This window comes from Miscanthus floridulus, chromosome 19 (genome assembly GCF_019320115.1).
Source record: "Miscanthus floridulus cultivar M001 chromosome 19, ASM1932011v1, whole genome shotgun sequence".
NCBI classification, from domain to species: domain Eukaryota; kingdom Viridiplantae; phylum Streptophyta; class Magnoliopsida; order Poales; family Poaceae; genus Miscanthus; species Miscanthus floridulus.
The window spans coordinates 14,068,307-14,210,630 of NC_089598.1; the positions used below are offsets into that span (position 1 = coordinate 14,068,307).

At 46.3% G+C, this 142,324-nt stretch overlaps 13 protein-coding genes, 2 long non-coding RNA genes and 4 pseudogenes across 17 annotated transcripts; 6 read left to right on the forward strand and 13 right to left on the reverse strand.

Moving 5' to 3' along the window:
* Window positions 1-10,333: 10,333 nt before the first annotated feature.
* LOC136525584 (uncharacterized) lies at window positions 10,334-10,879 on the reverse strand. Its single transcript, XM_066518527.1, has one exon. It carries the CDS (start codon window positions 10,877-10,879, stop codon window positions 10,334-10,336), a length of 546 nt encoding a protein of 181 aa, XP_066374624.1.
* A 9,629-nt stretch (window positions 10,880-20,508) lies between these two features.
* LOC136525585 (uncharacterized) lies at window positions 20,509-21,558 on the reverse strand. Its single transcript, XM_066518528.1, has one exon. It carries the CDS (start codon window positions 21,556-21,558, stop codon window positions 20,509-20,511), a length of 1,050 nt encoding a protein of 349 aa, XP_066374625.1.
* Window positions 21,559-22,814: 1,256 nt separating this feature from the next.
* On the reverse strand, window positions 22,815-23,885 carry LOC136527849 (lysine-rich arabinogalactan protein 19-like; annotated as a pseudogene).
* A 2,414-nt stretch (window positions 23,886-26,299) lies between these two features.
* Window positions 26,300-29,050, reverse strand: LOC136525586 (uncharacterized; annotated as a pseudogene).
* A 1,507-nt stretch (window positions 29,051-30,557) lies between these two features.
* Window positions 30,558-31,070, reverse strand: LOC136525245 (uncharacterized). Its single transcript, XM_066518248.1, has one exon. It carries the CDS (start codon window positions 30,956-30,958, stop codon window positions 30,608-30,610), a length of 351 nt encoding a protein of 116 aa, XP_066374345.1. The 5' UTR covers window positions 30,959-31,070; the 3' UTR covers window positions 30,558-30,607.
* Window positions 31,071-33,660: 2,590 nt separating this feature from the next.
* Window positions 33,661-34,187, reverse strand: LOC136528846 (uncharacterized). Its single transcript, XM_066521843.1, has one exon. The coding sequence runs from the start codon at window positions 34,172-34,174 to the stop codon at window positions 33,821-33,823; it is 354 nt and encodes a 117-aa protein (XP_066377940.1). The 5' UTR covers window positions 34,175-34,187; the 3' UTR covers window positions 33,661-33,820.
* Window positions 34,188-42,925: 8,738 nt separating this feature from the next.
* LOC136528847 (uncharacterized) lies at window positions 42,926-43,469 on the reverse strand. Its single transcript, XM_066521846.1, has one exon. It carries the CDS (start codon window positions 43,467-43,469, stop codon window positions 43,119-43,121), a length of 351 nt encoding a protein of 116 aa, XP_066377943.1. The 3' UTR covers window positions 42,926-43,118.
* A 3,078-nt stretch (window positions 43,470-46,547) lies between these two features.
* LOC136529797 (uncharacterized) lies at window positions 46,548-47,196 on the reverse strand. Its single transcript, XM_066522861.1, has one exon. The coding sequence runs from the start codon at window positions 47,082-47,084 to the stop codon at window positions 46,734-46,736; it is 351 nt and encodes a 116-aa protein (XP_066378958.1). The 5' UTR covers window positions 47,085-47,196; the 3' UTR covers window positions 46,548-46,733.
* Window positions 47,197-51,564: 4,368 nt separating this feature from the next.
* LOC136526878 (uncharacterized) lies at window positions 51,565-52,088 on the reverse strand. Its single transcript, XR_010776613.1, has 3 exons — window positions 51,957-52,088; window positions 51,756-51,866; window positions 51,565-51,649 (listed from the first exon to the last, which is right to left on the reverse strand). It is a non-coding gene; the product is annotated as an uncharacterized lncRNA (long non-coding RNA).
* A 9,378-nt stretch (window positions 52,089-61,466) lies between these two features.
* Window positions 61,467-62,069, reverse strand: LOC136525587 (uncharacterized; annotated as a pseudogene).
* Window positions 62,070-68,583: 6,514 nt separating this feature from the next.
* Window positions 68,584-69,123, forward strand: LOC136525296 (uncharacterized). The gene has a single exon (XM_066518300.1). The coding sequence runs from the start codon at window positions 68,681-68,683 to the stop codon at window positions 69,050-69,052; it is 372 nt and encodes a 123-aa protein (XP_066374397.1). The 5' UTR covers window positions 68,584-68,680; the 3' UTR covers window positions 69,053-69,123.
* Window positions 69,124-70,708: 1,585 nt separating this feature from the next.
* On the forward strand, window positions 70,709-74,004 carry LOC136527662 (NAC domain-containing protein 82-like). The gene is made up of 5 exons (XM_066520452.1): window positions 70,709-71,568; window positions 71,724-72,001; window positions 72,458-72,949; window positions 73,100-73,559; window positions 73,643-74,004. Exons 1-4 carry the CDS (start codon window positions 71,412-71,414, stop codon window positions 73,379-73,381), a joined length of 1,209 nt encoding a protein of 402 aa, XP_066376549.1. The 5' UTR covers window positions 70,709-71,411; the 3' UTR covers window positions 73,382-73,559; window positions 73,643-74,004.
* A 73-nt stretch (window positions 74,005-74,077) lies between these two features.
* LOC136527663 (putative clathrin assembly protein At1g03050) lies at window positions 74,078-76,609 on the reverse strand (annotated as a pseudogene).
* A 3,167-nt stretch (window positions 76,610-79,776) lies between these two features.
* Window positions 79,777-80,334, reverse strand: LOC136525588 (uncharacterized). Its single transcript, XM_066518529.1, has one exon. It carries the CDS (start codon window positions 80,332-80,334, stop codon window positions 79,777-79,779), a length of 558 nt encoding a protein of 185 aa, XP_066374626.1.
* A 6,192-nt stretch (window positions 80,335-86,526) lies between these two features.
* On the forward strand, window positions 86,527-87,728 carry LOC136526764 (uncharacterized). The gene is made up of 4 exons (XM_066519359.1): window positions 86,527-86,589; window positions 86,932-86,964; window positions 87,062-87,251; window positions 87,341-87,728. Exons 2-4 carry the CDS (start codon window positions 86,933-86,935, stop codon window positions 87,635-87,637), a joined length of 519 nt encoding a protein of 172 aa, XP_066375456.1. The 5' UTR covers window positions 86,527-86,589; window position 86,932; the 3' UTR covers window positions 87,638-87,728.
* A 12,462-nt stretch (window positions 87,729-100,190) lies between these two features.
* LOC136525589 (uncharacterized) lies at window positions 100,191-104,080 on the forward strand. The gene is made up of 4 exons (XM_066518530.1): window positions 100,191-101,108; window positions 102,053-102,302; window positions 102,579-103,253; window positions 103,803-104,080. Exons 1-4 carry the CDS (start codon window positions 100,191-100,193, stop codon window positions 104,078-104,080), a joined length of 2,121 nt encoding a protein of 706 aa, XP_066374627.1.
* A 5,727-nt stretch (window positions 104,081-109,807) lies between these two features.
* Window positions 109,808-110,531, forward strand: LOC136525590 (uncharacterized). The gene is made up of 2 exons (XM_066518531.1): window positions 109,808-109,826; window positions 109,933-110,531. Exons 1-2 carry the CDS (start codon window positions 109,808-109,810, stop codon window positions 110,529-110,531), a joined length of 618 nt encoding a protein of 205 aa, XP_066374628.1.
* Window positions 110,532-110,599: 68 nt separating this feature from the next.
* Window positions 110,600-111,419, reverse strand: LOC136525592 (uncharacterized). The gene is made up of 2 exons (XM_066518532.1): window positions 111,178-111,419; window positions 110,600-111,092 (listed from the first exon to the last, which is right to left on the reverse strand). The coding sequence occupies exons 1-2, from the start codon at window positions 111,417-111,419 to the stop codon at window positions 110,600-110,602; spliced, it is 735 nt and encodes a 244-aa protein (XP_066374629.1).
* A 12,360-nt stretch (window positions 111,420-123,779) lies between these two features.
* LOC136529959 (uncharacterized) lies at window positions 123,780-126,177 on the forward strand. 3 transcript variants are annotated; one of them, XR_010777490.1, is made up of 5 exons: window positions 123,780-124,132; window positions 124,304-124,603; window positions 124,702-124,828; window positions 125,676-125,732; window positions 126,123-126,177. It is a non-coding gene; the product is annotated as an uncharacterized lncRNA (long non-coding RNA). The 3 variants fall into 3 exon arrangements; XR_010777491.1 differs by lacking the exon at window positions 126,123-126,177 and adding an exon at window positions 125,906-126,107; XR_010777489.1 differs by lacking the exon at window positions 126,123-126,177 and having other exon boundaries at window positions 125,676-126,107.
* Window positions 126,178-142,324: the final 16,147 nt, after the last annotated feature.

Here is a 142,324-nt window from a genome sequence, read left to right on the forward strand (position 1 = left end):
TGCTAACCCATATTGCTCTAGTCTCGGATTTACTTGAGCAAATTATTATAGAGCAAAGGCAAAATGTTTCGGAAATCCCTCATATCAAGAATTTAATTGCCGAAGGGCGTGGTCCTCATTTTAGTATTGATGATCAAGGTGTAGTGAGGTTCAAGAATAGATTGGTTGTTCCGTCAAGTAAGGAGCTTAAAAGAAAGATTTTGGGTGAAGCTCATCATTCCAAGTTGTCCATCCATCCATAACAAGATGTACCATGATTTGCGCCACTTGTATTGGTGATCCAATATGAAGCAGGATATCACCAAGTATGTTGCGGAGTGCGATACTTGTGGTAGAGTTAAGGCAGACCATATGCGTACATTGGGATTTTTGCAGCCCTTGCCAATCCCTATTTGAAAATGAGAAGATATTTCTATGGATTTTATTGTGGGCTTACCCCACATGTCCAAGGGCTATAACTCTATTTGGGTTATTGTGGATCGCCTTACCAAGTCTGCTCATTTTCTCCTGGTGGATACCAGATATTCAACCAACAAGTATGCCAAGTTGTATTTTGACCGGATTGAGACCCTGCATGGAGTTTTTCTTACTATCGTCTCTGATAGAGGGCCAGTCTTTGTCTTTCGCTTTTGGGAGCAACTCTAGGAGTGTCTTGGTACTAGTCTCCTCACAAGTTTAGCTTATCATCCACAAACTGAAGGCCAAACAGAAAGGGTAAATCAGGTACTTGAGGATATGTTGAGAGCTTGTGCCATTTCTTTCCTGAGAAGTGGAATGAATGCTTGAACTTAGCTGAGTTTTCTTACAACAATAGCTATCAAGAAAGCATTCGTATGGCACCTTTGAAGCTCTATATGGAAAGAAATCTAGGACACCACTTAACTGGGTTGAAGTGGGAGACCATGGATATTTTGGGCCTGATTTTATCATAGAAGCTCGAGAACAAGTCAGTATTATTCAGAGCCATTTGAAGGTAGCTCAAAGTTGTTAGAAAACTTATGCGGACAAGCAAAGAAGGTCCTTGCAATTTGAAGTTGGTGATCATGTGTATCTCAAGGTATCTCCCATGAGAGGTGTACATCGATTTGGTGTTCGTGGGAAGCTAGCCCCTCGCTATGTTGGACCTTACAAGATTTTCGCCCAGTGTGGTTCTGCTGCCTACCGTATCCAGCTCCCGGATATTTTGTCAGTAGTAGATAATGTCGTCCATATTTCCTAGTTAAAGAAATGCTTGCGGATCCCCAATGAAGCGGTGGAAATTGAAGGACTTCCCCTCTAGCCTGACTTGTCCTATATTGAGCATTCTGTCAAGATCTTAGATGAGAAAGAAAGAGTGACTAGAAACAGTGTGGTGAAGTTCTATAAAGTTTAGTGGCAAAATCACTCGGAGGACGAAGCAATGTGGGAGCAAGAAAGCTATATCTTGAAGCATTATCCCCACCTTCTTTCTAGTTCACTAAGGTAGTTGTTTAAATTGAAATGTATTTCTTATCTCTTTTCCCACACTTGGCACATGAAATCTCGGGATGAGATTTTATTTATGGGGGGTAGATTTGTAACACCCTCGGTGTTACACCGTAAATCATTTACTAAAACATGTCATGAGCATCATGTTTATGTGTTAATGCATGTAATAAAGAGTGTAGATCAACTTTCGTAACTCAAAACGATCGACGGAAGTGCGAAACGAAAGTTAATTCCATAGTCATGTTATATCACTTAGGGTTTAAAACCAATTTTATTAAGCAAAAATGCTATAGAACATGTATGTGATACTTGAATAAAGTTTGAAGTACAAACTTTGTAGATGATGATGAAATACCTGCGGTCGAAAAATGATATCACTAGCTAACATTTCTAATAGCTTGAAAATTGAATTTGAAGCAAATCCAACCCAAGACTTGGTCAATTTCTTAAGTCTGAAAATAGATTGACAAAGCTATGTTTGGTAATTTTTGCTGAGAAATAAGGTTAAGGAGTGGTGTTGTATTATGGATTGTTTTAGTAGCCTAGTATACCCTCTTAGGTATAGCAAAGATGGTTTGGGTGTTTGGTCAACCGATTAGTTGATTTGGATGCCTTAAAAACTATGCACAACATGTTCTCGGGCTGTTTCCTCGTGTGGGCGTGGTCACCGCATCTCTGGGACGCAACGTCGTTGCCTCGGGTGCCCCGCGTGCGCACTCTGCTGTGCTCGATCGACCACCATGGGTGGGTCGGCCTAGCCGCACGATGCTACTGCCACACAAGCCCGGTGCCTAGGCCACCATGCCACCCTGATGCGCGGGTGCCCCATCTCGCTGTCGTGCTGTTGCTCTATTGTTGCGCTGCCGTCACGTTCGCCTTTGCCGCCTCATGTCATGACACTGCCGCTACCATCGTGTCATTCTTGTATGCATGCTGCATCGCGTTGCCTCCCCTGGCCCGGTTGGGTGCCATCCGCACGTGGCCATGCGCGCCACCGTCGCTATGCCATTTATGGCACTGCGACCGAGCAGGCCATGCTAGTCAGGCGCCGTCGTCTTTCGCCGGTGCGTGGGACTCCCGGTCCCGTCGCTCACGTCCTGCCTAGGTGCATAGCCACGCCACTGCCGCCGCCCGCGTTCCCCTGCCTTTTCCCCTATCGCCGCCGCTGTGCCACGACAATACCTAGATGCGAGAGGCGCCTCTCATTAATTCCGCATGCCTGCACCTACGCTCTGTTGTCCTCTCACTGCCTAAGCCACCCATAGTCTTAATGATGGCTGGTAGGGTGCCAATTTGGCGTCTTCCCACTGGTATGCCGTTAAGGCCGCGCCGCGGCCATGATCGAGGGCAGGCCTCCCATCTCTCCACCCAAGCCCAATTGCCCATGCCTGTAGGTGCGCCTTGCCTTCCTCTTCTTCATGTGTGTCTTGGTTTAGTCACTGACTCGACCATGCCATCTCGGAGCGCCGCCTCATTCCACCACCCACAAAGTCTAGCCTGGGGGAATCCCTGGCTCAACCATCACCACAGCCACAACCAGGGTACGATAGTGATGGTATAGCATTAGCTAGTTCTCCCTGCGGTGGCTGTGGGTGACCGGCATGGTCGCGCCACTGTCGCGCATGGCCGCACGCCGTGGTCGCCAATTCCGCAAGCTTCGCTGCTCCTATAACCAGGCGCTAGGGTTGTAGACGGGGGTCGGACCGTTAATGGAGCCAGCATGGGTCTCAGCTGGCCGGCGTTGCCGTCCAATGCCATCACCGCCGCGTCGGCGCGCGCGCGGGTGGCTGAGGACCACGCCATGGTAAAGGATGGTGTTTTCGAGGGTTTTGTTGCAAAGTTGCTCTCTCTAGGAATAGTGACTTTGACTGTGGGTTAGTTTGTCTACAGTTTAGGGGTGTTTTTGCAAGTTGGTCGACGTGCGCGCGGGCTCCCCCATCGTAGGCCGTTTGCACACATAGGTTGCGTCCCGCGTGGACCACGTCTGCAGGTCACGCGTGCGCGCGTGTGGGCCGCGTGAGGATTGGTTTTTCTTTTTTCTAACAAATTAGCAAATGTTTCTCTAATTTAGTTTTGAGCTGGTCTTTGAAAAATTATAGTAAATTCTGTAGGTGTCCAAAAATAGTGAAACAAAAATTGTTAGGTTCATAAAAATGTGATTTATCTGTTGGTGCAGTTTGTTTATAGTTATCTATGAGGATGTTAGGTTCATTAATTCATTTAGGAAATATTAGCATTATTTAGTTTAATATTTGTAGGAACTTTTATGGTAAATTGGTAATAGCTTTGACCATTAAATTTTTACAGTAGGTTCATTTTATTATTATGAGCTCACTGCAATTTTTGTAGCCTTAGAATAGATTGATAAATAGGGTAGTTAAGTACTCCTTGTTTTAGTATATATGAAATCATAAATAAAGTAAGAAATGCATTTTTGATTGCTAAGATAGTACTCGAATGTTTCATACCTGTTTAGTGGAAAGGATGGGTAGCTTAGCATCTTAGTCATTAGAGTTAGATTGGTAGATGTATTCTTATTTTAAGAGTTGCTGCTGCCGTATTACTAAGTGTTGCATCATCATTTCATGCATGTAGATAACGAGTTGGTAGAGTTTGTGACCACGACGAGCAGGAGTACGAGAACATAATCGAGGAGTACGAGGAGGAGATCCTCATCTAGGAGGGAGCCCTAGAGCCAATAGCTACTGACTTTGCTGACACAGCGCCTGCCCAAGGCAAGCCCTGGTGCATAATCCTTATTTTAAATGATTACTGGATATATATGTGATGTGCATTTACATTATAGGCATTTTATAAAAACTACATGCATAGAAAACCTATCTATAAATCCTACTAGCATAGGTCGAGTAGCTACTATGCTTAGGATTTTCGATAGCGTGAGTAACCTGCCGTTACTCACAATAGGTGATTGTTATTATCACTTGTATGATAAATTGGTGAAAGGAAAAATAGAGACCGGGCAGGGATATGGTATGGGTATTGGTGGGTGTAAGGGGTTGTGTCCTGCGGCCAATGGGGCATAGCTTAGTTACATTGTTTTCCCTATCCATGTCGGTTAAGGACCGGTCGTTGCATTGGATTCTAGTCAGGTCACAGAGTTATTATCCTAAGCACATACTTGTTTATGGGAGCAGGGAAGGCTCGTTGCTCTCTTTTCGTGGGTTCTGGCTCTTTCTGGGCCGACTGATTGGAGGCGGGAATGGTGGAGGTCTAAGCACCACAATGAGTCTGGGACTCAGGAGTGGGGGCTTGGAGTCCAAGTTTAGACTGGGACCTGGACCCCTTGACAGGAGAGTGATGGGTTGGTCCTACTTGTGCCTGTGGTACAAGCGGGGCGTGTGTTTTAGGGTACCTAGCTGAGCACATTGATTCACGAATCGTTGGGTAATCCGGTACGACTTGTCTGTAATCTAGCACCATAGTAAGAACTAAAAGATGAAAGATGGTGAAATAGATCTGTTTGCTCAACTCTTGCTTGAAAGTAGAATAGGTGCTTACCTAGAATGGTCAGATAATGAACTAATCATGACTGCTAATAAGAAACATACATAAGGATTCACTACTAGTATTGCTTTCCGCAAAAAGGAAACCCAGCAAACCATAAAGCTTATCATATCCTTTGGAGTCGGGAAATTATTCCGACTAGTCGGGTAAGTCTTGCGAGTACATTGTGTACTCAGGGTTTATTTACCCCTGTTGCAGGTGTAGCTTGAGGAATAGCTATTGTGTGAAGGATTCTTCTGGTGGGCATAGACGGATCCTTGTATTTTATCGATAGACGTTTGTTTTAATTCCACTGTTAAATTCCGCACCCTGAACTTGGTACTATACTAATGTATTTCTAAGAACTATGGTTGTATGTGTCGGGTACCATAGAACGGGGTACCCCAAGCGTACATCAAAAGGGTCACTTAAGTCCCATCAAAAACAAAGCTAGAAGGTAAGCCATGAGCTCATCACCGGCCACATCCGAGCCTACCAGGCTCTCCGCCTCGCGCGAGGCCTCTCATGGGAGGCCTCGGTAGGGAACGCGATCTCCGCCCCGTGCGAGGCCTCTCATGGGTGGCCTCGGCAGGGAGCGCGATCTCTGCCTCGCGCGAGGCCTCATTCTCCGTATTGCTCGAGGCCGGCTTGTCCATAGCCCGTCGCCCCCGCCTCGACCGATCTTCCCGACAGCACATCATGTCCCATTAATACGTCAACCACTACCGCAATCTCAGCCGGACGATGGCTCGACACCGCAGAATGGCTGACGGGACGTGAGGTCGCATCAGCGCCATACCAGCTGAGACAGGGCACGGCGGGGGTTACCAGTCACTGTATTCTGATGCTGTGCCCACGATCAGCGCCCGCACTATACTGTGCCCCGTGATCCCCGCCTCAAAAACAACACGACATGGATAGCCTGGCCCGGGTCATCACCGCCTCCGAGCCAGCACACCAGATCAACCGCTCTCTCTGGGCCTTGGCACTATGCACTAGGGTCTCGGCTATCTCGGGATTCGTGTCTGCCGAGACCCCCCACTGCGATGCAGCCTCGGCACCGACCGAGCCTTGGCCTCGCGCACAGTCAGTCCACAGCGACTCACACGTGGACCGCCGCACCCACTCTGAGGCAGCCCTAGAGCTCCCATGACGCATAGGATCGGATATGACCAGCACGCCGCCCCAGTGCTCCAAGGACGAACCACTCCGACGACCTCGCCGCCACAGGAATAGGCCATAGGGCTCGGACACGCCACCTCTATTTACACAACGCCGTATAGTTAGCTCATGTACTACCCTTGTCCTCCCTTCAAACTATAAAAGGGAAGGACTTGGGCTATTTCTGGGGGGACTCAGGTTCTCACGAAGAACAACACCCTGTAACACGCACGCTCCTCGCTGCCTGAGAGCAACGTCTCAAGTAGCCCGCACCACTCCACGCTGAGACCTGGGACTAGCTCCCTCTCTCACCCAGCTTGTAACCCCCTACTACAAGTACTTCGGTGCAAGGAATACAAGATCGATCTCTCAGACTGGATGTAGGGCACCGATTGCCTGAACCAGTATAAACCTTGTGTCTCTTTGCATCACCATCCGGAATTGGGAACACGCAGCTCAAATTCACTGGTTGGTTGAGGACCCCCCGGTCTGAAACACCAACAGTATGAAATGGACTATGTATTTTAAACTTGTTCTCATTATTGGATCCTGGAGAAAAAACGTGGATTATTCGAGTTCTCCCTTAGGGTGTGCTCGATGGAATCCACCCGATGTAACTTGCTTTTGGGACGCTAAGTGTCTGGTGGTGTCAGTGTTTTGGGTCTAGCGGATCCTCAACCGACTAGTGAAAGTGTACTGCGTGCTCCTAATCCCGGATGGTGATGCAAAGAGACACAAGGTTTATACTGGTTCAGGCAATAGGTGCCCTACGTCCAGTCTGAGAGAGCGATCTTGTATTCCTTGCACCGAGGTACTTGTAGTAGGGGTTTACAAGCAGGGCGAGAGAGGGAGCTAGTCCCAGGTCTCAGCGTAGAGTGGCGTGGGTTGCTTGAGATATTGATCTCTTGCAGTGAGGAAGAGTGTGAGTTACAGAGCGTCATGCGTTGCTTGTGCGTGTGTGTCCTCGTGAGTGTTAGTCCTCGTGAGTTCTTCCGTCTTCATGTCCCTAGAAGCGGCCCCGGTCACTCCCTTTTATAGTCGAAGGGAGTCACGGGGGCGGTACATGCATTTGCTACGTGGTGTTTTATGAGTAGAGGCGGCATGTCCGAGCCCTGTAGCTCGTCATTGTGGCGGCATGGTCGGTGGAGCGGCCTTGTCCTCGATGCACTGGAGCGACGCGCCGATCACGCCTGATCCTGTGCGACGTGGGAGCTCCTATGGCTTGGCGTAGGGCATGGTGCGTACTGCAGACGACGTGCCTGTCGCTGTATGTTGACAACATAGAGAGCCGAGGCCTAGTCGGTGTAGAGGCTGAACCATTGTGGGGGGCTCGGCGGGTGCGAGTCCTGAGGCTATAGGAGCTCGGAAGCGGGTAGCCGAGGCTCCGAGGGAGCAGTTGATCCTTTACGCTGGTTCTGAGGCTACAGGGACCCGGACATGACTCTCCACGCCGGGCTATCCTTGGAGCAGAGGTTAGGCAGCACAGTGCAGCAAGGGTGTCAGTCGTGGGCACAGTGCCGAGCACAGCGGCCGGTAACCCCTGCCTCGTCCTGTCCCGGACGGCATGGCGTCGATGTGACTCACATCTCGTCGGCCACTCCGCCGTATCGAGCCGTCGTTTGGCTGATGTCGCAGGAGTGGTCGAACGCGTTAGCTGGACGTGATGTCCTGTCAGAGAAGTTGGTCAAGGCGGAGGTGACGGGGTTGTTGCCGAGCCGGCCTCGAGTGAGTCGGAGATTCGGTACCTCATCCGAGGCCTTACGAGCGGGGCCTCGGGCGAGGCGGAGAATCGGTACCTCGTCCGAGGCCTTACGTGCGGGGCCTCGAGCGAGGCGGAGAATCGGTACCTCATCCGAGGCCTTGCGTGCGGGGCCTCGAGCGAGGTGGAGAATCGGTACCTCGTCCGAGGCCTTACGTGCGGGGCCTCGAGCGAGGCGGAGAATCGGTACCTCGTCCGAGGCCTCGCGGGCAGTGCCTCGGGCGAGGCGGAGAATCGGTACCTTGTCCGAGGCCTTACGTGCGGGGCCTCGAGTGAGGCGAAGAATCGGTACCTCGTCCGAGGCCTTGCGTGCGGGGCCTCGAGTGAGGCAGAGAATCGATACCTCGTCCGACGCCTCGCGGGCGGGGCCTCGGACGAGGCGGAGAATTGGTACCTCGTCCGAGGCCTTATGGTTTCATTTTGGGCCGAGCCCGCTTCGTGTGAGTCGGGATACTGTCCGAGGTGGGCCGGGCGGTCCGGCCGAGCCTCGGATAAGGTGGGGGTTTGCCGGTGGTTGTCTCTTGGCTTCGATATTTACAAGGTCTAAGCGATTTTTTCGGTTCTCGCTTAGGGGACCCCTTTTTATGGTACCCGACAGATGGGCGCCTTCGAAGGTGTGTTATTTCGGGCGGTTCTACCACAATTTCAAATCCAAAAGTTGTCAACTACAGAGTTTTATAACTTTATGAGATCTACAAATTTTACCTTGGTCATTTGATCATTTATTCATTCAACATAGTGGTAGTAACATTGCTCACAAATGTTACATATCCCTCTTATATAGTTTATGAAACTATAAGAGAGATATGCAAATTTTGTGAATAATATTACTATCATTTTATCGGATGAAGAAATGACCAAAATAATAGATCTTGATAAGTTCTACAACTTCTATGTTCATGACTTTTTCAGTTGAAATCATTTAGTGCTCCAAAATGACGATTGAAGTTATCGTTTTTTGAAATTCAAAATTCAAATAGATAAAACACAGTCACATGAAGATGGATAAAATAATAGATGTAAGAACATAATAAATTGATATAGCATGATTTTAGAAATTTTTAGGAAAAAAATCATCGGATTTGAAGTTAGTACGAGGGAGAAAGACTTGTTACAAATTTTAACCAGAGATTAAAAAAAGAAATCAGAGTTCTTCAACAATTTTAAAATCTAATTTAAAATAACACTTTGAAGTAGTAAATGATTTTAAATGAAAAAGTCATCAACTTCAAAGTTGCATAGCTTTTTGAGATCTACAACTTTTATTTTGGGCGTTTCTCCATCCGAGGTCATTTAAAAAATTTAAATTTCAAATTTTAGAAATCAAACGTAATTTTCGTTAGACAGAAGAATTCAAATGAAAATATTTGGATATCCAAACGATCTCAAATTTAAAAAGTTTGAACTACAAAGTGGTAGATCTCATTGAATACAACAACTTTAATATAAAGTTCATCTTCATCGAACATCGTATGAGAAACTTATGAAGTTTTTCTTATTGAATACAACAACTTTAATATAAAGTTCATCTTCATCGAACATCGTATGAGAAACTTATAAAGTTTTTCTTATAGCATATCACTGTCGGTTCAAGTCACGAATCGACAGTGATAGTATCAGTGTCGGTTCTTGGCTAAAACCTACAGTGATGACCTAATATCACTGCCGGTTCTTGGCTAAAACCGACAGTGATATGAACCGACAATAAAGACCTAAATATCAGTGTCGGTTGGTCCTATCACTGTTGATTTTAACAAAAAACCAGCAGTCATGGACCATCACTGTCTGTTTCTTAAAATCCGACAGTGATGAGGCCGATAGTGATGTCCAATTCTGTAGTAGTGATGGACCATTGCAGCAACCGGGAGCAAGGGTGCTGAGATTGATATGGGTACACAGGCTGTCTAAAGCCTTCCAAAACGAGGTAATATAACCATGTGATGCTCTCCAGAACACTCATTAGACCCTGCCGCTTAAAGAACAAGGACTTCAGTCACGGATTCATTTGGGAGCACTGAAAGATTTCGTCCATCTCACGAAGTAGCTAGGTGTATCATGCAACTTTAGAAATTGAAAATTGTCTTTCCCTAAGCACATCTCTAGTCCCTTGTTAATATTATAGCTACGTTCAGATGAGTGCACTGGTGTAACGATCCTAGATAACTGAATGGAGTTTGGAAGGAAAACGTAGCAAGAATTTAGGAAGAACAGAGATGGAGCTTGGCTGAATCACGAGAGGAGGAGTTCCTTAGACGGGGGATTTAGAGTTCTGTTCATCGTTGATGGTTACAAAGGCGGGGCTCAGCTTATACCAGACGCTGGCAACGCATCCAGCTCACACGGCGCTGACTCACATCTGGGCCTGCGACAAATGACGGCCCACTTGCAGAACACTCCCCCTTTCTTAGCAAAAGCTTGTCCTCAAGCTTTATCTATAGATGACTACTCGCCCAGCCACAGAGCTTTTGGTATCTTGTTCTGGTCTTCCCAAGTAGCCAACTCTGGTGGCATCTCACTCCAATGGATCAGCAACTGTGGAACCACCGTGGCTCCACTCAGAATCGAACGACGCCTCAAAACTTGATACGGCTTCATAATCTGGGCAGGATCAGAGCACAAAGAAGATAAATCTGAACTTACAGAAGTCATAGCCGGAACATGTTGCTTCAACTCGGACACATGCACCACCGGGTGTATTTTAGCATCGTCAGGTAAGTTCAGCTTGTAAACAACTTGGCCAAACCTCTGCAGAATCTTGAAGGGGCCAAAGTATTGAAATGATAGCTTCTGACTAGTCTTGTTAGCAACAGAAGACTGAACATATGGTTGTAATCTCAAATAGACAAAATCGCCAACTGCAAACTCACGCTCAGAACGATTCTTATCTGCCTGGGATTTCATTCTTTGTAGTGCTCGAAGTAACTGCTGCTTCACCAATTGTGACAAAAACTCCCTATCAGTGAGCCACTGTTCAAGATCCGGCACCATGCACAGCTGTAAGTTGGCTATCGGCGGAAGTCTGCTAGCCACAGGGCGGGGTTGGTGTCCCCAGATTACTTGACGATGTTCGGCGGCGAGCGAAAGCACGCCGGGAACGGCATCTGTCGGATCCTTTTTGCGAACGCCTACGGGCCACAAGCGTCCGGGCTTAGGTTGTGTCGAGCATCCTGGAACCTGGGGTGTCGACCATGGTGGTCCAGGTCACTGTCGCTGTAGTGCAGCTGATCTTTGCCTACCAGGTCCAGCCTAGGGCGTCTAGGGCCTTGAGTCGAACGGGCGTTGTGGTTCCCGACATAGCGGCGACGCGCTGGGAAAAGCTCCCACCTACGCACCGTGCCGCCGTTGACGGGCCGAAGTATGATCGGTGCGTGGTGCCCCTCGGGGGCACCATGCACTGAAGAGATGTGCACAAGGCTGACCTCGGGATGCCGCCTCTCTGTAGAGCTTTGAGCTTGCTGTATCGCTGCAGTTTCTAGCAAATCGCGTAGCTCCTGATGAACGAGCTTTCCCTCGTCGGTCGAGGGTTCAGGGGCCGTCCGTATGATCATGGTGGTCGCCGTGACATTCTGGCTAGCTTGAGGGAAGATGGGTGTCTCCATCTTGCCTTGTTGGATTTGATCATATACTCAGCGTGCCCGCGCCCATGCGCCCTCAGCGTCGAGGTGCTGTGGGCTAAGGCATCCGTCATCGTGGCGTTCGTTGGCCTGATCAGCTTCACAGACCCAGGCTTGTTCTAGGCGCTCCTGGTCATACTCTACCTATTATCCGGGGTACGTGGAATCAGATAGGCGTCGTCCTCTGCGTCCTCCACCGACGCCACCCCATCCTCCAAAAGGTGAAACATGTTGCATTCCCTCAGCGGATGGTAGCTCCCTTCAGAATCAGACTCGGAGTCCGTGTTCTCAGGGGTAATCAGCAGGAGATCGTAGATGGACTCTGGATCTCGCTCCATCATCCCCACACATCCGGAGGAAACTGTCATCATCGTGTGGCCATTGCGCCTGGCTAGCTCTCGCTCGAAGAGGGTAATTGTGTCCCTCATTTTGGAGGGCAGCGTGGTGCTGCGGTTCTAGAATTCAGCCTCTGGCGGCAGGGGCCCACTCTCGGAGAGCTAGGCAAAAGCATTCGCCAACACGTGGAAAGCGCGTTGGCTTAGCTCTGGCTCAGGATTCACCGTGAGGTAGGTGTCAATCCTGCATGCTAGCGCATCAGAATCGATGATCGTGGGACCGGCGTGGGCCGGTCTGTGATCGAGCGTCGAGATGTGCGGCGGAGCCGCATTCTCTTCACTAAGCTGCAGCTGACCCAGATGGTCGGCTGCGAAGTCCAGGTCTCCAAAGCGCAGAGCTTGGCCTAGGAGAAGACCGTTAATAGGACTTGGCCCGACGATGTCGGCGAACTCAAGGCTTCCGAAGCAGATGCGGCCACCGAGGGCCGCGCTAAGAGCACATCCGACGTAGGTGCAGGGAGGCATCACTTTCTTCTCAGCAATGACAGTGTGTGACTGTCCACTACCTAGTGCGTCAACTGTCGGTGTTTTGTAAATTGGACTTGTAAACTTATACGATTAACGCGCGGCTCTAGAAAAATGATGGTAGCATCCAAAAGACATGTGGATTTATACTGGTTCAGGCCGGAGCTCTACGTCCAGTCTCAGAGATGACCGAGTGCATGTTCCTCGCTTGAATGCTCTAAAATTCCTACAATGGGGGTGCAAGAATGGTGGAAGAGGTAGGAGAACTAGAGCTAGGTGATGGACTACCCGAAGGGAAGCCTCGGGAGCCCTACTATGGTGCGAATGTGTTGAAGATGAAGCTCCGGGATGCCCTGGCTGCCCTTATATAGAGTTCGAGGCTAGGGTACGTACAAATAAGAAGGTTCTCCTAACTGAGGGGTCATGAGCCCGAGGGAGGGGCCTAACTATCTTGGCTTATAAGTTACGCCGTCTTGTGGTGCACATCCGGGCGTGGTTGTCGTCATGGTATTGTGCCCATGTCGCGGTAAGGTGTGGTGTGGTGCTACTGTGTCAGTCGTAGTGGCACTGTTGGCATGGTTGTGATTCGCTAGCCGTCCTATGCGATGTGGTCTCTGTCGTGGTCTTCGTCATCGTCTCCTGATGTTCTGGGGACACCGTACAGGAGTTGGTGGTCGTCCCCAGGTCGTCGAGCGTCTGGTTAGCTTGTGGAGTAGGAGGCCACGATCCCGAGCTCCGGGGTCGTGGCTCCCGTTAGTTTGGATAGCCTCTAATCAAGGCCTCCGTCGTGGATCACATCCCGTAGTGGGTAGAATCGAACATGTGTTTTGTTGGACCGTATTTGGACGGTGGGTCGCCGTACTGGCAGTCACCACCGTGCGTTGTTGTCTTGTCTGTGCTGTGTGGCATAGGGATAGCGTCTGACCGGACCGAGGTGACCGCTGTCCTCTCAGTTCTTACGGGGTTAGGGCGGCGTGCTTACTCTTGTCATAGCAGGCACGCTTGGCTGTAGAGAGGTCGTGAGTCTCTTGTGTGTCGTGCTGCTAAGGCAGAAGAGACGGGTCATGGCTGACCCTAGCCTTGGCGTTTGGCCTGGTTCACTTGGCTCAGCGGGCCTCGGGCGTTCGGGCCTTCGTTAGCTGATGTATAGCAGGCTACTCGGCCTGCTAACTAATCGGTGCCTTAACGCACCTGGGGATCATAACCCCGACAGATGTTCTATGCTATATTTAGTAATGATTGTGTAATATTAATGTGATGTACTATGATGTATTGTGATGTTCGGCAGTATTTTTTCTTCTTTTATTTGACTATAATTAATTACTTCACTATTTTTAGTTTTTATTTTTTATATTTTTTATATTTTATGATATATATGATGTTCATGTAGTATATATATGATGTTCTATACCATTTTCTGCGATGTTCGTGTAGTGTTATTGTGATGTTCAACGATTATCTTCAAATACATGTTCATCATGAGATAAATGTGATGTTCGATAGCATTTTTTCTTCTTTTTATTTGACTCTAATTAATTACTTCACTAATTTTATTATTCTATTTTACATTTTCATGATATTAGTGATGTTCACGTAGTATACATATGATATTCTATGCTATATTTAGTGATGTTTGTGTAGTGTTAATGTGATGTACTACGATGTATTTGTGATGTTCGGTAGCATTTTTTCTTCTTTTTATTTGACTATAATTAATTACTTCAGTAATTTTATTTTTTTATTTTTTACATTTCATGAAATATATATGATGCTCGCGTAGTATACATACGATGTTGTATACAATTTTCTGCGATGTTCGTATAGTGTTCATGTGATGTTCGACGATTATCTTCAAATACACGTTCATCACGAGATAAATATTCGTTAAAATTTTTTATCGAAATGTATCTGGGTCTTGTTTTGATTTTTGAAAAGTTTATTAGAAGGAACACGCAATCAAATTTTAATGTGGATACTTGGTTTATAAGTTATGATTTTTTTATTTCAAAAATTATGAAACATTTGATGATGTCAATAATTTTGAATTTTACTACATAGCTGCTGTCTCATCTGTATGACCCGAAAAGACAATTGAATTTGGTCCATTTTAGCGAGGGAGGAAATTATTTGGTCGGCAGGTCGGCGTGCCCGCGTGTCCCCGCACGAACTGACGAACTTGTGAGCAGCGAGACCAGTGTGGGACGCTATAGGTGCCGTACTTTACTTACACACCAACTTCAACTTGTGCTTGTAAATAATAATAAAAAAAGTAGTATGAACATTCCATAGGCCCAGCAGGGGCCGTCGGCGAGGCCCTGCGCAGCCGCGAGCCCCAGGTCTCCGCCTCGTCCAGGTGCCGGCTCGCTTCAGGAGGTGGCCGCTGGACGGCGCCGCAGGGCACATGGCCATCGTGGAGGAAGGCGACGTGCACCACCAAGCCCGGACGCCAGAACAATTTGTATATTTTTCTAAACTTTATGAACAATCTGATCTATATCTCTCTAATATCTACTATCCATAAAATAATTTGTAAAATTTTCTGAATAATTTGACATATAGTTGTATTATCCCCAAATTACACCACTATGTCTAATAAAATACACTGATAAAATTATTGTAAATATAGAGTGTAAATATAGTTAGAAGACAGCATAATTATATGGGAAAAATTCAGTTAACATGAGAGGCTAAAACAACTTATTGTCACCTAGACAGAACGACACCTGCAACTGGAAAACGGGAGGGGTTTTACCCTTGCTGAAAATTAAAATAATATAAAAAAGTTATTACAGCAGAAAAGACAAAAGAAAGCAAAAAAACAGAAACATATAATACAACTGAATCTAGCCATTATTGTACGATAAGCAGGGAGTACTCTCTTTTTTTCCCCTTTGCCCTATTGATAACAATGTTAAGCTGTAGCTTGAAGATATTTTCACAAGCATCAATTGAAACTCTCTGTCGCCTGAAGAGTGATGATATATTCCTTCTGAGTAGTTCCGATGCTCCAGTTCATTATAATTAAAATCCCCGTGAAAAATGCAACTCCAGCTCAGCACTGCCTTGAAAAGTTTCAGACGGTAAGGGTGTGTTTGGATCCGGCTACTAAAATTTAGGAGGTGTGTCGGAAGGATGTTGCGTGTGGTGTTCAGATACTAATAAAAAAATAAATTACATAATCCGTCAGTACTCCACGAGACGAATTTTGTAAGCCTAATTAACCCGTCATTAGCATATGTTTACTGTAGCAAAACATTGTTAAATAATGAACTAATTAGGCTCAAAAGATTCGTCTTGCAAATTAGTCGCAAACTATGTAATTAGTTTTATAATTAGTCTATATTTAATACTCTATGCATGTGTCTAAACATCCGATGGGACAGCGACTAAAATTTAGGAGGGGCAACCAAACACCCCCTAAAATGGTAAAAAGAATTCCTGCACATGCAGGTTTATGGATCTCGAGGAACCTATCTCTCCTCGAAATTTCTCCGGTGATTAGCCCCCGTTCGGATGGTATAGTTCTGGTGAAATTTGGATGGTTTGGAGGAATTCTAGAGGAATTTGTGAGAGGAAAACACTATTTCGGATGAAAAAAAAAAGCGGATCAAGCCGGGTTTAAGGGCACGCGAATGGGACCTTAATCTGTCTTTGGGTAATAACCAGAAAAAGATTCTCTGCTTAAGCTGACATGTTAACTTCCAGATTCAGTTGACAAATTGATGAACAGAACAGTGGCCTTTCAAATCAAAGGTTGGCATGCCTCTGTACGTGTGAACTAAAATTAGCATTAGCATCGCCCCATAGTGTACGTCCGGATTGTTGTAGTATTATATTCTGAACAGTAGAAAGTGAAGGTGTAAAAATTTATTGATGAACAGTATACATATATATACATGCCCACGATGGGGCAGTTCCAGTGAACGTGGGAGAGCCCCGCTCCCACGTCCCGTCCGTACGACGTCTTTTCAGTAGTCACGGTAACTGCAATTAGTAGTTGCTAATTGCCCACTAATTGATTATTAGGAATATTAGAATATTCTTAACACTCCCCCATAATCAATTATCTTTTGGAGCTCCAATGTTCATCATAATTATTAATATTATTAATCCTTAGAAAACCCCGTGGGAAAAACTTAGGAACACATTGATATATCAGGATACCATGATAATCATATAGCAATGTCTTAATATATCATCTCCTAAAAACCCCAGTGGGGAAAAACTAGATGGTATGACATACATAATGCTGATACTGCCTCGTTAAAAACTTTATATGAGAAACCCTTTCAAGGTAAAACTCATACAAAGAAAAGAGTATAATACGATGTGAAATGGATTAAGTATCGAGAGATACTCCCCCTGATTTCTGCAAGTCTCTAAGTCTAACCATACCAATTCCTTCAATGTATTTATGAAACGTAGAATATGGTAGGGACTTTGTGAATAGATCGGCAAGATTATCACATGATTTAGTTTGCAGAATCTCAATTTCCCCATTCTTTTGCAACTCATGGGGATAAAATAATTTGGGGGTGATATGTTTCGTCAAGTTACTCTTGATGTAACCTGATTCCATTTGCACAACACAAGCAGCATTATCTTCAAAGATAATTGTTGGTGCATCAAGTGCACCAATTCCACATGATTTCAATATGTGGTCTACCATTCTGCGAAGCCATACACACTCTCGTGAGGCTTCATATAATGCAATAATCTCAGAATGGTTGGTGGATGTAGACACTAAAGTTTGCTTGGATGATTTCCAAGAAATTGCTGTTCCACCATTTAAAAATACAAAACCAGTTTGGGATTTGCCATTATGGGGATCAGATAAATAGCCAGCATCTGTATAACCCAATAAATTTTGATCTTGATTCTTTCTATAGAATAATCCAAGATCTCTTGTGCCATTGAGATATCTAAAAAGAGTTTTAACTCCAACCCAATGACGCTTGGTAGGAGCGGCACTATGTCTTGCTAATAAATTAACTGCAAAAGCAATATCCGGTCGGGTACTATTAGCAAGATACATCAGTGCACCAATGGCACTTAGATAAGGAAGCTCGGGTCCTAAAATCTTTTCACCTTCCTCCCTTGGTCTGAAAGGATCTTTCTCAACTTCCAAAGATCTAACAACCATGGGGGTTTTACATGGGTAAGCTTTATCCATATTGAATTTCTCCAACATTTTCTGGATATAGGTAGCTTGATATACAAAAATCCCAGCCGAAAAATGTTCGAGTTGCAAACCTAAGCAAAACTTGGTTTGACCCAAGTCTTTCATTTCAAACTCCGCCTTCAAATGATGACGTGCCTCATTAATGTCATGTTCGTTACCAATGATATTTATATCATCAACGTATACAGACACAATGCAAAAACCCGTTACGGATTTCTTAATGAAGACACACGGGCAATCATCATTATTTGTGTATCCCTTATGTTTAAGGAATTCACTTAACCGATTGTACCACATTCGGCCCGATTGTTTTAAGCCATATAACGACTTCTGCAACTTAACACAAAACATGTTGCGATTTGCCTCAGGATTTGGTATACTAATTCCGTCAGGAACTTTCATGTATATCTTAGAATCCAATGACCCATATAAATATGCGGTCACCACGTCCATCAACTGCATAGACAGACGATTTTGTACTGCCAAAGATATTAAATATCGGAAAGTTATGCCACTCATGACTGGAGAATAAGTTTCGTTGAAATCAACGCCAGGCCTTTGCGTGAAGCCTTGTGCTACTAGCCTTGCTTTATATCTCACCACTTCATTGTTTTCATTCCGTTTCCGGACGAAAACCCATTTATATCCAACAGGATGGACACCAGGAGGTGTTGGTAATACAGCCGAAAACACTTCCCGTTTTGTGAGCGAGGCTATCTCAGTTTCTATTGCATCCTTCCACTTATTCCAGTCCGAGCGCTTCTTGCACTCTACCATGGATTTTGGATCTGGATCACTTTGAAGGGTTTCAGCAATTTGTTCAGAGAAAAAGATGTCGACAGTTGTAGCATTTCGATCATAAGACTCTCCAGTCCCTATATAATTAATAGCAATTTCATCAACCCTTAATAGATCATCATGATTTCCCAAAACAATAGATCTAGGGCCTTCCGATGTCCCAGCCTCAGTATTTATGCGCATGACTGGGCTAGGAATCAAATCAAATCTTTCTAGAAGATATTGATTAGTAACAAGGTGATTCACATCAACAGATAGTTGATCTTCGTTTACCACTTTCTTTTGTTTCTTATCTTGCACCTTGGAATTGCCTCTCCCCCTCTTGCTTCCAAGAGGGATAATTTGAGTGGTTTTATTTGGTACCTCCACTCTTTCTGGCACATTCCTTGCAGGATAGAAAGATTTAACAACACCTTTATAGTTGGTAAACGCATCTGGCAGATTATTTGTAATGTTTTGCAAATCTATAAGTCTCTGAACTTGATGTTCAGTTTCCATAGTACGTGGATCAGAATAGGAAATGCCTTCCGCATTCCAATTAATTTCCCGACATTCATTTTTATGGTACAAATCTCCCCCTAATGCCGGAAAATGATCCTCGTTGAAAATACAATCAGCGAACCGAGCCGTAAATAGATCCCCGGTGAGAGGTTCTATATACTTAATGATCGACGAAGATGTAAATCCCACATAGATTCCCAATTTTCTGTGTGGCCCCATAGAGGTACGCTGAGGTGGTGAGATGGGTACATAAACAGCACACCCAAACTTACGCAAATGGGAAATACTTGGTGGATTTCCACGTACTAATTGCAAGGGGGAATTCTCATGATATGCAGTCGGTCGTAGTTGGATTAATTCAGCAGCGTGCAGAACTGCATGACCCCAACACGAAGTAGGCAACTTACAATTCATCAACATTGGTCTAGCAATGAGTTTAATTCTCTTTATCAATGATTCAGCCAAACCATTTTGAGTATGTACATAAGGTACAGAATGTTGAACCTCAATTCCCGTTGCCATACAATAATCATTAAAGGCATGGGATGAAAATTCAGCAGCATTGTCCATTCGAATTGATTGAATTCGATGTTCAGGATAATGTGCTTTCAACTTTATTAGTTGGGACAATATTTTGGCAAAAGCATGGTTGCGTGTCGATAATAATGACACATGAGACCATCTTGTAGATGCATCTATCAGAACCATGAAATACCTAAAAGGTCCACATATTGGCTGAATTGGACCACAAATATCTCCTTGGATTCTCTCAAGGAATTTTAGTGGTTCAGCTCTGATTTTAAGAGTTGATGGCCTTAAAATCAATTTTCCTGATGCACATGCAGTGCATATAAAATCCGAAGATTGTGGGAACTTTGCTTTATGCAAATTATGACCAAATGAATTGCAGATAATTTTTCTCATCATCCCTATTCTAGGATGACCTAGTCTATCATGCCATGTCTGGAATGAATTAACATTTTGAAAAATTACCTTATATGCAACATTAGATATAGGTTTTATGTATGTATAGTACAATCCAGATTCGAGGGAGGGAATTTTCTCACAAACTTGTTTGTTAGATCCAGTAAGTCTAGTGAAGAAAATGAATTCTTCTTTGTTATCTACATGTGTTTCAACATGAAGACCATTCTTACGGATATCTTTATAGCTTAACAAGGTACGAGTTGATTCTGGATACAATAATGCATCCTCTATCGTTAATTGCGTACCCATAGGGAGAATAATAGTGGCTCTACCCGAACCAACTATTAGAGCATCACGTCCAGCGATGGTCATAACATTTTCTTCTCTTTTCCTAAGAGTCTGGAAATATTTCATCTCCCTAAGAATAGTGTTTGTGGTTCCACTATCTACAAGACATAATTCCTCCTCAGGATTGACATCAGAAGACATCTATAGTAAAATAAGAATGCAATTAAAATTTCTTATTGAACATATAGAATCACATACATAAATACAATGTATTACAATACCAACATATGAGTATGACATTACAATACATATTTATTCTCACAATACTCCCATCACTAACAAGTATGTACAACTCAAAGAACATAGAGTTTGCACAACTTAAATTATTACAACACTTGACTTGCTTAACATAATAATTAAACAGATATCAACTACGGATCGAGATCTTCAGTTGAAGTCTCCATACATGTCATTTGAGTTGAACTCCACGATCATGTCTTCCGTTCCTGGAAGCCTCTCATCCTTGTGAGCATTGTTGTTCTTTGGTTCCTCAAGAACCTTGCTTGAACAACCCACTTCCTTTATAGCCTCAGAAGCAAGATTGAAATGAGCTTCATATCTTGTCTCTTTATCTTTGCCTTGCTTTGCTTCCTTTAAGGACTTTTGGTAAAGTGCAACCAAGTGCTTAGGAGTACGACAATCCTTTGCAAAATGATTGAAAGTACCACATCGATGACATTTAGTGTCATTTTTGGACTTAGCCTCGCCATTTTGCTTGTTTTTAGCATTTGGCTTTTGCTTTTTGTTGAACTTGCACTTACCGGGCTTGTTCTTTGGATCATCATCAGAAGATCCTTTGAACCTTTTATTATTCTTAACTTTTTTCTGTACATTATGAACTTCAGGAAGAGGCGCTGCACCAGTGGGGTGCTTGTGATGATTCTTCATAAGAAGCTCATCATGTTTCTCAGCCTGAGTTAATGTATGAATAAGTTGAGAATACACAGTGTAATTACTAGCCCGATATTGCTGCTGCAAGACTCGGTCAGCGGGAAGCATGGTAGATAGAGTCTTCTCTATCTTATCAGCATCCGTTGGCTCTTTCTCACAGAATTTCAACTTTGAGCAAATTTTATGAACGGCATGATTATAATCAGCAACGGACTTAAAGTCCTGCAAACGCAAGTGGTTCCACTCATGATTAGCCTCAGGCCAGATGAGTACTTTTTGCTGATCATAACGCTCCTTAAGAGCAAGCCACAAAGTACGGGGATTCTCTTCCAGAAGGTACTCTTGTTTGAGATCCTTATGGATATAATACCTTAAAATCATTAAGGCCCCGAACTTCTTTTGCTCATCAAGCACCTCCCCCTCAATGGGTTCATTTATATGTGCCAAAAGTCCACGGGATGCAAAGTTTATTTTGATATCCGAAGCCCAAGTAGGGTAATTGTGGCCATCTATGGCAAGTTCATCGAACTCCCTAGCTAAGGCCATAGCCTACAAAGTAGGACCATTTGATTCATTATACTTACACGTGGTAAATTAAAATTCAAATGGTAAAGCAATGTTGTAATAAATGCAAATTAATTTAAATGACATAACTCATCATGATTAATACAATCCAAGGTAGACAAATAAACATGTAAACCCCAATTATAACTCTCATCAATTGACTATATATGGTTAGATAATCTCAAATGCCAAAGGACATAGAGTAGATCTTAATAGTAGGCAAATACTTTGCTGCCTAAGCACGGTCTCAAGGCTGAATAATTCATTTTTGAATTAGACGCAGCCAATGCTCAAGTCTCTACTACACCATGTATAGTATAAATTAATGATTAAACAATGGTAATCACTACAATAGTGTAAGCCATAAATTTTCTTTAGTCTTAATCTTTTATTTTGAGAACAAAACATTATATAGGTAATCATCTAGTCCAATGGACATCATGTAGACCTTTAGTAATAGGTGAATAAATCATAGCCTGGCACGGTCTCTGGGCAAAATAATCCAAAAGGATTAAATGCAGCCTTTGCCTGGACTCTATTACCTAATGCTTTCATCTCAAAATAATAGAGATATGCATAAATTAATTGCCACAAGTCATCAGTAATTATAAACTAATGAGAACAGTGTTAAGATGGAGTTTGTGATTTAAAAATTCGCAATAATAAAATAAGTATGAAAGTGCAAAATAATAACACGAACATACTTGCATTCTATATTAGAATTCGAAATTGCATAGGTACAATGTAAACAAACACATTTGTATATTCACATAAACATCAGATGTCTAATCTCACAAGAGCATAGACACTAATACTAATGAACAGCAGTAATTAACAAAGTCTAAACATAAGGATTAAAGACTAAAACTGCTGAAATTCATAAATTCAGAAATAAAACATATAAATGATAAATGGCTTCTGGCCCACGAGCACTGGCTGGCCCGCGAGGCCACTGCAGCCGGCCCAGCAAGGACCAGCAGTACAGCCGGCGCTGAGGCAGGCCAACCTGGGTCTGGGCTGCCGAAGTGGCCCAGGTGCGCCTCCCCACCGGCCTCCCCCTGGCCCGTATAAAAGGTGGGCAGTTAGGGTTCAAACCCTAACTGCCACCATTACCCAGCCACGGTGGTGGTGGCCGCCGCCGCCGCCGCGCGCTCAAGAGCCGGTCCGCCGGCGCCGGTAGTCGCTCCGTCGCCGCTCTGGTCCGTAGCACACGCGCGCACGCTGATCGCGCCCTCCTCCTCTCCCTCCGTCGCGCCCTCTGCAGCCGGTGACGAGCACCGGCGCAGATCGGGGAGGAGCCCGCACGTCGGCCCCAACTCAGTCGATGGCGACCAAGACAGAAGCCAGCGGCTCCCCCTCCCCCTCCGGTAGAAGTTCAAGCAGAAGGAGGGGCGCGCCCCCCCGAGGAGGAGGAAGCGCCACCATCGCCGTTCGCGCGTGGACTAGTGTGCCCGTTCTCCAGCGCCGGGACGCGTCTGTTCACGCGAGGACTCGCCTGCGCGCGTGCGGACGGGCCATGCGGCACGGAGATCTAGGTCCGACGCATGGTCGGGCTCACCGCCTGGTCGGCGATGTTCACTGCTGGAGGAGTGGACGGAGGTGGTGGAGGCGGAGCCTGCAGGGCTGGATCTACGATCTCGCCGGCCTCCCTGGAGAAGAGTCGAAGCGGTGCCGCGGACCTGCGCGCAGCGAGGGTCACGCGAACCCGTGGCGTCGTCGGAGACGGAGTCGCGGCTGCAGCGGTTCCGTTGGCCAACGGGGTCGCAGCTGCGGTAGCCGACCCTGTCGCCGGTGGAGGTGAAGCCGCTAGAGCCGAAGACGATGGGCCCGCACCGGTCGAGGAAGAAGGTCCGGCGACTGGTGGCATGGCGGCAAGCGCCACTGGTACCCAGTCGGAGGATCCCGGCGCCATGTTCGGCCATGGTAGGTGGTATGGAGCCACGGCATGGCCCGAACTCCAGGACGCAGGGACTGTAACCGCTGCTTGGGTCGGCGCCACGGGAGCAAATGCTCCGTGACGACCACGGCGTCGGCGACGAGCAGGGCCCTCCCTGGCTCCCCCACGCTCCTCCCCAAGGAGATTGCGCAGGGCGTTGAGGAGGGAATCACGGATGTCGTCGTCATCGAAGGGGACTCCAATGCGGCGCGCGCGGTAGTACACCATGAAGACGAGGCGCAGAACGAGCGTCGCAGAAGGTACGTAGGGCATTGGTGGCATCGTGTACCTTAAATCGATCCAGCGATCTCCTGTCTTCACGAAGTTCTTCAGGCACTATTCCCGGCCTTCTCGCTCAGCGGTAGAACGCTGATAACGTGTTGTAGTATTATATTCTGAACAGTAGAAAGTGAAGGTGTAAAAATTTATTGATGAACAGTACACATATATATACATGGCCACGATGGGGCAGTTCCAGTGAACGTGGGAGAGCCCCGCTCCCACGTCCCGTCCGTACGACGTCTTTTCAGTAGTCACGGTAACTGCAATTAGTAGTTGCTAATTGCCCACTAATTGATTATTAGGAATATTAGAATATTCTTAACACGGATCTCATTCTGGTTAGGGAGGTGCAGATTTACCATGCATACGTGTCATCACCAAGTTCAATTCGTCAAAGGCTTGTGTTTTCACAGGCAAATGAAACGGCGAGTGAAAATGCTGGCCGCCCCGCTGCTAGATACGACTGATGTCTTTTCCTCGGCTTGCGGGCGCACGGGCGGAACGAACGACACCTGCAACCCTCCACGCGAACAGATGAGCAGCCTGAGCCGTTGAGTCGTTTTTTTCTCGGGATATTTGGATCGGTACCATTGCAATTCTTCCAACTTTGAGATGTACCATTACAATTCGCGAAATCTGAAATATATCATTGCAACTCTACGTTTCGCTGAACCATACCATTGTCTACATATGCTAGCAGCTTGGGGCCATTCTCAGACATACGAGTACCATACGTATTTTAGTATGGACATTTCTGCCCCTGACTCCATCCTGATAGATCCAGCGCCGCCCCCGTCCCAATCGTGGCCCCAGCTCACTCTTCTTCCTCTCCTTCACTCTATTCCTCTCCCTCTCCTTGACTGTGCCGGCGGCGGCCACCGAAACCCTAACCCTAGCCATCACGTGCTGGAGGCCAGTGGCTCGCCTGAGCGCGCACATGCGCCCGTCGCGTAGCCCGCCGCGCCACCTGAGCCCCGCACGCACCGCCTGAGCCCTGCACGCCCCGCCGCGCCGCCTGAGCCCGCACACGCGCCCGCTGCGTGCCCCGCACGCGCGCCTTGTCGCGGTAGTCGAAGCTCCGTTCCGCCGTCGCGGTCGCCCCGCCGCGTGCCCGCTGCGTGCCCCGCACGCGCGCCTTGTCGCGGCCGTCGACGCTCCGTTCCGCCGTCGCAGTCGCCCCGCCGCGTGCCCGCTGCGTGCCCCGCACGCGCGCCTTGTTGCGGCCGTTGTCGCGCCGCGCTCTCCTCCCTCGACCGCCCCCGCCCGCAGTCTTCTCCCTCGGTTCAGGCGAGGCCAGCCATGGCCGCTTGGTGGAGTTCAAGTCCGAGGAAGCACACTTTGACAGCCTCGAGCTCGACGGGCAGCGGCACAAGGTAGTGCCCCTTTTGCCATGTTCCTCTGGTCAGGATCCAAAGTAAGCAGACAGCGACAAAGGGCCAGTGGTTCCTGAAGTGCCCTTACAACATAAAGGTTAGCATTGTTGACATTTTTTAGCGCTATGTGTTGATGTTAAGTCTGATTGGTGCATTATGTTGTGATCATAGGATGATGATACTACATGTGTCTTCATCCAAAATGAGAAGGAGTATGAGACCTTAGAAGCTGCAGAACGCCAGATGCAGGCTAGGCAGTCAGCTTCAAGTGATTGTTACATAGAATTGAAGGAAGAATTGGAAGAGGTGAAGAAAACACTGGCCATTGTTGTAGCAGAATTGGAAGAGGCGAAGAAAACAGTCGCCATGGTTGTAGGTGAACTTTGGAGACCGAAGGCGTTGGTAGGTGCTGAGACGAAAGCTGAGCCAAAGCCTGAGCCCAAGGCTGAGTCAAAGCAAATTGTGTTGGATTTTTCAGTTTTTATGGGATTTGTAGGTCTCCTCATTGGTGTTGTGCTTGCCTGTATGTGGAAGTGAAGGACAAATGTGTGTGTGTGTGTTAGCTACTTGTATGTCTGTGTCGTCGAATGGAACCTTCAAATCAGTGTCTTGAATTGGATGAAATGTGTTGTTGTGAAATGAATTCTGTTCAGTCCATGTCTCTCTAAATTTCCAATGGAATGAAATGTGCTGTGTTAATTCGATTCCAACCTTGTGTTCTGTGATTTCAGTCCAGAAAAAAATCGACATATACATTCCAGAAAATTGACATGTTCATGGCATATTTGACATATACATTCCAGAAAATTGACATGTTCATGGCATATCAACAGCAGCATATATATGCCATATATGCCACAGCAACATATATAATCCAGAACAACACTTGATTTAGGCCATAACAACACTTGATTTAGCAACCACTTAATTTAGCAATCCAGGTTGACAAGCATACAAGTTCACAGACAATTAGTTCATCACTAGGATGTTTCAGTATTGCAAATAAAAAAGGTTGGACCTCACCAACCACTAGGCTCTCACAAAAGCATGGCTACTACAAGGTTCCTCCATACAAAGTTGTAATTTTATTACAAAAGGTTGGACCACAGCAGCACAAGCATATCATAAGCCTCTATTCTCCAAAGACCAGCCTCGTGAGGCTAGAAGGTTCAGTAGCAGGAGGGTTGGCTGCAGCCTTCAGGAGCTTTTTCTTGATGGGTGTCTTCTTCTTTTTGGGGGTGCCCTTCTTCTTCTTCTGAGTCTTCTTCTTCTTGGCTTGTGAGGGTCCAGCTTCTTCTGTGCGAGCTCTTTTCCTACATTGTAATTAGCGCACGTTACATATTTAGTGTAATGAAAAAAAGAGATAAATATTCAGTGCACAAAAACATACTTTTGGCCGCCTTGCTTCTTGGAGGAGCTCTCTCACCATCTTCTCCGACCTCTGGCATTTTGCAAGTTTTTTGAAAGTGGCTGAAATCTCCACATCTTGGACATTTGACCTTCTTTTTGTTTGCATTTTTCTCTAAACATCCTCTTTGCCTGACCACCTTTGGTCTTCCTGCTCCTCTTCCTAGCAAGGGTGGATACACTTTGAATCCTAGGTCTACAACTGGCCACTGAGACCTATCTAGGATAGGTTCAATTCTGTCCGCATAGGTTGTCTTGAACCTAGCAACTGAGTAGTATTCATGGACATAATCTTCAATTCTCAGCCCTCTGTTTGACAGAATCCATGCCAAAGCATGTTTGCATGGCTTCCCTGTCACTTGCCACTGTCTGCAGGAGCAATTGTGGTTCTGGAGGTCAACTGTTTCCCTCCTATGATTATGCCAGTCATCCAAGATGGTTACTTCAGCACCATCAACATCACAAACTGCTACCTTCACCACTTTAACATTATTGCTGATCAAGTTTAGGTCCTTAATCACATTAGGGAGTATTCCATCAGCCCACTGCATACCAACCATCTTCCTTCTGTATCTTGTCTCCGTTATGAGTTCTCTGATTCTATCAACCAATTCATGCAATAGCAATCCTTTAAACTTCTTTATCTGTGCATTGAAGCTCTCTAAAACATTATTTGTCAAGTAGTCACACTTGCTGTTCTCTGAGAAGGCACTCCTTCGCCATATCCTATTGTGGTGCTGCTCAAGGTAATCAATGGTCCTTGGTTCAAACTCAAAAATTTTCTTCATATGCCACTACCACATACCAAATGTGTAGCTTTTAGCTGCAGGGTACAAGTGTTCAGTGATCACATCACCAGAATATTTCTTCAAAAAGTTTTGATACAAGTGCCTCATGCACTCCCTATTCTCAGCTTCTGGGAAAACAGCCCCCCCTGCAGTCTCCAATCCTTTGCATGCATCTGTATATATAACCAGATTTGGCACATCTCCTATAGCCTTACGCAGCTGCTGCAAAAACCATTTCCAGTTGTCTTCAGTTTCTGACTCAAAAAAAGCATAAGCTATATGGTACAACCAATTGTGTCCATCCACACCAGTAGCTGAAGCTAATTGACCTTTATATTTACCATGCAAGTATGAAGCATCTACACCAATGAAAGATCTGCACCCGGCCAAAAATCCGTCAACACATGGTCTAAGAGCGACAAACATCCTCCTAAACCTGTATTTGTCTTCAGTCTTCTCCAAATCTATCTCCACTATGCTACCAGGAGAAACTTGCTTAATTTGAAAAGCCCAATTAAAAAGCAATTGAAAGCTCTCCTCATATTTCCCATGTATCTTGTCCATTGCTACCTTCATACCTGACCAGGCTTTGGAGTACTTCAGTTTGATGCCAAAGTCAGTCTCCAACTTGTCCCTGCAGTCAGATGCACGCTTGGTTGGATTCTTCTTGAGCTAATCTGCCAACCTATCTGCACACCAACCTTGGGTGGTTGTCTTTCCTTCTTGGAATTTGGTGCTAGGACATTCGTGATCGAAAGGTAGTCTTTTGATCTACACAAACAAGAGCAGCATGTCGTCAGTTATACAAATAAGAAATATGGTGTCAATTGCATAAATAAGAAATCATACACCAATACTACTGGCAGTTTTACCTCTATTGTCTTCCGTCAAAAATCCTAGAAGCATGGATGCGCCAAGGACACCCCTCTGCTTTACACTTGGCAATAAACCTTGTTGGATCAGTTTGCAGATCAGCAAACACAAAGCCTTTCTTCACTGCGTAATGCCTGATTGCCTTTCTAAATGCAACAATATCAGGAAACCGCGCTCCCTTGACAATATTGGGATTCTCTGGATCATGTATCACATGGACCTCGAGTGGATCTGCATCATCAACCTCTGCCTCAAGAGGATCACCTCCTTGAGCAGGACCACCAACAGTTGCATCAGCATTGAAACATGGTGCTGGAGGAGTATGGTTAGTAGCCTGTGCATTGTTAGTGTTCTGATGAGGAGGTACTGGCATGTACATTGACTCATCATCGACGCCCACATACTCCTCTTCGTTATCAAACATGTCTGGCTCTCTGTCAGGCTCTATTTTAGTAACAGAAGGATGCTCTGCTCCTTCATCTGGCTCAGCAATAGGATTGGCAGTAGGGCTAACAGGAGTAGTAGGCTGCTCAACATGATTTGGATTATGGTTCTCATTCATATTTGGCTGTGAATCAGGAGGCAACACACACAGAGGCTCTAGGGCAGCAAATGCATCAACATCTGCGATTTTGGATGGCCAACTGTCTAGGGTCAACAATCGAACCCTAGCAGGAAAAAATCGACAAAAAACACTAGGGTCAGCGCAGCGCAATTCCTCTACCCACTTGCAACCATGCATGGATTGAAGACATAGAAGCAGAGGATCGAGATCCATACCTCTCCTCACTGGCATCCTCCGTCGGGTTAGCCATGGCCGCCGGACGCGCCCTCCGGCGGCGCCAGCACCTTGGCCCGGCCCCGGCTCCTTGGTGCCCGACAAGAGCTGGACTCCGCGACACAGGATGATGGGGCGAGGGCGGCGACCGGTGTCCTCTTTGCGGCGGCACAGGGCGATGGGGCGAGGCGGCGACCGGCCGTCGCGCGTGCTGTACGGACCGTGAAGGAGAAAAATCGCGAGATGGAGAAAAGGGATCGGTCCACTGGCCAGATCGCAGAGGGTCTATCAGGATGGAGTCAGGGGCAGAAATGTCCATACTAAAATACGTATGGTACTCGTATGTCTGAGAATAGGCCCAAGCTGCTAGCATACGTAGACAATGGTATGGTTCAGCAAAACGTAGAGTTGCAATGGTATATTTCAGATTTCGTGAATTGTAATGGTACATCTCAAAGTTGGAAGAATTGCAATGGTACCACACCAAATATCTTTTTTTTCTCAATCGGCAGCCGCGCCTCCGGCCGGGGAAGCTCGTAGGATCAAAGGGCGGATTTCTTTTTTCTCGACCAGCGTGAACGCATGACCATGGTCGAGCTTGTGCCTCGTGAGGTGGCGTAGCTTATATTACAGGATGAGTAGAGGGGTTACGGTGTGACGCAGAGGCATACGCTAAGCTACTCTGCTGACTTTGTGTGCTGTTGGAGAAGTAAAAGAAAACGCACTGTAGATATGGGCTAGGTGGCCCAATTGTATGTGTGGAACTAAATGTTGTCGGCTAGAATCCTACGCGTTCGAGGCCCGCAAATGGTACTGGGCCAACACAAGTATTGATTCCGTGATTCTAGCGCCCAGACGTCTGGCACACGAGTGCGTCCGCATGCTGGTCCCACACGGTACCCCGCCCTGCCTCTCAGCCGACCTCACGAGTTGCTGAGATAGAAACACCTATCCATCGACATACAGTCCTCTTCCTCCGATCCGTGCCTTGTCACCGATGTGATCGACGTTCTGTGCCGATAACGCCGCCGCGACGGCGACGACCATCGAACTACTCGTTGCTGAATACATACGACAATCATAATGTGGCGTGGTACCGCGAAATGACAATCTGAATACATACGGCTACTTTCTAGATCCAATTCGTGACAGTGGAAGGAGCTGCCATAGATCCAATGCGTGGGCAGGCTGATTCCAGAGACCAAGACGAGTATTAACTCCGAGTAACAGGCTAACAGCCGCGCCGTCCGGGAAGGAGCGAGAGAGAAAACACTTCGTATCTCATCACTCGTATAGGTGAAAAAGGCAACCGAGCAACATGGCTGGGACGCACGCATGCAACGCTTCGTTTAATCGGCTCCGTAATTAATTAGCCCTCGGTATCCTCAGGCCGCCAGATAATCTGGCCAAATAAAAAAAAAAAAAAAAAAAAAACGGGCGTGCGCCAGATATCGAGGACCGGAGGGAGTAGAAATCAACAGAGTTTTAGATCATCCAATAAATACATATTGTACGTATAGAAAAATAATGATAAAAGTCCCAGCACAAGCTGCTCCAACCAGGAAACACACACACATACTCTGTCTGCAACGCCTCATGGATTCAGGAAGAACGCCCAGAGGCCGGCGGCGGCCGTGGCGACGGCCATCGTCCAGACAAGGGCGCCCACGAGCGGCGGCATCAGCGGCGCAACCCTGGACGCGAACATGGCCGTCAACAATGTCGTCAAGCACCACACGGCGGTCTTGATCCTGGCATCCCTGCCCCTGCCGCCGCCCTGCTCGAACTCACGGAGGCAGAGGAAGAGGAGCAGGAGAGCGGCGTCCGCGAGCAGCACGAATCCCACGGAGCTCGCGTCGCCCCAGGAGCTGTAGAAGGCGAGCACCGAGGTGAATGCCAGGACGCCGAAGCCCAGGCTGGTTAGACACGACCGTTGCCTGTCCATGCCAACTCGCGCGGTGTGAGCTATTTTTTTTTCCCGTCTGTATGACTGTATGTGTGGAGAGTTTGGAGGCTACAAAGCTCAAACACAAATAGAGTCTACGCTAGGATGGTTGATCGAGGAAAGCTGCCAAGGACCCTTAAGGTTTCCACACAACGTTATATATAGGGCGCGGTACTGCAGCGGAGCCGATCATCAGTGCCCACCCTCAAAAAAAAAAGGGAGCGGGTACCGATAGACTTGTGCCTTTTTTAGTTTTATTTAATAATAAAAAATGGAAAATACTATATGAATGGCCGACAAGCCTCGTTTTGATCACGGCGTCGGCAAAACGCGTGCTTCCCCCCGGGATGATTGTCCTGAGACAAAGTGACAAGCCTGCAATGAACTTACTCGATCGATATGTCGGCGCTACTGAGTTTGAGTTTTTGGGCCAAAGAATTTATTACAAGCATTTGTATTTCTACTATCTCTGTCTCTCTAAGTCAGAGCCAAGCTCTGCAATTTTATTGGGCCACGTCATTAGGATATTCTAGGGCGATGGATCTTGATCGGACGGTTCATACATTGGCACATGAGGTGCATTCTAGAGTCTTCGTCCCGCCTCCACACGCACCGGCGCCGCCCTCCCCCTCGGCCTGCCGTGGGCCAGCGGCGCGCGCCGCCTCAAGTTGCAGCACGTGGTACCGTGACGCTGTATGACCACATCGCCGAGGCCATGAGCATCTGGCTCCGGCGGCTCCAACGCCATGCCCCCGCGTTGGTCGGCGCTTGCTACTGCCGCCACCTCCTCCTCCTCCTCAAGCTCTTCTTCGCAGCACATGCCAAGAGCGTGCGGGAGCTGCCATCGCCGTCGGGCGCATGGCAGGGGCAGGAGCCCGCGCGAGCCTGACTGGCGGCGGCCCCTACCTGCGCATCGCAGGCTGCAAGTCGCCGCCGGCCGCATCCCACACCGGAGAGCCATGTTGACAATGCTCTCAAGAGCATGGAGGAGGAAAGACGCGGGCAGTGCTCACTGTGACACTCGTTGAAGGTAGCATTGGGCAATTGGCAAGGGGAGCACGCGCCCTGTTCGTTTGGGCTTGTTTGTCTTATAAACTGTACTTTTTCAATCAACGAACAGTATTTTTCTCTCACATCAAATCAGCCAACAGTACTTTTAGCCATGGCTTATCAGCCAAACAAGTCCAAACGAACAGGGCGGCGAGCTATAGAGCAGAGGCGGTCGTCAGAAGCCTTGACCTCCCTGCAGCAAGTACGGGATGGCAAGATCGTAGTCGCCGAGAGGCAGTCCTTCACTGTGTTCTTACGACATGTATTTCATTAAGAGGGAGTAGAAATTTTAGTAAATGTTAAACCAACGGTAATAATCCAAGGATGCCTTTGTTTAGTTTCGAGCTGAACAGTTATCTTACAGAGGCGAAGCATTGACCATCTCGTCTACGCGCTGCCTCCGCCCATCGCCGCCAGGACTACACTCGCCATAGCATAGTCGACGTTGATCATTGACTCAAATCCATGGATTGGTCTTGTACTGTTCTACACAACTAGCTCCATGACGCCGGCATCGTCTGACGAGACCGCGCGGCAACGCCGCGCGTTGAGAGTTAGCCCTTGTTTAGTTCACCAAAATTCCCAACTTTGGCACTATGCAAAAAGAAGATTCCCTGTCACATCAAACTTGCGGTACATGCATGGAGTATTAAATATTGACGAAATTAAAAACTAATTGCACAGTTTGGTTGTACTTTGCGAGACGAACGTTTTGAGCCTAATTAGTCAACAATTGGATAATTATTACCAAATACAAACGAAATGCTACAGTGCGCTGTAGTGCTACAGTCCATCCGGCGGCGCCAACTCCGGCAGCAACTAAACGCGCCCTAACTCCAATGTCGCATCCTCGAATAAGAAAAGAAAAGAAAAGTACTCATGCTGTGAATTTTGAACAAGCGGGTGACAGTTTGCATCGCAAGTCAATCTGTGTCTGTGTGGAACAATTGCTGGCAACATGGATGGATTTGAACGCCCTGCCCCCTCCAATCTCTCAAGACTTAAAGAACCCACAAGTCCCGCTTTCGGTTGCCCTTTCCTCCTCGGTCTGGTCTTTCGAACGATCAACATCTGAGATAAGTTGGCATCCACAAGACGTGCATGCATGAATGAATGCCCCTGGGACACAGCGGTGGTAATAATTAATTAAACAAACGTAGCGATAACGCTCATGAGTCATGACCCATGCCGATGGTAGTCCTCTCGCGCTCAGGCATGTCGCTGTCCGAAGAGAAGAAACCACACAACCAATCCATTCCAACCTCCTGGCGCTCCGGAAATCATCCTACCTGTACCAGAGTGTATTTTCACTCTCATTTCGGCCCGCAACTTGGGAGCGAGCTTAGTCATGGCTGACTCAGTTTTTATTTTAGTTTCTCCACAACGACTGACTACCGTACCTTTTCCCCAGAAGTCGCTGAAAGCTAACCATTTTAAAATATTTGCTACTATTCGGACAGCGTCATTAGTTTACAATAAACTAATTAGTTTGTTCTTGATACAATATACAAGATGTGCCACTGCATCCTCTAACATATGCGAAACATTCCATTTCTTTCGCGGCTAAGTTTTCATGTTTTGATTGATTTTAAGTTGGGTTAGGGATAAGGTTGAACTAGGTCTGTTATACAATTCGATTCCGGGAACGTAGGCAACGATAAAATTCCAATATGCTGCCCTGAACAAATCATTGAGATGAGTCATGTGTACAACAAAGCAAAGCTTGTGCTGTCGTCGTCTCATATGAAGCAAAGAACAGAACAGAAACCGCAAACAGGATGGGCAAACCTCGCGGACAAGATCGCAAAACCATCACGGATGATTCAGGAAGAACGCCCAGAACCCACCGGCAGTCGTGGCAACCGCCATGACCCAGACCACTGCGCCCACGGCCGGCGGCATCACCGGCGTCACCCTGGACGCGAACATGGCCGTGAGCAGTGTCGTGAGTGCCCACACCGCGGCTTTCATCTTGGCGTCCTCCCTGCCCCTGCCGCCCCGCTCAAACTCACGGAGGCAGAGGAAGAGGAGCACGAGCGCGGCGTCCGCGAGCAGCACGAAGGAGATGGAGGTCGCGTCGCCCCAGGAGTTGTAGATGGCGAGCCCCGAGTTGCACGCCAAGACGCCGAATCCCAGCTTGATTAGGCCGGAGAAATGTTGGTCCATGCGATTTGCTTGATTTCGGTTTGCCAGGGGCAGGAAAGAACCAAGGTTGTTCGTAGTATGGCAGCTCAAACTAAGAGCATACTATGGACAGGATTAGCAATGGGAGAACGTTGGTGTTATCACTTACGTACCAAAGAAACAACGGGAATATATATAATTGGCTGTCACCTACTCACACCTCACCCAGTAAGCCTGTTCGCTTCATCGTATTTGGCTTATAAGCCATGACTTATCAGTCAATGAACAGTATTTTTCTCTCACATCAAACCAGTCAACCGTGTTTTCAGCCATGGCTTATACCAGCCTAAATAAACAGGACGATAGACGTCATTTGCAGTTGGCTCGACAATTTTAAGACCATTTCTCGAACTTTGAACAAGCACGGGGTTCACAGTTTGCAGGGCTTCTAGCCTCGGTGTGCTTCGAGCAAGCCCAATAAGCTTATAGCTTTAAGCCAAACCACATAAGCAACAATCACTACTAGAGAACAGACTTTAAAACGATGTCCCAATTTGACATTAGCCTTGGCATTTTTTGTCCCCGGGACTAGAAGGCCTTTAGTCCCGGTTGGTGTCTCCAACCGAGACTAAAGGTCCCTGCCCAACGGCTAAACCGAGACTAAAAGTCCTCCAACCTTTAGTCCCGGTTGGTAATACCAACTCAGACTAAATGTAGACCCTTTAGTCCCGGTTGGTAACACCAACCCGGACTAAAGGTCCCCGGATGGGTTAGTTTAAAAGGAAAGCATCCCATCCATTGTTAGATATGTTGTGTAGGTGGGGTGGTAAGCTACGCCTGAGGCAGTACATGAGGTCTTGGGTTCGAATCTCACAGGGCGCAGCGGTGGGAGGCATTATTTTTTTTTAAACAGGGAGGATCTTTAGTCCCGGTTGTGGCAAACTGGGACTAAAGAACAACACCTTTAGCCCCGGATTGCTAGTCCCGGTTGGGAAACCGGGAGTAAAGCTAGTTTCCAACCGAGACTAAAGGTCATTTCTGTAGTAGTGAATAAAGGCCCTGTTTCGATTCATTGGGCTAAACTTTAACCCAAGGCTAAAAATTAGCCATATACCCTACCATGTATCCTACCATAACTTATTTGTTATATACCCTACCATAACTTATTTGTCCCTAATTAATACTCATGCACAGGACTAAAAGGGGATGGGTGGGGGTAATAGGGTGTGTTTGGTTTCGTGGCTTATTCCTAGCCTGGCTAGCTTCTCAGCCTGTTCCACCATACCATAACTTATTTGCCCCTAATTAATACTCATGCACAGGACTAAAAGGGGATGGGTGGGGGTAATAGGGTGTGTTTGGTTTCGTGGCTTATTCCTAGCCTGGCTAGCTTCTCAGCCTGTTCCACCAAGTCAATCCCTAGTTATTTGGTTGTCTGTACTGTTGGCCAATCCCTGTTCACACCAAGCCAATCTCTCGGGGGTGAATTTTAGGCCTGAGGGTAAAAAAACCCTCGTCTGTCCCACGCCAAAGTATAGGTTTGTGGTCGTCCCGTCTCATGGGGATGCGGTGCCGCTGTATATGGATGGGGGCAGGGTTCGGAGATGTTCTCGATTTGCGTGAGAAGATCTTCTTGTTATGAACGACGTATAAGAATATGAAGTAAAGAATCAATCCACAGAGGAGACACACGATTTAACGTGGAAAACCCCTCCGATGTGAAGGGGAAAAACCACGGGCACCAGCCAGCAACAATCTCACTATCTCAAGAGTTTTGGGTTACACGCCTATGGCGGCTTACAAGAGAATCAAGTCTCCACGAAACCCTAGCAAGGGTGTATATACCGTACCGTACCGCGGGGGCTCCGCCCCCCGCACCCCCCGAACACAGGGGCGAGATCCGATGGGCCGGCTTCAGACTCCGCTACGCTCCGGCCCAAGCCTCCGACGACGGGCCTCCGCTTCGCTCCGTCAGAAGCCTGGCCTATATCCTGGAGTGAATTTGGAACAACTCCAACAAACTCCACCTTGAGACAAATTCATCTTGTATTATAAATCAACCCTTCATCCTGAATATAAAGAAAACCACTGGTGCCAACAATAGTCTCTTGGACTATCCAATTAAACCAACTAAGCTTGAGCACAGCTCAAACTTAGCAACAGGAACAGGTTTTGTCATCATATCAGCAGGATTATCATGAGTACTAATCTTGCATACCTTCAGCTTACCTTCTTCAATCACATCACGCACAAAATGATACTTGATATCTATGTGTTTAGTTCTCTCATGGAACATCTGATCTTTAGTGAGGTAAATTGCACTTTGACTGTCACAGTGCAAACTTATGCAAGATTCAACTCCACAAAGCTCAGCGTACAAACCTTTCAGCCAAATTAATTCTTTGCACACTTCACAAATAGCCATATATTCTGCTTCAGTAGTAAACAAAGCAACAACTGACTGTAAAGTAGCCCTCCAACTCACAGCACAACTGCCAACAGTAAACACATAACCTGTAAGTGATCTTCGCCTGTCCAGATCAGCAGCATAATCAGAATCCACATAGCCAATAAGACCCTTATCAGTTCTTCCAAACTTTAAACAGGAATCTGCTGTGCCTCTGAGGTACCTGAAAATCCACTGAACTGCCCTCCAATATTCTTTGCCAGGATTAGACATATATCTACTAACAAGACTCATAGCATATGACAAATTTGGACGAGAGCAAACCATGGCATACATCAAAGACCCAACAGCACTAGAATAAGGAACCCTTGACATGTATTCAATCTCTGCATCTGTACTAGGACACTGAGTAGCTGACAACTTAAAGTGAGGTGCAATAGGGGTACTAACAGCCTTAGCATTTTGCATGTTGAAACGCTGAAGAACTTTCTTGATATAATTTTGTTGACTAAGAAATAGCAAACCAGATTTTCTGTCTCTACTAATTTCCATACCAAGAATTTTCTTAGCACTACCAAGATCTTTCATATCAAAACCACTACTCAATAGCTTCTTTAACTTAGTGATTTCAATCTTGCTCTTGGCAGCAATCAGCATATCATCAACATATAACAGCAAATATATAGGTGATCCATTAACATGCTTGATGTAAACACAGCTATCATACTTAGATCTTTTAAAACTGTGTGCTAACATAAATGAATCAAACCTCTTGTTCCACTGACGAGGGGACTGTTTCAAACCATACAAGGATCTCTTCAACTTGCACACATATTTTTCCTTGCCAGGCACTATGAACCCTTCTGGTTGGTCCATGTATATGTCCTCCTCAAGCTCTCCATGCAAAAACGCAGTCTTCACATCTAACTTGCCTTATACTTTGGAGGCTCGTTTGGAGATAAACCCTCCTTTCTCTTGAAGATCCATTTACAGCTGATGGTCTTCTTATTCTTAGGCAAAGGTACAATCTCCCATGTACTGTTCTTCTCAAGAGACTACATCTCCTCATGCATAGCAGAAATCCAATTCTCAGTATCACCACAACGAATAGCTTCTTTATAGGTTGCTGGCTCATGAACATTCTCCACCTGTTCAGCACAACTCAAAGCATAGTAAGACAAATTACACTCTTCAATAAGACGCTTAGGAGGTGCAATTGTTCTTTTTGACTTGCGTTGAGCAATAGGTAAATCCTCCTCTAACTGCAAAATAGGAGGAGTTTGCTGAACATCATCATAAGCATCATCCTCAGCAACATCATTATCATGGTCACCATGCTCATCAACAGGCTCCACCTGCACACCTGTATCATCATTAACATGCTCCACCTGCATGCGCATACGCTGCAGCTCTTTTTCTGGAACATGATCTGAGGGCAAACTGTCAGTAAACATCACAGATTCATTGAAAACAACACTCCTGCTCATAAAAGTCTTTCCTGTTTCAGGATTCCACAATTTATAGCCTTTGACTTCCGAACTATAACCAAGGAAAAGACACTTAACAGCTCTAGGCTCTAATTTTCTATTATCAACATGAGCATAAGCAGTGCATCCAAAAACTTTCAACTGTGAATAATCAGCAGGCGTACCAGACCATACCTCAATGAGAGTTCTTTTATTTAGTGGAATAGAAGGCGACCTGTTTATCAAGTAACAGGCAGTATTAGCAGCTTCAGCCCAAAAATGCTTGCTCATCCTGGCATTAGACAGCATGCAACGGGCCTTGGACATGATGGTTCTGTTCATGCGTTCGGCCACACCATTCTGTTGTGGAGTATGGGGTATGGTGTGATGCCTAACAATACCTTCCGATCTGCAATAATCATTAAATTCACGCGAACAAAATTCTCCACCATTATCAGTACAAAGCAATTTTACATTCCTTTCAGTTTGCCTTTCTATCATTACTTTTCAGTCCTTAAAAGCAACAAAAGTATCATCTTTCTGTTTCAGAAAATAAGGCCAAACCCTTCTAGAGTAATCATCAATAATTGTAAGCATGTAACGAGCACCACCAAGTGAGGACTTACGGAAAGGACCCCATAAATCAGCATGAACATAATCAAGAGTACCTTTAGTGGTGTGAACAGAAGTGTTGAAATGTACCCTTTTATGTTTCCCGAAAATACAATGCTCACAAAACTTTATTTTACTCGAAGTGCAGCCATCCAGCAGGTTTCTCTTCATCAATTCTGCCATACCATGGTGACTCATATGTCCCAAACGCATATGCCAAAGGTTAGTTTTACTAGGTTCATCATTAGTAACAGCAGCAACAGCGGAATCAGAACCAGGTAAAGTACACCCTCTAAGGACATATAACTTTGCAGAATTAAGATCACCTTTCAAGCAAACAAGAGAACCTTTTGATACCTTCAGAACGCCATCTGAACCAGAATATTTGCAACCTTCTGCATCAAGCGTGCTCAATGAGATAAGATTTCTGGACATCCCTGGTATATACCTGACGTTTTTCAGCGTGCGTGTCATGCCATCATCAGTCTTGATCTGAACTGATCCAATCCCCACAATGTCACACGGGTTATCATCTCCCATCCGCACAACATCCCCTTTCTGCACAGACTTATACGAGCTAAACCAATTTCTGTTAGTGCAAATATGAAATGAACATGCGGAATCGAGAATCCATTCATCATGACCAGCAACACAACCAGCAAATACTACCAGACAATCTCCAGAATCATCATCAGACGCAGCAGCAGCAACAGAGACCTTACCAGCCGACTTGTTTTTCCTCTTCTCCTTATTCTGTACTTTTCTGCAATCCTCAACATTATGATTTGTCAGCTTGCAATAAACACAGAACTTTTTATTACCATGCGGCTTGGACTTTGAACGGCCTCTCCTTTCGTAGTTCTTTCTACCATCATTGCCATCATTGGAGGATCTGTTTTCAGTTCTGCCTCTCACATGCAAAGCATCGCCCTTGGAGGACTACGTCCCGTCATTCTGCATCATGCCTCTCATCTTCTCCCTAGACTGGAGAGCCTCATAAACTTCCTTTAGGGTTAGTTCATCACGGCTCAAAAGTATGGTGTCACGAAAATTTGCATACGAATTTGGCAAAGAACATAGCAGCAAAAGACCTAAGTCCTCATCATCATACTTCACCTCCATCGACACTAGGTCGGCGACGATCTTCTTGAATTCAGCGATGTGGCTCATCACTGAATCCTCCTCCTTCATCTTCAGGGTGAACAGCTTCATCTTCATCTGCATCTTACTGGTTAGATCCTTGGACATACAGATCGATTCCAGTTTCAGCCATAGTTCTGCAGCAGTTTTCTCTTTCAGACACTCCTGCAAAATATCATTATGAAGATGCAACTGAATTAGGGCGAGCGCCTTCTGATCCTTGCGGATCTCTTCTGGAGTCCACTCGGCCTTCCTCTTTCCGAAACTATCCAGCGCCTCATCATAGTCATGAGTCTACGCCAGAATCCCCCGCATCTTGACTTGCCATAGCGAGAACCGCGTGTCGTAGTTCAGCAGCGGAAGATCGAACTTCATCGACGTCGTCATGAACCCTAACACTTCTTCCTCTCTGGTGGGGCACGTGCATGGGCACGTGGGAGAGGGAGAGGGTGGGCCGACCCGCGCCACGTCGTCCAAGCACTGCGCGACGGTCACGTGTTTCAGTTTTCGTTCTGATAAGCAAACCCGCCCGTAGAATACGTACAGGTTGTGGTAGGCCATATCATAATAATTCATCAGAACGCAGTACATCGAAGGCACTATATCTTTTTAGATAATTGAAAGCACTATCTATACGCCACATGTTTGTACATCTGTATCCGGACTGTTTGAAGTAGCTAGCAATCCATGCATTTCCTTCTTCACCGTCACACGGGAAAACCTTCAATCAAATATATATGCACAACATCGTGCATGGTAACCTGCCAAATTAAAAGTAAATTTAAACTCGTCGATCGGGCGCTTGATCGAACTGAATATTTGTAGAGTAGCACACCATCAAAAAGTTTGAGAGAATACATACAGCTAGCAACCAGGCAGCATATATAGCAGCATCCCATGTAATTACTGGAGACGCTTGTCGCTTGGAGCTTAGAAGTTACACATGAACACATCCATCAATGGCGCGCCGCACTTCATCAATCGGTCGACTCAAACACGATTGAGGCCCATGCCCAATGTTATTTCGTCAAGAAAATTATATGTTTGCGCTCAAATGATTACTGCATATATAGATTATAGTCCGTACGTACCTCAAATCTTTAGTAAACAGAGACCCGATCATGTATGCAAGCTCATACATATGGAATGGAAGCAAGACAGGGGCGATCATCAGCCGATCACTCAGGTGCAGGTGCAGTGCTCAGAGGCGTCGACGCTGCTGACGAAAGAGGAGAACGAAACCACCAGCAGACGTCACGGCAGCCGCGGCCCAGACGCCCACCGCGACGGGCCACGTCATCACGCCGGCAACCTTCCACGCGAACATGGCGGTGAGCAGCGTGCAGAGCGCCCAGACCCTGCTCCTCAGCCGTTCCCTACAGACAGCCGCCTCCGTCGGCGCCACCTCGTAGGCGCCAAGGAAGCGGAGCAGCGGCAGGAGAGCGCCGTAGCTGACGATCACGAAAGCTACGGAAGCGACGTCCCCTGCCGCCGCTGCTGTGTAGATGGCTGAGGCGCCGGTCACGGTGAGGAGGACGGCTCCCGCGCGGCGGCGCCCACGCCGGCGACTCTCTGATGCTCCATCCTAAGACCATAGCTTGCAGGCGGTACAAGATTGTCTCCTTTGGGGGGTTGAGCTTTGAAGGCACACGAGGCTTGCTGGCTGCTGCTCGTGAAGGTCGTGAAGGCGTGAAAGAGAGAAGGGATCACGGGAATCTGGAACACGCTACCTTGCTTCGTTGCATTGGAAGGCACGGAACCTATAATAATTTAATTTATTTTTCCTTTAATTCAAGCCTGTAATGATTTTGTCTTCTTTTTTTCTTTTATTTTATCAAAGAGATTATTTCGAAAAGGGAAAAGGATAAAGGAGGGACCCTTATTACAACATTATGGGTCTGCCCCACAAGGACTGCCGCGGCACCGTCAGCTACAAGTGGGCCTTGTTGCCGGCTCCTTCGACTGGGGACGATCCGTGGGCCTGCTGAAGCTAGGGTTTATTGGGCTTTTGGGCCAACCAAACTACACAAGTTTACTGAAATCCATTGTAGGTCCAATGTTGTTATTTTTCACGAAAAAGTTCGTTTGACCTCGGAACCTTAGATTATATTGTGCTAATCCGATTTAGTTCTCTCAATGAAAAAAATAGAATTTTAGACTCTTCTAACTTTTGAAACCGTCCAATTCATTCAAAACCATTTTTAAAACCGCCCAGGAGATAAATCGGAGGTTCAGTTAGAAGAGTCTAAAAAATCCAGTTTTAAATTGTATGAGGTAAATGGGAATCATGCAATAGTCGATAGAGGTTAAATAATTTTTTTTCTATTTTTTTCATCAAGCCAAGGAAAGATATTTATGCTTGGTCATTTATTAGTGGCGGATATGGATGCTGAACGTGTGGAAGCGACGAAAGGGACACTGGTACGGACAACGATCCACCACGTCTCCCTCGCGTTGTCGCACACACTTGCAACGTGTGCCATGGCGCTAGCATACGTTTATATCGTAACTCAGCAGTGTTCAAATTCAAAGCCCCATACGAGTGCCGACTGACCGACGAAAGGCACAGCCAGCCGACTGACCGAAGCGGCGCCGCGCCGCCGCCACCGTCCACCAACCGCCTAGCTATTCATACCAAGCCGACCGCGATAATAGCTCAACTCCCATATGGCCATTTGATATGATTTGGTTCATTTTATGAACGGCGCTTAGTATGTGTTTGGTTTTGGAGATGGACGAATAGAGGATGATGGAATGAATTGATCCTATTTTTAAGATGTTTGAGGACTATTAGGGACGGGACCATTTTCGAGTGGAATATACCCCCTATTTGGCCGTTTTTTTTTTTTGCAAATTTGGCGTTTTTTTTTTGTCAAAATTCACGTTTACACCACCGGACGACGTAAATTTAACTTTGGATTCTTTTCTCATCGTCATGCCCTACATCGTCGAGGTAACACGTCTCGGCGCCATGAGATTGGAGGCTACAAATTACGTGGCTGTCGACGTGCTGCTGACGTGACCAAAGCTCGGCGCCGTGAACCATGGCCACGTTCTAGCGAATAAACAAAAAATATCTCAACCAAAAACAGAACAGGTTTGTCCACCCTAAAAAAATTCAGGGGCAAGACCGTTCCGTCCTACCATGTCTCAAATCAAGCACACGCTGAGGCGACTACGAGCAGTGGTCAACGGGGTAGAAGCAGAGGACCACTCTCTGCCAGCAGCGCAAACTCGAAGGCAGATTTTATTCAAAGTGACGAACTGGGAAACAAAACAAGAAAGTGCAGGAAGCAAAAAAGGAAATGAACACGCCCGGCAGCGAAACGCAGACTGACATCGACTGTCTCCAAAGCATTAATTAATTAAGGAAAAACGCCCAGAACCCTCCTGCGGCCGTGGCGACGGCCAAGAGCCAGACCACCGCGGCCACGGCCGGCGGCGTGAGCGGTGCTACCCTCGAGGCGAACATGGCCGTGAGCAGCGTGGTGAGCGCCCACACCGCGGCTTTCACCTTGGCATCCCTGCCCCGGCCGCCGCCCCGCTCAAACTCACGGAGGCAGAGGAAGAGCAGCACGAGCGCTGCGTCCGCGCCGAGCACGAACGCCACGGAGCCGGCGTCACCCCAGGAGTTGTAGATGGCGAGCGCCGAGTTGAAGGTCAGGGCGCCCAAGCCGAGCTTGGTCAGGGTGGAATATCCTCGGTCGGCCATGTGAAATCGAACGATCTTCCGAGTGCGTTACAAAGGATAAATAGGCCCATGGCCACTAGCAACATGGAGATGCGTTCTGCATGTGCGGCTGAGATTGAAACCTCCTAAATGCTAGCCTCTACTATTGCTTGCCCCACGTGACACGGGAATAGAGACTTTTTTTTTAATGTGCTCATAGGAGTAGAATGATGACACTATTTTTTAGGTGGCTATCCGTGGACAACGAAGTGTTTGTGATGATTTCATCAGCCTAAAAAATTGCAGGCTGAGTAGTGTATGAAAATGTAGAGATAATAAGTGTATATGTAACTACGTGAGTATTTGTGTGTATTGTGATTTGATTAAAATAAAGGGTTTCGACCTGTGAGCTTGCTTAGCTTTTAGGGCAGCAAGGTCGTCGAGCCGGCGGGCTCTCGTGGGTGTGTGTGAAACTTGCAAGCTAAGGAACGTCGTAGCTTTTTTTTTCCAATTAAAGAAGAGGAGCAGTATCTTTTTTTAGTAAAAGAAAAGGACAAAGGGGAAAATGGTAAAGAACGTTAATGGTTCAGTCGGACCACTGGGTCCCAATTTTTTACAATTTAGCTATTTTTTGAAGAAACTTTACGTTTGGCCCTGGGAAAAGTAAACTCATCTTTGGATCCTAGTGGTCGACGCCAGGACTCATAACGCCGAGTTAACACGTCTCGGCATCACAGATCTTGGCGTCGAGATGGCTGGCCGAGATATTAGGTGGCGTTGACGTGGCCGATACGACGATACCTCGGGGCCATACCAAGATCCGCCTCGGCGCCACGACTCTGGCGCCGAGGTCGAAATGAAAGCAGCTGTCTGTCGCACGTAAAGACGGCAGCAAAAGCAGCTCCCGTGTTTCCCGGTCTTGACCCCGCGCGGCGGACCTGGGCGGCGGGCGGGGTGCGTGTGCGTCGTGTGCGTGGGCGTGCATGGGCCGCCCCGCTCCGCCCGTGTCGGTGGGACGCGTCAAGGCGCAAGCAAACAACGCAGCACCGGAGCAGCGTGGGTGGATGGATGACTGGATGAGACAGAGGCGCCTGACCCGCCATCAGCCTGCGCGCACCTAAACTGCCATTTATTGCCTGCCTGCCGCTCTCTCTCCTCGCGGTTGATGTTCATGCAAATGCCCTACTAATTAGTAATTACTGCTACTTAGGAGTAATATTTGGAGAAAATATATATTTGAGGCCATGTATATAGTAAGTCATGAAGAGTGATACGTAGAGTAGTTACCCGGCAATGAGCACGCTAAGCAGGATGGTTGCGCCCACGGCCAGCCCTGCCAGTTCCCCGATCCGCAGATACACAGTCGATCAATAGCATGAAAGAGAAAATCCAGTGCAAAATCGTTGTTTACCACCATCCAATCCATCGGCACGGTCTGCTGCTGCTCCGGCGCTGCGTTGTTTGCTTGCGCCTTGACGCGTCCCACCGACACGGGCGGCGCGGGGTGGCCCATGCACGCCCACGCACACGACGCCCACGCACCCCGCCCGCCGCCCTGGTCCGCCGCGCGGGGTCGGAATCACGGGAGCTGCTTTTGCTGCCGTCTTTACGTGCGACGGACAACTGCTTTCATTCAATCCATGCGCCGCAGACATCTACGCTCGACGCCACAGATCTTGACGCCGACCTTAGCACCATGTATTATGGCGCTGAGGTACAGCCACGTCAATATCACCTAGGGTCTCGATCAGGTACTTCGGCGCCAAAATCTATGGCGCCAAGACGTATTACCTCGGCGCCATGAGTCCTGGCGCCGACCTCCAGGGTCCGAAGATAAGTTTACTTCTCTGGGGAGCCAAACGTAATTTTTTTTTAAAAAAGGTTAAATTGTAAAAAATCAGGCCACTGGGTCCAGTCTCCAGCGAGATTATTTACAACAGCACTGGGCCACGAAAGCCATTTCGGTATGTTCGTGAGCGCGTGGACCACGAAAGCTCCCCGTGATGACTACACGCGCGATGCAGCAGACAGGCGTCGCGCCCCCGCAACGCCAAACCAGCACCATGATTTCAGACAGGGCGTCGCGGAAGCCGGAAGCACCGCGGTTTCGTGGTCAGCCTTCCGCCAGTCGCCACGGGAACACCGAGCCGTGGAGCGGACTGCGGAAATAGATGGCCAATGGCCCGGCCCGGCCCGGCCCTGCCCGGCCTTGCCTGTCGAGCCCTTTTTCTGGCCGGGCCGGTCTAAAAAGCCCGAGCGTCCTAGTAGGTCGTGCCGGCCCAGCAGCTCGACAAGAGATGAACGGAGGCGGCGGCGTCACCTCCCGGCGGGGCGCGGGTGGCGAAGGGGCGGCGGCGCGGCACGCTAGTGACGCATGACGCCATGGCGCCGCGGATCTGGCTGTAGGGCGGAGCTGATGCTGGCAGGGAAGAAGGCGCGTGGCCCGTGGGGGAAAGAAGAAGAAGGTAGCGAGCGCCTGCAGGTTACGTGGTAGAGCGGCGGCGGCGCTCTACGAGTCGGAGCGGATGGGGAGCGCGGGGCCACGAGCAGGAGGGCCGAGAGGGAGACTTGTGACTTGCGGGATTCACAAGCGCGAGCGAGAGCCGAGAGGGAGAGTGCGGCGGGGTGAGGAGGGGAGGGGGAAATGAGTTAGGACTTAGGGTTGGGGAGCGGTGGGCTCTTAGCAGGCTGCGGAGGTGACTGGGCCGCCACCGGGCCTGTCTAAATGTTGTGTCGGACCGGGCCACCTAGCGTGCGGCCAGGCACGACCCTATACACCGGGCCGCCGGGCCTGGCCCGTGCCAGGCCAAGATGTCGTGCTTTGGGCCGGGCTGTCGTGCCTCGGACTGCATAAACATCTATGACTGTGGATACAGAGCTGTGAACACCGACGCCGCCAACGACGCTGATGGAAGCTGCGTGTCGACAGCGTCGTCGGCATGCACGAGGCAGACACGATTCCATTGGAAAATCAGCTGGGCCTTCATGCTTCATATCGTGGCACCTTTGTACCAGTAGCTGACGCGCGGGTGTCGCTGTTCTTTAGACGTACCGTACGTACGAGACGGTAAAAAGAAGGCACTACGGCAATTACCGTTTAAAGGATGGGATGGACAGACGGGCACCTTATTACTTCATCGTAATGGAAAGCAGCGCATATATAATAAATCACTTAATACAGCCTTTTCAAACAATCTATCTTCTGCATACAACATGGTATACATACAAACTGCAAACTAGAAACTCGAACAAATTCTCCTGCGCATGCACCCACAAGATCTCTCCACGGACGCATGCATCAAGGATTCAGTTGAGGAAGAACGCCCAAAAGCTGCCGGCGGCCGTGGCGACGGCCATCGCCCAGACAATCGCGCCGACGACCGGTGGCATCAGCGGCGCCACCCTTGACGCGAACATGGCCGAGAGCAGCGTCGTCAGCGTCCACACCGCGGCTCTGGTCCTGATATCCCTGCCCCTACCGCCCCGCTCCTGCTCCAACGCACGGAGGCAGAGGAAGAGCAGCACGAGGATGGCGTCCGCGGCGAGCACGAACGAGACGGAGCTCGCGTCGCCCCAGGAGTTGTAGATGGCGAGCACCGAGTTGAAGGTGAGGACGCCCAGGGCTAACTTGGTCAGTCCGGCATACTGCCGGTCCATGTTGGTGTACACGTGGTGGGGAGCGTGCGGAGATCGGAGACGGCGACGACGATCCGACGAGCGAGCATGGGGTCACCGGTCACGACTGCCGACTGGGCTGTGCTGGCTAAAGATGGCGAGGGCAGGCGTAGTGGTAGGAGTGTATATATAGCAGAGTGTCGGGTTGAGAAAGCGGACTCGGCAACTCATGAAAGGGACGGATGGAGATACGGATAGTCTTAGGTTCTAATCCCGACGCGGCACCACGCCGGCCAAGTTTTGACTTCTAGAGGCTCTTCATTTAATTTGACTGCGCGTGAGGCGTGGCCAAACGACACTTTTCTTCCTCGTCGGTGCCGGTCCGAGGATTTTATCTCGTCGCAACGGCCGTATAAAATCTTATAATATATAGACAATAATTTTACTTATAAAATAAAAGCAAATTTAATAATATATTTTTAATTTAATATGTTTGATAATTATCGAGGAACAATGTAGACTAAGTAATATATTTGTAGATGTATGATAATTGTCGAGGAACAATATAGATTAAAAAAACAATATATTTGTTTTCTTTTCTCACTCATGACAAATGTTTTTTAGGTAATATTCTAAATCTAACACCTAAATTAGAAGAAAATATGACTATATGGGTACAAAGTATTAGAAGTCTGAAATACTATACAAATAATTAATTTGGATTAAAAATAAAAAAGAAAAAAATACCTTGGACCTAAACAACTGATCGGTGATCGCAATTCGTAAGAAGCCTAGAATCAAGATGTCGTCGTCGTAGAGCCATGTCTCGTCACCGTCCTCATGCGTCGTGTCCGTGTCTCCGGTAGTCTAGCTCTTCGCGGCGGCGCGGCTCGCCAGCTCCGCGTGTGTAAGGCGCACGTCGTGAACTCACGATTAGAGTGTGCTGTGTGCAGCGTGACTCCTCGCCTCCTCTCTACCCGAGGGCCGTGAGGAAAGAAAACTAGGAAAGAAATACCGATGTTGTCTTTTTGGACTGCTGGCCAGTTTTTTGTCTCTCTTCTCATTAGTTTGCTAATACCTAATGAACTATAGAACTTGGGGATCTGTATACCTGGGCTTGGGCCCCTCCTCTGCTTGGGCCCTCGGCAGTCGCACCTCGTGCCCTACCACTAGGCCGGCACTGTTCCTCATTCAAAGTACCTTGCATTCTCAGTTTCTCATGTTGTCGTTCAAACCGTCCCCACATGACGATCGAGGCGCCAGGCTGGCAGCCCTTCTTATATACCCGGCATTTGTTGAGGTACGTATATACGCCGGCCGATCCGAGGAGGGGTACCGATCTCTATTTATAAGCTGGAATAACACGTTAACCAGCCTTTTGTTCGGTTAGCGGTCGGCGATTGGTCCATGCTACACATCAAAGCAGCCCACACTGCTAAGAATTATTGGGAGTAGCGCAATTTTACGTTACAATTATAAATACGAATACACATTTTCACATACGACTCGTGTTGGTTCTGGATGGCCTTGCCGGTAGGGATCAAAGAAGCCTTAGGGCACGTACATCGTGTCTCTAGGAGCCGTCTCTCTGAGGCAAAATTTGCAGAAAGCACCCTCATAGGCAATAGACAGGCCAAGGCCGTCGTCTCACGAAACGACGGGGCGGGCTCGTGCTCCCGTACCAAATCGACCCTCAGAAACCCGTTGTACCTATCCCGTCTATGTAGCAACAGATCCAGTAGATCCCATGTGGCACCGGTACAGGAGAAGAAACGCACGAGCTCTAAAACAGGAGATGTACATTGCCCTACCCATTGCCCCTTGCTGACGCCGCCGGCGTCGTCCATGGGATGCGGGGCAAAAGCTCCTCCTTGCCGCATAGAACGAGCTAGCCGTCGGCCCCTGCCGCTACTCACTGTGCCCGGCCAAGCTTCGCCTCGCCGCACGGGAAAGAATAGTAGAGGAAGACCAATGGAGAAATACTAGTAGAGAGAAGTGGGGGAGGAGAGGGAAGGGAAAGCACATACAGACACAGAATGATCAATGGAGATGAATAGATAATGGCCGCACGCGAAAGAATAGAATAACTCGAGTGGAAGAGATAAGACCGTCTAGTCCTTTCGTCTATTTTTTTTATTTTCTGTACTTCTAAATTCTAATATTTCTTTAGTGATGAGGACTAGCCAAAGTCTTGCAATCTTTTATCAAATAGCTGTACAAAATAGTATTCATAATTTATCCTTGATACGTTTTCTATCAAATAGCCATATAGTGGTATATAAAAATTTATTTATAGTTGATCCTAGCTAAATGCAATACATTAAACAGCTTAGAGACGGACCCATATCTGTGGGTTGTATGATTTATCTTTATACCTATATATATGATAGATTCGAGACGTTTAGAGACGAACCCTCGTCTGTGGGTTGTACATGCTCTTAGACGCCAAACGCCGGGCGTTCCTCTGGAACGGCTCCGACAAAACCTCTGGCGCCAAGTGTCTAGTGGCTTGGGAGAAAGTGCGCACCATGAAAGAAGATGGAGGGCTTGGCATCAGGAGGCTGGACACCCAGAACGCACCGTCTACACCATCCGAATGACTCCTCATGGGCAGCTTGGGCAAGGCAGCAAGTCCAAATAGTGGGGCTCCAGGGGGGGCATGGCCGGTGACCATTGGAGCCCTTGAGAAGTCTGCTGCTGCTGCCGGCATACCGCAGGATCTATCTCCTATGTCAAGGTTGGAGATGGGTCTGAAACCTCATTCTCTTCTCTACTTCAACCACGACTCACCCCGAGAGCAACAAGTGAGCTACTTCAGTTGCAGCAGCTATTACAGGACGTGACCCTGATAGAGGCACAAGACGAGAGAGTTTGTGCTTTTGAAAAAAAGAAGACCACAAGCTAACAACGGGCTTGATTTACAGGGCGTCAATCAGAGGGGAGCAACAGCTTACATCCTTTGCCTTTGTCTGCCGCAACTTCGCACCCCCTATAGGGTACGATTCTTCGCCTGGCTCCTACAACATACAATGCAAGGTGAACCTGGAGAAGAAGGGCGTGCTCACGGATGCAACTTGTGACCTGTGTAAGAGGAGTGATGAGGATGCAAACCATATCATTTTGGACTGTGTCATTGCCCGTCTGTTTTGGGCTAGGCTTGGATGGAATACGGAAGAAATAGGCTCGGTGGAGAACCTATGGCCCGCCAGCCCCCCAGTTGGGACCCATCCTAAGGCGACATCACCTCTAATCCTACTTTGCTGCTGGGAACTTTGGAAACACCGACGCGATGTGGTGTTTCGGTGCCTACACCGAGTGTTGATCGGCTATTGATGACCTGTAAGACAACTGCAGCACTTTGAAAGTGCCGTACCCTAGGAAATCTCATCTCCTCTCTAGCTTCTGGAGATCAATTGTTTGGATGTAATCTATATCTCTATCCCCTCCCGAGTCCCGACTTTGTAACTGGCACCAAGCCGACTTTGTAACTCCACCCACCAGACCAAACATACGACTCGCATTGCCATTAGAGATATCCATATCTAAATCTAGATTTGTTAAACAAATTAAGTTCATTACAACAGAATGTTACTGTAAGGGTGGCTCTAGAGCCTCTGTAGGGGCAGCTGCGCCAGCCACCCTTCCTAGGGTGTTCCTACAGAGGGTGCTTCTGTAGAGGCGGTTTCCTGACCGCCCCTGCAGTGCCCTCTGTAGGGGCGGCTGGTAATATCAGCCGCCCCTGTAGTGGACTTCTGTAAGGGCGGCTGTATCATCAGCCGCCCCTGCTGTGTGTATTTGTAAGGGCGGTTCAATCAAGAACCGCCCCTACAGTGGATTTTCCAGCAAAAAAATAAATAATTCAAATTCAAATCTGACCATATATATATATATACATACAATTCAAATTCGAATCTGACCGCCATAAATATACATATATACATCCACAAACACAAGATCATTATTTAGAACATTATCACAAATCATAATTCACAAAAGTCCATCATGCAAAACAAAGTTCAAACCGTTCCAAAGTCTGATCCAAACCATACCACAAGTCCACATTGTCATCAACGACCTAGGGCTAGCCTATCAGCCTCCCGAAGGTGTTGGTATAGAGGATTACTACCTAAGTCGGAAAGAAGATGATGGTAAGTGCCTTTATAGTACACAATCTGGTCCATTATAAAGTTACAAAGGTCGCCGACCATCTCTAAGAGCTCGTCATCCTTGTATGTGTTCCTTCTCGTGTCTTTATCTTTCTTCAACTACAAGAGAACAAGTTTAGGTTTACTATATCACAACATATGCGAACTTTTCATACTACGAGCGAAGAGGTTCAAACTTACCAGATAGGGGTTTCTGTTGTAGCCACCGATGCTACTCATCATAATACATGTGTAGTATCCACAATGTAGACTCCCAGGCTTCTGCTTGGGGCACTGTGTGCTTTGCATATGGAGATGTTAAGTAATGCTATTGACAGACACGTAATATATGGAGTACCAAAGTAAATAACACTTACCGCACATAGAGTTTTGACATACAACTTTTTCTTCCTATTTGGATGATGCCTCCCCTTATGTTTCTGGACATAGTGCCTGAATGCCCTGTTCCAATGGTTTTAGCAAATACAACTTGTTAGTATCCTACATTGAACCTTACAAGTATGTATACAAACATAGTAGCTAAAATAAGGATTGTCAATATGTATACGTCTTGACAATCGCTATGAAGTCTTTGTATATCTCGACTGGAAAATCTGCTGAATCAAAGACCCATGCCATGCTATGTGAGAGCCAGACACCTATGCAAATCCAGTGATCACTACATGAATTTAGTCATAGAAGGAACACATAAGCTCTTTTGCATCGAACAAAGTATATTGAACAAAGCTAAGTATACAGTCGAACTTACTTGAAGTGGTATGGTATCCATATATTATCGTGTTGTTGGAGATTTTTAAAACATAGGGCAATGTATGCCGCAACCTTGAGGGACTCTTCCAATATTTTCTTGTTCCTGATGTCCTCTTTCTCCTTAAGTGTCTTTCCAGCTCTTAGTTCTTTGCAATCTAGTTTTCAATCTTTAGGGTAATTAAAATTTGTTGATGCTATAGGTGAAGGGTCTATATACCCGTGTTTTAGAGCTGGCCTCTTTTTCATAAAGTCCACTTGCATTCTACAAATCACGGCGCGGGTTAGTTACAACAAAATTAAAATATTACGTTCGTATCATATCGAGGGGCAAGGACTTACAGGCACCATATACGAATTAGATTCATTTCCATTCGCACGAGGTGAAAGCATGCCTAGATATCCCTAAACTCAATGGCAATTTGCCCACCTGGGGCTCCAAATGTGCCGGCAGGGATCCATGCTTGTAAGATTTCTAGTTTTGTTATCTGAGCACGCAAGTACTAATCGTGAAACTTTCTCATTCCATGTGACAAGCACTGTATGACTCGGTTTGGTAGGAAGTTTTTGCCTTTTTCATATTTATCCGGGCAATCATTTGACCATTTGAGGTTATCAACAGCTGGATACTTGTTAAACCCTTTGTGCAGTTTGCTAGTGGCGTCCTCCTCAGAAGCTGATGCTCTGAATTCTTTTACTTGATTCTTAGGCTTGAACTGGTCATGGGCCATCCACTTGTGCACCGACGAGATGTCATTAATGCCCACATATGATGGCCTTATCTTGATTGGGATTTTGTTTCGAGCTTCCCATTCGGGCACGTCCTTGTCAACTTGTACATCACCTACTCTAGGAGCCACTTGTTCTTCACGTATCGGCTGTTCATGAGGCAATTGCTATTCATGAGACACTTGTTGTTCATTTATCGGCTGCGCTTGTTGAGAAGGATGTTGCATCTCATCATGCCTTTGCTCGGTACGAGCTGGAGAAGGACGTGGCATGTCATCATGCCCATGCTCGATACGAGGTGGAGAAGGATGTGGCATGTCATCATGCCCTTGCTAGGTACGAGGTGGAGAAGTCTCTAGTGTGTGGTGGTCATGGTCATGGGTCGGTGAGTATACCTCCCCGTCCTCGATGGGTCGCTCCAGAGGATGAACTTCAGTCGGAGTTGGCGAAGACTCGATCAATACAATGTCCCATCTGTGCCAGAGGATGAACTGGTTTATGACGTCTCTGAGTAACACGAGCCCCTCGGGGGTGGGGTGTTCTATCTTCCAAGTCATGAACTCGGGCTTCACGGTATGCACCTCGACCCGAGTGTAATCCTGCAGGATGTCCCTATTGTGCCACGTGCCGCCCGGAGGATGTGCCACACCCGTTGCCACCTCAATGTTCACGTTTTGCCTGCCCATCAGAACCATCAATTTGCAACTAGTTGGCGCTCGTATGTGATCGACGGGGGTTCCGGTTGCATTGGAACCTTGACTGCTGGGAACATCCGGAGGGCTACCAACTACCGCCAGTTGTCCGGGCGGCCCCATTGGTGTTTGTGGCTCCATCGTAGACAGTCCTTTCTCCACCAACATCTTTTCAACTAGAGCCTTCACTTGGCGCTCAAGATTAGACTCTCGGTCTCTGCCATGTTTCTTGTATATGTGCCTCTCCTCTACGAATCCGTACTTCCAGGACATCCTCTTCCCTAGCCCCCTGGTGCGTCCTGTGTGCTCGGGGTTTCCCAAGGCAACGGTAAGCTCGTCCCTCTCTCTGGAAGGGTTGAATGCGCCCTTCTCCTTGTCTTCAACAAGTTTTAGTATCTTTGATACTACCTCTTCGGTCTCCGGCTTAGCAAACTTGAGGCTACTACCGGATGAATTGACACTCCTCGCGTATATCCACTGTTTGAGGCATGGCTTCAACTTCGACACTTCCGTATTCCCGGCAGCTTCGGCCTCTGCGTCCATCTTCCTAAAGACCTCTTGCTTGCCAGCGTAGCCACCGGGGCCTAGACAAGGGTAGTGTTGGTTCTTCTTCGCCTGCTCGCTGTTACGGGCACTGAGGGCCAATGATGCCTCTGAAGTCTTCTCAGCCACGAGCTCCTCCCATTGACTAGGAGTTATATTGCCATACTCCTGGAAAGGAGTTAACTTCTATTGGATAAAGTTCTTGTTCAGATCCGACCGCCAACGTCGGAAGCTCTGCCCCATTATCTTAAAAGCATTTTGTTGTACCAACTCGTGCGTTCCCTCCGGAAACCTGAAGTTCTGCTTCAGCTTCTCCCATAGGTCTACCTTTTGGCTCATAGGTACAAGATTCTAGCCACGGATGGCTGGGTTCAACTTATCTCTAACTACAAACCCGATGTGATTACGGAATTTCGCCCTGTATGTATATGGCTCAAGGATCTGCCCGTCTAGCCCAACCTCCGTTATCACATAGCATGCCTTGTCGTGATATTGGTTTGGCTTTCTAATCCCCCTCGTTTCCTCTTTGGCTGGGCAGTCTCAGTCGTGGTTGTGTCCTGAGGTTGTGGAGCAGAGGCCTCATTGTGAGTATCTGTGGCTCCTTCCTCTGATCTCCTTTGCCCCGCTACGTATTGTCCGACAAGACGAGTCGGAGGCCGACGTCGTCTTTTCAGAGGTTGAGTAGGGACGACCTGTGTATCCGGCAGGTCAAAAATGTTAGCAGAGGTAACATAAAGCCATAGCATTAGCCAAATTTACAAGCTACTAAGGCTTTATCCATACCTCGTCGTTCGGATCAAAATCCTTGTCCAACTCGTCCTCCGTTGGCCTCCGTCTGGGTTCTTGTGGGAAAGGATCCTCAGGACTTACATATCCCCCTGATGAGGTGTCGTCATCATCATCCCCTTCTTCGCCTTGGGCATCCTCTTCGCCTTCTCTTCCCTGGGCTCCCCCCACTGGATCCCCATCATCGACAAGGTCCTCCTGAGTAAGCATCACTTCTAGACCCTTTTCTAACTCGTTATCGAACTGCTCCTGAGTAAGCTGGTCATCTAGTTCTTGCTCTCCATGGGATGACTGCTCATCATTCACGGGGCATCAGGATGCACTCTTTGATGTTCGCGACATTTCGTGCCTTGTTCTAAGAGATGCAAGAAAAAAGTAGTATAAGTAGTAGAAGTAGTAGTACTAGTGGTAGAAGTAGTAGTACTAGTAGTACAAGTAGTAGTAATAGTACTAGTAGTAGTACTAGTAGTAGTAGTACTTGTAGTAGTACTGGTAGTAGTAGCACTTGGTGAAGAGACAGAGAGGCTTGTCACAAGGGACCTTAATCTCACCCACACACAATATATGCCACTGACACATTCCAGCACACACAGTTAAGAATACGCATGTACTATACATGTACTGCCATGCATGGAATAATAACTACAAACGAGGTGCGCCCACTGCAGCTCTACTGCACGCGTCCATCTTGTGATGCGTATATGGATACCTTCAGGAAAGCCAAAAGAGAAGAAAAGAAGTGAAGGGAAAGAAGTGGACTAGCTGAGCCATTGCTCCCATTGTGCTACTGTGCCAGTGGACTAGCTGAGCCATTGCTGTCATTGTGCTACTGCTGCTCCTAGTAGATTCTACTTGGTGATCCATTGCACATCGCCATGCGTCCAGCTGGGGATCATCAATGCTCAAGTACCATTATTCCCGAGAAGACTGGTCACAATTGCGGTTAGCACCAGAAGCTTTTTCACTACAAGCCTAGTAGCCTAAATATGCGGTCAAGTGAACGAAGGGAACAATGTGTACAAGAGGCTTTGGTGAACAATCACATCTTGATCGTCACTTGTCACTTGTCAGCCAGTCAGTCTAGCTAATTCCGCTGTGCTGAATTATGTACACCATATCTAGCCATGAATAAAAAATGGGTTTAGGGTTGACCTCTGTAAGCACTATCTAGCAGTGCACAAGCAAAGTAAAGTAGAAAAGGATGCATCCTTGGTACTACTCCCGAAGTAACCTAACCCAAAAGTAAAGTCTCTAGCCCCTCCCGCCTGTTTTCCGATTGCACACCCTCCCTCTGAACCTAACCAAGCCTAATCTGAGCCTTGCAAGTTGCAAAGCACAAAGTGAGACGCCCACAGCCGCTTCCACCGAGAAAGGAAAAGCTAAAGTAACACAGAAGCAGCTAATTAGAGAAGGAGCGGCAATTAGAGCTTGTAAAATTCCAAGCGGAATGACTCCAAATGGCAATACAACAGTTGTTGTTTTATCAATCAATTTTGTAAGGAGGTGTGACATTGAATAGGATATCGAGAACAGAGGTCAACACTCAACAGGACGAGCTAGGGATCGAGTACGAAGAGAGATTAATCTCAGCAAATGTTGGCAGTGGACGTGGATAAAAACATTGTGACAAGTCCTTAGGGTTGGTATGGATAAGCACTATCTGCCTACAATCACTGCATTTTCGTGAAAAGGATGCGTGATTGAGACAAAAAAAATATTTCCACCTTACAAACACCAGAGCAAAAGAAACAAATGCGAGTCCTGGGGTAGTGCCAACTTAATAGTTAGTATTGAGTTTGACATTAATTCCAGGACGTGGAAAATGGTCCCTTGGACATTATGCCAAAAAGAAAATTTGAAATACCATACATCATCCCCAAATTGGAACATCAAAGCAGTATCACAAAGCCCTGTTGTATAAATCTCACACCTGCTAACTGGTTTTCAAATGGTGTGACATGTTAATTATTAAAAAAATTAAAGCGCATAGAGAGATGATATAGACTACAGAAGATGGATAAATAATAACAATGAACAAAGATCAGTATGGTCATTAAATTTAGGGAAAAGAAAGTTTGGAATAAAAATTTCAGGCAAGAGCATGCTCCAGTTACCAAATTTGACATTCACATATAGTTTTGCGAAAAAGCTAAAATCATGCTACCAGAGGGTGCAATCATCACCTTGTAAAAGTGTGAAATCAAGTATTCACTCATAGAAATGAAATAACTACACTATTTTTCTACCTATTTAATTCTAATCACAATTTGTAGACAACCTGAGCATGTACCTCGAGAACGTGTTGTGCTTCAATGCGTGGCAATGAATTGAAAGCCTAGAACTCTCTAAAGCCATGTCTAATGCTATTATGTGGCAGGCGCTTAGTGGAATGTTGCGTCTATTTTGTTGGAACTCAGCCCGAGTGCTCACAGATGCATGACGCTCGACCAGGCAGCAGACATCGGGGTAGGCCAAGTAGCATTACAAAGATAGCTAGTCCATCTGTTTCTTGCAAGGGGCAGATGAGCGCATAAATAGGCTGCTGACGCTTTCAAACTAATTAAGCATATATAATATACTTTCTCATTGTAGATTAGGACTCTTGTGAACATGATAGATGATGTAGCATACATTCTTTAAGCAACTGTGCACTGTACATGCCCAGTGGTGGAGCATGAGGTAAAATTTGAGGTATGGGTGGGTGCGTTGGGCCTCAAAGGCACAAGAGCACAGAGTCAATGTACAAGATCCTGTGGTACTTATCATGGTGCCAGGAGGGCACAATATAGGGCAAGCATGGTGGTGCTGGTGATAACAGATGGTGCCTGACAGCCAATGGCCCAATGGTACATCAAGAAAAAAAGCACTATCCAGCAAATGATTTGAAATTAGTAGAATAAGCATACAAACCCAGGTCCTCGAGCAAATATAGGACAGCCAGGTATCTGGATCTACGCCTTGCTAGCATCCACTACGTGTGTATCTCAACCAAAAGAACTAGGAGCATGCAGAGCGCTGGAGGAGGGCTTGAGGCATCTGCAGTTCTTCCTAGCCTCCAGGTGATGGCACTTGGTGAGATGACAGCAGCTGGCAATCAGGGGCTGGAGCCCAGTTTCGGCTCCGCTCCTGTACGTACATGCCCTAAGTGATTATGCACAAAAGATGTGGTGCCAAGAACCACTTGAGGAAATGCATGCTGAGTTGTGAACTAGATGCCACTACTGACTGTTCACTAGTTTCCAGTTGTATGAGGGTATACTGGACTATCCATCTGATGAGATAATAAGAGGAGATTTAGTCTAATAAATATGCATACACGTTTAGCTACCATACTGCACTACTAAAGCTAACTTGTTGTGTCTGGAAAAAGATGTTAATTTTTTACCTAACAATAAAACAATGTGGACCATAAAACAATACCTATCACAGAAATGAAGCACTGCAACCTCTGACCAAAACCACAATAAAAGATACTACAAGTTGTAGTGCCAAGAAATGTGTACTTAGACTGGAACAGTACAGCAGTACCCTGAATGGTGAGACTTCCATATAACAGTGCACAAGCAAAGTAAAGTAGAAAAGGATGCATCCTTGGTACTACTCCCGAAGTAACCTAACCCAAAAGTAAAGTCTCTAGCCCCTCCCGCCTGTTTTCCGATTGCACACCCTCCCTCTGAACCTAACCAAGCCTAATCTGAGCCTTGCAAGTTGCAAAGCACAAAGTGAGACGCCCACAGCCGCTTCCACCGAGAAAGGAAAAGCTAAAGTAACACAGAAGCAGCTAATTAGAGAAGGAGCGGCAATTAGTAGATGACATTCCAGCACAAGCTAATAGATGCTACAACACCAAATCCTACATATCTCCGAAGTATATCTGCAAGCAGAGACAATAGATGCTTCTTGTTTGGGAGAACAGATACCAGAATCAAGAAGAGACGCAAATACTCCCCGAGCCCAGGCACGCGTCGTAGCCGCCGTCACAGAAGCAGCTCTCTAGGGACTCCACCACCCCGCCGAGCTCGGAGGAGTTGGCGAGGCTGTCGAGGACGACGACGCGGAAGCCCGCGGTGAGCAGCTGCAGCACGGCGTGGCAAGGACGAGGTCGACGTCGAGGTCCGAGACGGGGCAGCCGGCCGCGGGCGAGCGCTCCCAAACCCTAGCCGCCGTCGCGGCCCGGGGAACGGCGGTGGATGGGGCGGGGGCGGCGGTTGGGGTCAGGGAGACGGTGGAGGAGGCGGTGGAGGGGTCAGGGAGGTGCAGGTGCAGGTGCGGCGGTGCAGTCGACGGCGGTGCGGCGGTGCAGTCGATGAAATTGGGCAGCCTGACGGCCCGAGTGTTTGATTTCGACCAAAGTGTATGATTTCAGCGCCGGTACATGTAAATACCTCAGAGCCGCTGTAGGGGCGGATGAGGTTATAAGCCGCCCCTACAGAGCCTCTGTAGGGGTGGCTGGGGTTATAAGCCGCCCCAACAGTTGAATTTTTTTTAAAATACCTCAGAGCCACTGTAGGGGCGGCTGAGGTTATAAGCCGCCCCTACAGTTGAATTTTTTTTTTCAAAATTCTAAATCAAAATTAATTATTCACATGTAAATAATAAATAATACAGTACAAAATTTTATAATTATTTTTTATAGATATATTTACATATACAATAACTAAAACAACTACAACAGTTTAAAATTGCAAAATTGAACCTTAAAAAATGGGGAAAAAATTAAATTTTAAAAAATTAAAATCAAAACTACTAAAATAATTTTGAGACACCAAATGATCTCAAATGAAAATTTGATAAACATCAAAGTTGTAGAGGTCATGAAGATCTACAACTTTTATTTTGGTCATCTTGTCATTTGACAAAATTTGAACCTTTCAAATTTGAAATTTTAAAAAATGACAAGTTTGAACCAAAATTTGAGACCCAAAATGATTTTAACATAAAAAGTGATGAATACCAAAGTTGTTCAACTCATTAATATCTACAACTTTTATTTTAGTCATCTTGTCATTTGACAAAATTTGAACCTTTCAAATTTGAAATTTTGAAAAACGACAAGTTCAAACCAAAATTTGAGACCCAAATTGATTTCAACATAAAATGTGATGAATACCAAAGTTGTTCAACTCATGAATATCTACAACTTTTATTTTGGTCATTTCTTCGTTTGACAAATTCTTAGCATATATTGTTCACTAATCTTACACATGTCTCATATAGTTTATAAAACCTTGAGAGATGTGTCACATTTATGAACAATGTCATTATCACTTTGTTATATGAAGAAATGACCAATACAAAAGTTGTAGATCTTGATGAGTTATTCAACTTTGGTATTTATCACTTTTTCAGTTGAAATCATTTGGGGTACCAAAATCTTGTCTGAACTTGCATTTTTTTGAAATTCAAAATTTAAATTGCTCAAACTTTTCATATGTATATATTGACAAAACGAACAAAATAAATTGATAGAGAATAATTTTAGAAAATTTTAGGAAAAAAATCATCAGATTTGGAGTTAGTATGAGGAAGAAAAACTAGTTACAAAGTTGACCCACAGATTAAAAAAAATCACATTATTCACTATCATGTGAGGATCATCTAGAACCGTGTGATTTCTCTTTTTAATCTGTGGGTAAATTTTGTAACTAGTTGTTCTCCCTCATACTAACTCCAAATATGATGGTTTTTTTCCTAAAAATTTCTAAAATCATGCTTCAGCATTTAAGTTTGATCAAACTTAGATGTGACAATGTTTTACACATTTTAAAATTTGAAATTAGACAAGTTCAAACCAAATTTTCAAACCCTAAATGATTTCAGATGTAAAAGTGATGAATACAAAAGTTGTTCAACTCATCAAGATCTACAAGTTTTATTTTGGTTATCTTGTCATTTGACTAAATTTGAACCTTTCAAATTTTAAAATTTGAAAAAAGACAAGTTGAAACCATAATTTGGACCCCCAAATCATTTCAACTGAAAAAGTAATGAATACCAAAGTTGAATAACTCATAGAGATCTACAACTTTTATTTTAGTAATTTCATAATTTGATAAATTCTTAGTACACATTGTTCACACAAACATACATGAATGTAGTCTCAAACACACACATAAATATAGTTTCAAACACACATACATAAATATAGTCTCACATACATAAATGTAGTTTCACACACACATACATGAATGTAGTCTCACACACACATACATAAATGTAGTCTCACACATATATACATGAATGTAGTCTTACGAACACTGACACACTTACATAAACTAGCTAGCCCACCGTGACAACTTCCCCTTGACACCTTTTCGTTCCCATGGCAATACATCTTTGGACAGGTTCTTTTCCACAGCCTCGATCTTCTTACAAAAGTCTGTGAATAGCGGCATCTCATCACACTTATTATAAGCTTCAACATCGTCCATGCCATCAACTCCGATGATATGTTGTTTCCCGGAGGCCACCACGTGCTTTGTCTTCTTCTTTGGAGGGAGGTTACTTTGCGGGTCGGGCATATAGAAGACTTGCGCGACACGTTCAACGAGCACCCAAGGGTCATCCTGGTAGCCTACATTCTGGAGGTCGACGACTCTCTGTCCGATCTCATTGAATTAATGTTGCTTGATCTAGCGACATCGAAATAGGGCCACCTTTATATCCCTTCCATAGTCAAGTTCCCATATATCTTCAATTATGCCAAAGTACAGGACCTTTCACCCCACTCCGTCGAGAGCCTCTATTCGGACGCCGCTGTTCTGATTCACAGATTTCCTGTCCTTTGTGTCGGTATAGTATGTGTACCCATTGATGTCATAAGCATTCCAAGACGTCACATGTTTCGATGGCCCGGTCACCAACCGACTGATGGTAATAGAATCTATGGTTTCTCTAGGCTGTATGTTCTGGTCCTTCAACCATGATGTCAGGCGTTGCTTGTGCTGTTTCATGACCCAATCATCTGAACGGCCATTCCTCTCAGCCATAATGATAGCCATGTGTTTATCAATGTACGGTTGCATCACTGCCATACTCTGCAAGACACTATAATGCGCCCGACTCACCTCTCTGTAATCATTGTCGAGGAACACTTTCCTACCACTTGTGCCCTTCCCAGCTAGCCTTCCCTTATGATGAGAATTGGGATTACCAATCCCCCTCTGTACTTTTAGCCACTCTTGGCAGCACTCGACGACTTCTTTGGAATTGTAACCCTCTATCATGGAGCCCTCTGGGTGTGTTCGGTTATGCACGTATCGGCTTAGAACCGACATGAACCGCTCGTAGGACCACATTTCTTGCAAGAAGCTAGGGCCCAATGCCTCGATCTAATGAACCAGGTGAATCATGAGATGTACCATTATATCAAAAAAAGCGGGAGGTAAACACATCTCTAGCTGGTTCTGGGTCTCCACCATGAATTCATGTAGGTCACTCAGCTCTTGCCTGCGAATCGTCTTCTGTGAGATCTTCGAAAAGAAGTAGCACATGCGAGTGATGGCCATCTTTAGGAACTCAGGCTTTATAGCCCTGATTGCAATTGGTAGGAACACTGTCAGCATCACATGACAATCATGAGCCTTGCAGTATGTTAATGATAGGTCCTTCATCGACACTAGCTTCTTCAGGTTCACTGAAAACCCAGTCGGCACTCTAACCCCCCTAAGGAAATTGCATATAGCTCTCCTCTCCTCTAGGGTTAGGTTGAAGCTAGCCGCGGGAAGACTATACTTGCCATTGTCTTGCTGTACCGGCCAAAGCTCCCGCATCACGTTCAACTACACCATGTCTTTCCATGATCTGAGACCATCCTTTGACTTGCCCATGTCCATCAAGGTAGCCATGAGACTCTCAAAGACATTCTTCTGCACATGCATCGCATCAATGGCATGAGGGACCTCCAAGTCTAGCCAATAAGGCAGGTACTAAAAAAATATCAATTGTTTCTTTAATGGTACGCCTTCGATGGGAGGTGTGCTTCTATCTCTGATCGTTCCATCTGGATTCTTCTTTCCATAGACGACGTGTATGTTTTGGACCATTCTGAACACATGTTCTCTATTACGACGTCTCTCTAGAGGCGGTTCATCCTCCGGGATGTTGCCATAGTATCTTAGGTACAATTTGCCACGGTACTTGTGACCTGTCTTTAAGAAGCGCTGGTTCCTTATGTAAACTATCTTCCTGGATCTATCTAAGAACACCCATTTAGTTCCATCCAAACAGACTAAGCATCCAGTCTTGCCTTTGAACTGTCTAGACAGGGCAAACAACGCGGGGTAATCATTAGTAGTAACAAATATTATTGCTTTGCATATGAAGTCCTCCCGTCGGAACGCATCGTACATCGGCTCCCCATACCTCCATAGCCTATCCATTTCTTGCATCAGAGGCTCCAAGAACACGTCTATATCAATGCCTGATTGTTTGGGGGCGGAGATAAGAATGGTGAGGAGAAGGTACTTCCTCTTTTTACACAAATACGTTGGGAGGTTGTACATGGTCAAGATGACTAGCCATGTGCTGTGGTCGGTCATCCTCTCATTGAAGGGATTCATTCCATCGGTGCTCAAGCCAAACCATACATTCCGTGGGTCATCACTGAATTCTGCTTTGTACTTGGCATCGAACGCTTGCCACTGGCTACAATCGACCGGGTGTGCGATCGTATCATTGTCCACCTTGCGCTCATCATTCCACCATGTCATCAGTGCGGCTTCCTTAGGGTTTAGAAACATACGCCTCAAGCGGTCGGTCACTGGCAAGTACCACATAACCAGGGCAGGAATTCTTCTCTTATTTGCATCGTTGCCTAATGGAGTTTCCTCTGGGGGCTGAGATTCTTGCACCACCTTCTTCCCACCCTTCTTCCTCTTTCCTGTGGAGGCTTCCACCCCACTTTGAAGGTCATTGTTCTTGTACCAACTAGCCCCACACCTAGGACATGTATCTAAAGTCTCGAACGATGTGCCACGCCGAAAAAGGATATAGTGGTTGGGGCATGCATGGATTTTTCAACCCCCAATGTGAGTGGACTTATAACCTTCTTCGCTTGGTATGTGTTGGCGGGAACTGTGTTCGGCTGTGGGAGCAACCGTGACATGAGGCACAACAGATCATCGAAACTGCAGTCCGACCAGCCGTACTTAGCCTTCAGGATGAGTAGCTCAAGCACAAAATGTAGCAGTGTGAAGTATGTCGGACAACACTTCTCAACATCATACACAGTCTTCTTCGATGCTTTTGTCATCCTCTCAAGATTTTCTAGACCTCTCTTGCTCTTTTCTAAGATTTCTGGTCCAAAGGCCCCAAGCATTTCGTCCAAGTTGTCACCGTCATCTGCATCCCCCTCACATGCTTCGCCATCATTGCTGGCACCACCAGCATCATCACCACCTTGTTCATTGCCAAAGCCACCACCTTGTTGATTGCCAAAGCCACCGCCTTGTTGATTGCCATAGTCACGATCCATTTGTTGCTCAAGATCGTTTGTGAATCGGGACAAGTATGCTTGGGTTTCAGCTTCATCAGCTAGATCATCGTCGCTGTCATCAACAACCACTATTTCACCATGATGAATCCACACTGTGTAGTCCGGAACAAATCCTATCCTAATCAGATGTTCTTTGATGGTACTGACATCTCGAAATGCAATAAGGTTCTTGCAATCTTTGCAGGGACAAATAATCGTGTCACTATTCTCTTTCAACGTTGCTGCATGCTTCTCTGCGGCTTTGATGAATTTGTCCACCTCATCACGGAAAAGAGCGTCGTGTCTTAACGAACCATACATCCAAGAGTTCCTGTAGTCCATCTTATAGAAACAAAACAACCAAAGAAAGAATATTACTCGAGAATAATTGTATATACCTGAGACACACACCATGGTAGTAGAGGATAGTTAATTAATTGACTATTAATGCATAAATATTTTAAAATATAAATTAATTGGTTCAAATAAACAATTTCAAAGAAAACAATTAGCAACATTTAATATTTCATCCACTACCTTTCATGCAAAATAAATATTAAATGATAATTAGTAGCCATGGTAGAGGATATTTTACACATTAGCAACAATTAAAATCTTACACATTCACCTACATGCAAACCCTAGTCACATAAAGAAAAAGTTGAAAAAGAAAAAAAAACAAAATCCTAGTTCTAGATCTAGATACAGGGTTTCATGACATATGCATCAAACTTTACTAATACTACACTAAAATCAACAAAGATGTACTAACAAAGGGTGTAATCTTACTTCCCTACCTAATTTACCCTAGTATAGTGAAAATTAGGGTCATATTTCACTTATAACTAGCTCAAGCTCCATGGAAGAGAGAGAAAACCAAAAATCAAATTACTCACTAACCAACGAATTAAACTTCAAATAAAGAGTTGGAGAAGCATTTTCTTACCTTTTAGAGCCTCTCCACCAAAGGATTTGAGATCAAAATCTCCCCCCTTAGTAGAGCAATTTTTAGGTGGAGTCAAAGGCCTCTCAACCTTTTTTTATAGAACATTATGTCCCGAGGTGGAAGAAGTGAGTGGCTGCTATTTATTCGTGCGCCATTAGTAGGGACGGCTGGTGATTCAGCCGCCCCTACAGTCGAACAGCCGAGGCGGCTGGTGACAGCCGCCCCTACAAATGGGCACTGTAGGGGCGGCTGGTGATTGAGCTGCCCCTATAGATCAGCCCCAACTGTAGGGGCGACTCAGGTTACCAGCCGCCCCTACAGTTCCATCTGTAGGGGCGGCTGAGCTGCTGGGGCCCGAGGACGCCCACTATAGAGGCGCCCCCAACTCCATCCGCCCCTACAGTAAAAATGCCCCCGTTCCTATAGAGGGAATCTGGCTTAGTGGTTCTAATTTAGTATCCATATCAGATATAGATGTGAATATCAATATTCATATTTACTCCCTAATTCATTCTAAGCTATAGTTCACTTTGATTTTATCCTAAATCGATTTTCATCTAACTCTGGTCAAGTTTTTAGACACATATAGTAACACCTACAAGTTTGAATAATGGACTCTCAAAACATGTTTCAATAAAAGAATAAATGGAATTAATTTGATATTGGTGGATTTTTATATAAACATAACATGGTTAGAGTTTAACAAGTTTGACTTATCATCATCTAGAATTGCAGTTCGTTTGAGACGAGGGAATATACAACTTGTTGACCGAAGCTTCTGTTCATATCTCAATAGAATAGAAAAAGAGGAAAAACACGAATTTGTGTTGCACTAGGGAAGTGCATATTCAGATATTTTTCACCATTTTGTGAGGAGATATGTTTATATATATATATATATATATATATATATATATATATATATATATATATATATATATATATATATTTCACTTAACATATTCACGTGAGAGACGTTGCTCTGTCTTTGCTCACGATGACTAGGCCATCAGCTCGTTTTTCCTTTTTCTTTTTTAAAAAAACAAAGAAGGCAAAAAAGCAAGCATGAACCAACCTGAAAACTATTAAGGCTTTAGACACCACCAATATTTCATTTCACTTCGCTACCGTCCACCATCTACAAGAATCCAAACTCCATGTCAACATATACAGCAACGATAGAATCCAAATTCGAGGAAAATGTGATCGGCCAACATGGTAAAAGTGCCAAACTCTGTAGGACTCTTTTTTCGAAACCTAGTACAGACGCTATAAACACGTATGCATACTCATTCCTACAAATGCAAGCACATACATGTACCTAACCTTATGAGAATCTACTAGAGACTATGTTGGACCAGTAAATATCATACCCTATCCCTTTAAGCACCTCCAAATACCGAGCCAGAGAACAGTAAAACTAGAGATTGATGAAGTTACCCTAAGTACCTACCCTACGAGCACCTCTACATTTTGGTTCAGCTTTTAAAAAGTGTGTTTCTACCGCCAAAAATAAAAAAGCCAACCAAACGGGTGGACCTAAACTTGCTTTTTCAAAAGCTGCGGGGATGGCTGAGGGCTGAGGGGTGGTGCCGTGGTGAGCTGATGGCAGCAGGGATATCTGGACGTGAGCAAGGGAGGCGGCGGGATGGGATGGCCAAGTTGGACGGGGGCAACGGGAATTGCTAGGTGGTGGCGTGGATGGTCGAAGTCACACCGCGGCCTTGGTCTTGGTGTCCCTGCCTCTGCCGGTCTGCTCGAAGTCACGGAGGCAGAGGAAGAGGAGCCCCAGCGCGGTGTCCGCGAGCAGCACGAATCATCCCACGGAGCTGGCGTCGCCCCAGAAGTTGTAGACGGCGAGCGCCGAGTTGAAGGTCAGGGCGCCCAAGCCCAGCTTTGTCAGCGTGGAATATCGTCGCTCGTCGGTGGTCGCCATTTCGCGATCGCATCGCACGGAGCCTTGCCATCGGGCATCCGACGTGCCGTGCCCTGCGGTGGGGGTGGCACTGCCGTAGGATGACAGCCATCCGAGCTTCTGACGTGCGTCGGGGATCGGAGAAGGAACGAAGCAGCATCCAGCCGGCACGGAGACAACAGCACTTGCCCTGCTCGATCAGCTGCGCCTGTGATTTCTGATTGGGTCCCAAATTGTGAGCTCTGAACTGATCACTCATCTTTTTCGAAAAGAAATTGTGAATGGATCCTTTCCTTTGTCATGCATGTCAGCACGTGCTCTGCTTTGCTTTCTCTGCTGAACATCACGCGCGCGCATCTTTCCATCTTTCCACACGAACCGCGATTCACGACTGCGCACTGAGAACACAAAGTTATGCATAGTCAGTCACCATTGACGGACCATTATTGCTCCTTCGGTACGGGGTAGAGATCCCTGAAATCATGTACACGCAGGCGTGACGACGCATCCCAGCTTCCCCCCCCCCCCCCCCCCGGGGTCGAAGAAGCCCCGGCCCGAGGACCCTCGACGCCGGCGGCCGCCACGGACCACGGCTGCAGAACTGCGAGGAGCGAGCGCTGGTGGCCAGCCTCCCTCCGGCAATGGCGCTCGAACCCGCCCCTTCTTCAGCCTCCCGGCCTCTCCCTCACCGCCCCTCCCTCAAAGCCGACGGCCAAAGCGGATCGAGGTGCCATAGCGCGCACGGCAGTGCCCGGCGGAGCCGGCTTAGCAGATCTAGAGCAAGCGGGATGTGGCGGGCAGAGGACAGCGTGCTCGACGGCAGGCTCCCTCCATAGCGGGCTCGGCGTTTTATTTTTCTTTTACCGATTTTCGGAGGGGAACATTTTGTTGTTGATTAACATTGACAATATGAACACCGAGTCACCGAGAGTCAACCAGACGTACGTACAGTCGCTACATATATACGCGGTGCGACGGCAGGTAGTGTATGTACGTAGAGCTGTTTTCTGGAATCTCTTCTTTGAATTAAAACGGCAAGCAGGATTAGGGTTCGAGATATACGTCGACAACGACTTGGAAGACGACTGTCGCTGTCGTACGTCTCGTGACCTGACTATACTCGACCCGGCCTGTCGGCGGTCCTGGTCCAACAAGGCACATAAATCTCGAACTCGAAGGCCAGTTGTTATGTAGAGGAAACAACTGGCCTTGGATGATTATTCACCTCAATCCCTGACATGTAGGAGTACGTAGCTCCAAACATCTGACAGAGCACTGATATGTACCTCGGAAGCAGGCACGTCACGCAGCGCTAACGATCATCGCGGCAGTCATGCGTACTAGTACGTCGTCAGCATGTTCACGTCATTTGTTGCTTCAACAGTTGAACTCGATCGAAGACGTACACAAGGGTGCGTGACGTGTACGTAGTGCATGCGCGTCGAGTGTGTATGGAAGTTAATTGCTATGAAAAAAGGGCGGAAATTGCATGAGCGCGTTGTTGCGCTGCACTTGCATTATTGCCCAGGAAGCCAACGTATATCTCCCATTATTATCCTATATAATAAGCACGTACGCAGCCTGCTCCTCCATCGGGAACATTTGTTCCCTTCATCGTACCTAGGATAGTAGCGTCGACATGGCGCCACTGATGGCCACAGCTCTAGGGTTCCTTCTCCTCACAGCGAACTCGATACTCGCGATCCACAGGTCATGGGGAGACGCTGCTGCTATGGTCTTCGTCATCGCGTCGTACGCCAGCCTCGTCCTGCTCTTCTACTTCCTGCGCCTCTTCGAGACCGCTCCGCCTGGCTCGCCGGCGGCCAGGGGCCGCGCCAAGATCGGCGTCTGGCTCACGACGACGTCGCTCACGGCGATGTTCTCGTGGAGGGTCGCCGTGCTCGTGCCGTGGCCCGTCGTCGGGGCCGGCGTCTGCTTCATGGGAGCTTCTACCGTTGCCGGCGGGTTTTACGCACTGTTCCTTATTCCTTCTTCGACTGAAGATTATTGATGTAACCACGCTAGAAGGATACGAGATCGTCATGTACAAATTGTTTGATCTCGTCGACCGTATTTTTCCAATTGACATGTAAATATATTATTAGTTTCGTTTTTAAATCCAGTACTTGTATGTATGCATAGGAACATATTATTTTTATACCATGATATTTAATTTGCTGAAGATATTAAATATATATTCTCCATTTGATTTATGCGAAACTTCAAATCTTGCGGAACAGCAGTGGCCGTCCTCATCATCATTCATCAATTACGTAATTCACTACTATAGAATCGAGTTTCGAGACAGGCGGCTTGATTAACAGAGTCGGCGACGAAGTGTCCCTGTCCCCAAAAATATATAGCAATTTTAAAGACGGTCAGCTGATTTACGGAGCAATTTTAAAAATATATAGCAGTTTTTAAATCCAGTACTTTACAGTATGTTGGGCGTGATTAGTGTGCGACTGTTCCTGCTTGTGTCTCGCTAGCTGGAGAAGTTCGCTCACTATCTGTAAAACTCAATGAAATACTGGCAAGATGCCTGTTTGAAAAAAAAAAAAACATAAAGAAACTGTTGTCCCCTTGCATTGGACGTCTACGATCTAGCCTCCATGTTTACGGAATGTTTTGTTTCTTATTAAATTTTGGGCGGTCCCGATGACGACGTGGATGGTGGTGCTATATATCCGAATAGAATCCTGCGTCTGATAACCACCGAAATCAACAACCTGACGTAAGCAGTCTCCATCTCCAGGTGGTCTTCAGGCTCGTCACCAAAGTTCAGAAATGCTTGCCAACACGACATGCAATCTGCTAGGCTTACGTTACACCGATACACAGCGCGGATGGTGGCAACCTGTTGCTGTCGCAGTCGGATAGGAAAATTGTCATGAAATTTTCCTCAACGTTTCGCAAAAAAAAGTTAGTGCGCCATGACGTCGTCGTTCCAACTAAGACCTTTGTTTGAATGTGCATGTATTCATCTCAATCCATGTGTGTTGAAGTGAATTGGAGTGGAATTAAACTAAATTTCATTTGATTTCACTCAAACACATATGGATTGAGCTGGATACATATGCATCCAAACAGGGCCTAACTCACCAACTCGAGGCGAGTCGCCACGTACAGCTTGCTCTCTAAGGTACTCAGTAGAAAATATGATGATGATGATTATTATTATTATTATTATTATTATTAATATATATATATATATATATATATATATATATATATAAAATAAGCTGGGCCCAACATACACGTACTGAATTACTGTTCATTCGTAGGATATCTTGCTCCCTACGATACGGTCCCTTCTGTTCGAAGACACAGGGACTCCGCGGCGTTGACTCGATCGTAAGAAACACGTCTATATATATTGGTAATATACTACTACACAGTATCGACATATATATGTTCCTAGCTACATCGACCGCGGCATGTCACTGCTTGCAGAAACACAACGTAACAGCAAACAGGATCATGGCTTCATGGTGACACTTATGTGCCTTTACTCGTGTGACACTTATGTGGGTAGTTTGAGCTTTAGAATCAGCTGTCTACTGGCATGTCTTTTTTGTTGAGTTCGAATATGCTTACTTGTACCCTATAGGTTTGACGGGAGGTGTTAATCACGTCATTGCATCTAGTCATGATACAAGATAGTTCTTTTAAGTACCATGCCAGCGTATTTTGAATATTCCATATATGTTCCTTCTGTGTATTCACCTATCCTGTGTTTTCTTTTCATGCAGGATACTGATCCTCATCACCCATGTCTGCTGAAGTTGCCGGAGGACACCCTTATTTCCTCTCGTGCTACTTCTGGTTCATATACTGCATAAAATTCCGAGATTTCACTTGATACAAGTGGAATACTAGGAGTTTTGTGCTAATACTTCCTACCATGTGAATCAGTTGTAGCTGGTGAATTTGGCAAGACTCAAGTTCTCTCATCTGAGTTCAGAAAACATCCGTTGGTTGATTGCTTGATCTCCTGCTTCCCTTGAGTCTTGCCAACCATAGTTTTCTCTGATCATCAGTTGTGGTCTACGATCTCTTTCTGTGACTTGACCAACTTCTCTCTTGGTCCTGTCAATCTCACTCCCCTCCAAAGGCTTGTCTAGAGGTTGGATTGCCCTGCTCTCTGCTGGCACTGCAGCCTCCTGAAGTCTTTCCTTGCTGCATTCTGTGCTCACACTTTTGAAAAGCTGCTCTCTTCTGCTCTGCTTTGTTGATTTGTGCACTTGGATTCTCTCGTCTGTACACTCAAGCTTCTCTCTTCCTGGGCAATTAGTGATCTCCTTGAAGCATTTCAGCTTTTGTCTAGAGGTCTTTCTATTGGTGTTGAAGGCAAGAGAAGCTTTAGGGTGATGGCGCAAACTAGCCTGCCTCCTGGTTTTCGTTTCCACCCAACTGATGTTGAGCTTGTTTCCTACTACTTGAAGAGGAAGATCATGGGAAAGAAACTTATCGTCGATGCTATATCAGAGGTTGACCTGTACAAGTTTCCTCCCTGGGATCTACCTGGTAATTCATTTGAACATTAGCTTTCGAACTTTCTTTGTTGTGTAACTGGTGCTTAGATGAATAGAATATTCAGTGAGACTAAAACATAGTTTTTGAACTGATTAATGTGAACTTTTGCTTTTATACCTGTACACTGATATTCTTTTGTTGTGCAGACAAATCCTCCCTTAGAAGCAAAGATCTTGAATGGTTCTTCTTTTGTCCTCGTGACAAGAAGTATCCTAATGGGTCTAGGACAAACCGTGCCACGCCAAATGGTTACTGGAAGACTAGTGGAAAGGATAGAATAATTACGCTTAACTCTCGCACTGTTGGAATGAAGAAAACATTGATATTTCATGAAGGCAAGGCCCCTAAGGGTGACAGAACTGATTGGGTGATGTATGAGTACAAAATGGAAGATGAGGATTTAGTTTCTGCTGGTTTCTCAAAGGTAATTCTACCTGCCTCTTAATGTTTCCAGTTCATATTTTACAAACAGTTTATTAGATGTTCTAGATGTTGGATGTTGTACTGGATTGTTGGATTGTGTGGACAGTCAAGCAGTCAAATGATTCCATGTTATGTTCTATGGATGATTAATAACTAACAAAATTACTCAAATGGTTCTTATTGAAATATGGTGTCACTGTAATTGCTCCTGTCTCATGAGTGTTATGTTTGGTCAAGTCTAGCAGTGCCAATTCATATACTTTTTGTTATGTGTTAAAGTTTTGTGAATGTCTTTTGGGTTGAATGATTCTGCAATGAAGAGTGAAATGGCACAGAAAAGAAGCATTAATTAATATGCAGTATATCTGAGTTAATGTGCCTTTTGATTAGCCAATATGTATTCCATGAGCCATTTAAGTTACCATGCTGAATCTCCTTTGTCTTGTTGAACATCCAGGATGCTTATGTACTCTGCAAAATTTTCAAGAAAAGTGGCCTTGGTCCAAGGATCGGGGAGCAATATGGGGCTCCGTTTAATGAAGCTGAATGGGATAATGCAGAAGCTGAATCTTCTATGTTTCCTTTGATGACCTCTTCAGAAGTAGTGAAACCAACAGAGGGACCACGTGCCCAGCCTGCTGCCCCTGCTGGTGCTCTTCAGGAACCACCTCTACATAATTCATCTACTACTTGTGCTGGAGAGGAATCATCATTTGATCATGCCACTGCAAATACTTGTGCTGAGGACGTAACTTTTGGCTATACTGTTGCTAGCTCTGCTATCCAAGATATACCTGCTCAGATGTCAGGAGATGGTGTGGTTTCTGTGAACAACATATCCAATGAGGCCAATGATATGTACAGTCCTCATGACTGTGATGGTTTTCTATTGGAGGAGCTGTCTAGATTTCTGAATGATTCTCCTGTGCGTAACACTCCTTTTGGAGAGGTATAAATCAGTACTTGTTCTTTCACTAGTTTTACTGACAGCTCATCGATTTTATGCTTCTGCTTTAGATTAGAAATTATTTTTATGTTTCTGCTCTAGATTAGAAATTCCTTTCAGATGCTCACTATTTAGCTTTGATGTCTTTCACAGTGCTCTGGTCTTCCTCCGATGTCTGAAGCTGAGGCTCATGCTTTTGAAGTCAACTCTTTTGGCCTCTACAATGAATTATCAGGGCTTGTTGGGTTAGGAAGCGTGGATAATAACTTCAACACCAGCAATGTGGAAACTACAGATTACCCGATGCTGCCACCTGACAGAGAACTGTCCGCTGATGATTACATGGAACTAAATGATCTCCTTGCTCCTGATCCAAGCTTCCCCAGTGAATTTCCTGCTCTGGACAATCAATATATGCATTATCCTCTTGCTTAGTACGATGGACATTATGATGTCACTACTCTGTCAGGTCCTTTGGAACCAACAATGCCTAGCATTTTCGATGCTTTTCCTCCTTCCAATAATGGAGTACTCGCCACAGATGTGGCAGCTGACTACTTGGACCCAACCATGCAGTTCCCTTTCTCATGATTGGTCTCCAATTGTCGTGGAGGTACGGATAGTTATTAGTTATGCCTGCTTTCTTTTTATGTGTCCTTGAACATGTCTGGACTGCTTCGGTGTTGCAACTTGCAGTTCTCTGTTGCTACTACAACTCTTTATCCACCTTGGATGTCGTGGACGTCATCGATGTCATGCCTGGGCTCATGAAATCGTCTGCTGCTCTTCTGAACCAAGCCGACCAGGGCTCATGAATTCGTCTGCTGCTCTTCTGAACCAAGCCGACCTTGGCTGGTATTTCGTGGAAGCACGGTGCTTGGATCAATCTGCATCGACTACTGCATGCTCCCAACTGGTTGAGCTGACCGCCAATCCCAGCTCACTCTGCTGAGTATCAATAAGACTTGGCGTGTAAATCTTTGATTATGTTATTACCTGTGTGTATTGCAACCTGCATGATTGCCATCATTTTAAGCAATTTGTCTTGTGTGTATTGAGTATTGACTATGCTAACCATTATGGTTGTCGTAATATGGATGCTTAATTAATACTTTAGTTTACCCCGTCACCGTTATGTGGTTCATTGGCTTTTGGATCGTTGGTGCTTTCTTGGCTCTTGCGTTCTCTTCTGTGTTTTGCGGATTTCAGTTGTCCCCGTTATGTGTGGCTGATTGGCTTTCGGATCGTTAACCCGTTCTTTGCTCTTACGTGCTCTTCTGAGTACGGTACGGAGAATTTCTGTTGTTTAATAAAGTGCGGCCTTGCACAGGCTTGAATATTCTGGGAATTGGGCAGTAAGCAAAATTGGACTGCCAATAGAAATTGAGATAATTTGACTATCTGATACTCCGATCATTTCTTTTCCCGAACGCTGTAGGAAATGTGGTCGTAGCCTCGTAGGAGGAAACGTGTAAAACCACATTTGCAGATGTTTAATTTAAGAAGTCCGATACCCTGCGTAATTGTGCCCCATGTGAGGTAGGAACTGCCGATTCTGGTTTGGCCGCTGCTCTAGCATTGCTAAGGCTCCCTGATTCATTCCGTTCTTGCCGTACTGTCGCCACATCTGCTGCTCCTGCGTCAGCAGTTGCTGCTTCGTCTGCATGTCGGACATCTGAACATACGTCGGCGGAGGCACCAACGCCGACGCCGCGAAAGGGTCTGCACCTACTGCGGCGCTGCGGCCTCCTGGAGGCGCCGGCAGGGCGAGCATGGGCGCCCCGGGTGGCCGCATCGCCACACTGCTGGCGCTGCCGGAGAACGTCTGTGCGTTGTTGGCCACCGCCGCATGGTTGTACATCCCGTCCAGCACCATCATACTGAGGCCGCCGCCGAGCTCGACGCGCTGGTTCGCAAGCGCGCTCGCGGACTGGACCAGCTCCGTTTCCCAGTCCGCCGAAGCGCCCTGGAACACGTTGCCTTTCGGCGCTGAGCCGGCTATGTCGCCGTCGAACAGCGCCAGCGCCAGCTGCTGTCCGTGCTCTTCGCCGGACATGGCGTTCCTCCTTGAGGTTGAGGAAGTCGGCCTCCTCCCTCCTCCACCGGGTCGGCCACGATGAGCGAGGCCTCTGGCTCGACTGGCCCCCTGTCCGCTTGCGCCGCAGCCGGCGGCTCCTCGGACGCTGGAAGTGCCTTGGTTGCGTTCATATCGTCGTCCTCTTCCTCTTCGATGAGGGCTGGCTCTGGGCTTGCCATCGGCTCCGGTTCCGGCGGCGGGAGCCTCTGCTGCGAGTCCGCGGCGGCGTGCCTGTCGCGGATGAACTCGTCCATGAGTTCCAGCTTCTTCTGCGTGACGACCTCCACCTCCGGGACGTCGGACTGGCGGCACACACAGACGACCTTGCACCATGCGTAGAAATTCTCTAGCTCCTCCAGCTGCTTGGCGAGACCACAGAAGAGGGCGTGCACGCGCTCGCAGTCCGCGGTCTCCATCTCCGCGAACTGCTCGATGAGCGTGGCCATCACCTCCGTGAGCTCGCGGTAGAGTTGCACGCTCTCCTTAACCAGCGGGTACAGAGACACCGCCACCACCCGGTTCGCCTGTGACGACAATGTCCGAAGGTTTTGGCTCTTAACAAATCAATGGCAACGATCCAACTTCATCAAAAAGACAAATTGCGTGCATGGCCGCTGAGGATGAGGAACGGGCTCACCTACAGGGCGGCAGGCGATGAACCGGTCGAGGAGATGATGCAGCTGGTTGGCCTTGACGAGCAGCTGATCCACCGTCATCTCGCTCGTGGGCGGGTCCCTGGGCACGAGCGCCACCGCCTTGCTGTGAGCCTCGTCGTCCACCGCGTCCTCCTGTCTCCCGTTGAAGCAGGGGGCGGCGACGTCGCAGGTGTAGCGGTTCCCGGGGGACGCGGCGTACATCTCCTCGTGGAGCGGCCTGCCACAGCGCGCTGCGCCGCCGCCGCCCTGCTGCCTGCCCTGCATCCGGTACTCGAGGCGGTCGTCAAGGTAGGCGGCGTAGGTGCGGATGAAGGCGGAGAAGTCCCAGGCGTCGGCACGGGAGCGGTCGCAGAAGTCGGACATGTTGAGCATCCGCGTCCCGCGCCGCGTGGCGAAGAACATCTCCTGCTCGAACGCCGGGTCCCCGTCGGCGAGGAGGAGGTGCACGATGACGAGCGTCTTGAGCGCGACCGCCCAGCTCCGGGTCCGGCCGAGGCTGCGCGACAGCGAGGAGACGCAGGAGCCGACGTACACCCGGGAGAGGCAGGTGAGCGTGATGATCTCCCGGATGTGGCGCTCGTCGGCCGGGAACGACTCGCTGTGCCTGGTGGCCTTGACGATGGCCACGTCCAGGTCCGCCTCCAGGGCGCCGCCGCTGCCGACCTTGGCGAGCCCGATGCACGTCTGGTCCTTCACCGCGCCCAGCGCTTGGCGCAGCTTGCTCGGCGCCATGGTACGTTTCCGTCGTCGTCCTCCTCGCGGAGGTCGATCGCTTGCTCGCGGTAGATTCTCGCCTCGCGCTTGGTCGGGATGGCCCTGTCGTGTGGACGGGCAAATGGACGTGTGGTGCTGGTGTTTGGGCGCGCGGCGGGTGATGGAAATGCGCGCGCGACGAAAGCGGGTGGCGGGAGGACGACCGAGGAAGGAGGAGGCCCCCGTGGCGGGTATGGTTAACTTTTCTTATTATCTTTCTGAATCTTGTAGTGATATCTAAAAGAGATTTAATAGTTCACAGTCGCATGAGAGTTTGTCTTTTTGTCAGTCAACTTCTGTGGTGCGTTAGATGTGAGATGAAGGGATCTGGATGATTCATGTATACTCCTCTCTGTCTGTGTGTTGTCCTGTCCGTCACTTTCCCCTCTGGGTGATTCATGTATACGTACTCCTCTGTCTCTGTGTTGTCCTGTCCGTGAATTCGTCAATTCCTCTGTCCCATCTTTCTTCTATGAGGTGAGGAATGGAGCACCACGAGATCCAAGCGAGACGAGCCGTGGCGACGTCCAAGTCCGGCCGGTGAGCATGCCTCTGCCTCTTTTCCAAAAGCAGTGGTACGGGGGCTCAACGGCTGATCACGGCCAGCCGAGCGGGGCTCCATGCGGCTGTGCCAGAGGCACCGCCGCCAGCCAGGACACTGTTGCCACCGCCGCGCAGGGTGCCGACTGCCGAGGTCGCCGAGCAGGCGGGGCGGGGCGGGGCTCCATGCGGCTTTGCTGCAGGCACTGCTGCCGCCCAGATGGTGTGCGTGCGAGAGAGCAGGGTTGCTGGAGCTGATGGCCTAGGAGTTGGGCATCCTAGGCGCCGGGACAGGGACGAGGACGCGCTGGCGCGGCTGGTTAATTTGCTGATAAGATCATGCACGTCTTCAGTCACCTGTCACAGAGACAGACTCTATATAAAATTATTCACTGGAAGCCAACATTGTTAATCCCCTCTAACGGGTAAATGGGCTTATTTTAGTGGGCTTATTTCTATCCGGCCTTTAATTCAGCCTACGTGTTGACAGCTATGGGCCCAAACCCGAAATTTAGAACAGAGTGGGCACCTTCTTTTTGCACGACTGCAACTTATTCCTACATGCATGGATAATTGGATATACCAGGAGTCGTTACTTTTACTGCTGAAAGTTAAATTTTCCGGCACATGCTGCCATGCACCGATCAGGTCACATTGCTACTAGGCCATTCTCTTCGGTTTGGCTTTGGGTAATGCCGGGGTCAGAACGTCCGTCCGTCCCTGTCCGGGTCAGAACGTCCGTCCGTCCCTGTCCCCGTCCATCCGGACGTGTCTCCTAGTAGTGGACCAGCCCAACGACTCCCTCGAATTCTCTCGTCTATTTCTAATAAAATAATACGCTCATCGCTCATATCTATCCGCTCGTCGCTCTTATCAGCTCGGTGCTCTTATCCGCTCGCCTGTCGCCTCCGAGGAGCGGCGCTCGACCACCGGACTGCCGGCACTACTTGCCAGGCATGGCGCGCCGCTGCCTCCGAGCCGCGGCGCTCGGCTGTCGGCCCTGCCTACCAGGAGGGCGGCGTGTGGCCCTGCCTACCTCCAGCACCTCCATCATATCATTTCCTCTTCGGAACATTCTTCCAATACAACGACTAAAAAGAATCAACAAAAGTAACTTTTTATATACTAGACTAGAGATATAAAAAGGGAAAATTAATAACCCGTTCTCCGGCCGGCCTGCTTTTTAGGTAGTAATCTCCTCTATATACCTTAGCTTACTCCCTGTTAAGGCGCAACGTATATCTCCCATTATTATCCTATATAATAAGCACGTACGCAGCCTGCTCCTCCATCGGGAACATATTTGTTCCTTCATCGTACCTAGGATAGTAGCGTCGACATGGCGCCACTGATGGCCACAGCTCACTTGCCCTGTTCGCTTGGCTGATAAGCCATGGTTGAAAATACTGTTCGCCAATTTATTGTGAGAGAAAAATACTGTTCGTTGACTGAAAAAATACGGCTTATAAGCCAAGCGAATAGGGTGACTATCTGTAAAACTCTGTTTCACATATCCTCAATGAAATACTGGCAAGATGCCTATTTGAGAAAAAAAAAATATAAAGAAATTGTTGTCCCCTTGCATTGGACCTCTACGACTGATTTGTTGTGAGAGAAAAATATTGTTCGTTGGCTAAAAAAGTACGGCTTATAAGCTAAGCGAATATGGCGCATGCATGTTTACGGAATGTTTTGTTTCTTATTAAATTTTGGGCGGTCCCGATGACGACGTGGATGGTGGTGCTATATATCCGAATAGAATCCTGCGTCTGATAACCACCGAAATCAACAACCTGACGTAAGCAGTCTCCATCTTCAGGTGGTCTTCAGGCTCGTCACCAAAGTTCAGAAATGCTTGCCAACACGACATGCAATCTGCTAGGCTTACGTTACACCGATGCACTGCGCGGATGGTGTCAACCTGTTGCTGTCGCAGTCGGATAGGCATCCTAAGCATCGTACGTGACAACGTGCACGAAATCTTCTGAAATTTTTATCACAGCCTCCACATATGATATCACGACATCTCAACACGTTTCATGATTTTAGGACTTCGTTTGCTTTTTATAGAATTTATAAACACTTCACACGCAATTTCGCGGACATGTTTCGTGAACGAGATGTCCGAAATTTCGGGTCCGTTCCTGGATACGGCCTCTCATAACACTCACTAACATGACTATCAATTTTCAAATCATTAAACTCCATTATTCGTACCACGTGCAGTTCAAATTTCTAATTTTCGGAAAAATTCAAGTAAACGAAATAAAGTAACTAAATATAACAAAAAGCCACAAAAAATCTCCAAATTGTAACTAGGAGTTCCTGGTGCTTTAAAAAGGCTGCACAAAAAAATTGGAGGCAAAAAACAAAAAAAAACAAAAAAACTTTGCCGAGTGCCGGGGCATGGCACTCGGCAAAGGGTGTCTTTGCCGAGTGCCAGCCATCAGGCACTCGGCAAAGAATGTTTTAATTTTTTTTTAAAATTTCCTCTTTACCGAGTGCATACACAGGAGCACTCGGCAAAGAAATAATAAAAAAAAATTAAATCTTTGCCGAGTGCCGTCCGGGGGGCACTCGGCAAAGTATTTTAAAAATAAAAAAATTTCTTTGCCGAGCGCCAGATCTGAGACGCTCGGCAAAGAATTAAAAATAAAATAAAATAAATCTTTGCCGAGTGCCAGATCTGAGGCACTCGGCAAAGAATTTAAAAAACAAAAAAAAAACAAAATCTTTGCCGAGTGCCTCCCTGATCCGGCACGCGGCAAAGCCGCGGACTTGCGGTTTTTGACCCGGCCGGGCAGTCAATGCCAGGCCATCCCGCGCCCACGCCTGCCGCCCCGCTCGCCGCGCGCCACGGCCGCCCGCGCGCCCGCGCGGCCCGGCCGCCGTGCTGCCCACGCGCCCTGCGGCCCGCGCGTCCGCGCCCCACTCCGTCCGCGCACCCGACCGCCGGACCGCGACCGCAGCGCTCGGCCGCCGCGATGCCCGTGACGCACGGCCGCCGCTGACCGCGCGGCCAGAGCGACTTCGCGCCGGCGTGCCCGGCCGCCCCACGCCGCCTTGACCCTCGCTGCCCACGCGCCCGGCGCCCCGCGCGCCGTGCCTCGGCACGGCCCTGCCCCCGTCCAGCGCCGCCCGCTGCCTTCGCGCCCTGCCGCGGGCCGCGCCGTGCCCCCGGCCGGCCCTTCCCCCAGCCGCGCCGCCCGCTGCCCGCGCGCCAGGCCGCGCCGTGCCCCCGGCTGGCCCTTCCCCCGGCCGCGCCGCCCTGACCCCGGCCGGCCCTGCGCCCCGGCCGCGCCTTTTTTTCGGCCTTGCCCTGCCCCCGGCCGCGCCCCGTGGACCACCCGCCCCGACGCCATCCGTGCTCGACCCCGTCCCCGACTCCGCCCGATCCCGACGCCGCCCGCCCCTACCCCGTCGCCCGTCAGGTATGCCTTCTCACTTATTATTGTCGAGGTAGTGGTAGTTGTAGTAGTATTAGTTGTACTAGTGGTAGTATTAGTACAACTAGTGGTAGTATTAGTAGTAGAATTAGTGGTAGTAGTAGTAGAAGTAGTGGTAGTAGTAGTACAACTAATGATATTAGTTGTAGCAATAGTGGTAGTAGTAGAAGAACCAATGGTAGTAGTAGTAGCAATAGAGAAAGTAGTAGTACAAGTAGTGGTACTACTTGGATATATTCTTCTGCATGGATTGATATCCAAACTACATGGCTTCTGTTGAGCCATATGTGCTTGTCGGCCATCGTGCCGTTGTTTTTTGCAGGTTTTGGAAACCTCACCGTGCAGGGGAGGTTCTGCCGAATTTTTTTGTAAATAACAGTATTTTGTTCCATTTTTGTAGAGAAGAGCCCGTCAGAGTTGAGTCGGAGTTCTCGCCACCGTGTCGGTCTGCCTGCACCGCGTCGTCTCGCCACTGCACCGACCCGCCACGGCCCCGCTAGCCTGACTCCGTCGCCACCCTAGGTATAACCCCTCTTTTCATATTATTGTCGTAGATCTCGTAACCCAGTTAGGCGTCTTCCGTTCGAAAGAGATACGGTTGGAGGTATGCAGATCTTTGCATATCTATGACCGTATCTATTTCGGATTGTCCACGCTTTTTGGACAGCCCGCGGATGCGTAGATGGGTTAGTTTCCATGTTCTGCTCTAGTCCGAGACAGAGTTTCGGCATCACCTCCCTATTGTTCTCCGGATACACACTCTTCTTTGGCAGGACGTGTATCTGGAGAACAGCGGGGAGGTGCTGCCGAAATTCTGTCTCGGATAGGAGTAGAGCATGGAAACTAACCTCATCTACACATCTGCGGGTGGGATTAGGACCTATCCTCACCTATTATACCGTAGGAACACCATGTATATGCAATTAATGGTTACATTACTCGCCGATACATATGTTAGAGGATGGATGACCGTCAGTGGATGTACACGGGCTGGAGAAGTCAGAGTGATTACACCACGGAATGGATGAACAAGACCGATGCTTTTTTGAACAGTGCATTTGGCAACGCTGCTAAAGGACAGTGATATCAAAATAATTTTGTCTCACATGCAATCTTTTCTCCTTTGTGCAGTCTCCATCTGACGGTGGTTCGAATAATCCACCTCATGTACCTATGAATGATGCACCTGGGCCTTCACCACAGTCGCAGTGGCCGAGATGAGTGCATGTTGTATTTTTTACATTTGTTGTTCACTTGGTGATGGACTTGTGATGCACTTGTGGACTTTGATAGACTTGTAAACTTATTTGGATGGACTTGAGCACTTATTATTACATATTGTGATGGATGTGTTATGGGCGGATGGATGTGTGGATGGATGAGATATATATGTGATGGATGAGATATATATGTGATGGATGAGATATATATGTGATATATGTTTGTATGAATGTATTTGTCATGATGGAACGTAAAAAAAAAATATTTGCCGTTTTGGGTCACTTTGCCGAGTGTTGCACTCGGCAAAGGACCCCTTTGCCGAGCGCAATGGTCACAACACTCGGCAAAGCTGGCAAAATGGGCAACCAGAAACCAGATTTTCCAGCTTTGCCGAGTGCTGTGACTATAACACTCGGCAAAGAAATTTAAAAAAAAAATTAAACTTTGCCGAGTGCCTGCTGTGTTGGCACTCGGCAAAGAGTTTTAAAAAAAATCTTTGCCGAGTGCCTGGAGTGGTGGCACTCGGCAAAGAAAATTTCCAAAAAAAATAAAAGAGCTTTGCCGAGTGCCTTCCGGGTTGACGCTCGGCAAATAATTTTTTTAAAAAAAATAAAAAATCTTTGCCGAGTGCCTGGAGGTTTGGCACTCGGCAAAGAAAATTTTCAAAAAAAAAAAAATAAAAGCTCTTTGCCGAGTGCCTTCCGGGTTGGCGCTCGGCAAAGAATTTTTTTTTTAAAAAAAAAGTTTTGCCGAGTGCATGGAGGGTTGACGCTCGGCAAAGAAAATTCTCAAAAAAAAATAAAAGCTCTTTGCCGAGTGCCTCACGTGTTGGCACTCGGCAAAGAAAGTTTTAAAAAAAATTTAAAAAAATCTTTGCCGAGTGCCGGCAGGGTTGACACTCGGCAAAGTGACCGTCAACGGAACCGGCGCCGTGACGATCGCTTTTCTTTGCCGAGTGTTTCCGGGGCACTCGGCAAAGCCTTTGCCGAGTGCCCGATAAAATACACTCGGCAAAGAGTGCTTTGCCGATCAATTTTTTGCCGTGTGTGCTTTGCCGAGTGCCGCACTCGGCAAAGGCTTTGCCGAGTGCAATATAGCCTTTGCCGAGTGCCTCAGGCAAAGAACCTGAATCCAGCAGTGGCACTGATATAAACGTATACCACCTCGGAATTAAGCAGGCACGGCACGCAGCGCTAACGATCATCGCGGCAGTCATGCGCACTAGTACGTCGTCAGCATGTTCACTTCATTTGTTGCTTCAGACAACAAATGAAGTAGTTAATTGCTACAAGGGTGCGTGACGTGTACGTAGTGCATGCGCGTGACGTGTGCGTAGTGTGCGTGACGTGTACGTAGTGTACGTCGTCAGCATGTTCACTTCATTTGCGGCATACATGCGCGTGACGTGTACGTAGTGCGCGTGACGTGACGTAGTGTGCGTAACGTATACCACCTGGGACACAAGGGTGCGTGACGTGTACGTAGCGCATGCGCGTCGCGTGTGTATGGAAGTTAATTGCTACAGTAGCTGCTATGAAAAAAGGGCGGAAATTGCATGAGCGCGTCGTCTATATACCTTAGCTTACTCCCTGTTAAGGCACAACGTATATCTCCCATGATTATCCTATATAATAAGCACGTACGCAGCTTGCTCCTCCATCGGGAACATATTTGTTCCTTCATCGTACCTAGGATAGTAGCGTCGACATGGCGCCACTGATGGCCACAGCTCACTTGCCCTGTTCGCTTGGCTGATAAGCCATGGCTGAAAATACTGTTCGTCAATTTATTGTGAGAGAAAAATACTGTTCATTGACTGAAAAAATACGGCTTATAAGCCAAGCGAATAGGGTGACTATCTGTAAAACTCTGTTTCACATATCCTCAATGAAATACTGGCAAGATGCCTATTTGAGAAAAAAAAATATAAAGAAATTGTTGTCCCCTTGCATTGGACCTCTACGACTGATTTATTGTGAGAGAAAAATATTGTTCGTTGGCTGAAAAAAGTACAGCTTATAAGCTAAGCGAATATGGCGCATGCATGTTTACGGAATGTTTTGTTTCTTATTAAATTTTGGGCGGTCCCGATGACGACGTGGATGGTGGTGCTATATATCCGAATAGAATCCTGCGTCTGATAACCACCGAAATCAACAACCTGACGTAAGCAGTCTCCATCTTCAGGTGGTCTTCAGGCTCGTCACCAAAGTTCAGAACTGCTTGCCAACACGACATGCAATCTGCTAGGCTTACGTTACACCGATGCACTGCGCGGATGGTGTCAACCTGTTGCTGTCGCAGTCGGATAGGAAAATTGCCATGAAATTTTCCTCAACGTTTCGCAAAAAAAAGTTAGTGCGCCTTGACGATCCTCGTCGTTCCAACTAAGGCTTTGTTAGGATATGCATACATTCATCTCAATCAATGTTTGTTGAAGTGGATTAAAGTGAAATTAAACTAAATTTCGTTCCATTCCACTCCAATACACCTGGATCGAAGTGGATACACGTACATACAAACAGGACCTGACTCACCAACTCGAGGTGAGTCGCCAGGTACAGCTTGCTCTCTAAGGTACTCCGTAGAAAATATGATTATTATATATATATATATATATATATATAAACTGGGCCCAACGTACACGTACTGAATGACTTTTCATTCGTTGGATACCTTGCTCCCTACGATACGGTCCTGTTCGAAGACACAGGGACTCCGCGGCGTTGACTCGATCGTAAGAAACACGTCTATATATATTGGTAATATACTACACAGTATTGACATATATATGTTCCTAGCTACATCGACCGCGGCATGTCACTGCTTGCAGAAACAGGATCATGGCGTCATGGTGGCCAACATTCCTAGGATTCGTCCTGCTGACATGCAACTCGGCCATCGCAATCCACAGGGCAGGCGGGCACGCCGCCACGATACTCTTCGTCGGCGCGACGTACGCCACCCTCGTCCTCCTCCTGCACTGCCTGCGCCGGTTCGAGACGGCACCGCCAGGCTCGGCGGCCAGGGACCGCGCCAGAGCCGGCGTCTGGCTCACGACCACGCTGCTCACGGCCATGTTCTCGTGGAGGGTCTCCGCGCTGATGCCGCCGCCCCTCGCGGCTGCCGTGTGGCTGACAGGGTGTTCCATGGTGATCGGGGGCTTCTATGTCTTGTTCCTTCTTCCCACTCCCAGGCCAGCCATTACTGACGATTGATATATGACAGGTTATCCAAATTGCATGTGCGTATATATGTTTGCAGGGGTGTGCTTGTGTGTGTGCGAGTGTGATTGTGTATTTATGCAGTTGCCTATAGGTACTTCAAGTGTGTATGTTATTAAGACCAATATATATGTATAAAAGTATCTGTTTAGTTCCCAAAATTTTACAAAATTTTTCAAGATTCCCCGTCACATCAAATCTTTGGACGCATACATGAAGCATTAAATATAAATAAAAAATAAAACTAATTACACAGTTTAGACGAAATTCACGAGACGAATCTTTTAAGCCTAATTAGACTATGATTGGACATTAATTGCCAAATAACAACGAAAGTGCTACAGTACCATTTCCCAAAAAATTTCGCCAACTAAACAAGGCCAAAGATGAAATAGAGAGATCAGTGTGGAACGATTCAGATTTGTGCAGGCCTGCGCAACACAGGCAGGGACGAGGCTCTCGGAGAGCGCGGCATGGCTGTTTTAATGTTGTGCATTGTTAGGGAGGAATATTCTCCAAAGAAACTCAACTCCAGTGCGCCCACACCCGCACCCTTAGATTTACGAAGGGTTAGCCTGTGAGCCTCGAGGCTCCTTTCCCGACGCCTACGTGTTTATACAGGTACGATGTTTCTTCTTCCTCCTCCTCCTCACCCACCCACCCTCTTTATCCGCCACCTAGGCCACCAGCGACCTCCACCCAAGCTCCGCTGTTACTCTTTCTGATGACCCTTTCCTCTCGGGTTACATCTTCGGTGACTCCTTTGCTCCTGCTGCCAACTCCGGCCAACCGATTGTCCTCTACCACACGCATGGTGGTGCCATAGCGGCCTGACTCGCCGCCCTTTAATTAACCCGCCACCATCATGAGGCCCTCCCCTTCTAAGCTCCCCTTCCTAATTTGGGTGGCATCTTCACGCGTACATTAGATTTATGAAGGGTTAGCCTATTAGCCTCGAGGCTCCTTCCCCGACACCTGCATGTCGATATAGGTACGAGTGCACCATTTCTTCTTATTCCTCACCCCTCCCCCGCCTTGCCCGCCACCCAGGCCACCAGCAACCTCACCGCCCACCACCTAACCCCCATTGTTACTTCCTGACCCTTTCCTCTCAGGTTACATCATCGGTGACTTGCTCCTTGCTCCCGCCGCTAGCTTCACCCCAACCGATTGTCCTCCGTGAAATTTTCGTATTTTGGTCTCTTTTGAAAACAATTTTTAGAAAAATACCAACGCCAAAACAATTTCTGAAAATAGACCATTTTTAGGCGTCTTAGCACATGACGCCGAGATATGAGGCTCGGCGTCGTGTCACTCCACGCCGAGGTACTGCCACGTCATGGACGACCGGGGTCGTCGTCGCCACGTTGGCGCGTGGGTCCGAGACGTCGGCGTCGTGTCAGCCGACGCCAAGTACCCAACCTCGGCGCGGTTGGACTGCGCGCCGAGCTCTGGCCCCATCCGGAGCGCGGCCCAGGCGGCCCAACAAAGAACGGTGGCCCAGCAGCTCGGCGTTGGGTCACTTAACGCCGAGCCTCCAGACCTCGGCGCGGCCCGACTCAACGCCGAGGTCTGCACCCTTTAGGCCGCGCCGAGGCCCCTTCTTCTTCTTCCCTCCCCTCCTCCATTCCCCCACGGCTCCCAAATCCCCCACGGCCCCCACGAAACTCTAACCTCCAAAATCGACCCCCGGTGCCCGGATCTTGTCTCCCGAAGCTTCCTCGAGGTAATGGTCCCTCCCCTCCTCCATTCTATCCGCGTAGATGTGCTTACATTGTCCCTAATCATGTGGAATCATGGTTGTTTGGTGATTTGGTATATTTGTGTTTGCATTTGCAAAATGTATGGCTAAGGATGATTGAGTGCATTGTTGTTTAACTGTTTTATGTGATGAACATGTTAGGTTAGTTTGGTTTCTAGTTATTTTGGTCATTAGGGTTATTTGTTTATTGTAGGTGTCATTAGGGTTAGTTATTTGTTGGTCATTAGGGTTACTATGTATTTTATTTATTTGTTGGTCATTACATTTCAATTTGTTATGACCAAGGCGTTTTCTTCGTAACGTTAGGATGCCAAGGCGTGGTAAAGCTCGTATTCCAAGGTAATCCCAATGTTTATTCATTATCTGTGCAACAAATAGAAAACCCTAGGTTTAGGTTTGGTTCTCCGTTAATATGACTAAATTCTTTCAATTGTAGCTATGGTCGTCAGAGGGCAAATCCCTACGACCTAAAGCCTCTCCCTGAAGGTGTTCCTCGACCAATGTGCTTTTGTGGTGATCCTTGCAAGGTAGACATCTCTGAAGATGAGGAAACATATAGGCAGAGGTACTGGATGTGTCCCAATTATGCATGGGAACCTACAAAGCAACAACGCCGTGCATCGTTTGTGAGGAATTTTTATTGTGTTAATTAATTTTCTTGTGATATTAAGTATTGCTTATTTATTTGTTTTGTAACAATTTGTTTTTCTTGCAGACCGTTCCACCACTGTGTGACTTTGAGCAGTGGATTGACACTGAGATCAAGGAGTCGGACAAGCAGCGTCTAGAAGGCCTGAAGGAGTGGGATGCGGAGGTTAAGGAGAGGTTTGAGCAGAGACGCAGACTGGAGGCTATAGAAAAGGAGCATAAGGAAGAGGAGGAAAGGAGGCGTGTTGCTGCGTACAGGGCGGAGAGGGAGAAGAAGATTGAGCGTGTGCGCCGAGCGAAGGCAGCGATGGAGGAGAATCCCGATGCCGAGAGGAAGGGAAAGTGGCCTCGTTGCACTCAGTAGGTATTTGGTTCATTCACGAGCGATGTCGTGTAGCCCTGGACTTTTTTTACTATGTTGTAATGCACTCTGCTTTTATTTCAGATGAACTTATTCCCTGGACTTTTTTTATTATGTTGTAATGCACTATGATTTTATTTCAGATGGTCTTATGCCATGTACTTCGTTAACTATCCGAAGACTGTAGTGGTACTGTTTGTATCACTGAAAAGACTACTTGTGTTGTTGCAGTCACTGAAAGGGCTACAAGTACTGTTGCAGTCACTGAAAGGGCTACTAGTCTATTTGACAACTCACTGAAAAGCCTAGATTCGTTTACTGTTGTATCTGTATACGCAATGAATTAATATCAGAGTGATGTACTGCATTTAGATGAAGTGACAAAACACAGGTGTAGCCTTTTCAGATGAAATGACCAGTCATGGTTGTAGGCTTTTCAGATGAAGCATCTAGCCTTTTCAGATTCAATAAATGAGTACGCACACATGTTTTTTGTCAAGTAGCATTCATGGTGAACCTGCCTTCATCTCTATATATAGTGCTCCATGTCTTGCTCCACATCCACACAACTTGTTTTCTGGTTTAGTTTTAGCAAATGTCGAGCGGAGGTTCCTCGAGTGGAAAGGGTTTAGGTGGAGGGAGAGGAAAGGGGGTGAGGAAGGGACCTCCGATTGTGTGGGAGGGTTCTCTGGGTCCTGATTCTTTTGAAGAAGCAATAGAGGAATTTCCTTTGGAGAGGAAGAGTGACTTCACCCGTGAGAGACCTCTTAGATCATACGAGAAGCGCATTGAAGATTGGCCAAAATGCCGCCACGGTTTGGATTGCGTTGTGCAGATGTACAACGACTGTGACGGTGGAGGCCGTCGTTTCTTCAGATGCCCGCGAGGATTTGTATTGCCTTTGAACTCTCTCCTTTTTTAGATTTGCATTTGGTTTCTAGTAGTACTTATTGGTAGATGGGTTTTCAGGATTCAAGCTGTCCAGATAACTGTGGCTTCACTAGATGGGTCGACCCTCCTCCTATCTATCCCCATCAACAGTACATCACATATCTACAGGGACGCATCTTTGACCTAGAGTATGGCCCTGGAAGTGGTAACAGGGACAAGTCGGACGACGACAACAGCAATGATGCAGAGGAGGCACTATGCAATAATCCGTACTGCGAGTGCCCGTACCATAAGAAGGACGGACCTCCTTCTCCACCGCCACCGCCACCGCCACCACCACCGCCTCCGTCAACTGGAGGATACTATGGGGAAGGCGCAACTCAGTTCAATATGTGGGAGCATTATTAGGACCAACATTTGTTAGTCAATCCGAATGTGGAATGCTTGTATGAGTTGTTCTTTTCAATCTCGTAAGGCATGCTAGGTTTAGTTTGCAACATGCCATTGTTAGTTTTTATGTGAGTGTGTTCCCTTTGCAATGTCTGTATCACTTGTTTCTTTCAATCCCCTAAGGCATGCTAGGTTTAGTTTGCGACATGCCATTGTTACTTTTGATGTGAGTGTAATCGTTGTGCCTCCGCTATTTCATAAATTGCAGTTTACCTACCTCTAAGTTTCATGTACTATGGTTGATTCCCAAACTGAAAAAAAGATTTGAGTCTCTCTAAAAATAGGGGATTGAAATCGAACCAACAATCGGTTTTTCCTGCAGGAACAAACATACAAACATAAATATAACTTGTCTACTCTTATTAGTATAACTCGTGTTAGTCGAAGAGGAATCGTTGAGAAAGATTTTTCATTTGAATCATGCAAATAGGATCGCAACATATACCAAATGGTTTGGGTCGGCGTTTACGTGTTGAGCTGAGGCTCGGCGTTGAGTCGGCCCACGCCGACCCTAGGTTTTGGAGGCCGTGTGTGAGGTGGGCTGAGGCTCGGCGTTGAGTCGGCCCACGCCGACCCTAGGGTTTGGCGGCCGTGTGTGAGGTGGGCTGAGGCTCGGCGTTGAGTCGTCCCACGCAGACCCTAGGGTTTGGCTCGGCCTTTTGCGAGTTGGGCTGAGGCTCGGCGTCGAGCCGGCCCACGCCAACCCTAGGGTTTGGCTCGGCGTTTGCGAGTTGGGCTGAGGCTCGGCGTCGAGTCGGCCCACGCCAACCCTAGGGTTTGGCAACGGCCGTGGCCCGGTTTGGGCCGAACCTCGGCGCTTAGTCGTAACACGCCGAGCTTGGGCACCTCGGCGCTTCGATGCAAGGGTTTCCAGTAAGTACCAGGGGTCGGCGTGAAATGACTAAACGCCGAGCTTGGGCACCTCGGCGCTTCGATGAAATGCTTTCCAGTACGTACCAGGGGTCGGCGTCAAATGACTAAACGCCGAGCCCCTGGGTTCACCAATATATCATCTCTTCTTTGCGTGCTTCGTCCCCTTTGCGTCCCCTTTGCGTCCCCTTCGCTAGCTCCCCGACTCTCCTAAGCCGCTTCGTCCCCTTTGCGTGCTTGCCATGTCACCGTGGATCCAACAGAGGTTGATCGTAACATGGAGGATGGGATGATGACACCCCTTCTTCCTTGTGAGTTGCGACGGAGGCCCTTAATAGCTGGAAACATGAAACATGGCGACGTTCCACACATTCACATAACACATGACCACACCGACAGACACATTCATTCAACATCCGTACATACAAAAGGTCCAACACATTAAGCATCCAACATAGTCCAACACATTCAACATCCAACATAGTCCATACATATGCTTCATCAATCAACAAACATAGTCCAAACATAGTACAAGGTCCAATGCATACATAGTCCATGCACAAAATAAAGCATATGAAGTCTTTGGATCTTTTATCGCTCCTTGTACCTTAACGTGGACGGACGAGCGTAACGCTTTCCCCTCCCAAACGGATAGGTACCTAGGAGTGTACCTGTCCACTGGTCTGAGCGTCCTATGTGGACGTCCAGAACCGGAGGGGCCTTGAGTTCCTTGGGGTGCATCTCCAAGCTGGGACATGCCAATCTCATCATACTCATGATCATAGTACTCTCCCTGTCCTTCATCAACTTCATCATCATAATGACCATGTCCTTGACCACCCTCTGCAGTAGTTGCTGCACCATGTGAAGAAGAAGTCCTGCCACCATGTGCACCATGTGAAGATGAAGTCCCTCCAACATGTGCAGTAGAAGGTCCAGCACCAAGCTGTTGTGGGACTGCCACATCCGGGGAACGTCTACATCCAAGGCGTGCAGCTACCTTTCGTAGGCGATGCATGGCACGCTGCATTTTGAAAGCACTATTAGTAAGTGGGGTTGGTCGCAAAACTATATAAAGATGTAACATCAACTGAATGAGAGAAGACTACCTGAATGTGCTGTCGTAACATGGAGGCCTCATCAGGATCGCCCACAGGAATCATCAATGCCCTTCCTTGGTCGGCCACTGTCCTCATTATCTCCATGCTCTATGCAACAAAAACAATAATTTAAGTCTCTATCACAGTAAAGACCTCAGAGATTGAAATAGTTGTATCACTTACAGCTCTGGCTAACGCAGGGGCGATCTCAACTTGCCTGCCTTCTCGGGTAGCTTGGTCATATGGGTTGTTGCCCTCATCCTCGCTCGCAATGTCAGCAATGTCTTGCTCCGTCCAAGCGGGCCTCAATTGAAGCCTTGTTCGTTGACCAAACCAAACAAGGTAATCATGGAATGCCTTGTCACGATGGACGGCGTGGATGCCCATGTTGTTCTGCTCCATCAACATCCACTCATCAATGTAGCGCTGGTGCTCCAGCTGCCAGTTGGTGATCTTCTTATTTTTTTGTCTGTTGAACCTGCAAATTTTACACCAAATCGGCAATATGAAGGCCTACTCAATGATTCTTTCATGTGAAACGAACAAAATATTGTATGTTACGTACTTGTGGAGCTGCCAACCGGTGGAGAAATCATCGGGCGGAGAAGGCTGCAGCCTACCAAACTGCCGTGCTACACGGTGAGGGAGATGGTACTCCACTGCATAGAAACAAATAAGGGGGGTCCTCATCGTCCAGACGTCCTCGTCTGCCATGCACAAGGCGCTCAAGTTGAGATCCGTTACTTGCCTCCGCCGATATGGGCTCCATTGAACCTGTACACAACGTCGTCATCAACTAGTCGACGCTCAATTTGTGCACATATCCTCGATTAGGGCAAAAGGGTGGGAAACTTACATGCTGTGGCAAAAGGGTGTCCAGCTCGTTGGTGAAGCTGATGTACGCGTGGCGTGACACGTGGTATGTTCCGTGGGCTCGCTCGTAGAGGTGTGCCACGGTAGGGGCGACAACTGCGTCTCCTTGAGGAAACCAAGGTTGTGGGGGATCAAGCTGATGCGGTCTCCCAACTGGAAGCCTCTCCCACATCCAAATCTGCAAAAAAAGAGTGGAAACATGAATGTTAATCACTTTTGTTAAGAAAAAACATTGAATTGTAGTGGTAACTTGTACAACTTTGCTTTATTACCTGCAACAGTGTGATGCAGCCTGACATTGTAGCGTGCGCGCCTCCTAGGACGGCGGCAAGCCTCGCAAAGCTGACGGTACAGGAAGGCAAGTATAGCCGAGCCCCAACTCCTATTGCCGGCATCCTCCCAGTTCAAAAGGCACGGGATGTACATCCAGGACGCCGTGTCTCCAGTGCCGTCAGGGAAGAGAACCGTACCTAACATGTGGAGGACGTAGGCCCGACAGTAGTATGTCACTGGTCTCGGCGTCTACGTTGGGTGGGCACTCCCAAAACTGCTGACGAAGCCACCTCAGGGACACCCCACTGCTGCGCCGTTTCTTGCCAGCCTCAACTGCCGCTAGGGGCCGTCCCAAGAAGTGCTCAACCCGCTGCTGCCATCCTTCAGACTCCGTGTCTCCTGTCACTGGGAATCCTCGGATTTTGACTCCAAGGATCATGGCAACGTCCTCGAGAGTGACCGTCATCTCCCTCGCATGGTAGGTGAAAGCTGTGTGTCTCCGGACGCCACCGATCTATCAACGCCGTCAACGCCGCTGGGTTGAAAGGTGGCGTGCCTCGACGACAAACACGAGCAACGGTAGCAAGGTTCGCCAGCTTCAGGAGGGGCGTGTACCTCTCGTCGTAGACCATGGTCGTAGAGGCCTCATGTGTCATTGGCCTCAGCACATTCAAAACCTGCAAAAAAAACAAGCATGAAAAAGTATTAGTTCATGTCACTTTATAAAGAGCATGGACTATAGAGCAAAACATGAACAATGCAGTGTTTTCATACGAATTGTTGAATATACCTCTCCGTTCTCGATCCTCCGAGCCCGGTGGTGCTCATCGAACCTTGGATCAAGAAGGGGGAACCGATCCATCCTGCAACATAAGCAATGCCAAACCATTAGTATAAGTTAAAGCATGTGTATGTGGTACGAAGTAACATAAAAATAAAAAAACAAAAGTAAACCAATGTACCATTACACAAAGCAATTCTAGTAGCTAGCTTGATGGATACCTGTTGTCTAAGTAGTTCAGGACATTTTCTCTTATTGTGGCCCGGCTTATGGCAACCAGAGCAACGGCTCTTTTGGGTGTCCTCTACAAAATGTCTCCCAACCTTACTCGTGGTTGATCTACCTTTCGTGGCTCGGTCCATGTCCATCCTGAACCGCTTCCGCCGCCTAGGTCCTCTACTCTTCCAGAGTAAACCAAGATCAGCCACATACTTGGGGCCATCATAAGTAGGCCATTGACTCTCGTCAAGAAATGGCTCGAACTGAGGATTCCAGGTGCTCATTAGGTTCCTCAAAGAGAACTCCGCGGCCATACGGGGAGGGACCTCAGGGTCAACACGTCTAAGGCGACAGGCTGTAATCATGTGGGAGCAAGGCCTATGGTATATGATCGGTTTTCCACACGTACACTTGTTCTCATTGATCACTACTTTATGTTTTCGAGCACCACGGTCTTCACCACCAATGTTAGTTCCGCCACCCTCTAGAATCTCATATCCATGGTTGATCGGATCGAAACATGAACCCTTCTGTCGTTTAGACTTTTTCTTTGAGAAAGCTAGTTCCTGAGATGCTAAAAGTGGCCAAGCTTTGCCTGCTGTCCATAGAGACCTCGCATGCTTCTTCCTCGAAACGAACCAAGAATTCAACTTGTAGAAGGTGAATGAGGCAATAGCAGTCACAGGCAGACCACGACAACCTCTTAGAAGGCTGTTGAACATCTCTGCCATGTTACTAGTCATGAAGCCCCATCTCCAACCACCCGTGTCATATGCAAGTGACCACTTATCCTTCGACGCCATCAACTCGCTCAAGAATTGCCTGCCATCAACATTTGTGGCTAACTTCAGGGCATCTAACTTGTCTTTGAATAATTGAACCTCTTGCTGCCTACAAACCTCCTCAAATAATTTGAAGTTGTCCTTTGTGTGATCACGCCTTATAAGATTCTGAGCAAGGTGTCTGGTGCACCACCGGTGATGTATTTGGCCGTAACCAGGAATCTCTTGTTCTACGGCATTCAGAATGCCAGCATGCCTATCGGATATCACACAAACATCACGTCCCAGACCAATTACCACTTGTCTTACTAGCCTGAGAAACCAACACCAACTATCCGTGTCCTCCTTCCGAACAATCGCAAAGGCCAATGGCACAAGTTGGTCCTCTGCATCTGTCCAATACAAATAAGCATTGTGCCTTCAAATTTCCTGTAAGAAAGGTCCCGTCAATTGAGACGACGGGCCTGCAATGCTTGAATGCTTCGATGCTCTGCCCGAACAGCCCAAAACGCCCTTCCAAATACCTGGCTACCATTCCTTGTTTCACCCTCCTTAGGTAAATACTCGAAGTGCATCCCAGGATTTACGGCCCTCATTGCGTTCAACATTACAGGGAGGCGCTCATAAGCTTCTTCCCAATTTCCAAATATTATTTCCAGTGCACGCTGCTTTGCCCTCCATGCTTTCCCATACTTGACATAGTAATTGTACCATTGGAAGATGATCTCAACCAACGCAGACACCGTAATGGTTGGCATATGCTTCACCACGGGGCATAATTGCCTTGCAATGAACCTAGAATTGAGCTGCAGATGGTTCTCTTCTGCCTCAGCAGTGGCACAAACATGTGGTTGCTTCACTGAGGTAATCTTCCATTTGCCTGCCTTCGTCTTCCTAGCACATACTCTCCAACCACACTGTTGTTCTTCACAAGCAACAGTGTACCTCTTCTCCTTGAATGAATTGATGACCCTAAAAGGTCGGTTGTGTACAATGGAGTACTCTTGCAACCATGATTTCAACTCATCCATGGTAGCAAACAATATGCCCTTCCGTATGATGAGGCAACCGCTAACATCAGGCACAGTTGTATCACTTGGCCCACCATCAGCTACTGCCCTATGACCATGGCTAAGGTCCTCGAAATCACCAACTAGTGGATCTCTCCAAGGCAAGACCCTAGACAATATCTCTATTTCCCTTAAATTCAGACGACCAACAGGGCGATCGTCATCAGAGTCTTCGGCTATCTCCTCTACGAAGGACTCATCATCTCCAGCTATCTCCATGTCAAAACGGTTCGTAGCCCTAGCATCACCAAAGTCTTCTTCACTACTAAGATCATCTTCGTCGCTAAGCTCATCCTCAATAGAAAAGTCTCCAGCTAGCGTCGTCCAAACCTTCTTCTGCATCAACAATTACATAATCATCATCCTCTTCATCACTATCATGATTGCCCTCACCATCGGCAACCGGATTCTCTTCCTCATCTCCACCGTAGCCTAGTTGTGTGACAAGTATTTCTTCTTCAGGCAAAGGACCATAACCTATGTGAGCGGGGGAAGATGGCCATGCTTCGAAGTTATCATTTCCTAAGCCGGACTCCTTACTTACTACTAAATCCAAAGATCGCACTTCTGAGGCCAATACAACTGCCTTGTAATCATTCCATTCAGACTCGTTTGTAATTTTGAGCAACCGCTTGATCCGAGGACCCTTCGACGACCCAACATCTATGACACCTTCAAACTGAACATGCACGTCTCCTTCATTCCAGCCTAACTTAACCTTCACTCGCTCCACTAACTGGGTCAAAGATGGTGTTTCAGAAAAAATCAACAACTCCTCACACATGTCCAGAAATTCCAAACTATCATCTCTTGTCCTAACAATACGGCCTCCATGATGCAACCTCACTAATTTATCCATCTACAGCCATCACACAACAAGTAGTGTAACATATCAATATATTTCAATCCAATAAGTAGAAACTAAAATATATCATTTCATCGTTTTTCAACCCCAACAACATAATCATTTCTAGTCATAACAAATTAAATGTAATGACCAACAAATTAATAAAATACATAGTAACCCTAATGACCAACAAATAACTAACCCTAATGACACCTACAATAAACAAATAACCCTAATGACCAAAATAACTAGAAACCAAACTAACCTAACATGTTCATCACATAAAACAGTTAAACAACAATGCACTCAATCATCCTTAGCCATACATTTTGCAAATGCAAACACAAATATACCAAATCACCAAACAACCATGATTCCACATGATTAGGGACAATGTAAGCACATCTACACGGATAGAATGGAGGAGGGGAGGGACCATTACCTCGAGGAAGCTTCGGGAGCCGAGATCGTGGCACCGGGGGTCGATTTTGGGGGTTAGGGTTTGGTGGCGGTGCGGGGGAGAAGAGAAAGAGAGGGAGGCCAGTGGTTTCAGAATGAAGGGAGGAAGAAGAAGGGGCCTCGGCGCGGCCTAAAGGGTCCAGACCTCGGCGTTGAGTCGGGTCACGCCGAGGTCTGGAGGCTCGGCGTTAAGTGACCCAACGCCGAGCTGCTGGGCCACCGTTCTTTGTTGGGCCGCCTGGGCCGCGCTCCGGATGGGGCCAGAGCTCGGCGCGCAGTCCAACCGCGCCGATGTTGGGGACTTGGCGTCGGCTGACAGGACGCCGACGTCTCGAACCCACGCGCCAACGTGGCGACGACGACCCCTGTCGTCCATGACGTGGCAGTACCTCGGCGTGGAGTGACACGACGCCGAGCCTCATATCTCGGCGTCATGTGCTAAGACGCCTAAAAATGGTCTATTTTCAGAAATTGTTTTGGCGTTGGTATTTTTCTAAAAATTGTTTTCAAAAGAGACCAAAATACAAAAATTTCACTTGTCCTCCACCACCAGCTCGACGGTGCCCTAGCCGCCTCACTTGCCGCCCTTTGACCTGCCACCATCACGATGCCCCTTCTAAGGCCACCCTTCCTAATTTGGGTGGCATGTTCATGTGTACATAGCCAACAAATAGCGACACACATGCTCTAAGTAAAGATTTTTGTTAGCCTCAAGGGGTTCACCTCACAAAAAAGATGATTCCGTTGGCACGGCCCTCGCTGTATGTAGCAAAATCCGGAGGCATGTTAAGGGGTTTTGCCCTACAAAATGTTCTCTAGCAAATGATGATGTCATGTATATGTTACTATTGACTCTAATGTGGTCCTAACTAAACAATGCACACACTCGCTATCTAGCAAACCCATACACGAGCAAAAGTGCGCGAGATAGTAGGAGGGATCGATGATGGAATCCACGCAAGATGAAGATGATGATGCATGCATAATGGCTGGGAACAAGAGCTGTTGGAAGTTGCTAAATGTTCATGCACTTGCGCAGGGGCGAAGCTAGTACCAAATTTACGGTGGTGCACAACGTTAATAGCAGTGTAGAAATATGCCTTCTTACAACTGATTTTATGATCAAAATAAGCTACTTAGTATTAAATATTTTTTCTTGCCTGGTGCCGGTGCACCACCCAAAATCAACGTGGCTTCGCCCCTGCACTTGCGGACTTGTGGTGGAACCAATATGGAGGCATGCACACATGCCACGAATCCAAAACATAATTGCAGTGCATCCCTTGCGTAGTTTTCGTCAGAATGACCGAGATGTTAATTAAATTATTAATAAACTTGAGAAAGTCGGTCTAAATTACACACATAGCACTTAGAATCGTTGGTTAACTTAAATTTTGAGATTAAATTCATATTCACTGGCTGCATCAAACAACCAAAATTCACATGATATATGAAGTCAAGAATGCGTGCTAAGCAGCGGAAGAAGCAGCAAGCTGATGAGCATCCTTCTAAGCAGCAGTTTCAGTTCGATAACTAGGTGTTCCTCAACTTGCATCCTTATATGCAATCTTCTTTGGCAGCTAATTTCCTCGCGTCGGTGTCTGGAGCCACTAAGGCACACGCAAGGGAGAGGGAATGCCAACCTGTGTCTACCGTATCGCTTCCGACAACAGGCCTGGCAGCGGCGTCACAAGATGATGGGCTACTGGAGAAGAGAACGTGCGTCTCTGCGGACCGGATTAGACTGGCGCGTGAACAGCCGGCGTACACCTGCACGGCGCTGAGAGCAGTCGTTTCCTGATATATATGTAATAGCTTTATTGTAGAAGGTTCCATCATCAAACTTGTACCAAACTCAGAACTTGGCTAAGCAGTCCTCTGAACTCTTCCCCAGTTCCTCTGCCTATGCCAATTTCCAGTTCAATTCGATCGATAGCTAACAGCTAGCTTGGCAGCTCCAACCAGTAAATTAAACAAAAACATTTTTGAAGAAAATTGTACCGATGATGCTTTTCCTTTTCTACTGGTTCCATGATCTAATTTGAGTCATAGGAGCTGAGTAGTAATCAGATAAAAGAATGCGGTGCCTATAGGAAAAAGCGCCTACCTGAGTAGCAAAGAACGGCAAACAAATTTTTTTTAAAAAAAAAATCAAATCTTTGCCGAGTGCCTAACAGCAGGCACTCGGCAAAGAAGTCCGTGACAAACACCGTTTCGTGGGCAGCCTATGCCGAGTGTAGAGATTTTGCCGAGAGTCTGGCACTCGACAAAGAAGTCCTTTGCCGGGTGCCCTTATTTGCCGAGTGCCTGATTTTTGATACTCGGCAAAGAATTTTGCACTCAGCAAAGTCTCTGTTTCCGGTAGTGTTTGGTACATCCTTTGCAGAGTTCTTGGACGGAATCATTGTGATTGTGACCATATTTGCCAACAGAACCCTCCTGATCCTCACCCAGGTATACCAACTCAAGATGCACAAATATCTCCAATGAGATGCCCCCTAGATCTTGCAGAGATTAATTTGCAGACGAACCAAATCGAAAGCTAATATATATTGTGGTGGGGGGATCTATACCGAAGGAAGAGTTCCCATTCTATCCAGCATCTGATATTTGTTTCGAATGAAGAATCCGATCTTGGTCTGTTTTGCTAAAGAGATGCCCTCGATCGAGAGGAAGCGTACAACTAAAAACCTGAAAGCGATTCAATTAATAAAAAAAGACGACCTCAAATCACTCTCATGTATCGGTCCACTTCAACTTCAACCCAGATTCCAGACCTTATTTATTTATGTATGTTGCACAAGGCCCATGGTGCGCATCAGAGATTCATACAGGGTTCAACACACTTACTCAGTTACTCCATCTATATACTTACTGTAAGACATGATGAAGGCAGAACTACGCTGCGCAGCATCGTGATCAGAACGAGCTCACTTGCGGCCATGGACAAACATGAGGTGGAAACCACCGAGCACTGTGGCAGCGGCCATCACCCAGGCCAGGATCGCCAAGTCCAGGGGCAGCATCGTGCCAATCTTCCAGGTGAAGCCTGCCGTGAGCGTCGTGGTGAGGAGCCACACGGCCAGCCTGGCCCGGCCGCGGGCCACCTGTTGGATTTAGGCCCATGTTTGGCCTAATCTGAAAATTCCAAAGCATGCACAACCTATAGTCCCATATTGCTAATTCAAGGAGAGGTTGCCTTGCTTAAATATGGGAGTCTCCTCTCTATGCAAAATAGGTGAAAATGAGAGAGGAGACTGTTGCTACACGCACACGCAGCTCGCGCGCATTTTTCGCGTGAAAAATCGCGTGACTTGTGACTATTATTTGTACAGTTTCTATTTTTTATGCTGAGCGTAATGGCGCTTCAATGTGATTGAAACTGCCGTTTTAAACAGTAATAAGGTGTGTCAGTTTCTGCTGTTTGATTGCAGCATTTTCTGTCATTAAATTGGACAGTTTTTACTGCTTGATGAAGGGAATTGATGCACTATGAAGGCCTATAAAACCAGGAGACGTCCTGGTTGAAGGGTACGGATTCACACACTCACCTTCCCACTCGCTGTGCTGAGCTTCTCGCTGCTGCGCCTCGTCGACCTTTGAGTTCGGCGTGCGGACTTGAAGAGAGCGGGATCTCCGAAACCACTGCCACGAGACTCCTGCACGGGGCGGCAGTTAGGTTTTTGGGCAGCGTCTACACGCGACCGCTTGGTGATCTGCAACATCTACTTCAACACGTTCGACTACGTTTTATGCGGGATCATTGAGTAATTTCCTTGCGCAATCCTGTTCTAGTCAATATGTTGCTTGTTTACTTGTGTTATGTGCTTGCATCATTTTTTATCTATGAGTTTTTCCTCCAAACAAAATCTGGAATGTATATTAGGCACTTATTTCCAACATTCCAAAAACCTGATTGCGCCTATTTCTGTGATCTAGCAATGGCAAATAATGCATCTGATGCCATGAAACCTGAGAGGTTTGGAGGTGAGAACTTCCGCAGATGGCAGACAAGGGCCAAGTTTTGGCTCATGTCATTGGGGCTGTGGTGGGTGATATACCCTGTGTTTCCCATCACAGAGGAACAGACCATGCAGTTTGAGAATGCGAATAACACCGCATTGGGCTGCATCCTCACCATTTTGGCGGATCAACTCTATGATGTGTATATGAATTACTCATCGGCCACCATGCTGTGGGAGGATTTGGAGCAAAAATATGCAGAAGCCGAAGCCGGTCGCTGGCTGTATGTATGCGAAAAGTTCTTTGATTTCAGCATGGACAGTGCTAAATCAATTGTAACTCAAGCACACGACCTCCAGCTTCTGGTTGGCGAGATTGCACATTTGGGATGTGCTTTACCTCCAAAGTTTGTTGCAGCAGCAATTGTTGCTAAACTTCCTGCAGAGTGGCGTGATTTTGCTACAGCTCTGAAGCACAAAAGAGAAGAGATTTCTATTGAAGATCTCATTGCAGCTCTTGATGTGGAAGAGAAGGCAAGGGCAAAAGATGTGCAGGTGAAGAACGTGCAGAACAGTGCCAATTTTGTTCAAAACAAGAAACAATTTAACAAGAAGGGTCCCAAGGCGAATAAGGTTACTAGCTTTAAAAAGAAGAAAACAGAGAAGAAAACAGAGAAGAAGGATCTGAAGAATCTCACCTGTTTTGTGTGCGGTAATCCTGGTCACTTTGCCAAGGATTGTCCCGACCGCAAGGACAGGACCACTGAACTGAGCAAAAAGTTCACTAATGTGACCATTGGCGAGGCCTCGACTTCAGGAGGGTACGGTAAATCTCCTGTTGTTTATTCTGCATTTCAGTCTATCGACTGGTGGGTTGATACTGGTGCAAATGTTCACGTGTGTTCTGATGCTTCCTTGTTTTCTTCATATCAGGCAGCAGGGACTTCCAGCGTCCTAATGGGAAACGGAATGCGTGCTTCTGTTCTTGGTGTTGGTACGGTAGATCTGAAGCTCACTTCAGGGAAAACCATCCAATTGAAGAATGTCCAGCACGCACCTGCGATAAACAAGAACCTGCTGAGTGGGTCTCTCTTGTGTAGGAGTGGTTATAAGCTAGTATTCGAGTCGAATAAAGTTGTAGTGTCTAAATTTGGGGCTTTTATAGGAAAAGGCTATGACAGCGGAGGCTTGTTCCGCCTAAGTACTATGGATTCTTGTTATAGTTTGAATATTACTACTGGTTTGAATAAAAATTCTGCTGATGTATGGCATTTGAGGTTCTGTCATGTTGGTTTTGATACAATTGCTAGAATGTCCAGATCTGAGTTAATTCCTAAATGTGACATAGTCAAGAATTCGAAGTGCCAAACTTGTGTGCAAGCTAGGGATGAAAACGGATCGGATACGGACGGATATCACCGATATTACATTTGTTTTCATATTTCTGTCCGGATTCGGATTCGAATACGGATAGTGTCAACTATGTCGGATAGGATACGATTGGATATCGACATCATAAATATGCAATTTGAGTATTCGGATACGGATACGGTATCGGATGTTGAATATCCGGACTTGGATACGGACAGATCTCAACCCCTCTAAACGGATTCGGTTTCGAATACGGTCGGAAAATATCCGTACCGTTTTCATCCCTAGTGCAAGCAAAACAACCTCGAAAACCTTTTAAGGCATTAGAGTCTGAGAAGAATCTGGCACCACTAGATTTGATCCATTCTGATTTATGTGGGATGAATGGTGTTTTGACTAAAGGAGGAAAAAAGTATTTTCTTACTTTTATTGATGATGCAACATGTTACTGTTATGTTTACTTGCTGAAGTCTAAGGATGAAGCGCTGAACTATTTTAGAATATATAAGGCAGAGGTTGAGAACCAGTTAGAAAAGAAGATTAAGAGACTTAGAGATGATCGGGGAGGAGAGTATATCTCTAATGATTTTTCTAATTTCTGTTATGAGCATGGGATTATCCATGAATTTACACCACCCTATTCACCACAATCAAATGGTGTAGCTGAGAGGAAAAACCGGTCACTTACAGATTTGGTGAACGCCTTATTAGAGAGTGCCGGTATGCTAAAGATGTGGTGGGGGGAAGCAATCTTGACTGTAAATTTTGTGCTCAATAGAGTTATCACCAAGAGAAGTGACATAACTCCATACGAGGCATGGAGGGGCAGAAAACCCAATGTTAACTTTCTGCGAACGTGGGGATGTTTGGCGAAAGTCAACATTCCAGAGCCGAAGAAAAGGAAACTTGGGCCAAAAACAGTCGATTGCATTTTTATAGGATACGCTCAGAATAGTCCTGCCTATAGATTCTTGGTAGTTAAATCCGATACTCCAGAGATTATAGTAGATACAATAATGGAGTCTAAGGATGTTACTTTCTTTGAGGATATCTTTCCTATGAGACCAAGTAGCAGTACTTTAGAAAATCTGGATGCAACCATTCCTAACTCTGAACAAGTTGAGAACATACCTCTGCGAGAGAATAATGAGGAGGATAACAATTCAGACATCACTCCGCGCAGGAGTAAGAGACAAAAGGTTCAGAAATCTTTTGGAGATGACTTTATTGTATACCTTGTGGATGACGTGCCTACGACTCTGGCTGATGCTTATGCGTCTTTGGATGCTGACTATTGGAAAGAGGCAGTCCGTAGCGAGATGGACTCCATCATGACAAATGAGACTTGGGAAATCACTGAACGTCCTGTTGGGTGCAAACCTATTGGATGTAAGTGGATTTTCAAGAAAAAGATGAGACCAGATGGCACGATTGAAAAATATAAAGCGAGGCTTGTGGCCAAAGGCTTTACCCAAAAAGAAGGAGAAGATTATTTTGACACCTATTCACCTGTGGCCAGGTTAACCACCATTAGGGTGCTCATTGCATTAGCTGCTTCCTATGGTCTACACATTCATCAAATGGATGTAAAGACAGCTTTTCTTAACAGAGAGTTGAAGGAAGAAATCTATATGGAGCAACCTGATGGTTTTGTGGCTAAGGGACAGGAGGGTAAAGTTTGCAGATTGTTAAAATCATTATATGGCCTAAAATAAGCACTCAAACAATGGCATGAAAAATTTGATCAAACCTTAACTTCTGCTGGTTTTGTTGTAAACGAAGCAGATAAGTGTGTATACTATCGCCATGGTGGGGGTCAAACAGTGATCTTGTGCTTGTATGTGGATGATATACTCATATTTGGGACTAACACTGCCGTGACTGACGAGGTCAAATCATTCTTATCTTCATGCTTCGGCATGAAGGATTTGGGTGAAGCAAGTGTTATCCTGAATATTAAGTTGATCAAAAATGAGAATGGGATTATTCTAAATCAATCTCATTATGTGGAAAAAATACTGTGTCGCTTTGGCTTTGAGAATGCCAAAGTATCCCCTACGCCCTACGATGCTAGTGTAAAGCTAAGGACAAATAAAGGCGAAGGGTTGGACCATTTGAGATATTCACAAATAATTGGGTCCCTCTTGTATCTTGCTGGTGCAACACGTCCCGATATATCTTTTGCTGTGAGCAAATTAAGTCGTTTTACTTCTAATCCAGGGAAGGATCATTGGGATGCACTGGAGAGAGTGCTACGTTACCTGAGAGGTACAATCGAATATGGAATTCACTATACTAGTTATCCATCTGTATTAGAAGGATATAGTGATTCCAACTGGATTTCTGATGCGGATGCAATTAAAGCCACGAGTGGCTATGTGTTTACACTAGCAGGTGCTGCAGTTACCTGGAGGTCATGTAAACAGACCATTTTGACGCGGTCGACCATGGAAGCTGAGCTTGTAGCACTTGACACGGCTACTGTTGAGGCCAAATAGCTAAGAGAGCTACTCATGGACTTGCCACTGGTAGAGAAACCAGTTCCGGCAATCCTTATGTACTGTGACAACCAAACGGTATTGATCAAAGTTACAAGTACTAAGGATAATTTGAAGTCCTCGAGACATGTGAAGCGGAGGCTTAAATCTGTTAGAAAGCTAAAAAACTCCGGAGTAATTGCTGTGAATTATATTCGCAGTGAGAAAAATCTAGCAGATCCCTTTACAAAAGGGCTTGCACGGACAGCGATTTCTGTTGCAAACATGGACATGGGGTTGAGACCCATTTAGTTGCAAAGTAATGACAACTCATTTCCTTTGATAGGAGATCCCTGATTTGGAAAATGAGAAAAACAAGTTACTGTTGTAACAGGGAGTACAGACTGTTAAAAAAAATTAAAATTACCCATGTTCCATGAAATGTACTCTCTTCTGTATGGAAGGCTGGCTATTATGCCTTAATGTATTCTAGTGTCCACCGAGGGAAAATGTATCGTCCTACAAGATACCTAAAATGAATACACCTATGTAAGCTAAACTGTTAGGTCGCAGTTCATGAAAGTGGGGTACTCTTTGGAAAGCTCATGAGAAGATCGAGGAGCAAGACCTTTAAAAGCTCCGTTTAGACTTGGCGTTCTTGCAGCCTAGTACCAGTTGGATCTTCAAGAGAAATCTGACAGCAAAAAGCTATGAATTCAAGGCTTAGTCCATTCACAAGCTGCTGGAAGATGGACCTGGTTGATCTAGGTGTAAGTTCAACCTGTACAGGACTTATACTGAAAATCTGGTATATATAAAGAATGTTCAGTACATCAGCTTTGGAATTGGTGGGGGATTGTTGGATTTAGGCCCATGTTTGGCCTAATCTGAAAATTCCAAAGCATGCACAACCTATAGTCCCATATTGCTAATTCAAGGAGAGGTTGCCTTGCTTAAATATGGGAGTCTCCTCTCTATGCAAAATAGGTGAAAATGAGAGAGGAGACTGTTGCTACACGCACGCGCAGCTCGCGCGCATTTTTCGCGTGAAAAATCGCGTGACTTGCGACGAGCGCGACGCGTACGTGTACAGCAGGCTATTATTTGTACAGTTTCTATTTTTTATGCTGAGCGTAATGGCGCTTCAATGTGATTGAAACTGCCATTTTAAACAGTAATAAGGTGTGTCAGTTTCTGCTGTTTGATTGCAGCATTTTCTGTCATTAAATTGGGCAGTTTTTACTACTTGATGAAGGGAATTGATGCACTATGAAGGACTATAAAACCAGGAGACGTCCTGGTTGAAGGGTACGGATTCACACGCTCACCTTCCCACTCGCTGTGCTGAGCTTCTCGCTGCTGCGCCTCGTCGACCTTTGAGTTCGGCGTGCACCGGACTTGAAGAGAGCAGGATCTCCAAAACCACTGCCGCGAGACTCCTGCACGGGGCGGCAATCAGGTTTTTGGGCAGCGTCTACACGCGGCCGCTTGGTGATCTGCAACATCTACTTCAACACGTTCGACTATGTTTTGCGCGGGATCATTGAGTAATTTCCTTGCGCAATCCTGTTCTAGTCAATATGTTGCCTGTTTACTTGTGTTATGTGCTTGCATCATTTTTTATCTATGAGTTTTTTCTCCAAACAAAATCTGAAATGTATATTAGGCACTTATTTCCAACACCACCGACCTAGGCGGCGAGAGTTGGAAGCGGCGGGTGGCGTAGAAGAGGGCGAGCAGGTTGAGGTGGGAGAGGCCGATGAAGGCGAGCGCGCCACGGTTGTAGCGGACGCGGCGGACGGAGAGCACGATGTTGCCGGCGAGGACAACGAGGATCACCACGGTGGTCCAGGGGAGGCGGTGGGCGCCGTTGGGCACCGGCTGGCGGTCGGAGGGATCAGGGCCCGCCATCGGGCTGGCGCCGGTGGTGGGGACTGGCCAATTGGGGAATAGCGGAGTTTCTTCGATCTCGGAGACCTGCTTCCTGTAGGAAACCGTGTGCTGCGGTGCTGCCTTCTTCTCTTAAGTCTCTTATTTACTCTTCTAGATATAATTAATATATATATATATATAATATATATATATATATATATATATATATATATATATATATATATATATATATATATATTAAAACGGTCGAAGTGACTTATAATTTGAGACTAAAGCTACTCTTCTGTATAGTATAGTCATAGCGGCTACGCCGTGTCGTTGTTAGATGCAGTCTATGCGTGGTGTCATGTTAAGTCAGAAGTCCGGCCGGTTTCCTTTCAAAAGAAAAAAATATCGGATTTGAAGAAAATGAATTCTTTGGAATAGATTACTATAGTGCGGTCTTTAAAAGACACCATGTGATCGATCGGTCTTCAGAAGCGACTATGCAGCTAGATCTTATTTGGCTATCTATTTGCTCTTATCGACGGTAACGGGGGGGATAGCATAGTGCTTGAGACGAAAACTTTGTTAAGTTTAATTGTATTTTTTTCTGACACTTATTTCAATATTGATTCTTGTTTTTTTCTCAATATATAGTTCAGCTATAGAGGATATAGGATGCCTCTAGAACGCCGTCTTTTGTAATAAAGAAAATATAAAAAAGAAAGAAAGAAAGTGTCGGGTTCATAAAACCCGGGGTCCCTCGGGAACCAGCTTCCATGCCAAGCCTCGGCCCAAGAGTCTGAAACGACAGGCCGGAAGGACGGCCCAGTCACCGACCGGAAGGTCTGGCCGAAGAGGAACAACGCCCGCTCGTCAGCTACTTCGGCCCACCTCTCCGACCGGAGCATTTGCTTCGACTCCAGCCGCCTCCGGACGGCCTCTCCGATCAGAAGGCCTGGCCCAAAATACTACTTCCGATTCCGACCCCGCGTCTCCGACTTGGGTTCGCAGGAACCCTGCTCACCGCTCTTCTCCGATCGGCACACTCAGAGCCGACTGGAGCCATCCGACCGAGGACGCCCGCTCGGTGGGAACCAGAAGACGTGCGGAGAAAAGCAAGGCAAGGCTCACAAGTCAAAACCACTGTACCAGGTACCATACCCTGCACGGAATAGTACTCTACAGCCACCCTGACACAAACAGTATTGTAGACGCCGACATCTCCCTCTACAGTATTGTAGGGGCCGCTAAAACTCCCATACGGTAAGGCCCCCACGTGCCTCTGGGCATCGATAGCGGTATGGGCACCAGGATTTACCGTACCGGGTGAACATAGCGAGACTCCTCACATGCCTCTAGGCATCAAACAATATTTGCAGGTACCGACGTCTACCATCCCTGAAAAAGGTAGCACGACCTTCCACATGCATCTGACATTCTACAGTGACATCAACAGTGTTGTAGGCGCCTACTATGATCTTGTACCCGTCGGCATGGGTAACAAGGCTCGGTAGGCATGGGCAACAAGGCTCGGTAGCATACGTACCCTCACCCTCTCACTTGTAAAGTCATCCCCTTCATCTATAAAAGGGGACGCGCCCCTTCCAACAAAAGGAGGGCCCTTCTTGAAGATAACAAGCACCGATCAAGTTCACTAGCTCATGACCACAGAACCGCTGGGTTCAGACTCCAAGCACACACTTGAACACTTACTCATAGCGCAGCTCCTGTCGCTCATGGCCCTTCCGACCGGAGCCGACCGGACCTCCTGTACACCCCTTCTTCCTCCATCTCGTTTGTAACCCCACAACAAACTTCGAGCACCTGGGCTCAGGAATAAAGTCACTAACCGACCTAAACTGGACGTAGGGCACGTTGCCTGAACCAGTATAAATCCTGTGTCATTGAGTGCTAGGCCACCTCCGATCACAACGTATGATAAAACTACAAATATTCACTAGTCGGTCACTTTCTGCACCGACAGAAAGAAAATGATATCATGCACGCTCGACTACTCCAACTACTTTTCTCTAGTACAAAATCCTATGAGTGTTAGGAAGGCCCCCTCTCTCAAATGCTAGAACAAAGTTTTGGAAGTTGTTAGGAAGGTGCTCTGAATGTCTGAAAGCACCTACAGAGACACTTCCCGGTGGTTCCAACAAAAAGTAACTACGTGTGCATCAAGCAACGGTTGAGGTCGTAAGAGGATGTTTGGTTCGTGATCCCACCTAGCTATCGGTCTGTTCGCTGGTTGGTTTCTGGACTGATAAGTCCGACTGGTACTGATTTATTATGAGAGGAAAACACTGTTGGCAGACTAATAAGCCCCGGCTGAAAGCAATAAGTGAACAGGCTATGGCCGCCACACCGTGGCTGAGATTTTTGGTGCCACAACTATGGTAGGAATTTACACTAGAAAAACTGTGGCTGCTAAGAGCATCTCCAACAGTTTGGTAAATGACTTGCCATCCTTCAAAATTTGGCAAAACATGCAAAAATCGTTCTCCAACAGTTTGCCAAAGTTGCTTGCTAATTTTCCCGACTTGCTATCTGTCGTCGCCACGCGCGTATATTTACGCGTGCGCATCGGTGTTGCCATCTTGATCCCGCGCATCTCCGACTTCCTTCCCACACGCGCGCGGACAATTCCACGGCCTCTTCCTACGCGCCGCAAGGCCGGCCGGTGTCCATATATTTCGATCCATCCGTGTTGACCGCATCCACTTCCTCGTCGTGATCGGTGGCTTGCGACGGCGCCAAAGAACCGGGCCGCCGCCACGCCCAGCACCCCGTCGTCGCTGCGCTTGGAGATATCGACCGCCGCCAAGAACCCCGATCGGTCCTCGGAGATCGCCCAGCACCCGTCGTCGCCAAGAACCCCGATCAGGTCCCGGCTGCCTCCACAATTAGGTATCCTGCTTCATCTTTTCCCCATCAATCTCCATGCCTGCTCGATCTTGTAGCCCGAGTTCCACCTCTTATTCAGCTGTAGCCGTCGTTTAGGGTTGTCTGTTGCTGCTCTCTGTATAGGGTTGTGTATGGATTGTTGAATGTCATCCACTAGATCGCTCCTTCATGTTCCTGCGTGTATGTTGTGTAGGTAGTCAGTACTTGTAGTTGATCTGATGGTTCTCATGGTTTGTTGCCGTTGATCTGATGTGGTGACGCTGTCCATGGTTTCTGTTTTCATGCCCAAGTAGATATATATGTCATGTGGTCTACGATGGTACTGTTCCCCTTTATTTCTTTACCGCATCATGTGTAGTCATATTTTTTATGATGTGTACACTCAACAGTAGGAGCCGCGCCACCATGAATTCCTTGCCTTGTTGGTATAGTTTGTCATTGCAGCATGGTCCATTGGACAATTATATTGCTCCCTGATATTATCTCTTTTTGTTTTATAAATTTTGTGTGTAGACTCAACAAGATGGCAGGAGAAGCATTCTTGTCGAACATTCTTCTCAATGGACATTATGGGCATGTTGCTGGTCTAGATGACATCACCTTTCCGATGACACAGAACTCCTAGAGTACTCATGGTATTCCTTCTGAACTTGAACCACCAATTGATGTGGATGTACATGCTAGTCGTAGTACAAAGGGAACAAAGAGGCAAAAGAATTTTCACTGGAAGGAAGATGAAGTAGTATGCTCAGGTTGGTTAAATGTTAGCAAAGATCCAATTCATGGTGCTAACCAAACTCGATCCACTTTTTGGGGTAGAGTTCATTTGTTCTTTGAGAAGAACAACAAAACTAGCTCTGTTAGGATAGAGAGCTCCATCATGCACAGGTGGCTGACAATTCAATATCAAGTAAACAAGTTTCATGCTTGCTATGACGCCATTGAGCGTAGGAATCAAAGTGGATGCACTGTCCAAGACATGGTATGTTGTATATTGGTTGCATGTATTTCCTTTCTATTTTACTTCAATTATTTGGTTTTCAAATATATATATGTATATTGGTTGAACAATTATATTTCCTATGTAGGTTTCAGATGCATTGAAGATGTATACGGAAATAGAGGACAAAAAAGGATTTACGCTTATGCCTTGCTGGAAGATACTCAGGGGGAAGGCAAATGGGCAGCAAAGAGAATAGAGCTTGGTGAGTTGGAGAAACTAGTGAAGCAGAAAATAAACAAGAACACCAAGAAGGCGTCCAGGCCAAGGGAAGAAGAAGAAGCTACCAACAATGATGAAGCTATGGTAGGTGCTGATCAAGAAACCCAAGCAAAAGAAGCAAGGAAAAGGCTAGATGGGGTAAAGAAAGCAAAAGAAGCCCTTAGGCGAGGTGGTGGCGAAGCTTGCATGGAGGCTTTGGACAAGATGTGGGCAAAGAAGGAAGCTTTCGACATGGAAAAAGAGAAGGCAAAGGAGGAGAGGTTTCTTGCTTCTCTTGAGCTAGACAAGGCAACGCTAGAACTTGAGAAGAAGCGTGTGGCAAATGATGAAAAAAGGGCCGAAGCAGAGTTGATGAAAGAAGAGAAAGAAATAATGCTAGTGGACAAGAGGTCTCTCGACCCACTTCAGCTGCAGTGGTGTGAGATGATGCAGAAGAAGATCATGTCAAGGCTTTCACCAAATTAGTTTTAGATATTCTCATTTGAGTTGTGGAATTATCAAGCCTTTAGTTTGTTTTTATTTGAACCTATGTTTCATTCATCTTCAGAAAGAAAGAAGGCATGCCATATCCAAAGGTCGTTCGAAGCAACAACCTCCAAAATTATAGTGGGCTTGTTGACATGCCCCTTGTACTGACCCTGTTTATCATATGGACAGTTCTTCCACGCCCAATGCATACAATCGATGGACCCTAACATTCCTGGAAATCCTTGTTGCTCACCCATTGCAAGTAAGCGTGCTGTGTCCGCCTCATTGGGATATCTGAGGTATTCATCGCCAAAAATTTCAACAACTGCAGCAACAAACCTACGTAGGCTCTCAAGTGCAGTACTTTCGCCAATGCGTACGTACTCATCTGTCACATCAGCTGGAACCCCATAAGTGAGCATACGCATTGCGGCAGTGACTTTTTGGAAGCAAGTCAATCCAAGAACGTTGGCCGCATTCCTTTTCTGCACAAAGTACTCATCGTGTGCTTCAACAGCATTCATTATGCGTAAGAAAAGTTCTCTAGACATCCTGTACCTGAAGAAAACAAAACTAAAGTTTCACAACTCTAATAATATTTGAGCACATGAAACAAATTAATCCGAAGTTAAAGAACAAGAACCTGCGACGGAATATTTTGGGGCCGTATGTTGGATTGTCCGCCAAATAATCTCGAAACATCCTGTCATGGCCGCCTTCTCTATCACGGTTAAGAACTTTATGACCTTCAACAGAGCCACCGTGCCTTCCTTTGGCATTGGAATAGGTTTGCACAATTTGAGCTGCTGATAATATCAGAGAGTCATCATCATCGGATGATGAATCTTCCAATTGTCTTCTCGCTCGGGATCTCTTCCTAGGCATGATTCCTGACCACGAGCAGAGAGGATCAAGAACAAAACCTAGATCACCTGGAGTCCTATAGGAGGTCTACCGGACCTGATGGGACAAGGAGATGGGAGCCTTGGTGGAGTTCCTGACCTGCGACGGGAGGAGTACAAGGGGCATGGCGATCCTGTTCCTGCGGCGGCGCGTACGAGGAATACCGATCGGCCTGCGTATCGCGAAGGAAAGGAAGATGTCGGGGGTCGCTTGAAGGAACGAAGGGAAGCCGTCGGGTGTACCAGTCAACAACCTCAACTGGTGGGCCCTCTTTTTTTTTTGTTTTGGCAAGTTAAAAATAGGGAATTGTTGGAGAGAGCTTATTTTTCACTTGGTATATTATTATAGCAACTTGCCAAAACACAACATTTGGCAAGTGATTTTTACCAAACTGCTGGAGATGCTCTAATACTAAAGTACCAACCAAACAACATCAGTAATTACTGTGGCAGCCTCCACTTGGCGGTTGCATGTGGCCAATGGGAACCGTACCAAACATCGTCTAATTCTCCCAATGCATACTACTAAAAGTCAAATATCATCTTTTGACATTTGTTTTACCTTTTCAGTCCCAAAAGCCTGTTGAACACGGGCACGACGCACGTTTCACCCTGTTCTCCAACCTTTTGTCAGAGCAAGCTATCACTGCTTGTACGTATAAGCTATCCTGGTCATCTGCAATCTGCAAAACCACTATGCGAGCTGATTCGAACGTTCGATGGAGACGTGGAAGCTGAGATTTCCATCCAGTGTGTTGCATTGGGCGTGGCCTCATCACAACATATTATTTCTTTTTGATTCTCTACTGAATATTTAAGAGAAGGGCTTCTTCTAACCCGTCTTTTATTCCTAAAATACCCCTGTACTCTCCATATCCCTTAGATGACAGCCCAAACTTAGGACCCATGCACATACAAGTCAGAACAACTCTCGTCGAATGATGTCACAAAATCCGATTAAAAAACGTATCGGGTCCTGTTACAGCGCACAAGCACATTTGTCATTTGTGAGTATAATCTCTACCTAATATTAAAGAGCGAAGCATTTCTTCCAACGTATTTTTCGTCCTGCTTTATTTTTACTTTTCATACTGCCTTTGTGCCCACTGTATCCCGTATGCGCCCTGGATTCATGACCCGTGCTCCTAAAAGTTAGAATAATTCGTGGCTTCAAAAATACTCCCACAAGTCTATTGTGATCTGTTGCATTAAAAAGGTCCACACATATCCCACGCGGGATGCTGGATGACGTGCTTCGTTTTCGTTGCCGGGCTACCCACAGTACCACACGCGGCAGCAGGCGGTGGCGACCACCGCGCTTACACTAGCACGCATGAGCGAGAGAGGCGGTGTGCGTACACGTGATGGTGGAACCCAAGGCCCCCTGGGCTCTGGGCCGCTAATGTTTTCTTTCGGCACGCATGACATAGCCCAACAAATACTTGCAGCAGGCCGAGATCCAACGGACGTTTCATGCAGTTTTTTTTACAAGTACGTTTCATGCAGGTAGACTTCGTGACGAAGCGTTTCCCAGATTCAACCAGCATGCCGCAGGTAACAGAGTGGCAATCGACAAGGCTAGCTTTTTTTTTGTTTAATTTAAGTTTAATAAGTTCTGTAGGAAATGCCATCAATAAAAATGCTACAAACCATTACACAATCTCAAACTATTACACGTTCCGCATGCAACCATGTTAACTTAATTGATTTTTGTCTAAATTATGATTATTGGAATGGATTTTAATTCCAAGGATCCAAAGAGAGCCTTAATGCGACATGCAAAACTCAAACAAGCTCCAGCAGGGACTGCAGGGTACAGCAACTAGCCAACTACTACTTGAGCACGATTTTGATTCCATCCACGGATCGAGTTTGGAGGCCGTCGGCTTGGTCTTCACGTTTATCATTCACATGATCCTCCAGCTCACTTGGATCACACCACTGTGGTTCAGGAACTGGCCATCTGTTATTCATAATTCATAGCCAAACATAAATGATCAGCAAGTGTATAAATAAGCTGCAAGATTTAATAGCAATGCGATGTATCAGCATTCTTGTTTCTTGGTCTCTGGCCATCTTCAATAACAACGGCCTCCAAACCGTATGCCCTTAAATACGTAGTGTTTTTTGTTTTGAAATATTCCATGATTCCGCGGAGATCTTCACGATACAGGTATGCAGTTCCTATTTCCTTATTCAATCCAATAAAGTTCATGCCAATATAATTACCATTTACATCAACGAGGGGGCCTCCAACAGCAGCCTTAGTGACTTCACATGTGGAGTACCAAAGAATACCACAGTCAAGACTGTCTGTATCGGCAGTCATTTTTCCACTTGTGGCCATTAATTCGCCTGATGTGAAGATCCGCCCAACAGCAAATACCTTTGTATCTATAATATGATCCTCAAGTTCCATAGGAATTGTATGTTTAAGATTCACAGGGTAACGAGCGCGGCAATTCTTGACACTAACTAGAGCAACATTGTAATGTAAACTGTAATGTACCAATGCCCCATCCACACGATGTTTGTTTGGGAACAACACCTCAATCCTCAAGCCTTCAACAATCTTATTGTGAAGATAAGGAGCCGTAACCAAGCACGCTGAAGTCAGAATAATCGGACATGCATCATTGAAGTCAACGAAAACTCCTGTGCATGCAGCAAACCTTGTCTTGCCCTTGAAAGAAGCCAATGCCACAACACTTCGAGATATTTCAGAAGAAACTCTTTTCCTGAAAAGATGCCAGACACCTTCCGAATAGACATTACCGAAATCATCTTAAAATGTTTTAAGCAAAACCGAGCCACTATTGACCATACTCCTTGATGGAATGGGATAACCCAAAGAGTATAGATGCTGAAATAGTTCCTTGTCAACACAATCATATGCCTTAGGATGGAACCAATGCTCCCCACTTATAGTCTCAAACCAACCATTCATACAAACATAGCGAAATGCCCGGCCTCCTTTGCGTGGATATTGACTGTTCGAGAACTATTCTTGGTGGCAAAAAAATCTCGTGGTTCATACCAACAAAGTTTCCATCAAAATAAAAAAATGCCGCCCCTAACCAATTCTTAGAGCATTTATCAGCATCGGAGAACACAAGAGATTCTTTATCTCCATATGAAACTAACCCAGCAGTTACTATTAAATTCCCAAGGAAATCACGCCCTATAGCAGCTATCTTCTTCTTGTGGGGCATGAACTCCATTCCATGATTGAGACGTACACAGTAAACATCAAGGGATCGAGGAAATCACTTTAACAACAACAACCTGACATTCAGAATCATATTCTTCCAGATATCCTACGACAACATTTCCTTCACAGTGTATACTTCAATCTTATTTTCCATACCGTAGTACCATAAATCCTCAACCAAACTTCCTGATGTCACAAACTTCGTGACATTGCTCTGGCATTCTATGGCTATGCCACAGGATTGACTTAACATTATGCGTCCATTGGTCAAAACAAGTAAGACAACACTTCTTGACAAATTTGATGCAACTTCTTCACTCAGCTGACTCCAAATACCTTGATTGTTCCCAGGTAAGTCATAGCTGCAGCTTCTTTTATTCTTGTTTGAGAATTGTGCGATACCATCAGCACCCCTCTTACTTGCTAACATCTTGGTCCAGTGTAGGGGCGGGCGACGTGGTCAGCAGGCACGGGGACGTCCGGTAGAAGGGGGAAGGGCCGGGGGAGCCGGTGTCCGGAGCAGGTCGGGCCTCGTTGTCGAAGTAGGACGTCGAGGAAAACCGGAGCTCGAGAAGGAGCGGCTTCGTCGGAGATGGAGCCGGCGGCCACGTTGCCTGGCAAGGCGGTGAGGCTTCGACGGGGGTGCAAGGCGAAGAGCCGCGTGCGGAGGGAGGAGATCGAGCCGGGGGCGTGGAGGTGAGGAAGGCCGGCGGCGCGCAGATGAGACATGAGAGGTGGTGGGTACGCCACGGGTGGGACACGGCACGATCGTTGCGAGATCTTACGGTATGGAGCCCTACTTCTCCAACAAGGCCAGCTTTATTTGCTTCCTTCGGCACGACTGAATACTCCTTCCATTTTTTAGATGGCGCTACTGGCGCCTGGACGTCCGATCTGGCCGCTGGCTGTTAGACGCTCTTCACATCACCTAGTGCTGCGTGCAACATCGCCGGTCTGTCACAACAAGGACAACCAATATCTGCAACATCAAAAAATATCTTATGCAACATCAATGTCATCCCGGTCACCAGTCAGCAGCCGAACTCCCGCCATCCGAGCGCAGACGTCATCCGCTCAACTCCCCCGCAACATATGTTGATGTTGCGCGCAACATAAACGCGATCTGCAAATACTTGCAACATCATCAGTCTGTCACAACATGGAGAAACAATGTCTGCAACCTCGAAAAATATCTTTTGCAACATAAAAAAATATAGTGAAAATAACGACTTAGTATTCGATCTCATGAGATCCGATTCCAGCCACAACATCGGGGCATGTTGCATGCAGATCGCTCGTCCGTTTGCAGCATGGAGGAACAATATATGCAACAACACCGAAAATTATCCTTTGCAACACCGAAAAACATCAGTCACAACATCTGTAGGTCATGTTGATAATGCGCAACATCGAGCACGACGCCGAGGTCGGCCTCCCTATCTGGGATGGCCGCTGGAACACACACGACTGGACGCACCTCATGCCCGTCGTCACGCCGGCGGCGTACCCCTGCATGAAGTGCACCAACAACGTCCCGGAGCCCACGCAACGGGTCATCGCGGAGCAAATCCACTCCGGCCACCAGGCCTGCCAGGAGATCGCCGTCGATCGTGCCAGCTGGGACGCGTTGTTCCTGCCGTTCCACTTCTTTCGGGCGCACAAGAGCTACCTGCAGGTGGACGCCACGGTGGAAGGCGGCGAGGACGAGCTCCGAGAGTGGAAGGACTCGATGGAGTCGAGGATACGGCAGCTGGTGGCCAAGGTCGAGAGGCACACCGCTGGCAAGCTGCGACCCCCGAAGCAGTCCGTCGAGGGCATCCACATGTGCCTCGCCGCGGCCCCATCAGCGAGGTCGATCCCGTCTGGCGCTCTGCGCTCTGCGCTCATGGCCGACCGCGGGCCTGCCTCCTCGGCTGCGTGACGTAAGCCACAAGTCCGAAATGGAGCGCGTGAGCGTCCGACGCTACGGGCGCTCTAAAAGGAGCATTAGCGTTTTTTACATGTTATAATAGCTTTAATCTAAATTAAATATTTTTATCTTTCATTATTAATTTCAAAAGGTTTTATATAGATTAATAACATAAGGTTTATATTTTTAGGTCTACTGTAAGAAATACTTTCAGAATATATAATTCACGTGCTATGAAAGTATATATTTTTCTAAAAAATGATGATCAAATATAGAAATGTTTGACTTAGAACAAATTGTTGGCACGGCTGAAGTCACACGTTACACGTTGAACCCGCAACTACTCTATTTTTTTTACATGTTATATTAGCTTTAGTCTAAGTCAAATATTTGTACCTTTCATTATTCATTTCAAAAGGTTTTATATAGATCAATAATATAAGATTTATGGTTTTAGGTTTACTGTAAGAAGTGCTTTTAGAATATATAATTTACGTTTTATGAAAGTATATATTTTTTTAAGAAAAATGATGATCAAATATAGAAATGTTTGACTTAGAAGAAATCTTATACAGCGTGTAAAAAAACAGAACAGGGGTGGTGGAACGGCGGAACTAGAGTGTGTGCTTGGCATGGCACGCAGCATGCTCAAGGCGATGCACATGCCTGGCCGTTTTTGGGGAGTGGCGGTGCTGACGGCGGTCTTCGTCATAAACCAATCTCCGACAAGGAGCGTCGAGGGTATGACGCCGCACGGAGCCTGGTATGGTGCTAAGCCGCCTGTACACTTCCTCTGTACTTTTGGCTGTGTCGCGGATATCAAGGTGACTGGCGGTCACCAGAAGAAGCTCGACAAACCGCAGCACCCCGATGGTGTTCATCGGGTATGAACCAGGGAGCACGGCGTATAAGTTCTTCAATCCGAGCACCGGGTGCGTTCACGTCTCGCGCGACGTGGTGTTCGATGAGGGCCGTCCGTTGGACTAGACTGCGGACGCCAACGTTGCGCGCACGGCGGACACCGAGCCGTTCCACGTTGAGTACACATGGTGGTTGACCATCGTGGCGAGCCGGTGGAGGAGCAAGAGGACGTTGCGGAGGACGTTACAGTTGGGGGCAGCCCAGCGCCCTCGGCCGGAGCACCAACGACACCCGGCACGCCTGCGACGGCGTCTAGCGTGGGCTCGCCAGCAGGCGCGCACAACGGCGGCGAATCGCTGGCACATACATCTCCTCCACCAGGCGCAACTGTGGAATTTGCATCCCCTCTGTCCGGTGATCCAAATCTCGACAATAATCATGATGACGCACCCCTCCATTTCCGGAAGCTGGACAACGTCTTGGGGCAGTGGAAATCTCGGGTCTGGCAGAATGGGAGTTCGAGATGGACGACGACCTGCTCCTGGCGGTCGAAGAGGAGCCAGTCATGTTCGTGGAGGCGCGGCGCAAGGAGTGCTGGCGCAAGGCCATGAAGGAGGAGATGGCCTCAATCAAGCAGAATGACACGTGAAAGCTCGTGAACCTTCCTTATGGTCACCGGCCCATCGGCTTGAAGTGGGTGTTTAAGGTGAAGCGTGATGAGGCAAGCGCCATCGGCAAGCACAAAGCCTGCCTTGTGGCGAAGGGGTACGTGCAACAAGAAGGCGTCGACTTTGATGAAGTGTTCACGCCAGTTGCCCGGATGGAGTCGATCCGGATGCTGCTTGCCATGGTGGTGCAGGAGGGCTGGTTTGTCCGTCATATGGATGTCAAGTCAGCATTCCTTAATGGCAAGCTGGAGGAGGAGGTATATGTTTGACAACCGCTGGGCTTTGCTACTGCAGGGCACGAAGGCAAGGTGCTGAAGCTGTAGAAGGTGTTGTACAGGCTCCGACAGGCGCCGCGTGCATGGAACATGAAGCTCGACGGCAGACTGTGCAAGCTCGGGTTCACGCACTGTGCTAGCGAGCACGACATATACACGTGAGGCCACTACTAGAAATATCCAATTCTATGACAAAAATCTTAATGATGAATCTGAAAATATCATAGAATATCGTTTTTTATGATGAATATTTATGTTTCATCATAGATCAGTGGTGACTATCCTTCAACCCTCCCTATCTATGATGAAATCAGGCATCCTCACGTGAAAGCATGATAGAACAGCACATGTTTCATCATAAGAAAGCCTCACACGTCTGTTCCTGCTCATTTATGGCAATCCTCTTTAGAATCGTGACAACTAGGGCTTCATCATTGAACTAGTTACACATCTGTGACAAAGTTTTCAATCTGTAATGTATGGCACCTCGTCATAAATCTCCACATAGTCCTTTCTTCATCCGACGTGTACCTGTGGGACCTGAGGAGATGGCCTCAATCAAGCAGAACGACACGTGGAAGCTCGTGAACCTTCCCGATGGTCACCGGCCCATCGGCTTGAAGTGGGTGTTCAAGGTGAAGCGTGATGAGGCGAGCGCCATCGGCAAGCACAAAGCCCGCCTTGTCGCGAAGGGGTATGTGCAACAAGAAGGCGTTGACTTTCATGAAGTGTTCACGCCAGTTGCCCGGATGGAGTCGATCCGGATGCTGCTTGCCGTGGCGGTGCAGGAGGGTTGGCTTGTCCATCATATGGATGTCAAGTCAGCGTTCCTTAATGGCAAGCTGGAGGAGGAGGTATATGTCCGGCAACCGCTGGGCTTTGCTGCTGCAGGGCATGAAGGCAAGGTGTTGAAGCTGTAGAAGGTGTTGTACAGGCTCCGATAGGCGCCGCATGCATGGAACATGAAGCTCGACGGCAGCCTGTGCAAGCTTGGGTTCACGCACTGTGTCAGCAAGCACGACATGTACACACGAGGCCACTACTAGAAATATCCACTTCTATGACAAAAATCTTAATGATGAATCTAAAACTATCATAGAATATCACTTTTTATGATGAATATTTACGTTTCATCATAGATCAGTGGTGATGATCCTTCAACCCTCCCTATCTATGATGAAATCATGCTTCCTCATGTGAAAGTGTGATAGAACAGCACAAGTTTCATCATAAGAAAGCCTCACGTGTCTGTTCCTGCTCATTTATGGCGATCCTCTTTAGAACCGTGACAACTAGGGCTTCGTCATTGAACCAGTTACACATCTGTGACAAAGTTTTCGATCTATAATGTACGACACCTCATCATAAATCTCCACATAGTCCTTTCTCTATCCAACATGTACCTATGGGACCTGCAGTTACTCATACGTGACGCTTGCAATTCATTATAAAAGTCTCCGCTCGGTCCTTCTCCATCCGATGTGTACCTGTAGGACCCTTCTGCATTCGACCTATGGGACCAGACGTCCGACGTGTCCCTGTGGGACCTATAGTTACTCATCTATGACGCTTGTAATTCATCATAAAAGTCTCCGCTCAGTCCTTTCTCTATCCCACGTGTATCTACGGGACCCGTCTGCATCCGACCTGTGGGACTAGATGTCCGACGTGTACCTGTGGGACCTACAGTTACTCATCCATAACGCTTGTAGTTCATCATAAAAGTCTCCGCTCGGTCCTTTCTTCATCCGATGTGTACCTACAGGACCCTTCTACATCCAACCAATGGGACCTGACGTCTTATGTGTCACGTCTACCTGTGGGATCTTTCTCCATCTCCATCCGACCTATGGGACTCGACTATAAGGAAAATGGACCCTAGGCCCATTTACTTTGGATTTTGGTGTTTGATGATCAACACAATCAAATTAGACTAATGTGTTGGCTAGTGTTTATTTTATAGTTCAATAGGATGCAACACGGACTTGGATCAACTTTGGAACATGAAGAAAATGATCACTCAAAAGAAGACAATGGAGGAGGTGTTGACAGCTTAGGACAGAAGCAAGGAGTCCAACACGCGAGGATGATGAAGCCCTGACAAAGAAACATGAAGAAACAACAAGAGGGAGCACTGCCCTGGTCACCACCCTAGGCATGGCGGTGCACCGCCAGGAGGTGGCAGTGCCACCAAACAGAGGGCTACTGCAACCGGAAGGAGAGGGGGGCACCGTACAACAATGTGTGCACTGCCCTGGTCACCGCCATGGGGTGGCAGTGCACTAGACAGGGGGTGGCGGTTCCACCACCCTAAAATTCCAGAGAGCAGCAACTTGGGGACTTGGGCACCGCCCCCGGTCACCGCCCCTAGGGTGGCGGTGCACCACCTTGGTGAACAGTGCCCCAAGGGTTGGTTGTTAGTGACCAATAGCTAGCTGATGTGGGTGGCACTGCCATGTCCAGTGCCTAGCACCGCCATGTCCGGTGCCCACGCAGAAAGTGGAGCTCGGCCCCAACGGCTATATCTCCACTTGTGGCCTATATATATGACTCCAACCGACCATTTGAAGGGAGTGGGAGCTGAGGGAAGATAGGAGGGTGTTGTTACACATGATTTGTGCTCTCCACATGCATATAGCTTAAAGATCACTTGGTGATTAGCGCAGGTGCTTTGCAAAGTGCTTAAGTTAGTTAGACCATGCCCATATGCGCTTGCTCTAGGCTTAGGTCTAGTTGCTAGTGAGGTTTGTATGCCTCTAAACCCAATGTGCTTGCGCGCACCATGTTTGTACTCGGTGAGGCTTGTAGTCTTGCGAGACCACACCAACCGTGCTTGTGGTGTGGCCGCCACCATGTACCGAAGGGAACAAGGCACACGACGTTTCGGCCAGAAGCTTGATAGTGAAGATGGCAGGGAGCGGTCCAGGAGAGGCTTGCCAGAAGGCACACCGGAGACCCACTTGCACGTGGGGAAGGCCCGGGGCTATCCACGGAGTTACCCGATCGGGAGCTTGGCCCTTGGGAGAGATTCCTTACGAGAGGCTCCAATGAGGACTAGGGGGAAGCTTGAGCGCTTCTCGATACCTTGGTAAAAATACCAGAGTCATCGACGGGAGTTTGCATCTCTACCTTATCTTTACCTTTCGTATTTACATTGTTACCTAGGTTGTGTGCTTTTAGGCTAGTAGATAGGGTTGGAACCTAGGTTGCAAGACTCTTTTGCGGTAGAGATAGCAACACATTAGCAAAACCGTAGTTACACATTTAGATAGATTACTTTCTTGCATATGTTTTGCTAAGGTGGAATTAGAGGCCACAGTTTAGAGTAGATTTTTAAGTTGCCTAATTCACCTCACTCTTAGGATTCATGATCTCTTACAAGTGGTATCAGATATGGTTGGCTCAATTTGGACCTTTGGCTTCACCGCCGTTGAAACTATGCTATTTAGAGTGGTTGGGATGAATACCTCTAGGCCTCCGCACTTTGACGGCACTAACTTCCCCTACTATAAAGCTACAATGGCTTGTCACCTTGAGGCAGTAGATTTGGGTGTTTGGAGAGTCACTCATGACGGGATGAAACCCATTAAGAATCATGATAAACCCACAAAGAGTGAAGAAAAAGAAATTTATTTCAATGCTGGAGTTAAAAATTGCTTGTTTGAATCTTTTAGCATGGATGTGTTTAACCAAGTGGTTAGGGGGAGGTGGAACACACCGCTTGAAGTGCTCACGTGGATGTCTCTCTCTCCACCAATCATCGAAAAGGAGGTATCTTGGGTCAAACTTGTCTGGACCGTTGATCCACTTAAAGAAAAAGCACATCTCATGGGCCTACACAACAAGATTCCAACAAAATATTAGTAACCTACTAACACGAATGAAGAAAAAAATAAAGTGGAAATAATTACTTACATTAAAACGACTGCATGTGTAGAAGCAACACGTTGTTGTGTCTGGATGTCTCGATTAAACACATCGATCGGGAAACTACAGTCACAGTTAGGGGCAGGGCGGTCAGGAGAGATGGGGGCATCTTTGTTAGGCGCGTCGGGGTATAATTCTCTAGAACGACCCCGTTTTCACCAAAACTCCTCCCGATACATGTCTTGCATCTAACAAAAACGGTTGTAATTTAACACAAATCAAAACATCGCAAATTAATGTAAAGGAGAACCATTTGCATTAAAACGAAGAAAATATAACCTACACTTACGAACAAAAATTGACCTTAGACTAAACATGTTAAACATAGTTCTACTTAACTAATTAACCTTGACATTGACAATCCTAATCCTTATCCTTGAATCCAACGTTCTAACGAACTAATATTTTCCTTCAAACCCTAATTACCAAATCTTAGCCTTGAATCCACCGTTCAAACAACTAATAAGAGCATCATTACATTGACCAAGACCGAGGAGGAGCTTGGGGGAAGGTAGGAAGGGGGCCGGTAAGGGAGGGAAGGGCGGCGGCTGGGCGCGGGGGAGTCGGGAGGTGGCGGCATGGGCGCCTCGAGCGGCCTCAGCTCCAGTCGGGCAGATAGACAGAGGGACGGAGCCGTGGCCTCAACTCCAGTCGGGCAGACAAACAGAGGGAGGGAGCTCGCGGCGCAATGATTGAGTCGGGCCTCGCCGCGCCATGATCCACGGCGTGGCCACCTGGCCACGTCATCGGCCAACGCCGCGGCTGACTGCCATGTGGCCACCCCCGCTGCGCCGCCATGCATGGCGCGACAGCGTGATTTTGCCGCGCCATGCGAATAGGCGTGGCCAAAAGTGTTAGTTTTGAAAAAAAGTTAAACAATGTCATATTTGAAAATACTTTAAAAAAGTGTTAAAATAAAAAATTCACCATTAATTGCACGTAATAACCGAAGAAGAATGTGGAGAATTAACTTGTACTTTAATTAATAATGTACAGCCCACAACGTATAATTAGTAAATTTATCATAACAAACATAGATTATGCAGTATCTGAATGGGTATATATACAGTGGTGTATTTGAAAATGAAGAGAGAGAGAGACTAACGGTAATCAATTATGATTAGCTGTACATATTAAATCTCTACTATAATGGACCAATCAAAATTATGCTCAGTCTACCTAGAAAAACGCTCCCCGCTGAGAGCCTTCACCCATCGTGTACCTAGAAAAATGTACATAGAAATTTATCTCCGTTAAAATCAAGGGCTAATAAAACACCTAGACAAATCGGATCGCCGCGATTCGATATGGGAAGCTAGGCTTCTCACCCCGCGCTCTCCATCCCACGTACGCAGGCTTCAACGCGCCCCACACACATCGCGACCAGAGATCGAAGCCTGGGAACACCGAAAAAAATGAAACACCTCGTTCGATTCCCACCTCCCCCGATCTTATTCCTTTTTTTAGAAAAAAAACACAAGGCACACGCGGACAGGCTACAGCGCCTAGCTGCGGGGCTCTAGGGCTGCATGCCGCGGCAGCGGTGGCGGCGCCAGGCTCCCGCGGTGGCCGCCTTCCGACGCAGATGGGCCCCGGCGGCTGCTACCCCTTTACCCGCTCCTCCGTGCATCTCTGCCTCCCTCCCTCCCGATGCGAGCAGGCCGGGGGCTTGGGGACCGCGGCGGGCACGGGCGTGGAGCTAGGCGCCCTGCGCGAAGTGCTGGCTCGACTGGGCTGTGGAGGAGCAACCGCCGGCGTCGGAGCGGCGCAGCCATAGGGCGGCACGACGTGGAAGGGAGTGGAGCGCGACGAGGAGGAAGAGAAGGTCCTTGATGCGAATTTGCCGTAAGTTTTTGATTTTTGGCACATGTTGTGGTTCTTGGACGAGATCTGTGGCTGTGGCTTCAACAATCCCGCCTGAATTTTATCTTTTCGGAGAGGTAGTTTAATTGCTACGGTTTCTCAAATCTTGAGGATTTTTTTCTCACCATTTTCTATCACAATTTCTCTGTCCAGTTTGGGTGAGCACGCCAATGCCATCATGGCGAACGGGAGGCTACAGAAGCAGGCGTTGATTCGCCGCGGAGCCTGTTCCTGGTAGCGGCGCCAGCGCCACACTCCGAGCTCAGCCCGATCACGCGGCCGTGAGACGCGGACCACCGGCACGGCCACCAGCGCATGTCGTCCGAGTGCTTCCTCGCCGACGAGTAGCCGTCGTCGCCGGACGACCTTCTCAACGAGCCCAAGACGCCGTCGTGGCTGGACGACCTGCTCCAGTATATTGCATAGCTCGAGAGAAGAGTTCAGCCCATACAGGTAATCCTTTTTTCCCGAAACCAACCATATTAGTCATTTGTTGCATGAGTTAGAAACCTTAAACATCCTATATAATTCTTAATTTTTTATGATTGCAGACAGATGGGATAGAAGTAACTGCTTAAATGGATTTTCTCGGACAGCAAAATATCATGTTAGACTTAGAAAATAAAGCCTTGAAGCAACTGCTTGAGAGTCTGTCTCACGAGCATTTCATTAAACACTGTAAGTATTCCTCTTTCTTTGCCGGAGTTTCTTTGGTGACATGTCTTCTGTACTTATGAATTGTGATAGCAGTCAGGTTTCTGATCCCTGAGTTTGGTGAATGGATGTTATATGTTAAAATTTTATTTTGAAAATGATTCTTGTGATGGAGCTGTAGATATGTTAGGAACCTGTAAAAAATGTTTTTTGTTGTAAACTAAGTGCCAACTATATGCCTCCAGTTCACATGTTCTTATAATGTTTTAGTTCTAGCTAAAAAAGAGAGAGGATTACCATATTTCATCATTTTCATGTTTCTGTCATAGGTTGTCAATCTTTTTTAATTTTCTGAAGTTATGATAAAATATACAGGGGACCTATTCAAACAATATAGCTATTAACTACCTAATATATTTTTAATGACAAATTATAGTACAGATGTAGCATATAAAAAATAGAATATATTCAGCAGGTGTAGCATCAATGAGATTATCTGGACCCTTCCCTTTAAATTATCTACACTATAAAGGACCAATTGAAATTATACAAGGTCCACTCATAATTTAGGTCACCCACAGTCATAACTTTCCCTCCGTACACTCCAAAATGTGCATAAAAAAATACATAAATATTGAAATCATGGTAATAAAACCCTTATCAATTGGCTTCAATAATATTGAACAGTTACATGAATATCCTACTCTGCCCCTGGTGTTATTTAATTCTGCTTAAATAGAAAATTACAAATTCTGTCATGCTTTCCAAGATGCCTGTCCAGACATTCATATTATATCAAAACTGTAGTTACCTAAATTAGATATATGAAAGAAGATGTAACTGCTAAACTAAACTTTGTTTCTTTCTGCAGGTGTGGATTACGAGTACAAGGCCGTGAACCTTCTCAAGGGTGAGCAGTCTGATCCAGGTGCGCTGGTGCTACTACTTGTGATACCTACCTTATAATACATTGCTTGAATAAGTAGTATTAGGTACATGATCTTGCCCGTGCGATTGGAAATGTCATTTTGCTCCCTTTTCACGCATGAGTGTGGTTCGGCTGTGTTAACACTGATTAAATTATTCTGGACGATTTTGTAGGATAAAGCTCGTTGCAATTAGATTATGCAGGGAGCTTTATTTGGAAAGTCGCTAATACGTTGATCTTTATGAGATGCATTGGTTGATGGCAATTCTGTAATCGGTGACTCTTACGCGATAGCTTTGCCCAGAATCAAGATTTTTGTTTTATTGTCTCAGTATTGGTTATCAGTTATCACTTGAGTTATTTGTTCCTTTGTGGCTATGCTATATTTAGAGGACAAGTACCCAGAGCCTCCTCTTCTACCTCAAGACCTTCAAAAGAAGGCTTTGGTAATTGTAGGTTCTGCAACCCCTTTTTTCATGATTGCGACCACATATTGTTGAAGGTGATGTGACTATTCAAACTAGCTGATGGAAATTCAGGACAGAACATTGTTATTGTGATTGAATAACTAGCTGATGACCGCACCCTTCCATAAGCAGACTAATAGGAGGCGAAGCCACTAAATAAGTAGCACAACAAAGGGGGCAAAAGGGGGATAATTCAGTAGCTTAATTCAATTGCAGATATGGATAAATCAATAAATATAGTTCATCTTGGGCCTATATGTTGGGTTTGTCCACAACAATGACTGGAAGCAAGTATTGACTCAAAGAGAGAGAGAATTTTAATTGAATTTCCATAATCTTGTGCTAAACTTTCCACCTATGTGAACAAGCAGGCATGGCAGTTCAATTGGAAGAAAATAGCAGTGGCTTATATTTATCTGCCATTGGTGAAATGAAAGCAGCACCAACTATGGAAAAATGTCGTTGTTTGGTTGTTTTCATGTGCATCCCTGAAATGAAGCGTGGCGTTAGCACGAGCACTATACTAGTCTATATAGTATCTACAAAACTTGTAACAGAATGGAGAAATTTCCTCGCGCATTTGTTTACAAAAAGCATCCAGAATCAGCAAGGAAAGAGTCGGCGATTGAGAACACTAGGAGGTGCAATACAAATATAATGCATACTTAATTTGAATTACAATCTCATGTACTACTAGTACACTACTAGGAGCATGGCAGCTTGAAGGTTCAATCAAGTAATTTAAAAAATATTTTTCCTCATAATGTACCTTCCATGCATGCATTCAACTACTTTGATATGACTAGCGGGATTTTGACTACAGAAAAAAAAAAGCACGTTAGTCAGATGGGAACGGCCCTGCCTATAGTGCGGATTTTGCACGTAGACGGTCTTTTCCTGTAATCATTGTGACTATGCTAACAGACACTTCTGAATTCTGACGAGGTGGCTTCATCAGGTAGATACAATGTCCGTTGAGATACACTCTACTTTAAGGTACTACTTTCAGATAGATAGATGGATCAAAAGTTAACAATGACTAGTTTCAGGTAAATTAAAAGCAACCAAACGCAGCTTCATCTGAACATTAAAATTTTCAGGTGGCGAGCAGGCAACATATAATGCATGCATTGTGTTGGATATATGAGATATGTACTGAACCTCACTTGAAATTGATCACAATGCATGCGGCTCGATACAACGCTTAGCTGCAGCTTGCAGGTGGATCACAATTTGCATTGCTGGACCTATATCAAGTACATGAATCAGGACCTGAGTAAATTCAGGTGAAAGTGAAACCAACAACAGTGCAACTGGATCAGAACACTTTGCAAGTCGGATCACTGAATAATTATCAGAAGACGATCGAAAACATCACTACTATAAAAAAAACATTTCTAGGGGTGGCCGGTAAGTCTTTGTAGGGGCGGTTTGGCCAACCGCCCCTACCGAACCGTCTCTACAAATCATGTATTTGTAGGGGCGGCTCGTATTAACAGCCGCTCATACAAATCGATTTGTAGGGGCGGCTGTAGTACCAGCTGCCTCTACAAATACCTATTCGTAGGGGCGGTTCAATCTAGAACCGTCCCTACAGTACGTTTTCCCGCCAAAAAAAAATTCAAATTTACAATTCAAAATCGCGTTGCCAAACGTCCCGCGACTAACGTTCTGAACCGTGTTCGTGTTGCCGAACGGCCCGCGACCAACGTTCCAAACTGCGTTCGCGTTGCCGAACGTCCCGCGACCAGCGTTTGCGTTGCTGAACGCCCCGTGACCAACATTCCGAACCACGTTCGTGTTGTCGAACACCCTGCGACCGCGACTACAAGCACAAGAGTATTATATAAACTACAATTACAAGTCCAATTCACAAGAATATATACAATCCATCATTAAATATATAAATTCCATACACGTTGTTATCAACGTCCTAGAGCTAGCCTTTTAGTCTCATGAAGGTGTTGGTACTGAGGATTTGTACCTAAGTCAGACTCTTGATCATGGTAGGCGCCTCTGACGTGTACAATCTGATCCAATATGAAGTTGCAAAGGTCGCCGACGAGCTCTAAGAGTTGGTCATCCTTGTATGGGTCTCTTTTCATTCCTTTCTCTTCTCTTCAGTACAAGAGAACAAGTTTTGGTTTAGTATTTCATACCATGTACGAAGTTTTTATACTACGGGTGAAGAGATTCAAACTTACCCTTAAGGGGTGTCTCCTGTAGGCACCGGTGTTACTCATCATAGAACATGTATAGTATCCATAATGTACACTCCTAGGCTTCTGCTTGGGGCACTGTGTGTTTTGCATATGAAAATATTAAGTAATGCTTTTGACAGCCATATATCGAAGTACTGAAGAAGTAAGTTGCACTTACCGCACATAGTGTTTTTATAGCCAGCTTTTCCTTCCTTGTTGGATCATACCTTCCGTGATGATTAGTGACATAGAACCTAAATGCCATGTTTGAATTATTTTAGCAAATACAACTTGTTAGAATCCAAAAGTAAACGTTACAAGTACGTATACAAACATATAAGCTAATGAGGATTGTCGAGAATCGATATGAAGTCTTTGTATATCACCGAATCCCTATCTATTGAATCAAAGACCCATGCCATGCTCCTCCCGACATCGACGGCTAATGAGGATTGTCGATATGTATACGTCTTGAGAATCGATATGAAATCTTTGTATGTCACCGAGTCCCTATCTATTGAATCAAAGACCCATGCCATGCTCCTCCCGACATCGACGGCTATACAAATCCAGTGGTTGCTGCATGGATTTAATCATAGAACTAGATAAGCTCTTTTGCATCGAATAAAATATATCGAACAAAGCTTTAAGTATAGAGTTGAACTTACTCGAAGTTGTATGGTAACCATATAGTAGAGTGTTGTTGGAGTTTTTTGAAAGCCAGGGCAATGTATGCCGCAACCTTAAGGGACTCTTCCCTTAGTTTCGCCGTACGGATGCGCTCTTTCTCCCGAAGAGTCTTTGTAGCAGCTAGCTCTTTGGCATCCAGTGTTCACCGTTTAGGGTAATTAAAATTTGTTTGGGCTATAGCTTGAGGGTCTAGATACCCGGCTTTCACACTTGGCATTTGTTTGACAATGTGCACTTGCATTCTACAAATCATGGCGTGGGTTAGTTACAACAAAATTCAAAGATTACATTCATATGATATCGGGAGGACAAGGACTTAAAGGCACCACGTGTGAATTAGATTCATCTCCATTTTTCCTAGGTGAAAGCATGTGTGCATGTCATTAAAGTCAAAGACAATTTTCCCGGCTGGGCTTCCAAATGTGCCGGTGGGGAAGCATGCTTGTATGAGATCTATGCTCGTTGGGAGAACACGCAAGTACCAATCATGGAACCTTCTCATTCCAAGTGGTAGGCGCTTGATGTCCCGGTTTGGTAGGAAGGGCTTGCCTCTTTTATATGTTTTCGGGCAATCCTTTGACCATTCGATGGCATCAACATTTGGATACTGCTTTGTAATTTGGTGGAGTTTGCTAGTGACGGCCTCCTTAGAACCCCGTGATGGGACTTTTTTAACTTGGTTCTTAGGCTTGAACTGGTCATAGGAAAACCACTTGGACACCGACAAGACGTCTTTGATCGGAACATAAACTGGCCTTATGGTGATTGGATGCTTCTTTCAAAGTTCCCATTCAGGCATGTCCTCATCTTCTTATGCATCACCTTCTTCAGGAGGCACTCGTTGTTCATGTATCGGCTATGCTTGTTAAGAAGACTGTGGTATCTCATGATGCACTTGCTCGGTACGAGCTAGAGAAGGTTGTGGCATCTCATCAGGCACATGCTCGCTGGGAGGAGGGGAAGAATGTGGCATCTCAAGAATGTGGTGGTCACGAGACGGTGAAAATATCTCCCCGACCTCAACAACTCGCTCCAAATTTGGGAGAGGGGGAGGCGGCAAAGAAGCAGTCAATATAATATCCCGTTTGTGCTAGAGGATGAACTGCCCCATAACGTCTCCGAGTAGCACTAGCCCCTCAAGAGTTGCGTAGTCTATCCTCCACTGTATGAACTCGGGCTTCACTATATACACCTCGACCCTAGTGTAGTCCGGTGGTATCTTATTATTGTGGTGTAAGCCACCGAGAGGATGCGCCACACCCGTTGCCACCTCCATCATAGTGTTCTGCCGGCCGCTGAGAAACACCATGGTGCAACTAGTTGGTTCCCGTATGCGATCGACGGGGGTTGTGGCTACAGTGGAACCTTGGCTGCTAGGAACTTTTGGAGGGCTACCAACTAGTGCCAGTTCTTCCGGCGGCGTCACTAATATCCGTGGCTCCGTAGACAGTCCTTGCTCCTCCAGTGCCTTCGCAACTAGAGCCTTCACTTGGAGCTCAAGACTAGTCTCCCGATCTCTGCCATGTTTCTTGTACATGTGCCTGTCCTCTTCGAATCCTTGCTTCCATGTCGTCCTTTTCCCTAGCCCCCTGGTGCGGCCTGTGTGCTCCTTGTTTCCCAAGCCAAGGCTAAGCTCGTCCCTCTCTCTAGAAGGATTGAATGAGCCCTTCTTCTTGCCTTCGGCATATTTCAGTATCCTTGATACTGCCTCTTGGGTCTCCGGCTTATCAAACTTAAGATTACCGCCGGATGATTCTGCACTCCTCGCATATATCCAATTCCTTGAGCGTACCTTCAAATTTATCACATCGATATTCTCAGTAGCTGCGGCCTCTTCGTCCATCTTCTTAAACTGCTCTTCCTTGGCATAGTAGCCATCGGGGCCTAGATGATGGTGGTGTTTGTTCCTCTTCGCCAGCTCGGTGTTACGGACACTGAGCTCCAATGTCTTCGGTGAAGTCTTTTGAGCCACGAGCTCCTCCCATTGACTAGGAGTTATTTTGTCGAACTCATTGAAGGGAGTTAACCCCTTTTGGATATACTTCGTGTTAAGCTCCGACCTCCAACGTCGGAATGACTCTCCCATCATCCTAAAAGTATTTTTTTACCAGTTCATGTTTACCCTCTGGAAATCTAAAATTGAGCTTCAGCTACCTATCCCATAGTGCATTCTTTGTGTTCTCTGGTACCTCTTTCCAGTTAGGGATTGCTGGGTTCAATTTATCTCTTACTAGGGCCCCGATCGCATTACGGAATCGTTCTCTTAATTCCTTTAGCTCAAGGATCTCCCCTGCTGGCCCGACCTCCGTTATCATATAGCATGCCTTATCTAGATATAGATTTCCTTTTCTATCCCCTCGTTTCCTCTTAGACTTGGTAGTCATGGTTGTGTCTTGAGGTTGTGGAGCAGAGGCATCATGATCCATCTCTGTGGCTGTTGCCTCTACTCTCCTTTCCTCTACTCCATCTTGTCCAGTGAGATGCTGCGGATGTCGACATCGTCTTTTCCGAGTTTTAGGAGGGACCTATATATACGACAGGTCAAAGTGTTAGCAGAGGTAACACAACTAAGCTTTAGCAAAATTTACAAGCTAAGGCTTTTTTCCTACCTCCTCGTTCGGGTCAAAATGCTTGTCCAAATCTTCCTCTGTTGGCCTCCTTCTAGCTTCACGTGGGAAAGGATCCTCAGGACTTTCATATCCCTCTTTTGAGTCATCATCATCCTCTTCTTCTTCGCCATCAGCAGCCTCTCCTGCTCTTCCTTCTGCTCCCCCTTCCTCCTTGTCACATTGCTCCTGAGTAATCATCACTTCTAGATCCTTTTCTAACTCGTTATCGAAATGCTCCTAAGTTAGCTGGTCCTCTAGTGCTTGCTCCTCATAGGTTGGCTACTCATCATGCTCGGGGCATCGGGCTGCACTATCTGGTGTCCGCGACATCATTTTGCGCTTTGTTCTAATAGATGCAAGAAAGTGTGCTTTAGATACGTGATAAGGTATAAGAAATAAAAAAGGTCTATAAACCAAAGTAGTCCTATAAAACAACAATATATCAAAAAATGAGTAGTAGCAGTAGTAGAGGCATCAGAAACATGTCAATCATCATTTGATCATGAACTTGGAGCATCAAGACATCATAACAGAGAAGAGAGGAGAAGGTAATGTAGGGGCGGCTGCTAATGATGTCAAGTTCCTCACAAGTTCTTGATCATCAGCTCATATTCCATATAATGTATGGACTTGGACAATTTCATCATCGGTAAAACAAAGGAGAGGAGGGGAGAGGGGAGATTTGGCAAAAAAAAAAGCAACAACTGCTTAACAAACATAGAGAGGAAAAGATGTAAAAAAAGCAGTTGCTGCTTCCCAAACATAGAGGTAGGAAAGATGGCAAAAATAGAGGAGCGGGGAGGAGTAGAGTGGAGTAGAGGAGAGTAGTAGTAGAAGTAGCAAAAAAAGCAATAGCTGCTTAGGAGAGGAGAGGAGTAGAGTGGAGTAGAGGAGAGTAGTAGTAGTAGAAGAGGAGTGGTAGAATAGTAGGAGAAGAGCAGGAGGACAGTATAGTAGTAGAGTAGTAGTAGGAGTAGCAAGTAGTAGCAATAGGAGTTGTAGGAGACCAACCAGTAGCCACTAGTAGTAAGAGTTGATAGAAGACAGAAGATAATAAGTAGCAATAGTAGTAAGTAGAGAGAGTAGGAGTAGTAGGAGTAGCAAGTAGTAGTAGCAGCCAAATAGAGACAAAGAGAGTAGTAGTAGTAGGAGTAGCAAGTAGTAGCAGCCAGCAGCCAGCAGCCAAAGAGAGACAAGCAACCAACCAGTAGCCAACAGCCAACTAGCAGCCAGCAGCCAGCAACAAAACTGTTCATGGTAAGTTGGTAACCTTGACACACAAAAATAATCTAATTCCGAATATAACAAGCATATTACTCAGAGAAAGGCCATATAAAAATGTGATATAAATACACAGGAGATATTCGAAAGCTTGTATAGAATAAATACAGCTACTCAGGCTCATATCAACATTAAAAATGGCATGTAGATGGAGACAAATAAACATATTTGTTTATTTATATTTGCTCTCAAATCAGCGGGTTGCTGCACGAGGCAGCTTTCCAACGCTTGTTGGTGATCTCAGATCCTAGACGAACGTGACAGTCCTCCTTAGCAAATATAGGATTTTTAGATCAAAGATTAAATGCCTAGAAAGACAGCAATATAATTGAGTACCAGGTTACTAAAGTTTTAGAATAGTACATAGATATTAAAAGTAACACAGGTTTTTTTATTGCAGTGACACATGTTATATGCTCATAGGTTTAACTAACTGATCAGTAAGTAATCAGTTCAAAAGTAGAGATAAAAATACTAGGCAGGTAATAAGACAATGCTGAAAATAATCAACACTCTAAAACCCTTGACTGTCACGTTGTCTCGCTACACCGCATTGTATCATCGAGCAATTTAATCCGCCCACGCAATTGCAATCACACCCAAGTAACACAGTACTAGCAGATTGTACAAATGTAAATATCTGAACTGAAAATCGAGAGGGGCAACTATGATAGGGCTAGCCCCGTCCATTTGATAAGTAAATTTAGTGCATAATTCACATGTAAGACAATGTTTTGGACAATCCCATTACGTAAAATAGATGGGGCTATACCTGGATGTACGTGCTGCATTTAACTTAGTGCTAGTAGAAGATTGCAGTCATAGATTGAATAGGTTGATGGCTATGTAGAAATCATTACTAGCAGCAAATGAACCAAACAAGTGAAGCAAATGAACCAAAGAAGCGAAAGAGATTTACTTCAGTTGTTAATGCATAAAATATAGAACAGGTGTTTTTGTTTTTTCCACTTTCATATTTATCATTGCTTACTTAAGTTGAGAGGAACTATATTTCTTAGTTATTCATGCATCAAAATGTATATATCATTACTGTAGTTGGATGTTTAGTCAGCTAGCTCTCCTACTTTGCTCTCTTCAGTTCAGAAGAGACACAAAAGATTTTGTTCAAAGAAATAAGTTGTTTGGAAATATTTCACTATATGATTAAGGGGTCAGGATCCAATTGAAAGATGCAATCACTTAGGGCAGATTTATTCTTGTGACCAGTCAACTTATGGAACAAGAACCTCATGGTACCATTTAGGGAACTTGTGCCCTGAAGATCCCACTCAAAGGTCAGGACATACAAAGAACAACAAAGGAACACCGAAGCAACCTTTCAGCATTGACGCTTGATGCAAAGCGCTTGCTGATATGGTTATAATTGATGAGATGCCTTTTAGAATAGTTTCAAGAGATATTCCAAAATGCTACAGCCCCGGTTTCAACCACCTTCTAGAGTCATAGTACCAAGGGACTATTGGTAGTGATATATTGAAGAAAAAACCCAAGTTGAAGAAGGTTTTGGCAAATCAAAGAATCTGTCTAACAGATACTTGGACATCAAATCAAAATTTAAATTATATGTGCGTCACTCCACATTAGATTGATGATGAATGGAGGTTGCAGAAATGATAGTTCTAGATGACCATAAAGGAGTAACCCCTAGAAAAAGAGTTGAAGAATGCTTGCTGGAGTGAGGTATCAATCATTTATTCACAATCACAGTTGACAATGCGAGCTCCAATGATTGGTTGATTCTATATTTGAAGGGAGTGTGTAAAGACGGTAAGAGGGTTGTGTTAAATAACAAATCCCTTTCATGTAGATGTTGTACCCATATAGTCAACCTATTTGTGAAGAGAAACAAAGATTTTAACATCTCTTCTAGCAAAAGATGTGCTTGTTGTGCCTACTTCTACAGTGCCTTCGGAGTCGGTTTTTAGCAAGGGTGGGAGGATTATTGACCCACATCGGTGCAACTTATCAATTAGCACAGTTGAAGCCTTAATTTGCACACAAAGTTGGCTGCAAACATCTCATAGCAAAGCAAGTGTAAGAGAGGCGGTTGGAGACATTCAATCCCATTACGTAAAATCGAAAGAGTGGCAATAGACACAAGTAGGCAACATTAGAAATCCTACAGCAGGCCCATGAAATTTCCAGATTCCAATACAAATTGATGGCCAAAGGATAAGGTATGCTATGACCCAATCAAAAGTACCACTAAATCAACATGAATACATAAACCGGTGTAGATCATAGCAATGATTCATGATCAGGCAAGCCAAACAGTGAAGAAGGAAGGGGAGAGAAGGGAGCGGGCATACCTGGTGGGTAATCATCGCCGGTGAAGAGGTGGCGAAGTGGGGCAGGGTTCGCCCAGCCGTTGGAGGGGGCACGCGGGTGCGTCGCCGGCCGGGTGCGCCACAGCAACTCAAGCTCGGAAACCCTAGCTCGGAGGCCGCCCACCGGTGTAGGTGCAGGGAGGCCGCCCGTCGGTGGAGGTGCGCGGAGGCCGCCTACCAGTGGAGGTGCGCGGAGGCCGCCCGCCGATGGAGGTGCACGGAGGGCCGCCCGCCGTTGGAAACCCTAGGGCGGGGAGCAGGTGCACGGGTGTGGGGAGGGGGCGCGCGGGTGCGCCGTGGCACCTCAAGGTCGGAAACTAGCGCCGCCGGCCGGTTGAAAACCCTAGGGCAGGGGAGGAGTAGACATGCAGGTGCGGGGAGGGGGCGCAGGCTGGCGTCAGGACAGGTCCGGCCGAGAGGCGGCGTCGGCGGGGCAGCCTTACGGCGTCGAAGGAAGAAGACAGCGCCCAACAGGTTGACTCCCATGCGTCCTTGTATTTATACTTGGGACTATTTGTAGGGGCGGTTCCTGATCCAGCTGCCCCTAAAAATTTATTTGTAGGGGCGGTTCCTGATCTAACCGCCCCTACAAATATTTTCTATTTTTTAAATTATAAATTCTATATTTTTATATCATAAAAACACAAAGTAATATAAAAAAATATGTATATGCACAAATATAATTTTTTGTATTATTCTATATATGAAGAAATATATATATATATAAACAATTGTAGTCAAAACAATATAGAAAACAAAAAAAACAAAAATTAAAAATTTGAATTTTAAAACTTCGACTACAATTTTATGACATTAAATGAAATAAAATGAAAATGTTGTAAACATAAAAGTTGTATAACTCATCAACATGTACAACTTTTATTTTGGTCATCTTGTAATATGACTTTGTTTGAATGATTCAAATTTTGAAATTCAAACAATTTCAACTTTAAACAATATTTCAAAAGAGTAAATGATTTCAGATGAAAAACTCATGAATACCAAAGTTGTAGAACTCATCAATATGTACAACTTTTATTTTGATCATATTTTCATTTGACCAAATTTGAACAGTTGAAATTTTGAATTTCAATAAATGGCAACTTCAAACAAGATTTTAAAACCTTAAATGATTTCAACAATAAAAGTCGTGAACATAAAAGTTGTTGAACTCATCACTACCTACAACTTTTATTTTGGTCACTTCTTCATGTGACAAAGTATTAGTAAACATTGTTCATAAATTCACGTATGACTCATAGTTTCATGAACTATACAAGAAACATGTTGATTTGTGAACAATGTTTACTGTCACTTTGTCAGATGAAGAAATGATCAAAATAAAAGTTATAGAACTTGATGAGTTATACAACTTTGGTATTCATCACTTTTTTAGCTGAAATCATTTAATGGTTGAAAATCTCGTTCGAACTTGTCATTTTTTTTAAATTTGAAAATTTAAAGTGCTCAAACTTTGTCAAATGAAAAGAATGCCCAAATCAACACACTTACTTGATAGGGCAAGATTTAGAAAATTTTAGGAAAAAATCATCTTACAAACACGCATGCAAAAATATGTAGTCTTACACACGTACAAAAATATGTAGTCTTACACACGTACATAAATATATAGTCTTACACACATGTATAAATGAAGTCTTACAAAGTCACACTTACACAAACACTCCACGTTCAACAACTAGCTAGCTCGCTGTAACGACTTTTCCCTTGACACCTTTCTGTTCCCATGGTATTATGTCTTTGGGGAGGTTTTTTTCCACAACACTGATCTTCTTAGGAAAGTCTATGAATAGCGGCATCTCATCGTAGTTATTGTAAGCTTCAACATCGTCCACACCATCAACTCCAATAATGTGCTATTTCCCAGAGACAACCACGTGCTTTGTCTTCTTCTTCGGAGGGAGGTTACTTTATGGGTCAGACATATAGAAAACTTGTGCGACACGTGAAGCGAGCACCCAAGGGTCATCTTGGTAGCCTAGATTTTCGAGGTCTAGGACTCTCAATCCGATCTTGTTCAGTTGGTGTTGTTTGATCCAACGGCATCGAAATAGGGCCACCGTTATATCCCTTCCATAGTCAAGTTCCCATATCTCTTCAATGATGCCAAAGTATTGGATCTTTTGTCCTAATCCATCGAGAGTCTCTATTCGAACGCCATTGTTTTGGTTCACATATTTACTATCCTTTGCGTGGGTATAGTACATATACCCATTGATGTCATAAGCATTCCAAGATGTCACTTGTCTCGATGGCCCCTCTGCCAACCTACTAATGGTAATAGAATCTATGGTTTCTCCAGGCAGTATGTTTTGGTCCTTCAACCATGTAGTTAGTCGTTGCTTGTGTTGTTTCATAACCCAATCATCCGAACGGTCATTTCTCTCCGCCATAATGATAGACAAGTGTTCATCAATGTACAGTTGCATCAGTTGTGTACTCTGCAAGACACTATAATGCGCCCGACTCACCTCTTTGTAATCATGGCCGATGAACACTTTTCTACCACTAGTGCCCTTCCTAGCCAGCCTACCCTTGTGACGAGAATCAAGTTTACCAATCCCTTTCTGTACTTTTAGGTACTCTTAACAGTACTCGATGACTTCTTTAGTACTGTAACCCTCTATCATGGAGCCCTTTGGGTATGCTCGATTATGCACGTATCGACTTAGAACCAACATCAACCACTCATAGGACCACATTTCATGCAAGTAGCAAGGGCCCAGCGCCTGTATCTGATGAACCATGTGAATCATGAGATGTGGCATTATATCAAAAAAAGCAGGAGGTAAACACATCTCCAGTTGGTTTTGTGTCTCCACCACAAATTCATGTAGGTCACTCAGCTCTTGCTTGCCAATCGTCTTCTGTGTGATCTTCAAAAAGAAGTAGCACATGCAGGTGATAGCTATTTTCAAGAACTCTAGCTTTATAGCCCTGATTGCAATAGGTAGAAACACTATCAGCATCACATAGCAATCGTGAGCCTTGCAGTGTGTTATTGACAAGTCCTTCATCGACACTAGCTTCTTCACATTTGCTGAAAACCCAGTCGGGACTTTGACCCCCCTTAGGAAAGTGCATATAGCTTCTCTTCTCGTCTGGTGTTAGGTTGAAGCACGCCACGAGCAGAGTGAATTTTCCATTAGCCTCAGGTATCGGGTGAAGCTGTGGCATCACGTTTAGCTGCACCATGTCTTTCTGTGCTTTCAGACCATCCTTTGACTTGCCTGTGTCCATCAAGGTAGCAATGAGACTCTCAAAGACATTCTTCTGCACGTGCATAGCATCAATGGCATGGGGGACCTCCAAGTCTAGCCAATAAGGCAGATACTAAAAGAAGATCGATTGTTTCTTGAAAGGTACGCCTTCGACAGGAGGTGTGCTTCTATCTTTGTTCGTCCCATCCGGATTCTTCTTTCTATAGACGACGCATATATTTTTTCACCATTTTGTACACGTGTTCTCCATTATGATGTCTCTCTAGAGGGGGTTCAATCTTCAAGGCATTGTCATAAAATCTAAAGAACAATTTGTTGTGGTACTTGTGACTTGTCTTTAAGAAGCATCGGTTCCTTAGGTAAACTATCTTCTTGGATGCATCCAGGTACACCCATGTAGTACCATTCAAGCAAACCAAGCATCCCATCTTTCCTTTGATCTATCCAGACAAAGCAAACAGCGTGGGATAATTATTGGTAGTAACAAATATTATTGTTCTACATATGAAGTCCTCCTTTCGGAACGCATCGTACATCTGCTCCCCATGTGATGAGGACATGACACCCATGCATATGGCCATGTTTGGTGCATGGGATGGAGGGGAAGGAGGCCAGAAATGGTGTCCAAGTCAAGAAGGAGGCCCGAGGCTAATTCGGTTCGAGTCCCCGAGGTGGAGGCCCAAAGCAACTCAAGTTCGAGTCTGCCTCGGCCTCCAGGACCAGTCTTCCTTAAACTGGTCACCTAGGACACATCCAGATTCCGTTTTCGATGATCCACATATGGATGGAAAGATAATTTGATAAGGAAGCCAATCCAAGTGGTTTCACATCAAAATCTCTTCGTAATCAATGGGAATCATCGAAACAAGTCAGTGTATAGAATCTGCCAGGGTGCTGCGACACCTTTTTTTGGTCCGTTGGACCGTGTATCGTGTTTGGGCCCATTAGGGGGTGCGTCTAGGGTAGGCGATGACCCTAAGACCTTTATAATCATATGATGTCGCCATCATTAGGGTTTGGGTTTTGCTTAGATTATTCTGTCAAGAACAGTTTTGCCGTTCATCGGTTTGTGAGACCCCAACTAACCCTGCAATCTTAGCACCACAGCTCCTCTGGTTATCAACCAAGTTACGGACCAGGTTGACCTAATCAAGAAGGGATAATCCCTACCTGCATAATGAAGAACACAAGCAAAAACAAGAAAGAACGCAACCAAATTGTAGATGAATAATTATCTCATGAAGTTGGGGTCTCACAAACCGATGAACGGTGAAACTGTTCTTGACAGAATAATCTAAGCAAAACCCAAACCCTAATGATGGCAGAGGCATATGATTATAAAGGTCTTAGGGTCATCGCCTACCCTAGACGCGCCCCCTAATGGGCCCAAACACGATACACGGTCCAACGGACCAAAAGAAGGTGTCGCAGCACCCTAGCAGATTCTAGATGCTGACTTGTTTTGACGATTCCTATTGATTCCAAAGAGATTTTGATGTGAAACCACTTGTATTGGCTTCCTTATCAAATTATCTTTCTATCCATATGTGGATCATCGAAAACAGAGTCAGGATGCGTCCTGGGTGATCAGTTTAAGGCATACTGGTCCTGGAGGCCGAGGCTGACTCAAACTTGAGTTGCTTTGGGCCTCCACCTCGGGGACTTGAACCGAATTAGCTTTGGGCCTCCTTCTTGACTTGGACATTCTTATTGGCCTCCTTCCCCTCCATCCCATGCACCAGACATGGTCATATGCATGGGTGTCATGTCCTCATCACCATGCCTCCATAGCCTCTCCATTTCTTGCATCAAAGGCTCGAGGAACACGTCTATATCAATGCCTAGTTGTTTAGGGCAAGAAATAAGAATAGTGAGGAGAACGTACTTTCTCTTCTGACACAACTATATTGGGATGTTGTACATGGTCAAGATCACTAGCTATGTGCTATGGTCACTCATCCTCTCATTGAAGGGATTCATTCCATCGGTGCTCAAGCCAAATTATACATTCCTTGGGTCATCGCTGAATTCTTTGTGCTTCTCATCAAACCTTTGCCACTGACTACAATCAGCCGGGTGTGCAATCTTATCATCATCCACCTTGCGCTCATCATCCCACCATGTCATGAGTGTGGCTTCTTTAGGGTTTAGGAAGATACATCTTAAGCGGTCGATCACTGGCAGGTACCACATTACCAAGGCAGGAATTCTTCTCTGCTTTGCATCGTTGCCTAATGGAGTGTCCTCTAGGGGCTGAGATTCTTGTACCACCTTTTTTGTACCCTTCTTATTCCTCTTTTTCCTGGTGGAGGGTTCGTCCCCACTGTAACGGTCATTGTTCTTGTACCAGCTGGCCCCACACCGGGGACATTTATCCAATGACTTGAACGTTTTGCCATGAAAAAGTATACAATGGTTGGGGCATGCATGGATTTTTTCAACCCCCATTGTCAATGGACTTATGACCTTCTTCGCTTGGTATGTGTTGGCGGGAACTGAGTTTGGTTGTGGCAGCACCCATGACAGGAGATGCAATAGATCATTAAAACTACAGTCTGACTAGCCATACTTAGCCTTTAGGATGAGCAGCTCAAGCACAAAACATAGCAATGTCCAATGTGTCGGACAATCTCCTTCGATGCTTTTGTCACCCTTTCCAAATTTTCTAGACCTTTCGGGATATTTAGTAAAATCTCTGGTCCAAGGGCTTGAATCATGTCCTCCAAATCGTCTTCATCCCCGACACGTGCTCTACCATCATTATTAGCACCACCTTTGTCGTTACCATCCCAACCACCAGCATCACCACCTTGTTCATTGCTAAACTCGAAATCCATTCATGCATCAAGCTCTGCTGAATATTGGGACATGGATTCTATGGTTTCGTCGTTGTATTCCTCCTCATCCTCGTCGTTAATAATAACCGTTTCACCATGATGAATCCATACTGTGTAGTCCTCAACAAATCCTCATATAATCAAATGTGATCTGATGATAGTCACATCTGTCCATGCCATACGGTTCTTGCAATCTTTATAGGGGCAAATAATTGTATCCTTATTCTTTTTCAATGTCGTTGCATGTTTCTTTGCGGCTTCAATAAATTTATCCACCTCTTCATGGAAGCCTGCCTTGAACCTTAACGAATCATACATCCAAGAGTTCCTATACTCCATCTTTTACAACAACAACAAAACAAACATTAAAGGACTACTTATTCAGATATATATAAAAATGAATCAAATTAATAATTACTTGAGAATAATTGTATATACTTCAGATATATTTGAATATAAATCTAATATAATTACATGAAGCATACAAACACACCATGGTAGAGGAAAATTAATTAATGGTCTATTTATCCATAAATAATTAAAATACATATTTATTGATTACAATAAATAATTTCAAAGACAACAATTAGCAACAATTATACTTTACCCAATATCTTTCATACAAACCCTAGTCCAATTTCATCAAACATAAATTTACAAAAACGAAATTAATAAAAAAACCAAACCCTAGATCTAGATCCACATGCACATGAAACATCCATAAAACTAACTAATTGTTCACTAAAATCAAGAAACATGGACCAAATAAGGGTATGATCTTGTTTCCCTCCCTAATTTACCCTAGTACATTTAAAACTTAGGTCTAATTTGCTTCATAAGTATCTCAAGCACCATAGAAGAGAGAGAAAAACAAAACCCTAATTACTCACTAACCAACCATTAAAACTTCAAAAAAA

Excerpts from the sequence above, each read along its gene's own strand:
- LOC136525584 (XM_066518527.1), bottom strand. The coding sequence starts at position 10,879 with ATGGTGCCGGATCTTGAACAGTGGCTCACTGATAGGGAGTTTTTGTCA.
- LOC136525585 (XM_066518528.1), bottom strand. The coding sequence starts at position 21,558 with ATGGCCTTAGCTAGGGAGTTCGATGAACTTGCCATAGATGGCCACAAT.
- LOC136525245 (XM_066518248.1), bottom strand. The coding sequence starts at position 30,958 with ATGGACAGGCAACGGTCGTGTCTAACCAGCCTGGGCTTCGGCGTCCTG.
- LOC136528846 (XM_066521843.1), bottom strand. The coding sequence starts at position 34,174 with ATGGACCAACATTTCTCCGGCCTAATCAAGCTGGGATTCGGCGTCTTG.
- LOC136528847 (XM_066521846.1), bottom strand. The coding sequence starts at position 43,469 with ATGGCCGACCGAGGATATTCCACCCTGACCAAGCTCGGCTTGGGCGCC.
- LOC136529797 (XM_066522861.1), bottom strand. The coding sequence starts at position 47,084 with ATGGACCGGCAGTATGCCGGACTGACCAAGTTAGCCCTGGGCGTCCTC.
- LOC136525296 (XM_066518300.1), top strand. The coding sequence starts at position 68,681 with ATGGCGCCACTGATGGCCACAGCTCTAGGGTTCCTTCTCCTCACAGCG.
- LOC136527662 (XM_066520452.1), top strand. The coding sequence starts at position 71,412 with ATGGCGCAAACTAGCCTGCCTCCTGGTTTTCGTTTCCACCCAACTGAT. Across the intron at positions 72,002-72,457 it reads TTTCTGCTGGTTTCTCAAAG|GATGCTTATGTACTCTGCAA; the intron begins GTAATTCTACCT and ends TTGAACATCCAG. Across the intron at positions 72,950-73,099 it reads GTAACACTCCTTTTGGAGAG|TGCTCTGGTCTTCCTCCGAT; the intron begins GTATAAATCAGT and ends TGTCTTTCACAG.
- LOC136525588 (XM_066518529.1), bottom strand. The coding sequence starts at position 80,334 with ATGGCGTCGGGGCGGGTGGTCCACGGGGCGCGGCCGGGGGCAGGGCAA.
- LOC136526764 (XM_066519359.1), top strand. The coding sequence starts at position 86,933 with ATGCCAAGGCGTGGTAAAGCTCGTATTCCAAG. Across the intron at positions 86,965-87,061 it reads GGTAAAGCTCGTATTCCAAG|CTATGGTCGTCAGAGGGCAA; the intron begins GTAATCCCAATG and ends TTTCAATTGTAG. Across the intron at positions 87,252-87,340 it reads AACAACGCCGTGCATCGTTT|ACCGTTCCACCACTGTGTGA; the intron begins GTGAGGAATTTT and ends TTTTTCTTGCAG.
- LOC136525589 (XM_066518530.1), top strand. The coding sequence starts at position 100,191 with ATGGCAAATAATGCATCTGATGCCATGAAACCTGAGAGGTTTGGAGGT. Across the intron at positions 101,109-102,052 it reads ATACTGGTGCAAATGTTCAC|TCTAAGGATGAAGCGCTGAA; the intron begins GTGTGTTCTGAT and ends TACTTGCTGAAG. Across the intron at positions 102,303-102,578 it reads CGCCTTATTAGAGAGTGCCG|AGATTATAGTAGATACAATA; the intron begins GTATGCTAAAGA and ends CCGATACTCCAG.
- LOC136525592 (XM_066518532.1), bottom strand. The coding sequence starts at position 111,419 with ATGCCTAGGAAGAGATCCCGAGCGAGAAGACAATTGGAAGATTCATCA. Across the intron at positions 111,093-111,177 it reads CCCAAAATATTCCGTCGCAG|GTACAGGATGTCTAGAGAAC; the intron begins GTTCTTGTTCTT and ends TGTTTTCTTCAG.